The sequence below is a fragment of the Candoia aspera genome, chromosome 1, assembly GCF_035149785.1.
Source record: "Candoia aspera isolate rCanAsp1 chromosome 1, rCanAsp1.hap2, whole genome shotgun sequence".
NCBI lineage: Eukaryota > Metazoa > Chordata > Lepidosauria > Squamata > Boidae > Candoia > Candoia aspera.
In genome coordinates, this window is record NC_086153.1 from 229,509,070 (window position 1) to 229,630,532 (window position 121,463).

General features: G+C 42.7%; 3 protein-coding genes across 4 annotated transcripts; 1 reads left to right on the plus strand and 2 right to left on the minus strand.

The window, feature by feature from the left end:
• Positions 1 to 21,476: 21,476 nt before the first annotated feature.
• On the minus strand, positions 21,477 to 48,565 carry TBC1D10C (TBC1 domain family member 10C). The gene is made up of 9 exons (XM_063289017.1): positions 48,141 to 48,565; positions 36,444 to 36,543; positions 34,590 to 34,697; positions 32,290 to 32,396; positions 29,689 to 29,803; positions 29,010 to 29,075; positions 26,152 to 26,341; positions 24,445 to 24,599; positions 21,477 to 23,060 (listed from the first exon to the last, which is right to left on the minus strand). The coding sequence occupies exons 1-9, from the start codon at positions 48,332 to 48,334 to the stop codon at positions 22,647 to 22,649; spliced, it is 1,449 nt and encodes a 482-aa protein (XP_063145087.1). The 5' UTR covers positions 48,335 to 48,565; the 3' UTR covers positions 21,477 to 22,646.
• A 3,159-nt stretch (positions 48,566 to 51,724) lies between these two features.
• On the plus strand, positions 51,725 to 58,673 carry PPP1CA (protein phosphatase 1 catalytic subunit alpha). Its single transcript, XM_063289020.1, has 7 exons — positions 51,725 to 52,011; positions 54,440 to 54,571; positions 55,175 to 55,405; positions 55,644 to 55,748; positions 56,293 to 56,516; positions 56,761 to 56,895; positions 58,272 to 58,673. Exons 1-7 carry the CDS (start codon positions 51,957 to 51,959, stop codon positions 58,380 to 58,382), a joined length of 993 nt encoding a protein of 330 aa, XP_063145090.1. The 5' UTR covers positions 51,725 to 51,956; the 3' UTR covers positions 58,383 to 58,673.
• A 225-nt stretch (positions 58,674 to 58,898) lies between these two features.
• RAD9A (RAD9 checkpoint clamp component A) lies at positions 58,899 to 72,898 on the minus strand. Of its 2 annotated transcripts, XM_063289018.1 has the most exons (12): positions 72,778 to 72,898; positions 69,686 to 69,755; positions 68,415 to 68,485; positions 67,301 to 67,441; positions 66,044 to 66,158; positions 63,240 to 63,339; positions 62,660 to 62,769; positions 62,287 to 62,393; positions 62,124 to 62,188; positions 61,665 to 61,754; positions 61,019 to 61,217; positions 58,899 to 59,958 (listed from the first exon to the last, which is right to left on the minus strand). In XM_063289018.1, exons 2-12 carry the CDS (start codon positions 69,717 to 69,719, stop codon positions 59,854 to 59,856), a joined length of 1,137 nt encoding a protein of 378 aa, XP_063145088.1. In that variant the 5' UTR covers positions 69,720 to 69,755; positions 72,778 to 72,898; the 3' UTR covers positions 58,899 to 59,853. The 2 variants fall into 2 exon arrangements, with proteins under 2 accessions (XP_063145088.1, XP_063145089.1); XM_063289019.1 differs by lacking the exons at positions 69,686 to 69,755; positions 72,778 to 72,898 and having other exon boundaries at positions 67,248 to 67,441.
• Positions 72,899 to 121,463: the final 48,565 nt, after the last annotated feature.

Consider the following 121,463-nt stretch of genomic DNA (forward strand, 5'->3'; position numbering starts at 1 on the left):
CACAGTAAACAGTGTTCATCTAGTTGAAAAACAAGCTGGCCTTTATTGAGCCATTCAAGATGATTGGCTCACATATAGGGGAGACCTGGGTTCAAATAGTTGCTTAACCATAATTCAGCTTCCTGTGAGATCCTGTGACCCTTGCCTTCTCATATTGTAACAGAATGCTGGAAGTTCACAGAATGGAATAATGTCCATACAGGTCACACTGAGCACTTCAGATAAATGGCTTAGGAAGGTAAAGTAAATGGCCTGACAAATCAGTTGCGGCAATATTTCAGGTTGCATACTCAAGTACCTGTCCCTAAGACTTCCACATTGTGATGACTGGAACGCTCATCTTCCCATTTAATTACGACTCATAAGCTTTTGCTTAGAAATATGTTTTAATGGTGCGAAGCATTCAGTACAGAGAAAAAGTTGCAAATGAAAATTCCCGTGCATTTCTGCAATTAAAACTATCAGTAAAGTCAAATTCCCCCCCCCACTCTTCCATATTTATTAAAGTTATGTCCCTGGGTTCTTGCTGTGTGGAAAAATTAGAGGAGGGAATGTAATGTATGCTTCCTCCAGGAATGCAAAATGGGATACATGACATTTTCTCCTGATTTTTCCACACAGTAAGAACCTGGTGATGTGGGTTGGACTAAAAGACTGACTGGCCCCAAGTCACCCAGTGAGTTTCTGTGGCTGAGGGTAGCCTGAAATCTATGCCTCCCTGCATCTAGTCTAACACCTTAGCTACAACACTACACTGACATACTATTTATTTATATATATATATACACACACACACGCACATACATACATACATACATGCACCACCCATCTCACTATAAAAGTGACTCTGGGCAGCTTACAAGACTTGGGTTCTTTTGCATTTTAGTTTCTTGAATCAAAAGGTTGGTCAAAGGTTGCAGATTGGCAGGCCTTCTGGAAAAATTCCCAACAGCCATACAGGTCATAATGTTGGCAAGCTATCTCCTACCAGATTCCCTGATGGGCTTCAAAGCTTGAAGTATTACTTTGCTAACTATCAGGTGGCAGCCTTGGATGCAGACTGGAGGAAAATCTGTGTCACTATTAGAAGTGCTGATTCATCCTGTCATAAATGTGAGTATTCCAGTGCTCTCAGTCTCACAGATATTGTTGGGGATTGCTGGAAGAGGAGTGATGACTGCGACTCAAAGAGGGGAAGGACACAGGATCTCCTTTCAGATTCATAATATGAGAGGCATTGCCAGGCAGTTCTCCTTTGCCTTGTTTCTGGCATAGGATAGGAGTGTATAGTGGAATATGGTTCTTTTACATATGATCTGAAAGGTGTTTGAGATCTGATTCAGGAGACAAAGACTTTTTTTTTTAGTTTCCATGTGCAGCAAGTTGAAGAAAACCTTTGGTTTCTGTATAGTATATTCATCGTACTGTATAAAGGTAATTCATTTTGGTTCAGAGCAGAAAAAACTAATCTGGTTTCATAACAGGCTTTCACATCTGTAAAAATAAGTAAGCATGACTTACCAAGTAAGACAAGAATCATGAAGTATTGTCTATGCTAAGTTCCTTCATTTCAAAAGAAGGAGTTTCTTCTGGTGCTTCTAAATAGATCCAAACATTTGTTTATTTCATACAGCAAAGATGTAAAAGATGAAAGGAATCCATCACCATCTAAACTGGTCCAAATTTAGTAAGCTCTCACATGCATACAGAATCAGTTTTGTTTTACCATTTCCCACAGAACCATCACCTTATTATTTCCTCTCCCAAGTGGGGCTTCTGTGCCTTAAACAGCTACATTCCAGCAATAAGTCAACAAGTCTAGATCAACTTGGACATGGAGACAGAGTGGGGGTTTTGTTGTTGTTGTTGTTGTTGTTCAATCGTGTCCGATCCTTGGCAACTGCCTGGACTAGTCCCTGCAATTTTCTTGGCAAGATTTCAGAAGTGGTTTGCCATTGCCTCCTTCATAGGGCTGAGAGAAAATAACTGGTCCATGGTCACCCAACTGGCTTTGTGCCTACAACAGAAGTAGAACTCACAGTCTCCTGGTTTCTAGCCCATTGCCTTAACCACTAGACCAAACTGCTTTGTTGCTTGGGGCCATTTGCTGAAACATGACCCTTTCTGTGGGCACAGGTCCCTGTCTCTCATGTGCAGTTCATAAGCTTCTAAATCAGCCTTTATCAACCTTTTGACCCTGGAGGAACCCTTGAAATATTTTTCAGGCCTTGGGGAACCTCTGCACATTCAGGCTCAAATATAGGCCAGAAGTTACAAAATTCTTATATCTGTTTCATGTGTAGGCTGGTATATATGCATTAACAATGTTCTTAAACTAAAACTAAAGAACGAAACTTACCTCTTTAATGTGAAGTTGCTGGAATTTGAAATAATTTTTAAAATAAATTGTGATCTCCCAGGGAACCCCTAGTGACCTCTCTTGGAACCCTTGGGTTCCACAGAACCCTGGTTGAGAAACTGTGTTCTAAACCGACAGTCACAGCTTTTAAATAAGCTGTAGAAACGGAAGTGTAGAAGTATACAGTGCTATATTGACTGAAGAGCAGAATTATACTCTTTTCAACTAGAGATTGCTAATTAATTGAAATTATGATGGTGGTGGTGGTAGAGATGATGATGCTGAGGAGGAGGAGGAGGAGGCAATATGTAGCAGTAATATCTAGAGGAATGAGCCTTGCCTGGAACACAGGAATCTAGGAAGCTTAGACTATTAAAAGAGAGAGGGGGGGGAGAGGGGAGAGGGAGAGAGAAGACTCACAAAAGGAAAAAAGAAGGAAAGTAAATGTTTGTTTCCAAATGCCAAATCCTCCATTCCAGAGAAAGGAGTCAGTAAAAGAGAAAATGAAGACTCAGAAGCAGAGGAAAAGTAATCTTACTCTTAAATAGCAGCCAAAAAAGCAAATAGAAAGAAGGGAGCAAAGAGTGAAGTCCTTTAAAAACAAGAAGCTTTAACCTAGTGCTTCTTGCTTATAGTAAAGTACACTGTTTTCATATTAAAGTTTCTATTGTTCTGCTAAAATGCCTCTCAGGATGGCAGCTCATGGAAAATTGTGTTAAAATGGAATACATTGGAGGCAGAATTCCAAAAAATTAGCAGGTCCCATTCGTTTAGCAAATATAAAGAAAGCCACATCTATGTTTCACCCTTTCAATAGCTTTTAAACCAAATTAGCTATCTTGGCTTTTCCCAAACCATCCACATAGGGTGGACATCGGGGGCCAACATCAATGGGCTCTTCCCCTTGCCCATACAGTGACAAGGGTCCTCATTGCTGTCTCCAGAGCTTTCTAGCTCAATTGGTCCTCCTTGCTGATTTTGCTTTTCTTCTGAGTCCTTGTGCCAATTTTGCCCAGAGGCAGAGGGCAGGTGAATGAGCAGTGGTGACTGTGTCAGGGAGGTAGATTACCTCAGAGATGGAGGCTCCCTGAGGACATTTCACCCAGAACCAGCATATTTATAAAGCAGTATTCATACAATAGAGCGGTGTTTTTCAATCTTGGCAACTAGAAGATGTGTGGACTAACTCCCAGCATTCTGAAGTCCACACATCTTAAAGTTGCCAAGATTGAAAAATACTGCAATAGAGCTCAAGCAAAGAAGTGTTTGGGTTCCAATTTTAAAACAAATCTTTAAAAATCCCTCCTCAGATGGCCTGCTTGCTATAGGCATGTTCTCATTCACCTGACCACATGATCTGGCCATTTCCCCACCCGTGACTTGGAGCATCTTCTAGAGTCACCCAGCCATTGTGAGATGAAAGAAACCCTGTTCTTGTATTGATACAACAATGGTTGGATGACTCTGGAAGATGTTCTAAGTCAGTTGTAGGGAAATAGCCTTTGTCATATAACAGTAGCATGGATTGAAAACTACAGGTGTGTGCTCAGAAAGAAAAGAAAAAAATTCTATTTCACCGGTGTCTGTGTTAAAAGAGATACAATTCTATCTGTAGCTTACACAGAAAGGTCAATGCTAGGACAGTGCTAACATTTCTGTCTGGTTGCATCTCTAAACAAGAGCAGGAATGGTTAATGCAGGTTATTTCTCCATGTGTTTTAACTACAGTACTACTTGCTTATAAGAGATTGAATTGTAACATGAGGTTTCTAAAACCCATGAATTGTCTTTCATATATTGAAGTGTGTATTTGTATACAGCCAGTTTGGTTTAGTAGTTAAGACAACCAGCTAGAAACCAGGAGACTGAGAGTTCTAGTCCCGCCTTAGGCCTGAAAGCCGGCTGGGTGACCTTGGGCCAGTCCCTCTCTCTCAGCCCAATTCACCTCACAGGGTGGTGGTTGTGGGGAAAATAGGAGGAGGAAGGAGTACTAGGTATGTTCCCCACCTTGAGTTATTGACAGAAATAATAAAGACGGGATAGAAAATAAACAAACAAACTGCAATATGGGCTGCAGCCATTCATGCTCCATGGTTTGTATGTATTGTTTGTATGCCTGTGTGCATGTGGCTGTGTCAGTTAGAGAAAGGATTTTTAAAGGCAGCAAAATCGCCATTGTGCTACCTTGTTTTATTTGGGGAGAAGTGATAATTAAGAACAATTAGCACAACTCTATCTTTGAGGCTGTACACAAACATCATGCTAATGAGGCATCATTGCAGCCCCTGGGATACTGAGGTGTTCATTATTTTTTTCTAAAAGAAAAAGCTTGTCAACATGGTGAAATGGCCTAAGATAATTTATGGGGAATAGCATTCACAAAGGGTTCTGCAACCCAAAGTAGCTTTACTCTGGGAGGAACTATCTGTTGCCTAAGGGGAAGATGACTACCCTGTGTACACTTACCTAGAAGTCAGCACTTTATATGCTTCACTTGATAGACATCAGACCGAACTCAACAGCTTCATTGTAGAGATACTACATGTTTTTCTGCACTTATCCCCTGCCTGGGATTGAGTATTTCAACAAGCATTGCATCCCTTGTGTGTCAGGAAAGCTTGCTGAATCTTTGTCTTATTACTCAGAAAGACATATAAGTCCTGCCAGAAAAACACGGCAACCCTAGGGATGCCGCAGCCATAGAAACAGTGGCATAGCAAGCAATAGCAGCCACTAGTAACCTCATTGCTATTACTAGCCTTGGAGTATAATGAGCTCCCTTTGGCATTTGTGTGCTTGAGTAGGAGACGGACCTTTGTCACTGGAACTTGAGACAGTGCCCAAAAGCTGTAGCCTCCACATCCATTCTAGGCTTCCTTGTTCCAGTCTAGGAAAGTTTACATGATGTTCTATCAGGTGTCCTTGGCATAATTTTAGAGTTGATGTAACCATGTTGGGTTTGATATTCTTAGTCCTTTCAGTCTAAGAAACTAAAAAGAGGAAATACCTTTTGATCCAAAAGCTACAGGACGCTAATTCCTTTACTTGGACTATCCCAATAAAGCAAATCCTCATGAGGGGTCTGCTGGCCTCACAGCTTGCTGGTGGGCTTCCCAGGACCTCTGGTTGTCTATTGTGAGAACAGAATGTTGGGCCTTAGCGATCATTCATCAATGCTCTTCTAATTTTTTAAGGGCTCATCTACCTTTCATTAGGCATGATAACAAAATAGGACTAGAAGAGGTATGAGATGATGTTTTTACTCCAAGTTTATAACTCCTTAGATGAAGAGTAGGCAGAATTATGACAACATAGAATACTTCCCATTAGGTAGGGATCAAAAGGCATCGTGGAGGTACTTCGTCTTTTCCTTCTTAACATATTTTTTTGTTTTACTTGTAAGAACAAAAATGAACAGCTGATAAGGAAAAGTAGGTATGTTACAAATGGAGGATGTTGTTTGCTTGGCATTCTGTAAACTTTGGAAGAAGTTAGAATCATTGTGCAGTAAAAGTTTTGAATGGAACTATCTATAAACAGATGCATTTCACTCAGTAGGAGAGAGGTTACAGGATGCAGCCGGAGCAATTTTTTATGGTGAGGATTTTAATTTTTTTTAAGTAATTAAAAAAATTCTATCCCCAGCCTTCTTTGAAACGGCAACAAACATAATCGCTTTCAGAGGCTTTCTTAAAAAGCCTGTGTGGTTGTAGACTGCTGGATGTAAAATATAGGAAACCTAAATTCACATTCACATTCAACCATCTGTGTTGAAATGTCCAGTGTATGTTTCTCTGAGGATATTAGAAGTATTATTATTTCTTAATTAGGAAGGATCATGAATTGGAGCTGAGTGCTGAGATGAGATGTGTCTGCATCCTGCCCTGATTGCTTCCATCTTGTAATTCGGAACTATCATATTTTGTGTACTGAAGTCTTCAGTCCAGTTAATTTCCAGAAGGATTGCAAATCATAAAGCTGGGTGTTTTGTTTTGTTTTGTTTTCTAAAATCATACAATGTTACCACTTCCACAGTTGTCCACACTGGGCCAGGTGGCCTTATCTAGTACAGAGAAACTGATATACCTTGTTTACTTGTATTCACAGCTTCTGTTCACCCAATGGTTATTACTTTCATCAGAGAGAGAAGACAAAATCAAATGGGTAACACAGTGAAGCCTTGTAACAAGTTTCCCCTGAGCTGAACTGTATTCTAAACGCATCATCATAATCCCCCCTCTGCAGATAGGATTACCTTTGGGCACAGTGGAAAATCTAAAAGAGTAAATGTGAAGTCACTCTCTTCTGCCTGTAGAACTTTGCCCAATATGACTAGCTGGATGGGAATGTGGGGCTTCAGATACCATTTCTCTACTATAAAGTTGCCTAGCTCAAATGGGATTGCTAAGAAAATGAAGGGATTATTCGGGTCTGACTGACTGCCTTCACGGACTCCATGGTGCCTCCATATGTTGCTTACAGAACTTCACCCCTATCATCCTCAGCCACCATGCATATGATTGGAGATATACTCCAACAGTTTTGGGGGGATGTCTCTTCCTCCTTGTATAAATGTAAGTCAAGCAGTTTTAACTGGAATAGTTGTGGACAACTGCAGAGGCATCACAAACGTTCACAACTGTTTCTGTATGGGAGATCATGTCCACAAGGGATGAAGGGCCACAGCAGAGCCAGACTAGAAGATCTTTAAGCAAGGTCTGTGTTCCACGCATTAACTAATCATTCTTTTTGCTTTTTATTCATTCCCTTTGCATTGCCCTGGGAGTTGAGAGCAGAAAGAAAGCTCACTTTGGCTTTTATCCCTGGTTTGGGGACCATCTGGTAGTGGGAGGCTATGCCCCCTGCCTCTCAAAAAAATGGGGAGGGGAGAGATCTACTATCAGCTTGAGGTGTAGCAATTGTAGGAATTGCTTCTTTCTTCCCTGCTAGGAAAAAAAATGGCTCCAATTCTTGTTGCCTTTTGCATCTCCCTTCCTTTTTCTTATGTATCTTTTCTGTTAGCTTGCAGAGTGCAGGCAGGAACATAGTTTAGTGTTCCCCACCCTGGCAAGATGCATGCTTCAGATATGCTGAGGTTACAACTTTTGTCATCCTTAACCAGCTGGGGAAGGGCGATACAGCTCTTGAGGGGATGTTTTAGATCGTGCATTAAAAATTATGTCGAACGTGTACCTGCTAAATATTACTGCTCTTGTTTGAAGAGCTTGTGAATGGTCTTCACTGGGGTTGCATCAACTGCAAGAATGGGAATAATGTAATTCCATTTCACCAGCCGTACAAGGGTGGGGAAGGGCATGGGGCTATCCACTACCCTTTTAATAAGCATTCGGAACTTTGAAAAATGTAGGCATTTCATAAGTAATAAATATTGCTATGGTTATATAATAATGATATAAACCATACTGCAGAAATGATCCTCTACTAAGATATTGAACTATGAATTGCTCATAGTTACCAGTAAGCATAACCAGGGCTTGGAAAAAGAAACCAGCTAGGCGGTGGTGGTCCTGGTTGCTCCGGCTTCTTCCCTGAGCTGAGCTCCCTTTTCGGATTGTTTGCTTGGCCACCCCCTCCTGAGCTGAGGCCTTGGGAAGCTGCTGCTGCCTCTCGCTGCAGGCCACATGGTGCGGGGGCCCCTGAGCCTCTGCAGACAAAGACTGCTCTGTGGGCCCCATTGGCTGGGAGTTGCCTTTATGCTTTGTTGGAAGAAACACTTGCCATTTGTTTTTTTACACACCAGGCTCCTGTTCCGCCCGCCCGTGATGGCTTCTTTCTCGCTTTTGTGCTCTTTTTCTTCTCTTGCTTTGTAAACAAGCAAAGGGATTAAAGGGAACCCTTCCTGGGGATAGCCCCATTCCCTTCCCCACAGTGCATTGCCAATGAAATGGAAGCATGCCACCACCACTCGCCCAGTTGGTGCAACTCCACCGGAGACATTTCTTCAAATAACAACAGCAACAGTTGGCATTTGCATGGAGTTTATTTGACATGGTTTTTAATGCATGATCTTAACCGTCCTCACAACAATGATATCTGGTTTGGCTGATAGATTTTTATAGTTAAGCCCATATTGATGTATGGATGGGTACAGTGTAAAAAAAAGTGCAGGAACACTGTAAAGAAATGCACAGCGTTTCTCTGGTCTCATGCTGCAGCTCTTACCTGAAGACAGCGTACCTAGCAGGCACACATTGCTCCATTCGTTTGTATGTTGTCTAACATAATCCTAAATTCAGTACATAAAGCAGCCAGTGTTTTCCCATGTTTGTTCATCATTCACTGTTTTGATACCAAACAGGAGCATTCCAGATGATGTTTGTGCCTGGTTTAATCATTAATCATCAAATCAGAAAGCAAAGGAAAAGCCAGAAAATGGTTTTATCTATAAGCCATTATCTGATTCCAACAGATTTAAAGAAAAACTAAGAAGGCTCCATAACCTAAATTTCAAATCCCCCCATAACAGCTTTTGTTTCTGCAAAGAAAAGATTCAGCAACACAGGATTTGAGAAAGGGAATGCAGGAACCTTACCTGAGAAAGTAACAGCCACTGAAGGATAAAGAGGATATCTGAAACACAGAGACCAAGCTGGTTATGAAATACATTTCCACTTGGATTGTTGTAGGTCTTGACCAAACCAACTGCAGATTCAGCTTAGAGGAAAGCCCTGTTGTGAAAACTTGCAGTAGTTCAAAACCACTGAGGACTTTTAGGGAGCCTCCGTTACAAATAATTGTAGGCTACCAAAATGCATTCCCTGGTAAAACTTAGCATTCTAACAAATCTTGTAAGGTGAAAGATAAAATTTTGGAGTGCCTCTATCAGCCAGAGAATGATAATGAACATGATAATCCCTCCCTACAGATTTCCAAGCTAGCTCTTCCCTCCTAGATTTCCAGAGTGCAGATAAAACCTGGATTTTCCATCTAGCCAAGGAGGAAAGCATGCTTTGAATGCTGGAATGCATTGGTGGACCCATGACTTTGTATGTTTTGTTTTGTCCCTTATAATGTAGGAATTTTTTATTATTCTTTTTGAGTGGGTTTATTTATTTATTGGGGGGATTTTTATGTTGTTTTTTTATTGTTAGTTTCTCGAGTCCTTGGAAATCAGGAGCATACAAATAAAAAAAGTAAATAAGCAAATAAATAAACTGGATAATCCAGCATGTGTCAGCTTCTTATGAGGCTTAGTCCACCTCCCTACGACATTTTAATATGTTTGTAGTGAATGTGAAGGAGTGAAGGCAGAGATATACATATATACAAATGGGGGGGGGGCTTTTTGAAAAAAATAAAGTTTTTATTTTGATATTATAACTCTAAAAAACCTAGGGTTAATTTTTCTTAGTTTTTCTTTCTTAATTTTACTTGTTTTTTCTGACATTTTAGAGTTTTCTGACAGTTTGGAGTTTCTTTTGCAATAAGATACTTGTTATCTGAGCCTGATTCATTCTAATCTTATGAACTTGTAAATACAAAAAAATAATTCTGTGGAATTAGACTCTTCTTATAATCTTCTTTGTGTTTGGCTTAGCTCATTTTTCAGCTGGATATCATATCTGGGTAACAATAAATAGAATTAATGCAAAAGAAAGTACGTTGTAAAAGGCTTAGTCAGATGTTTATTATTATGGTGATTATATTACAATTAATACATAAAAAGAGGCCTATTGCATCTAAAGTAATAAACAATTGGCCTAAGTTTTTAAAGGGAAGCCTTCCATGAATCAGTTAACTATGAATGGACAAGCCAGAAATTTGAAGGGTCAGACAAATCCCAGACTTTGCAAACTCACCAAAAGTTTATCTTCATGTAGCTTCCCAGAGAGTACTTTTTTGAAACCCTGTTTAGGGCACAACCATTTTAAGAGCCTGAGAAGTTAATCTTGCCATCTGATTGCTCTCAAAAGGGCTTTTAACTTCAACACTCCTACTAGATATTATGATTATGATATATCATTGTTTGGGATCTATAGTTGCAGGCTACTTAATGCAGCAATTTTAGAAATTCTTCTTCCTGGTACGTAGACAAGAGTATAGTAATCAGATCTGAACTAAAGAGCCCAGTCCACCATAAATAGTGATATACAGATAGTCCTTGTTTAGCGACCACAACTGGGACTGGCAACTCTGTTGTTAAGCAAAGTGGTCGCTAAGTGAAAAATCATATGACCATGACTGTGCTTACGATTTATACAGGACAACATGCACTAACTGACTGTAATGGTGAACACGTGACTGAGAGAGAGAGAGAGAGAGAGAGATTGTGAAGGTCATAAATGTGGGCACTGGTCACAAAGTTTCTTTTTCAGCACTGCTGTAACTGCAAACGGTCGCTGTCTGAGGCAGTTGCTAAGTGAGGGCTACCTGTAATGAAAAGTATAGGCTATGCTTTAGGAGAAAACCCTAAATGTGGTCAAGGCAGACTTCAAAATTTAGCCACAGCAACAGTTATGGAGATCCTTCAGTAACACGATGTAATAAGCAGACAGATCTTGGCACCCAACTCAGCAGAGCACTGAAAATGTCCCTGAGTTTGCATACCAAGTCCTGCTCTGAATGTGACACTTAATGGATAATGAATGCAAGCTTGGCAAGAAGCAGCACCACCAGGAGTGAGAATGACAATCGAGATCCATCAGTATGATACTTAAGAACATCATCTGGCATCATCTGACTTTCATAACTGTGAGGCCTAGGTGTAGTATCACATCCAAAATGTCCATGGGAGAATAAGAAGTCTTCTTTTTTGGATACCTAGTTTTGTGCTAATGCATTATAATGAGGGGGGTGGTTGGGAAATGCTTTTCCTTATCACTGATGCTTCTTGATAATATTAGAGCTATGGTTGCCATATGTTTCCAGGTGACATTGAGGTGTCAATTGCTTATGATACAAGAATCTTGGGAAATAGCATTGCTTGAAAAATGAGCACACCAGGAATGGGTCCTGAAGAATTCCTCAGTTAAGAACTTTTTTTAAAAAATGTCCTCCAGTTTTTTGTTATAGCAATAGCAGTTCCTAATAAATTGCTTTCATCTATACAAAATGTTTTTGGGGACAAAAAGACTGAATATGTGTTTAAAATTATAGCCTCTTAAGACTGGAAATGTGTAATATATACATGCCCAATTTCTGTGTTTTAAATATTTTTTCTTTTCTTTTTTTCTTTTACCAGTCTATTGTATATCATGTCTCAACTTGGTAGATCATAGGAATATACAGTATATTGGATAAAAGGCCCTCCCCAATTAAAAAAATATCTTGGAAATTTACTTCTTCTTGCAGCAATATGGATCAAGGTGACACACTCCCAAAATATTTTACTGGATTTCCTGTTTCCAGTTGAGTACATTTGATTAGTGACTTATGATAAGCAAATAGGGTTTGTCTCATAAAAATGCAGGAATATTTATCATAGAAGCATACAGCCCTCTTTTCACTTAGTATCACAAAGTGCCTTATACAACTTCAAAATACAGTAATCAAATAAGAAACATTCAGAAATTTATCATCAACAAATACAATCAAGAGAAATAGCTTTAAAAAACATAGACGAGCCAGCTGAGATAAAACAGAACAAATCTACTTCAAAAACATATTGGTGCCTAAATAAATAAATGTAAAGTGACCCCTCCTAAAGAGAGCATTCCACCATTAAGCCATAATTGTGAAGAAGGAAACTTGATGGAGACCTTGGTTGACAGTGGAACTGGAAAACTGGATTTGTTTAAAAGATTTAGAAGACTAGGGGCTCTCTCATGCTGCAACCGTTAGCTGCTTGATTCCTGCCCTTAAACCAGCTGGAAATGAAGCCAGGTTACTAAATCCCTTTCTGGACTTCAGCCCCTCCCCCTGCTTTGGCCACAGTGATGGTCTGGTGTTCTGTCTGGACCTCATTTACTATGAGTGCCAATTGATGGATCCTCTTGTTTCACTTTCAGCTCCATCCTTTTTTCTATCTTGTGCTGGTGTTGATGGAATCTCATTGCCAAACAAGGGTTACAGCAGAAGCTGCCCCTCACTGGAATAAAAATATCATGCCACCCATGCCATTTGCCTCGTAGACCTCTTCCACACATACTGTATACCTTTAGGAACAATCCTGTTCTGTGAATGAAATGTAACCTGAAGGTAGAATTGCTCAGTAGGTTAATAAAGACCCTCAAGCTTCAGTATAATTAGTTGTTTAGAAATAGCACTCAGTAATGCAGTACATTGTAGTAACCTCATCCTTTCATTCTTTGACCTATTGCTGTTGGACCTCTACAATCATTTCCCCATAGCCCAGCAGAACAGGCAGGTGATAAGAATCCTACCTCTCACCTCACTGGATTATAGCTAAACCCCTGAAATGGACTAGGGCCTTTTCCCATTACCAACTTATAGTGCTTTCTATTCGTCCTGGAGTCATTGGCATGAAATTTACTGATACCCATTGCTGACACCCATCTTGCCTCCACTGCCTCCATTCTGGCCACTGCAGTTATCTGACTTTCTTCCAGTGTTATGGGTAGCAAGCTTAATAGATTTTACACACCTTATCCCTGCCCTTGGATGGAGTTGGCATAAGAAGAACAACACTTTTAACACCAGTACAGCTAATAATTACTAAGCCTGCCTCGTTCAAGGGTTGAGGATCAGAAGGTCATGGGGAGACAGTCAAGAAAAAATATTGTTGGGGCCTCTATGGGGAGGGAACAAGCCCAGGCCTGCAGTTATTTGTAATTGCTATATTCCCAGTGTCATCCCCCCCACCCCCATTTCTTTTTCTGCTTAAGAGGTGGTCTATTCTGGGGAAGTAAAAAAGAACAGCCCAGATATGAGAATATACTCCATATGAGCCATACTTTTATGGTTTTATGGTGTGTTCTGTCAGATTTCCTATCACCTTATTAGGGTTGTAACTTTATCAACTGGGCAGATGAATTGACACTCCATAGCCTTTGCCTTCCAGCCAGTTCCTCTGTCTTGGCTTCTTCCCCTTTTGAAACCTAATTCTGCTGGCCTCCCCAGAATTAGAACTGCCCCTCCTCCTGCCCCTGCCATCTTCACCCTGGCTCTGGATGTCGCTTCCTAACTCAGCTGGCCCCACAAGCACTCCAAGGTTTGGGACTGGTAAATGTCATTTCTAAATACACGATTTTCATTTTGGAAACAGGGAAGGTTTTCCACAGCGGCTGCCAGTTTCAGAGAAGTTAAGTGGAGAACTTCTTAACTGCTGTACCAGAAAGCTGCTTCTAATGCTTTTTAAGTAGAAAAGTGAAATAAAAATGTTTAAATTAAATTTAAAATGTAAAAAGAACACAGGTAAAAACATCCTTGCTTCCCTGTCATCTACTGTAAAAAGTCCATTGGCTCAACACCCTTTCTTTTCATAGCAAAGCACTTCAGTTATTGTTAAAATTACTTCTTCTCCATTGAGCAGTACAGGTTGTTAGCAAGGACAGTCTGTGGCACTTTACCACACTGTTGTTGACTTGGTACATATCTGTTAAGGCACGATCAGCTTTAGCTTCCAGTTGATTTTGCAGAGCATGACATGGTCTTCATCTGGCAGATATTTTAAAATCAGTGAATGGGATTTCCCACCTACCCGCCCCCTTGCTGAAATAGATGGTTGATTCATTGCTTTATTGACTGAATGAATGAAATCTCTGTCCTTTATTTTCAGATATTTGTGAGATGTATATGTAACACATACAATTAATAAGATGTATTTATGTACATCTTATGTAATTATGTAAGTATGTGGATTATGTACATGTACTTATATAATTAAAGTTTTAATGGTAAAATAAGTTGAGGAAACATACTGAACCAGATCACAAAGGATCTAAGACACTTGTTCTTGAAGATTTTCCAATTCAACATTTCCCTAAAAATCAAATGATTGTTGAGATATAAGTGCTCAATATTTTAGACATTTGAAGGTGGTTTTTGGAGAAGGGATGATTCAACTCAGCTGATGAAGAGATGCTAAGTGAGACCCATGAATATGAATGCAACAAGACCGTGCAGGAAACTGATGGCATAATCAGAAAAAGCACCTAACTGCAAGCATTTCAGTTCACAGGGAAGCCATTTGACTCTTACTGTCAGAAAATGGATCAGTTCTCTCTAGTAAATGTGTATGGCTTATAGATGTTGGGAAGACAAAAGAAAAGTATTTAATGTGCTTCACATAAGTACTGTAAATTGTTGTGCTCAGCATTAATTTGATGCAGTGGTTTGAGTATTGGACTAGGATGTACATAAGAGACTCTGGTGCAAATCCTTCAGTTGGCTACAACTCTGTTTGGGTGACCTAAGCCAGCCAGACTCTCTCTTACGCTAATCTGCCTCTCTGATTAGGGGGATAAGATATCCCTCATCCTGAGATCCTCAGAGGAATCACAGCATATATTGCACTCTTCCCAAATACAGTCTCCTCTACACCTGTGGGATGGCAACTCTCCTTGGCATAATATCCCACAATAAATAAATGCAAAAGGGACTCCCACATCTCAGAATGTTCAGTGAAGCTTTCTGGGCATGCAAGTGCCTCTATCAGTGCCTTGCAGGCCCTGGCAGGATATTTTGGTGGCACTATCTCCCCCAGACACTCAGCTATGGGTTTAGGTGGCAGTATGGTCAACATTTTGTGTTAGGAGCATTGTGGGAAAACGCAAGTGAAGACTAATGGAGCAGGTGAAGAAAGGGGGGAGATGTTGCTTAGGGGGATCAGTGGTTCTCTTTCTCCATTCATTTTGCTATCCTCCAGGATATGGTACAGTCCTGGCTCAGTTGGAGGGTGCCACTTTGGGTTGTTCTGTGCAAGCAGAGATTCCACAGGAGTTCTTCAGTATATAGTTCAGGGAGGGAAAGTTTCACCTCCAGGCATGACTTTGCAACCACTGGAGCAGAAGAATCTCCAACCCACTTAGAGACGGAATTACTGATAACCATTTGTGCTTATCATTGGGGCTGATACAAACTTAGGGAGGAAGCACTTGAAGCAAATAGGGGATCCAAGGCATTTCAAACAGGAGGAAAACTCCTTATGGTAAATAGTAATGTTCTGTAGGTCCGGAAAAGGACCTGTTTCTTTTCTATAAGATGAGAAGTTTAACTCTGTACTGAACTGGGTCTACAGTATGGAGTAGCACGATTGGGAAATTGGGAGTGCAACATATTCTTGTATGGCAGCACAGTACCATTACAACCTGGAATGAAGGAAAAAGGACTGAAGGTGCAACAAGGGGTTTTGTAACGGAAAGAACTATTCAGACTAAAAGGAGAAGAGGAAAAAAAAAAAACCTTCCCAGCCGAATTAAACAATGTTGAGCATTTCTATGCCGCGTAGTGCCACCTTGTGGTTGGTTTTTATATTGCAACATATGTAACTTGGATTTCTTCCAGGGTGGTGATCAGGTTTGGTTGCTCTTTTTTTCCTTTGCTGCAGAAGACTACTGTAATGAGATGGCTACTGATGGAAGCATCTACATTTCTCCATTCCAGCCATCCTTATTGATATTGGTTCCAGTCATCAACTGGGCACACATAAACTTGTAGCTTAAAGACTAGAACAAAACTGTAGTCATGGTTAAAAGTCTTTAGCAGCACAGGGTTGAATCAGTTTTAGGTGAGGTCTTGTAAGATCCAGTTTCAAATCCCTATTCAGGCACTAGGCTCCTGGATGCCTCCGAACCTGTTCCCTGAATTTAACCTACTCACGGGTTGGTGGCAAAGGGCCAATGAGCAATCTGGAGAAAAAGCAGGATATAAACAAACAACTAAAAACAGATTTTTTTTTTCTTTTAGTGTGTCTCCTATGTGCCTCTGTTACCTAAGTACTTGTGGAGTTATATTAGACAACTTTTCTATTTGTTGCATCATCCAGCAGGCAAGTGGATTCAAAGTTACTTTTTGATTCATTTCCATTTGGACTAGCATTCTGTGCTGCAAAAATCTGGACAACCACCAGATGGCAGTGAAGATTTTAAGTGTTCTCTAGCTGTGCTGGTGTCATCTGATTTTTTTTCTTTTGCAGCCCCAATATGGTAGCCCTGATTCCTGTATAAAAAAAGTCATTGTCACATGTCCTACATTTGCCTTTCTTCATCCTAAAATCTGCTGGATGATAGATAGATAGATAGATAGATAGATAGATAGATAGATAGATAGATAGATAGATAGATAGATAGATAGATAGATTTGATTTCAGCACTGCCCAACTCTAAACCAACTCTGTGCAGCTCACAATGTAACAGGAACAATACAAAGAAAACAAATAAGTTGGTGAATCTGGCCACAAGACACAAAAAACATCTGCAAAACCCATCCAAGATGGGGGTCTACCCACTCTAACCCAAGGTCTGGGAGAACAGCCAGGTCTTTAAGGCCTTCTGGAACACTACCAGGGTGGGAGCCACATGGATATTGGGAGAGACCTCATTCCAGAGGGTAGGCACCACGACAGAGAAAACACCTTGAGAGTACAGGATGGAGAAGGCCAAAATAAATTCTCCACAATTGGGAAGATTTAGGGTTAAGATTTAGAACCAATGATTGCAGATGGCAATTACATTTTAGGAAAAAATATAGTAAAAAATGTATAGTTAAAAAAAAGTCTTAGAAAGCAGTTGGCTCTCCTTTACTAGGATAGTTAAACAAAAGCTGGGAGTCACCTATCTGGGATGCCAGGTTTGCATCCTTCAGTATAAATCCTGCATGAAACAAGGGATGAACTTTCAAATCTGAAATAAATAATTTCATCATGTTTAAGAGTCTAAACTGTTGGTGTTGCATCCAGTTTCAGGAATAATGTGCCTTCATTTGCTATCATCTTTGATCATCCTATTCTGCCTTTGGAAATACTACAGAACCATACAAAATCTGTTTAGCAGAGGCAAAAATGAAATTTACATACAGGCCATGAACAAGGATCTTTCCTTCAACTTGATTCAACTCTTGCAGGAAAAAACAACAGTAACACCATAATGTCTACAGCTTGACTCTGCATTAGTAATGATCTGTGCCCCAATTCCTCTGATCAGCATGATGCATTTTGAGTTCAGGGTAAGCCCTATTATGGTTTCTTGGAGAGTAGGGGAAAGGCTGTAAGGATCAGTGTCCTGGAGAAAAGCTAACTACAAGCAGCCAATCTCTGGAGTTATTGTACATTTAGAAAGGAAATAGAATCAATCAGGAACTGGGGCCTGTTAGCGTGATGCGCAGTTGGTGTGACTGGACTCCTCACTGGAGGAATTTGGCCTCTATTAGTTAACTCTCATTTAAACACAACTAGAACAGCATAGGACTGGCCCATCTCTCATTGTCTCTACCTGCTGTGGACAGAAAGATACTCCTAATGTTTTGTAAATTTCAGGGTGGACTTAATCCTGTTTAAGCACTACTGCTGTCTGCAGGGCTGCAGCAAGGGGGGGCAAGCAGGGCATGTGCCCCAGGTGCCGTGCTGGGGGGGTGCCAAAATAGGCGCGGAATCCATGTTTGCCCCGGGGTAACACAGACCCTAGTTGCAGGCCTGGCTGTTTGTAACTGACAGGCCCACAACTAGGGTCTGTGTCATCCGGGGCAAACATGGATTCCATGCCCCCCCCATGGGTTGGTGAGGGAGGTGTTAGCAAGTTTTATTATTCTATTATACATTAAATTAATAAAACATTCAGTATACAAATACTATTTTGTCATTTTGGCACCCTCCCGGCACGGCATCTGGGGCATGCCCCACTTGCCCCTTCCCCCCAGTTGTGGCCCTGGTAACTGAACAGGTGCAGATTTCATGCCGGGCTGAGAAATGAATTAACAGAGACAGTCCTGTCAGCATTCTCCAGAACCTCTTTCATTGTAATCTAACGGGGGGCAAAACCTTAGCAAGCATGTTAATATTTCTCCAGAAGATGGGAAATGGGTGGAGTAGGATATGAAAATTGCTACTACTTTCAGGAATAGTCGTCTTTGTTAAGAGCTAAGACTTTTGCCATTAAAGTAATACTTTAGATAAGATCTGTTCTGATAAAACTTGAGGGTGGCAGAATCCATTCAGAATGTACCAGTCCTCCAATAGGAAAATGTATTTTGCAGGAGGTTATTTTGTTGAGCAGGATAAATAGAGAGCATGCATTACCTTTACAATGGCATTACCCTCTTCTCTTTTTCCTCACTCTCATACCCAGCAGCAGGACCCATATGTCTTCCTCAGAGATTGGCCTGTTTGTGTCTCTGCACGCTCTGTGCCAATCCTGGGTCAGAATATCTCTTATTTCCCCACAATTCCTCCGAATGCAGAAATCATGTCTGTCCTAAACCCTTCCCCATAGCAGGTATTCCTACCTGCAATGACTTGTCTTCATGATTTTTACTTGATTTTTGCCCCCACACTTGTTTTTCCCTTGCATTTTCATCATGAGATATTGCACTGATTTGAGGTTCTGAAATGTTGTCTTTCTGACCTACTGGGACCTAAGAGCTGGGTTTATACATCATGCTAAGCCAACACAGAACCAATCATATTTTAGTCAGGGCCTTTCCCCATTGCTGAGTTAAAATGCTACTCCTTGAGTCAGCAGGAAACTATATGGACATAAAATTTGCTATATCCGCTCATGATTTCCATCCTGCCTTTATTGCCTGTGCGCCGACTTGGCAACAAATGGTGCTGTCCTGATTTGTGTGTGTGAGTTTGTGTCTGTGCAGGGCATGCTAAGTAAAGTGGTTACTGTAGCTGATTCCTCTGGCTTTGTTTCCCTCCCCACCCTCCATATGTCACCAGCTGACAGCCACCATTCAGGACAGGAATGTGGGTAGGGAGGGGAAGGTTCTGATGATTGTGGCTGTGTATCCCAGATGTCTTGGGAGTTTGAGCATGCTTTGGGGGAATTCTGGGAGTTGTTTTGTTTTGTCTTTCTGGTGGGGTTGAATTAGAAGGTTGCCCTAAGGAAGAGGGTTGCATATTGCGGCTTTCATACCCTTCAGATCATCCAGAAGAAAGGAGTTTCCACCGCTTAGCAGCTCCATAGATTTCAATCCAAGTGCCAATAGATTTATGGTTGCTCCCACAGATACGTACTTTGTCTTTCTTCCAAACACCCATCCACAGTTATTAGCATATATGTTCACAATAGATGATAGTTCATAATCAGTGAAGTTGACATTGGTCCAACCAAATCTTTTTGATTACTGCTGATAGATTTTGTATTACTCCAGTAATCAAAATTTAATATCCATGTATAAGCAGTAATTTTTGATTACTGCTTATAGATGGATATTAAATCAGGCTTAGAGTTTTGCAAAGCTATATGGACATAATGCATAAGTCAGTAGTGGGGCCCTTTACCCACTACTGACTTACGCGTTTTAATAAGATATGGGTTCCCATCATCATTTTTTTCCCACTGGATTAGAATTTGGTATGTTTATCCAGTACCTGGAGTTGTCACCAATGGATCTGTCTCTTTTTAAATTATATCATAGTACTCAACAAGGATTTCTACTGCCTCCTTTAATTTTTAATTTGGTTGTTGAATGATCGGCTTCTTCTGTTAGATAGTCTCAAGATATGAATAATGTTGATGACATTATTGCTATTCTTGATAATTATGTAATATCATTACCAAAGCTTGTTGAAGTTATGCAGCAACATAGTTTATATTCTGGCTATACCATTAATTGGAATAAGTCTAATATATTGCCTTCAAGATATACTATACCTGTAGATTACTGTAGGCATTTAGGATTTACTATTTGTAAAATACTGGGGTTTTTACATCCCTCCCAAAGTTTATTACATTAATATTGTGTGTGTATATATGTGTGTGTGTGTATATATATATACTGTATATACAGAGTGTGTATGTGTGTGTGTGTGTATATATATATATATACACACACACACACTGTATATACATATTGGAATATATATATAATTTTAATGGATATAACTCCATGGTCAAAACTCCCATCAAGCCCCAGGGGTAAGATTAATGTTATTAAAATGAATGTTACATTGAGATTAATGTATCTCTTAAGAAGGATTCCAGTATTAAAAATCCCATTAGATTTCCATACAGATAGATAAATTAATGAGAATATTTTATAGCAGATTAAGGCCCGAAGAATATCTTTGGCCAACCTGCAGCTACCTTATGAGGATGGTGGCTTTAACCTAGCAGATTTTCAGCTATACCATTGGGCCTTTATCTTAACATCTCACTATTTTAGCTTCTTTAAGAGATGCTGCACTTAAACAAAAACCGACAATTCATTTTTATAAGGTAATAAGTGAAAGGAAAGTTACCATTATTTATATACTGAACCTATGGAAGGAAGAATTAGAATATCCAGTTCTGGAAGATCAATGGGTCCAGGTATTTAAAAAATGGGAAATATGCTTCTTACTATTTAAAGATGAAACTAATTAATCAGAAAATATTATGTCAGGTCTATTGGACCTAATCAAAGAATGTTTAATAAAGGATGGAGATTAAGACTTATGTTGGCAATGTAAGAAGTTTGAACACTCTTTAACTTTAAGGAGCCAGTTTGGTCTAGTGGTTAAGGCAACGGGCTAGAAACCAGGAGACTGTGATTTCCAGTCTTGCCTTAGGGATGAAAGCCGGCTGGGTGACTTTGGGCCAGTCATTCTCTCTCTGCCCAATTCACCTCATAGGGTTGTTGTGGGGAAAACAGGAGGAGGAAGGAGTACTAGGTATGTTCCCCACCTTGAGTTATTTATAAAAAATAATAAAGGTGGGTTAGAAAATAAATAAAATGAAAATAAATAAAACTCACATGATTTGGTCTTCTTCCATTATAGCTTTTGGGGGTTTCAAATTAACATGTATGTTAATATAATTTGGGGAAGAAATATTATATTTAAGGATCTCAGTGTGATGTTGAATTATATTTGTAAAATATAGAATTAGTCATTTTATGAAGAACTTTGGCTCTATCAAGCTGGAGGTACAACAAAGAGGATAATGTAACATAACTGGAAAGAAAGTCACTCTCCTGATTTTAAAGAATGGGTCCAGGATATGAGTTTATCTGTTTTTGAAAAGTCTTTGTGCTGTAAAAATTAAAAGATGACACATTTTGTTGCTAAGTTATCCAGATTTAGTGATAAGCTCAACAATTACATTAACTCCTTATAAGTATTTACTGATCATGTAGATCTTTTACTTTTGTTATTGAGGGTTTTTTTTTTACCATAATTGTTAAGATTAGTTCAGTTTAACCACTAATTTATTCATCCCTGTTCTGTTTTCTACAGTTTGTTCAAAACAGTCCTGCCCTGGAAGTAAATACCTATACGAAACCTCCCTTCACCACACAGAGTGAATCAGAGCAAGTCTGTTCTGGTTTTTTATGGATATAGGTAAAATAACATTTTTGTTATTTTATTAAGTTAGATTCTGTGGATCTGTTTTATGTGTACATGTGCAATAAATTTTACCCCCTTAGAATCAAGGTGCCAAATACTTCAAAGCCTAGAGCAATAGTAATCATAATGTACTTCAAATTAGGTTCCATTTACTCAAGAGTTTAGTTCTGCCTTTTTTCCCCTCATTGCCCAGCCTGGACTTTAGTTACAACATCCAGAGCAAAAATAGATGAAAATGTATACTATACAGGTAGTCCTCATTTAGTGACCAGAATTGGGACTGGCAAATTGGCCATTAAGCAAAACAGTTGCTAAGAGAAACATCACGATTTTACAATTGTTTTACAGACCTGCAAAGGTTGTAAATGCAGGCATTGGTCACAAAGTTACTTTTTCATCACCATCATAACTACAAATGGTTGCTGTCTGAGCAGTCGCTAAATGAGGATTACCATATTTCCAAACTATCTTTCAGACTCAATGCCAAAATTATTGGGGGGGGGGGGCTGAGTGATGGTGGAAGGGTACTTAGTCAAATCCATGTGCCCTGCCCTTTGAACTTCACCAAGTTTAACCAAACTGTATCTCTCCCCATCCTGACCCCACAAAACCCGTAGCTCATAGCTTTATGTATATCCCAAAACATATGTAGGATGGGATTACCTATCTCCTCTTTCAACTCAAGCATGGTTATAGATGAAGGCTTCTAAAAGAGGAAGCTTTTAAATTAGAAAGTCCAGCTCTTCTTTCTTCTAGAAATTTAGGATTGCTTTCAACTCAGGCTATGTAGAAGCTTCTGAATTCATTCGTTAACCAGAGTGAGAGAATGCTGCAGAATGTTGTCCCAGAGTTCCACCTCTTCTCCACCCTGATTCAGAATCATGCCTCCAAGTAAAAAGAAGATTTGCTCCTTACGGCTTCTGGCTCTAGCTTTCTCTCCGTTCTACCCCTGGGATGCTCTAGGACATGGAAAGTCTTTTCCCGTGTGTCGGGCTTCTTCCTTTTCTGCTCTTTTTTCTGGCCTTGCATCTCCGAGGCCCTCTTGTGCTCCTTTGGGGATAATGGAGGTGGGTCTACCTTGATCTGGGGGATGTGGAAAGTATGTGTGTAGATTTCCTTCACTCTCATATTGTTCTGTGCATCCTCCAGTTGCTGAGCGTCAAAGATGGCCTTTGCACCAGAGAGGCGCTGCTCTGGGTTGTACTGGAATTTAGGCTGAGTTTTGCACAGTTTTGCCAGTTGGACTCTACATTCACGTTCCAGGTCACGGTCTGAGATGGGCACATCATGGACCTACCAAAGGTGAGGAAAGCAACAAGAACAACTTTAGGTTCTGAGGCACAAGCTCATATCTTGGGAAAATAGGACTTATGGACGGACTTCTAAGAGAGGAAGGGTCAGGTAACCTGTTGGCCATGGTCCATATGTGGCCATAAATTCCCTCCTTTTATGGCTCTTATGGCTTCAATAAGTGGCATTGCTGAATGTGGGCTGCAAACTCACTGAAAAAGAATTCTAATCTGGGGGAGCAAAATAATTAAAAAGGGGCAAATAAGGCTTCATTTAAATGGAACACACCAAAAATAACAAGAAGCAGCCCAGCAATTCAAGAACAAAACCCCTACCTTGGAACGAGAGCCTACACGTGTCAGTGATGTTACTGCTCTGCTCAATAAGCCATGGGCAGCCCCAGCCCCAAAAGTTGCCCACCTCTGCAACAGAGATGAGCAAGGGATATTGGTCAATGTTTTGGCTTTAGAGCTGGGCTGGGCATAAGACAGACTGGGACTGCTGGGTAGATTTCTGGATGCCTAGCAGCAAATTAACCAGGGCACACATGGGTAAACTGTAGTCTGCAACCCCTTGATTACCTCAAGAAAATGCTTCTGGAATTCAGTGGCAGAACAGCTGATTTCCAGCAATGCTGTTTTAGCAACCACCACCCCGGAAAGGCCAAAATAAAGGAGAGAATTCAAATTCCATGCTCTGCATACCTACAAAGCCCTATATTACATGATCCAGGGTTACATCAGGCACCATCTTGCCAAAACTTATCCTGCCCATCTGATCCACACTTCTTCTTACTACCTGTTGAAAGACACTTCCCTCTCCTGCACAGGAAGTACATGAGATTTGGGTCAGGTGGCTGGCCTTTTCTACAGTGGCCCCTAACCTCTGGAAGATGCTTCTTCTGGATGTATGTGTAGCATCTCCCTCCTTGCATTCTGCAAACCAGCTAAAAGTTTTTTATTCTATCACACTTTGGGTCCTAATTGGCTGTTTGTTGGCATTTATCTTGGTATGTAGATATCACTTTGTATTGCTTCTGTCTTTACCTAGTTGTAAACTGCCCAAGTCTCATAACTGAGGTAGTCAACAAATACTGCAAGTAAAGAAAATCAATGTATATGCATTAAGACTCCATGAGGCAATATACATTCATTTCCGTCCTTTAACATCCCACCCCTCACACACACATTGTATGCCTTGTGTACCCTTAAACGCCAGAGCCGAATTACCTCTCCTAGGAGTGCTCCTACCCCTTCACAAAAGCTGCCAATTATTAATCATCTTGTGCAGGTCTCACATGCCTGTACACCAAAGTTGGTTGGCTGGGGCTGGACAGAAACACAAAAGGGAGCTGCTTCACCAGACAGGAAGTTTCTGTAGTTTCTACCTCAGCCATGAAGATGTCTTCTTGCAGAAACTGAGGTGGGATGTTGCGTAGCTTCTCCAGTGTCTCCACCAGTCCTGTGCAGCCACGTAGTTTTTCAGAAGAGCCCAGGGCTAAGCGGACTAACAGCAGCCCCACACGAAACAACACCTTGACCCCTGCAGAAGAAATGTCAGGGCAGAGTTCAGGGCAGCTGAGACTCGTAGCAAGCATTCTTATTCAAGGCAAACTTGTCTATCCATCTAGCCAGGCCTATTCCAACAAGCAGCAACATCTTTCATGTCACTTTTGGCTTTTGGCTGTGGAAGTGCTAGGAGTGGATTATTTCAGCATTCAAACTGGGTGTTCTTCCACTGAACAATAGTGCTTCACGTGGCTTCTGGATAATCTGAGAGTTACAGGGAAGCAGAACTGGTGTTTATTAAAATGGCACACTCAGTTCTGGGCAGTGATAGTTCACTGTTGAATGTGTAGATGCTTAACAGAAGCCACCTTCATGTTTTCTTCAAAGAAAGGTATATGATTTTAATGCAGGCATATAGAACCTCTAAATAAATTTCTTCCCAAAAATGTTGGTGAATGAATTTATTGAAGTCATTTTTGTGCACCAGACTATCCTGCTTATTCAGAATATTGCAGCTAATGTAGAACTGTAATTCCCAGAATTCCCAATCTTTGCCCATGCTTATTGGGAATTCTGGGAGTTAGCAGTCTCAGAACTTTTAGAAGACTGACGATGACTGGCCTAAAAGACCTTTCCAAAATAAGGCTGAGTAATCTCATGAAATATATTTTTCAGGATCTCAGGAATGTCCTTCAATCATAGCTCCTGAAAATCAGCAGTTTCCCATCGTTTTGAAGTAGAAACACTTAAAAATGTAGTACAAGCCCTAAAACATACATATAAAAATGAGAAAACCTCAAAAGAGTCCCTTGCATATTCTTGGGTATGTCCATCAGCTTTTCCTGGCCACAATATGGAAGTGGTTTGCTAGTATCTTTTTCCTGAATGTTTTTTCCATTTCCCATTTTATCCATTTTACAGCCCTGGGATTCCCTAGTAGTCCCTCATCTAAATACTTATCAAACATGACCTTGCTTAGTGTTTTTGAATAACTCCATTCTAAAATGTAAGAAAAACAGAATGTCCTGGCTCTGTGAAAGCATCACTACTTCCTGGTGGCCTTTGCTCTTACCAAATAACTGAATCCATCAAATCCATCAAAATATTGTCCATCTCAGTTCCAAATCATAACCATCCCTCCCATGCACATGTCCTTCTCCATCCAATATCCTATTTCTTCTTAAACTTACTTCAGAAATATTTTAATCAACTCCTTTATCCATGGAAGATACTGTACCTCTTCCTAAAAGAAAGGTTGTTCAATCTCTCCCACCCTTGTTTTCCAGTTTAGCCTCTTGCATGTGTAGGGTTAGACCATGTTTCTCAACCTTGGCCACTTTAAGATGTGTGCACTTCAACTCCCAGAATTCCCCAGCCAGTCATGCTGGCTGGGGAATTCTGGGAGTTGAAGTCCACACATCTTAAAGTGGCCAAGGTTGAGAAACAGTGGGTTAGACTCCAGCAATTTGTTCTCTCCCCTACCTCCTGCCACTGCAGTTGCTGCCTTGCAAAGTTCTGCCATATGATTCTGCTTCTTGTCTCAGTTCAGACTTACAGATCCCCAAGTGCTCATTGCCATCACTCACCCTCACTCAGGAAGGCATCCCAGACTCTCAGCACCGTGGGGAAGGGCAGTGTGCGGGCAAAGAGGCACAGAAACCACTCGGGCATGTACAGCAAAGGCCCCACCCCATGCTTCTGCAAGTGCTTAAAGGCCTTTGGACACACATGGTGGAGGAGAGCAGTAAAAATTTCACTGTCTAGCAGCAGCACCTCCTGCGAGAAAAAGATGCAACAACATCATTTGTCACTCTTCAAATACTCTCCTCTCCTGTTATTCTCACCTTCCTACAATTCATTCTAGTGTCAGAATGAATAGCTCCTCTTAATTTACCAGCAGTCAGTATATCCAGTATCTTTGTTGTGACTGTAGCCTGCGCAAGCTTCCAACTAAGATCTAAAATACACATTGCCTTGAATTGGTTCTGGGTCATGAACAAAGTGAGATAACTCCAGCTCATCCCTCTGCTGAATTGGAAAACTTTGGTCATTTTCAAATTTGGAGAACTCCAGGAGAAGTCAGTAGATTCAGGCTGGGTTTAAAATCACTTCCCACAGCTTCTGTTAAGAGTTTGGAAAAGTAAAGCCGAAAAACAGATTTTAAAAAGTCTAGGAAGGATTTGTCATAGGAATTTAATTTGTGATTTCCTGGGCTGTGCTATTGTTTCTAATTAAAGTTTATATCTTCATATCCAGTTAGAAAGCTGGATGTAAGCTGAGGTTTAAAACACTGAATTATTTAATTTTTTCTTTATCCTTCTGTAAAGCATAGAATGTGATGTTTAAACTTCAGCCTGCATCCAGCTTTCTGGATGAGCATGAAGATTTTAATTTTAATTAGAATCTTCTTGTACTCTGTAATATTATGTTGCGACATAAACCACTTCATAGGGAGAACACATGATTTGTAGCAGACCAGTGACATCTTATGATCTGACCTGAGCACTGCGTTTTCATTGGTCATTTTCTTTTTACTTGGCAGCTGTGACATCAGGCTTTAAACAGCTCTCTCATTCAACCCTATTTTCATGTTAATATCTAAAATTGAAAAAGATTTCCTTTATATCTTGTGAAAGTGGTCTATCTGCCACGAACTGGCTGAATCTTCAAGCCATATGCCTCCATGCTATAAAGTCAGGAAGTGGCATTATGGAAGTTATTTCATTTTTTGCATTTTGATCTTTTAATCATCAGAACAGGAATACAGGTTGTGGGAGCCCAGTCTCTCTCACATGCCAGGGTTAAGGGAAGAATGACTTGTGAAGTGGCCCCTGGAAGATAGTGGCAGTGGCAGCATGAACGACTAAGCCACTGTCCCAGAACAGGATGTAAGTCCAGCGTGTGAAGACCCAAAGAACTTCCAGGAGGGGAGTTTGGAGACTTCCATCCTTCCATCCTGCACGTTCATCCATCCACTACAGTCTTGCTTGCCATCTTCACCTGGTACAGTTCTTGAACCTTAGGCTCCAATTTCATGGGTGAATCTTTCCTTATTTGAGTTAAAGATGAATTTCTGTCCTTAATGTAGCTATTTAAAGGCTAAAAAAAAACTCACTTCAAAATAATAAATGAAAAGCACAGTCCTACTAATATTTGTATGAACTCTTCTACCCATCATTCCCCAATATTTTAGATCACCCACCTATCCCCAATAATTTAATTTATCGAATTAGTTGAGAACAGATGTTAGCCCTGTGTGGTGGTCCAGACAAGAACCACAACCAGGAGTATAAAGCTCTATCTTTATTGTTAGGCTACACTAACAGAATCTTGCAAGACTCATAATACAGGCAGAGTATGGCCATTCCTCACCTGCATGTAACCATGGAACAAACAGCTCCTGGCAACATCTGCCTTAAAGTCATCTTTAGCTGCACCAGTGTCAGAATTGTGTAGACCATTTCAGTCAAGAGCCACTAGCAGCAGTTTTATGGTGTGTCAGATATGACATGATTTGTGAACAAATTTGTTGGCAGCAGCAGTCGGGTGACTGTAGGGAGCAGGATCCTACTAGTGCCTATTGGCTGCCTGGGACTGGGGTAGTAATGCCCCTTCCTCTCTGGTCCCCAGGCACTCTCCTCCACTTCCCTCTCCCCTCAACTCCCATGGAGAAAGAGACGTGAACAGCTGATCAGCAGGCTTGCTGAGATGCCAGATCTGGAAAGAGCTGCTCTTTCAAAGTCCCGTACCTCCAAAAGTCTTCTAATTACATGCCTGTTTTGCTTAATTAAAACCAGAGAAAGAGTGAAAGGGGGATATATTAGGGTTCCATTCCTTTCCCCAATCAGTGCTAATTAATATCATCTCCAGCTGGAGAACATTCCAATTAAATCAGCTAGGATGTTGCTTTCAACAAAGGAACTTAATAAATCATTTGCCCCAGCTCTTTCGACTGTCAGCCTGGACATGGCGAACATCTGAAGAAGCTAAGTGGATTCTTATCAACAAGAGTTGAAGGGCCAGATTGTTGAAGGCTAATCAGCATTATGCTGAACCAGCACAAGCCATCAGGGAGCAAATGTCAAACCCTCACCCCTGTCCCATCATTGTTTTCCTGCCTGCTGGTATTGTTGAGAAGCAAAGCAAAGATGGGCACCAAAGCCAGAGGGTTAAACCCATCGCTTTGTTTTCCAAGCCTTGCAGACATTTCCGATTAGGAGGACAGCACCATTTGGCAGCAAGCTGGAACAGAGACTGCAGAAGCAGGATAAGACTTGGCAGTGGAGACAGAAAAATTCATTTCAGTATAGTTTTTGCTATTTCAAGGATGGGTGGACAGAACTGAAACTGAACCCAAAGAACGGCCTTAAGAACTGCTGTCCCACCCCAGTTTGCTGGTTCCCATCCCCACAGGTGGGTTTCCTTTCTTCCCTAACTCTCTCACCATTTGGGGGCTGTAGTAGCCAGGCAGATAGTGGTCGCAGATCTGTACCAGGCACCAGAAAGCTTGCTGGAAAAGATAAACAGGCAACCATCAGGGAAGACAAACAGTAGCAGCTGATAGAGAGACTGTTAGACTATTTAGCATGGAATAACTCTGAGGCAGGAAGGTGTGATAAAATTGATCCTGCCTATCTTGTCTGGATGTCTAGAGAGGGTATGGGAAGTTGAGGGGTATAACCTGGTCCCTTCTCAGGATCTTCACAGGGTACACTAAAAAAAATGTTGGGATGGCGGCCACAATGGTGCAATCAAATCTCTGTCAATTTTTAATCTGTAGCAATGGACATTAAAAACAGGTGGAGTTTCGATTGCACCATCTTGACTAGCTGCTGTCTTGATTTGACTGCCATCTTGACTTTTTTGACCACACATGCAGACACCCCTGCCCTTTCTCTTCTGACTGTTGAAGGGCAGTGAAAACTATTTGGTTTCTGGGAGGCTTTGGAAATTGGGGACAACTGTACAGTTTTATTTCTGTTTGGGAGGTGTTTTAATGTTATATGGACTTACACCCTACTCAGATTTTTTCAGATTGGGGTGGCACATAGACATTGTTTGACCAGTCAATCAATCCAGTATCATGATGGCTGTAAGAGTGACAGGCTTTGCATAAGACTCACCTCTGGTGGCATGTGCATGAGAAGCAGGGCACCCACTGGTCCTTGGGCTTGACAATAGCCTTCTTGGGGCCGATAGACAGTGTAGGCCTTCAACAGCTGCAACAGCCCTTGCTGTCTATAAGGGAATAGAGATTACAGAGTGCTTGGGGAAGCCATGGTCACAGCCTTGCCGTGTCTTCAGGAGATCCTATCCAATCCAACAAGAACAATCCAGCTCAGTTCTGTTGTTCTGATTTTAGGTAGAATCTTGTGCTGTGCCTTGGCCAATGGGATTCAACCTGTTCCTCAGCCTCAGAATATGTGCTTTCCGTTCCCCAACCCTCTTCCACGCGGCATGTGACCAGTCTACAGGGCAGGACTGTCTGCATTCCATAGATTCATGGGCTTCCCATATAAACTAGGATCCAAGCAACTGGCTGGGGATGATGCAAGTAGTAGCCCAATGCATCTGGAAAAATTCCAGCTTAGAGTCAGCATGTAAAAGTTTGAAATGGAATCAGTTATGCAAAGTAAAAAGAATCATAGACTGTAATCATGCAACACACTGAGCGTAGTTACTCAGTTAATTCGTTTTCTAGGGTCACACAATATGTTGCATCATTAACCACTCAAAGTCCTGAGTTCAGACAGCACATTGAGCCTCACACACACACACAACTCAGAGTTAGGACCACCAGCCTTTACCCATGCAGCCATAGTTCTTCAGGGGACGTGGTGAAGGATGGTGGGGACACAGCCATAGAAGGGGCCATTTCAGTCGTCAAAACAATCATCTAACTTAAAGCACCTCTGGCAGATGATTGTCTAGCCTTTGCTTGAAAATATCCAGTGAAGGAGGTAGTGCTTCTTGTTTCAATCCACTCTTATCATTAAGAAATAAATGCGGGTATAAATAATTTACATAAGGTGTTTAAAAGGCAGAATTTGGATTATTGATTTGTTAATTGGTGCAGTGTAAACAAGGTAAACTGTACAGAATAGGATGTTAGTGCTGCTGACTCCCCAAATGCAATCCAGCAACTCGTTAAGAATAAGCATTTACAAGAGTCTTTCATCAGTTGTAGTGCCTACTTTCCTATATTATCACAATAGCAGGGAAACCAGAGTTTGAATTATGATGGAGGAAGGTGGCCCAACTCTTAATGAAACCCACACGCCCTATCCTTCTCTTTCTCGCCTCCCTCTCCATTGCACCATGCAAGGAAAGAGTGTGGCTGCTTAAAGAGTTGCAGTCAGGCGCTAAGGTTGCACCCCAACATACTGCTAAGTATTTTTTCTGGAACTGAATCACACTCCCTGCACAGCTTAGTCAACAGATGATCTGGTCAGAGGGGGCAGAAAAGAAAAGGGCGAAGCTTTCCTGTGTGAGAGCATTTCTGGATCATTGCCAATGCTTTTTGTCTAGGGTAGGAGGGCAAAATCCAGTATACAAAATTGAAAGATTTGGACCCTTGAACTGGCATCTATTTGGGAAACATGCCTGAAAATTGAAACAAGCTTAGCAGGGAAGCATCTGCCTCCACTACGTCCAGGCTGAAATTGGTGTATGAGTACCATGGCTTTTTACTGGATTTTACCGTTGATGTGAGTTGGGGAAAGTAACACAATTCCTTACCCTGGGAATGGGGATCTCCAGCTTTGCAGATGCTGCTGAACTATAACTCTAAGCAACCCTCACCATTGGTCCTGCCATAATTTCCCTATAGTTACAGGCCTGTTCCCTTTTACTACTACTGTAGTATAATATGGGCAGGCCCACAAGTCTTCTTCAAGGTAGTAATATTCCCCACCACAGGACCCTGCTATATTTTGCACTTCAGCACCTAGCTGGCCTTAGTAGGCCTAAAACATCCAAGGTCAGAGCTGGTGAGTTCTTACAGGGGAAACCGCCCCACCCTTCCCTTCCCTTCCGGGGCAGGCACACTTTTTGAGCCAGTGTCCAAATCTGATTTTCAGAGCATGCACTGGGCATCATCATAATAAGATGACCATGGGAGAGCTTGACTATTCACCAAATGAGTGCCATAATACTATATCCTGCTTGGGAAACTGGTGCGTTTGCTCCCCACCATTTCTTTGGCCTTCCAGTGAGTCTTTTCAACTATGGCTTCTTTTGGTCTTTTTTTCCTGGTCAGGTGGGCATCTTTCCAAGCAAAGCAGTGGCCTGCAACTACCATTGCTTTTATTTTCTACAAATGCCAGTGGGATCTAGAGAGGCTAGCTCTTTGCTCTGCAACATGCTAACTTCCTTTAAATTTTTTAAAAATTAAAATTAAAGTTGAGAGAAGCAGGGAGCCTTGTAGCTGTCAAAAAACTTATCCATGGACATAATGCTATTATAGAGCATATGGAGCAACACATAAGCATGTTACAATTTAGCTCTGGGTTGTTTTGTTTTTTTATCAACAAAACATTGCAAATAAAACTAAGAAAAAATAAAAATAGACACTATATGAAATATTTATATAGTTTAGTTAAATGTTATTTATTTTCTTTAAAAAGAATATGATGGGCTGCAAAGTTCTTCTGACAACTATTCTGTATATTTCAACCTGTGATAATCGATTCAGAAATTCTACTCTACATACTCTACCCACTCACCCAGGACCCTCAGGAGACAGGAACATCTCATGGAAAGGGAATTGGCGGTGAATGTCCTTTGTGATAGTCTCCACCCATTGAGGGTCCCCAGGTAGCTCAAGCAATTCCTGCAACAACAACAACAACAACAGACCTCTGTCAGTAGTGGCCCCACATTTGTAGAACTCTTTCCCAAAAAATTGCACAATACCCCCATCTTCATATGTTGTTAAACAGATTTCAGTGGTAAACAACTCTTGTATTTCACCAGAAAAATCTAATGGATAAAGACAGATAAAATGATTGACAATATATGTTCCAGATGATGGGCCCTTCAGGCGCTCAACATGCTACTAAGGAACAGCTGAGGATCTTTCAGAGTATTAATAGTGTTTATGACATCACGTGGCTAGATTAAAGCCTTCCAGACATGTAGTTGCTGATGCTGCCATGCAGGAAAAGAAAATCCAAAGCTGATAGACAGAATTACTGTACTTTGCAACTCAGAATGTAAAAACCATGAAAATAGAAAAGCTCTATGCAATGAAAGATGAAAAGGGCTACACATTGACATCTTTTGCATGCGCTAATTGAAATGGACTGGAATTAGACACTTTCAATCAGAAATCGTTTACTGCCAAGACATAAAAAAAAAAAGAATGTTGCTTTTATAGTCAGGAAGGATACAGCAAAGACAGAACTTGGGTACAATGTACTCAATGACCAAAAATATCAATTATACTTTATGGGCAATTCTTTAAAACTACAGTTATCCAAGTTTCTGCTCCAAACACTGATGCATGAAGAAGGAGAGGCTGATGAGTTTTATGGTCAATTTCAATCTGAAATTGAAGATCAAGCCAGCAAGAGGTGGTTGGAGCCTGGAATGCCACAGTTGGAGATAGTAAGGAGGAAACCGTAGTTGGACTATGTGGCCTAGGAAACAGAAATGAAGCAGGATAATTACTTATCAGTTTCTGCCAGTCCAATGACTCCTTCATTGCTAGCATAGTCTTCAGAAATAATGCCTATATACATGGACATTACCAGATGGAGTGCATAGAAATCAAATTGGTTATATTATTGGTACAAGGAGGTAGAACAGCTCAGTTATACTGTAAAAGCAAATATGTGGCCAGGGGCACAGTGAAAAAATAGGCCTATTATTAAAGACAAAGAAGACCAAACTAATGACCACAGGTTAGAAATGACACTGAAGTAGTGGATAACTTCTGCCTTTTAGTATCAGCTATTGACTAAAAAGAAACCAGTGATCAAGAAATACATTGCAGACTAGCTCTTGGTAGGATACAAATGAAGGCCTTGGAAAAGATATTCAGATATTGTGATATATCTATGCCTATAAAGATCAGAACTATGCAAACAGTGGTTTCCCATGTGATTCTCTATAGAAGTGAAAGTTGATTTTTGAAGAAGCAGGACAGAAATAGTATTGGTGCTTTTGAACTGTGGCGTTGGAGAAGAGTCTTGAGAATGTCATGGATAACCAAGAAAACAAATGAATGGATCATCAGACGAATCAACCCAGAGTTCTCACTTGAGGCACGCATGATCAGGCTCAAATTATCGTATTTTGGACACATTATGCAAAGACAGTTCCCTTGAGAAGTCCATAATGCTTGGTGAGGTGAAAGGAAAGAGAGCAGAGGACGATTAGAAACAGGGTGGGTGGACTTTTTTTATAAAGGCAATGGATTTATAACCCAAAAAGACCTCAAGGGCTGGGATGTGGACAGATCAACCTGTAAATAGATTATTTTGCATACATTTCAATTGTTTTACTGTTGACTTGGAAGCACTTTTTGCTGAAAGACAACATAATATTTTAAAGTTAATAAGTGTTACAAATAAGTAAATAATAGCAAAACTAAGATTGTATTCTACCACAAATGAAAAGCAAACTTAACAGTCCAGACTTATGAACATTTATTGGAAGTAAGTCCAATTGTTAGATTTACTCCCAGGTAAATGTCCATAGGGTTGCATTTCAAGGTGTTCCTCAATTTAAAGAATTGCTCTTGCCATACTTTTGTTGGAGATCCTATAAGAGGCAGGCATCGGAACTTAATGTAAATATTCAAATAATCAACGGGAAATGTCAGAAAGAATGTGTTGTTGGTTTGCCAATTAATTGATGTTAGGGCATAGATGGCAAGGATAAGTGCAATAGCAGAAGAGATAATTGTCCTCTGGCTGATGTGATAATAGAACATTTCTAATCCAAAGCCTTTTTAATCTAACACATGTGGAAAATCTTGTGCATAGAAGGCCAAGATAAGTTATATAAGGTGCAGGATTACCTGGTACTTTCCAGGGATCTTCTCCATTTTGGCCTGCCCTCCACATAACAGAGGCCAACAGCGTGCACGTAAAGACGAAGGGATTCCTTTTCGGCACAGCAGCTTTACCTGAGTCATTGTAAACCACATAAACTAAGTACATAATGATCCTGTATAGAGTCCATTCTTATAAAGGATGCCCATACCCCTTCTACCTATAGCTAGCCAAGGTTTGGGCCTCAGACACCAGGCAGGATTCAGTTCGTTCTCTCTCCCCCTCTCTCTCCCTCTCTCCCTCTCTCTCCCCCTCTCTCTTTTTGCAATATCTACTTAAAACTACTGTGATTGCCAGGGTATTTTAAACAGTGATGGGCTATCAGCATGTCAGTGAAGTCTAATTCTATTTCTCCTTTACCTCTGTTTCAGCTGGGGCAGCACTACAAAGGCTAAATTGATGTGTGGAACCACTAATGGATTGGATGAGTACCAAGAAGCTGAAGCTCAGTGCTCATAAGGTGGAGGTCTTACTGGCATGCAAAGCACCAATCTAGCCTTTTCTGGATGGCATCACACTATAGCATGGATTAGTAGCATATGGATGGTCCACTGGATGTTGCTGGTCACTGATTAAATACAGTGGAATTGAGCCAGCAATATCTGGAGAACAATATATCTACTACTGTAAAAATTAGCTTTGTGGCAGTCTGCTGTTTATATCTTCAGTTTTCTTACTAAATGTTCAAGACATCGTGGCTTCCCCAAATGAGCCTAAGTTATTCTTTCCTTTCTTTCTTTCTTTCTTTCTTTCTTTCTTTCTTTCTTTCTTTCTTTCCTTTCATCCATCCATCCATCCATCCATCCATCGCAGGTGTGTGGTTGCTTGTCTTCTACACAACTTTATTGCCCTAAATAGATTTTTTTTAACTGCTACCCCAAAAGAATATACAAAATGCTAAGGCATGTTGGTCACACTAGAAGTTCCAGAATTCATATTAGGGCAATATCTTTAATAGGTCAATCTCAAAAGTATTTTGTAACCTTGGGGTTGGCCTGATAAACATTTGGATCCTTGTATGAATTTTAGGATCACAGTATTAAACAGTATAAAGGCAGCCCATGCAATTAAGACAAAATTAAAAAGAAAAACAAATGCCAAGTTTCACAATGCAATTAATATATGAAGGATTCAAAAGCCTTGAATGTTAAAAGGTCTTTGGTGCCAAAAAGGATTGCTTATCTTTCATGTGAACTTGGCCACACGGTAAGCTCATCTCTGCAAACCTATCTTGAAGTAATTCCTGCCCATCTGAGATATGGTTGATAGGATGCGGAAATAAGATTTCTCAGTTTCAGCATCCAGTTGTTAGAATGGTCTTCCTACCGTCTGTCCTTTTGGCTTCATGCAAAGGTCTTTGCATCCTTTTTCCTGGGCTTTTAATTTCAGGCCATTAATTTAATATCAATATTTGCTGCATTGTATTTGTAATTATTATTAACTGCTTTCGAAGCAGAAATATTAGCATTTCAAGGAAAGTGCAACCATTGGTAACAAAAACTTGGCACCTTGGAACTCTTTCTATCTATATTCTTCTATTTGGACTATGGGGTTGGTGTGTGCAAGAGAGAGATAAAGGGAAAGCTTCTGATAACGTTCACATGTTATGCCGTGTCATAATATGTGTTTGGTCTTGACTTTGTTCTATGAAGTTAACCATTTGCTATTTATTCAATAATCATGCTTAAACAGTCATTTGATGCAATGTACACAGCTCTTTCTGAACATTACATGAGATCATAATAGGGCCCATTAAAGACTCTGAGGAAAGGGTGTGCTGAAATCACCATTTAAAGAAACCATCCTAGATACCTTCTTACCTTCCTGTAGCGCCGGGCCATGGTTTTTTCCCAGTGAGCTGTCATTTCCAGCCATTTGGTTTCACGATGTCGGATGAGCTCGACAGGGAGATGATCTTGGCTGCATGTGGAGGAGACAAAAGCAAACCTTAGGGCATCTCCCCAAATTTCCTGTAAGGCCATAATGTTCTCCACTGTTCCTTCCTGCAACTGAAAATATTCTTGCAAGACATTATTACAGTTCATGAGGGCTCCTGCTAAGTCCATTCCTACAGACCCTGTTTTATACTACAGAGCAGTGCTTCTCACCCTTAGCAAATTTAAGTTATGTGGACTTCAACTCCCAGAATTCCCCAGCCAGCCATGGTGGCTGGGAAATTCTGGGAGTTGAAGTCCACACATCTTAAAGTTGCCAAGGCTCAGAAACACTGCTACAGAGGATGCAGAGGCTCACTGAGGGGCAAATGTGCTTGGAGGTATTAATCCAATACTTTTTTGGAAGAGTAAGCTACAGAAGCATTCATTCTGCCTGTTGATTGGAAATGCATCCCTTTTCCCCTTGACAAAAATTGGGTTTGAAAGCTTGCTTTTCCGCAGGTTAAAAAGATGTGCTTCTTCTGTGGACAGGTGTTTCCATACATTGCATCCAGAATAGTCCTATGATCCCCCCCCACACACACACACACCAGCTTAAAACTTAAATAGCTTAAATATCTGAATATGGAGACATGGCATTTAAGGTGTGGATCTGGGTCAGGGTCTGTGGAAATGCCTCATTCTCCCCTTTGAGCAATTTCCAATCCTCCTCCAGTTTACTCCAGCAGATCAAATAGCCTAACTTAAGAGGAGAGAGACTGAAAGCAGAACTGACACATTCAGTACCTTGCTTCTCCACTGCACTTCCCCAGGCCATTCTCTTTCAGAAGCATGTTTTCCAAAATGAATCAGGGCACTGCTGCCCAGAGAAATCCCTGTCAAAAATATGCAGGTTCTCCCTATATCAGTCAGTCAGTGAGTTTATTTAAACACTCTACGGACCATAACAAAATGCAATATTATTTTAAAATCCAATACTATATTTTTCTTAACCATAACCCTCAACCCCAACTCATATGAGCATGAAGCTTATTAAGTTGTGTCAAATTTGTCTCAATTTCTTCAAAACACATGGGGAAGAAATGAAGATTTTGTATTACCACATGTAAATAGGAATAGTATCTTCATTTTCTCTCTCTTTTATTTTCTATTTGCAAACCTTGCACATGTTTAAAAGTTTATAGGGTCATATCCCCATTGCATTTGTTGTTCGTGCTTAGAAAATCTTAATAATAATAATAATAATAATAATAATTGCTTGCAAAAGCAATAACAATAAAACTGGATTATCAATTGAAAGCAAAGAGCCAAAGCAAAAATCAGGTGACAAAGCAGACACAGACTGGAATATAAACAGTGTTGAAAAGACATTAGCAACCTACAAAATGTAAAAAATAAAAATTGAAACATTAGAAAATAAAAACAGGCTTGAAAAAGCAATACAATCTACATGGATATCTGAAATAGAAAACCAAGCAAAACCTGAACAAATGGAAAATATTGTAGTAACAGCAGAAATTGTAATGGAACAAACAACGAAGGTGAAGAATTGGAGTACACCAGGAAAAGATGAGTTTCATTGATTTTGGCCCAAACATACATCCATTTTACATCCTCATCTTGGAAATCATTCCAATCAAATGTTGCAAGAAGGATGTAGATGACTGGCTTACTACAGGCCAAATGTTTCTGATCATGAAAGTCCAAACCAAACAAACAACATCCAACATTTTTTTCTAAATACTTGTCTGCCTACAACATTCAAGATGTTAACAGAAATCATTGCCAGTAAATCTACAAAAATTCATTGTATCCCAAAGAGCAAACATTCTAGAGGTACAAAATACTAACTTCTGATTGGCAAAACAATGTTACAAATCTCAAAAATACATAAAACAAACCTTTATCTGGCCTGCATTGATTATAAAAAAAGCATTTGACTCACTACCCCAGAGTGGGATTTAAAATGTTTGGAAATTTCTGGAACAAAAATACAAAATTTTAAGATAATGCCGTGAAAAAAAAGCCAGGGGCGGCGGGGAACCACCGGTGGCAAACACAGAAGAACCTGGATAAACCAAAATCAGAAGAGGGATTGTTCAGGGAAACTCTTTGTCTCCACTGCATTTGAATATTCCTTTGATTCCATTGACAATACCTCCACATGGATGACCTGAAACTTTCCAATCTACGTGTCTGATTTTTGCTTTGGCTCTTTGCTTTCAGTTCATTACCCAGTTTTATTGTAATTGTAATTGCTTTTGCAAACTGCTGTTGTTGTTGTTGTTGTTATTGAGATTTTCTAAGCATAATCAACAAATGCAACAGGGGGTATGCATCCTATAAATTTTTAAATTTTTTACAGTTTAGAGAAACCAAATCACCTTGAAATACAGTTTGAATATCTAGCAATGACATCAGAATAGAATTTGGATTGGATAAGTGCACAATGCTAGCAATTTAAAAAAGCAAAAATTTAATATCCAGACTGAATTGAATGATGGAATGGTGCTAAAATGAAAGCATCGACGATGGAGTACAGTTACAAGTATTTGGGTGGTTAGAAGCAAACAATATCTTACATGCTCAAGTGGAACCCACCCCCCAGCTCTGAATATGCATAAAAGGGTTAGAAAAGTTCTAGAATCAAAGATGAAAGGCAGTAATACAATCAACACTGTAGATAGGCAGTCCCTATAAGATGCTTCAGAGCAAGTGTTCTTGACTGCCCAGAAACTGAGCTAGATGCAATAAATGCCGCAACACATAAAAGGAAGGGAAAGGGAGCAAGTGTGCAGAAAACTTGCTTTCAATCTAACCATCCATGGTTAGGTTAGGTTAGGTTAGATTGGTATGTCTTAGCTTGATTATCAATTAATCATTCATCATACCTGATAATTATACATACATTAACCGTACGCTTAATTGTATTATTTTGCCAACAGTACCCTTTTTCCTGTGCTAATACGCATTGCTACCATTTGTACATTGTATAGAATAAATCCATAGAATGTGAACTGGTGGCTATTGGATAAAAAAGATTTTAAAATATAAAAAAGAAAAGAAATATCACATATCAATTACAAAACAGCTGAACAGAGAAACAAATTAAATGGCCCCACTTTGGAGAAGCTGGTTATCAAGAGAATAACACAATGTGTGGCTCAGAGTTACATTGAAGCAAACATTTAGTTACATTTGAGTAAGTCTGAGTAAGTCTGAGTAGCATACACCCAATTGTATGCTAATAAGAGCAAATACTTATCTTGAAGTTACTTAAGTAATAACATTCGGGTAGGACACAAATGCCAACCAGGTTCAAATAAACGGTGTCAGGAGCAGGTAAACGTTGATCACACCTAAAAAGAGATGCTTGCTTGCTTGCTTGCTTTTTCTTTTTTCTTTCTCCAGAGAAGGAGCAGTTGACTAGGTGGCCCTGGCTCTGAACTCCCTGCACCCCAAAGGCAGCAGGTTCTAGTGGCTCTGGAGCCACCCCATGGCAGCAAGGGGCGACTCCAGAGCCACTAGAACATAGTGGCTTTTCTATGTTCTATCAGAACATAGAAAAGCTGCACACTGACACTCTGTGGAGCAGCAGAGAAAGTGGTGAGGCCATTGTAATGGGAAAGGGAGAAAAAGGCAGAGATTTATCCAGTCAGAACCATCCCACAGCGTGGATGTGACCTTCAGGCTGCCTTTTAAAGAGCCAAGTGCAAACATCCTTAATACGAAGCAAGTGTGCACACGAAATGCCCTGGGACCGGAAAGGGTGAGGAGACTGTTCTCTGAGTCAGGCAGCTTTACTCCTTTCCTGCTGTGACCTCAGCTTCTGAGACCCAGTTTCTATGATGCACGAAGCCCCAGGTGATTTGCTTATCTGTAGCTCAGTATAGAGCGTTAACCCAGCCAGTGTGGTTTATTCGGTAGGCAGGCACAAAAGCCAAGCTTAGTCTGCCGTATGAACATCTCCTTTATCTTCTGCTATTGCCCTCCCTGTTGCTTCCGTTTTCATGCAGATTGGCAGGGACAGGTACTGGAGCAAAAACATTTTCAACCAGGTTGTTGTGAGGGTAAAATGAAATTATCCTCAGTTCTTTGGAAGAACGGTAGGACATAAATACAGCAGGGGAAGTGTGTCTGTTCAGAGTATTCTTCCCTGTTACAGATACAATAGAATTATACCAGTCTTCGGCTTCTCTTGCCTTCATAGGATTGATTTAGGTTAAATTTTAATCAAGCCATCATATTTCCTAGTACTGATAGAAGTTGGAATACTAGAACATCTGCATACCAAAGATCAGGGAAGAACTGAATCACTACAGGACGCACTGCTTGGGAGTTGGCCAGGCTGTACAGGGCAAATCATTTGCTCAGAAACAGTATTTCAATAAAAGCAAACTCTCTCCATCCAGAAATGAAATGTAGCATGGCTTCCTCCGTCAACATCTTGGGTTTTCAGACAACAGGACAGAACCCAGCTGATGATTGTATTTTAAATTACCTTTGAGCTTGCTAATAGAATTTAAGCAAGGTGTGCAGGGATATCCGTGGTGGTGGTCAACAGTGTCAAAATGGTGAGCAGTATTGAGTAATTAAAGTCCCACCCCTTTTTACATGCACATGATGTGTGTAACATTAAAAAAGGGGTAGAGCTTTGATCACCCAGTTGCACCTGACATTTTAATGCTGTTTACCCCCCTTCCCATGGATGCCTGTGAAGGTATTACAAGAAGTTAAGCTTAATTTTTCCATTTTAATTGTAATGAGTCTTTTTTTCTCTCTTTGCATGCTCTGCACCAACCTGAGGCAGGCAACTTTTTTGTACCCAGGAACCATCCCTTTTATCTCTCTTTAATCTTTTTCAGCCTCTAAGGTCATAGGGGAAATGGTGGTAACATATCCCATCTCTGGAGGCAGGAAGCTTCAAAAATAATTTTTTTTAAAAAGCACAGTAAGAATGGAGTAAAAAAAATACAGTAAAAATGGATCCTTCAGCAAAGGACCGTTACCTTGTCGTGGTGCTGGAGCTTGAGCACCTCAATGATGCCATGAGCTAAACCGTGAAGGGCCACCCAAGACGGGAAGGTCATGACAGAGAGGTCAGACTAAATGCGATCCCTGGGGAAGGTAATGGCAACCCACCCCAGTATTCTTGCCGTGAAAACTAAATGGATCGGTACAACCAGAGATATGCCGGTATACCATTGGAAGATGAGACCCCCAGGTTGGAAGATGGTCAAAATGCTACTGGGGAGGAACAGAGGATGAGCTCAACTAGCCCCAGACGTGATGACGCAGCTAGCTCAAAGCCGAAAGGACGGCTAGCGGCCGACGGTGCTGGTGGTGAACGGCGAATCCGATGTTCTAAGGATCAACACATCATTGGAACCTGGAATGTAAGATCTATGAGCCAGGGCAAATTGGATGTGGTTATTGGTCAGATGTCAAGATTAAAGATAGACATTTTGGGCATCAGTGAACTGAAATGGACTGGAATGGGCCACTTCACATCAAATGACCCTCAGATCTACTACTGTGGACGAGAGGACCACAGAAGAAATGGAGTAGCCTTCATAATTAATAGTAAAGTGGCTAAAGCAGTGCTTGGATACAATCCAAAAAACGATAGAATGATCTCAGTTCGAATTCAGGGCAAGCCATCTAACATCACAGTGATCCAAATATACGCCCCAACCACAGATGCTGAAGAAGCTGAAGTAGAGCAGTTTTATGAGGATCCACAGCACCTACTGGACAACACGCCTAAAAGAGACCTGTTATTTTCATCACGGGAGACTGGAATGCTAAGGTGGGCAGTCAGATGACCCCTGGAATTACAGGTAAGCATGGCCTGGGAGAACAAAACGAAGCAGGACACAGGCTGATAGAATTTTGCCAAGACAACTCACTCTGCATAACAAACACTCTCTTCCAAGAACCTAAGAGACGGTTTTATACATGGACTTCACCAGATGGACAACCCCGAAATCAGATTGACTACATCCTTTGCAGCCAAAGGTGGCGGACATCTATACAGTCAGTAAAAACAAATTGCCAATATCCGCTGGATAATGGAAAAAGCCAGGGAGTTTCAGAAAAACATCTATTTCTGTTTTATTGACTATTCTAAAGCCTTTGACTGTGTGGACCATAACAAATTGTGGCAAGTTCTTAGCGGTATGGGGATACCAAGTCATCTTGTATGCCTCCTGAAGAATCTGTATAACGACCAAGTAGCAACAGTAAGAACAGACCACGGAACAACGGACTGGTTTAAGATTGGGAAAGGAATACGGCAGGGCTGTATACTCTCACCCTACCTATTCAACTTGTATGCAGAACACATCATGCAACATGCTGGGCTTGAGGAATCCAAGGCTGGAGTTAAAATTGCTGGAAGAAACATTAACAATCTCAGATATGCAGATGATACCACTTTGATGGCTGAAAGCGAAGAGGAACTGAGGAGCCTTATGATGAAGATGAAAGAAGAAAGTGCAAAAGCTGGCTTGCAGCTAAACCTCAAAAAAACCAAGATTATGGCAACCAGCTTGATTGATAACTGGCAAATAGAGGGAGAAAACATAGAGGCAGTGAAAGACTTTGTATTTCTAGGTGCAAAGATTACTGCAGATGCTGACTGCAGTCAGGAAATCAGAAGACGCTTAATCCTTGGGAGAAGAGCAATGACCAATCTTGATAAAATAGGTAAGAGCAGAGACATCACACTGACAACAAAGGTCCGCATAGTTAAAGCAATGGTGTTCTCCATAGTAACATATGGCTGCGAGAGCTGGACCATAAGGAAGGCTGAGAGAAGGAAGATAGATGTTTTGGAGCTGTGGTGTTGGAGGAAAATTCTGAGAGTGCCTTGGACTGCAAGAAGATCAAACCAGTCCATCCTCCAGGAAATAAAGCCAGACTGCTCACTTGAGGGAATGATATTAAAGGCAAAACTGAAATACTTTGGCCACACAATGAGAAAACAGGACACCCTGGAGAAGATGCTGATGCTGGGGAGAGTGGAGGGCAAAAGGAAGAGGGGCTGACCAATGGCAAGGTGGATGGATGACATTCTAGAGGTGACGGACTCGTCCCTGGGGGAGCTGGGGGTGTTGACAACCGACAGAAAGCTCTGGCGTGGGCTGGTCCATGAAGTCACAAGGAGTCGGAAGCAACTGAACAAATAAACAGCAACAAAAATGGAGGATTGGGATTTTAAAATCTTAATTTAATGCTTATTTTCACCACAATTTACTGTTTATTTTCACCTCAAGAACAGAAAACCCTGCTGTCATAATTTTAATAGCATGATCTTGGGGAAATTCCAGTGACTGTCAAAAGAGGTGTGTGTGAGGGAATGTGTAAGTGGGCTCTTCTCACATTAGAGGCAATCTTGATTTGTATATCACTGTTTAGAGTGCTCTCATAAACTCCTGCCTGCTGTGGGTCATGGCTTGCATAGACCCATCTTTATTGGTTCAAAACATGGGCACATACAAACACATTTTCCTCCTCAGGAGTTCTGGGAATAATAGGTTTGCAGTTAGGAAGGAGAACATTAAGAGTTCTCTAAAGGACTGTCTGCATTTCACCAGACTTTGGTTTCACAATTCTTTGGGGGAAGTCTTGAAGGTTAAAATGGTTTAAAACTGATGAGAATGTCTAGTGTGGCTAAAAAAAAATAATACAAATTTATTGAGTTCAGCCCTCTGAGCAATCCAAAGTCTTATAGGGCAAAGAATCAAGAAAACGTAGTTACTAACCACCATAACCACAACTTATATTGTTGGGGTGCACAAGTTGCCATGGATACAGTGAGAGGATGTGGCTGAGCTACGTTGCTGAAACAGGAAGTGTTAGTTAATAGGTAGGCGAAGACATTTTCCACTCAAGCCCTCTTCTACATTACAAATAATCTTGATCTGAATATCGTTGTTCCAAGTGCTCTTATAACTCCTGCTTGCAGGTTTCTCATGAGCCTACTGGCTGGTTGGCCACAGAGACACTTACGCTGGATGGAGTAGAGAGGCTGGGCTTCCCCAGCTAGGGTTGTTAGGACTATACTGAGTGTATAGTCATTGCCAAGTGATAGCATTTAAACAGACTATAGTTCCAGTCAGCATGAATGATGGGAATTAAGGCTTTATTTTGATCCAGCAAACCAACTATGAATGTAGCCCATCATTTATACATACAATGAGCAATACCCAGATAGACTACGCTGACTGCCCTGTAATACAAGGACGAAATATACGACATACATAGAAGTGCAGAAGGTGTGCAGGGTTTTTTACAGGGTTCTTTCTATCCGCTAGGTCAATTCTAATATGTAATCAACAATGAAAGGGTTTCAATCCTCTACTTTTTTTAAAGTGGTTATTATGGTGGGTCACACAGTCAGCCAGATGTTTAGACAGGATTTGGCATTTTTGTCCACCTACTGAGTCCTTCCCAAGGACCTGGGATAGGTAGGCAGATGTTGTTTTTTTAATAATATTAAAGGTATTGTCACAGGATGTAAGCTGTTTCAAGTAAAGCTGCCTTTTGCAATTGACTGATGGTGAATTTGTCAATGCCAATGGTGTTCAAGTAATGCTCCAGATGTTTTGGGACCGCACCCAAGGCACCTATTACTATTGGTACTATCTTTGCTTTTTTTTTTGCTACACTCCTCCTCCTCCTCCTCTTCCTCCTCCATTATTATTGTTGTTGTTGTTGTTATTCCTTTTTGGTTTTGAGCCTATATGTGATAATGCTTTGCTGAGCAATTTCATTCTAGTATTATTCACAGTGGGAAGTCACCCAGATTGGAAGTGGCTATTATAGATTCTTTCTTCTGTAATCCTACATATTAGATCTACTCCCATTACAATAAACTACAATTATAGAACAATGGTACTCTTTGGTGATTTAAGATTATCAGTCAACCAGAAAGGAAAAAAAAACACTATATATAGATCCTTTAAATATATTTTAAAGGGATTTTTTTTAATACACTGGAGTGGTGAGTAATCATATGTATTTAATGTTTTTGAGAATGTGGGAGCAATAGTGTGAGTACCTAGTTTGCACAAGGTTTGCTCATTCTTTCTTAATAGGTTCCTGGGGAGTTTATCTCTCTCCTAAGTGATATTAAGCCAATTTTAGAGTTTCACTGCAATTCTACTTCAAGATGGCAGGAAACCTTGCCACCAGTTTTGGGCAATTGTGGTTAAAAGGATTTCCAAGCTCTACAAAAAGGGAGATTGGGTGCATGCAGCTCTTGAACTTCAGTTTATCCATCCCTGATGTACAAGAAACTGCTACTGAAGCATTTCATGGCTGAACCAAAGCATTACCAAGTTGCTTTAGCTCAAGCTGCTATGAAAAGGACAACTAGGCCTGGTTCAGAAGTTTGTAGCTGGTCTATTCCATTCCACAACTGAACCTGAAGGGTTAATTGAATAGAATATTGCTGATTCCAAATAGATCGAGGGCTATCTGATTCCATGCTGTAATGTTAAGTATCCCTGAAGTTGTAACAATTTCTTTAGATTAATTGAGAAGTACAAGCAATAAGCAAAATATATAATACACCTTGGAATCAAATTGTTTAAAGTGATGCAGGCCCATAAAAACAGCTTAAATATAACTGCAATTTAGCCATTTAAATATGATTACAGCACAGAAAAGCCATTGTAACCACACTGCTGTGTAACAAGTAAGTAAGGTGTCTCTGAGTCAAGCTCAAGTCCTGGTGATTTCCCATGCAGTTTTCTTGGCATCAGTTCAGAAGTAAGTTTGCCATTGCCTTATTCTGGGATAATTCTATGACTTCCCAGTCTACCCTACTGTCCTGGTATTACCTGATAGTCTCCCAAGTACTGACCAGGACCAATCCTGTATAGATATTCATAAATAATATGATGGGTGAAAGAAACTAGCTTTCATGTGCAAAGGAAATGAATTCTAGAACATGTACCACAGATGTACCACACGAAGTGACTTAGGTTAGTCACTGAAATGTTAAGTCCTTTAATCTTACTGTAACAATAAGTATAACAATAGAATGCCTGCACATATAGACAGTAGATGTATTTTGTGGGCAAAGTTGGCTTTTTGTTTCTATCATGGCGGCATCCAGATTCTTTGATAGACTGAGTGACAAAACTTAAGAAACAAAAAGTTAAGCATTATTGTCCTACAAAATGAGTTAATAACTAGGTTAGGATTATTGCCCGTTTTCCTTGGGAGGATAATTAGTTCCCATCAGGGCGGCAACTGCGGGGGGGCAAGCGGGGCATGTGCCCGGGTGCCGTGCTGGGGGGGGGCACCAAAATGGGCGCGGAACCCATATTTGCCCCAGGTGACACAGACCCTAGTTGCAGGCCTGGTTCCCACCATCCTCATCCAGCAAGTAACATCTGAGTTATGTGTTCCATTGATATGAATGCAGGTGAACACCTTTACCATGTGTGTCTGGATCACTCTGACATGACTAAATGCATCTTTTGGCGTGTATGAATGCAGCTCATCAAGCCTTCAGTCTTTTTACATCAGCCTTCTCCAACCTGATACCCTCCAAATACGCGAGGATTACAGTTCGCAGAATATCCCTCTAGCATGGCCATAAAGGTAGCAAAGGGCATACTGTAGATCCAGATCCACAAACTTGAAACTGGCATTGCAACCCCTTTGCCCCTCTCTCAAAATAATGCCAGTTCTCAGTCTTTTAAATAACCCCAATTTTTGACACTCTTTCCATACTAGCCCAGCTTTTCCTAATTTAAGACCTGACAGTCAAGTTCCCCTAATCTACAGACCTTTTCATTTCACAATTATTAATATCTCCTTTAATACCAGCTAAGTTAAAAATGAAAAATAGCAAAATAATTCTCACCTCTAATTTTAAATTGTATTTCTTGCCTGTAGAAGCTTAGGCTTATTTTATTGGGGGCAGACTCCTACATTACCAGAAAATTACAAGGAGATTGTGATGCCAGGATAGAATTTTGTGAAAGAAACTGAAAGAATGAGCCAGAGGGTCCTAATTCAGCACAGCTTGCTTACTCCAAAAGGGATGTTAAATAAACAAAAAAAGCCCCCTCCCCTGGAAGACATTAGTCTAAAATTACCTAACAATTGGGTAGAATATGGTTGTGTACTTACTTATATACCTCCCTTCTGCCTTCGATGCTTGCCACATCTGAAGTAAATAATACATCTTGGAAAAATGACCTTAAACCAAGACAGATTTATTGCCTTTCATTTTCTCATTCCCATCTGCTAAGTACCTTTCCTTACAAAGTTCTTCTGAAGCAATTCCTTATTTCTAATGAACGGAAGGAATATTAATGTGGGCATCCATAGATGCAGCTAGTCCGGTGGGAACAAGAGAGTCAGAAACCTGTGAAAATTATCCACTTCTGCAAAGTGGAGCAGTAAGAAATATGAAGAACACAGAAGTGAGTAGCCTAGAATAGGCAAGTTCTCCACCAGCTTGAAAACAGATTTCATCCAGTTGTCTATAGGGGAGCTCAGGGCCATTTTTCCTCTGAGCATTATTCCTCTGTACCACAAAGGTCCATCCCCTCATCCCCCACCCTTCCAGAGACCTTTGGAGCAGAAGCTGCCTCTTACCCACTCTGGAGGCTGCTGCCCCCAAGAAAGCCATAGCGGTCCGTCTTGCGGTATGGAGCCATGCCATTCAGCTCAGAGTCGGAGCCCAGAGAGCTGGTATCATCACGCAAGGAGAAATCGAAGGCATCTGGTAGTTCAGCTATAGCTTGGCTTATATTATCAGGGAGCTCTGCTGACAGAGAAGGGTCTGACATTCTTCCCTACCAATCAAATCCTTTGAATCAACTGAAACTATCAATTTTGGGACCTTATCTCATGCTGACAGCAGGGCCCTTGGCTTTGCAGCCTCTAAGAGAAGATTGCCTACATACCCCTCCTGTTATGACAAGAGCTCCCCACAGGTTCTGCAAGCTGTTTCCTCCTGAAACCATTTCCTGGTGTAATACATAGCACTATGAAGTAGGCAAGGCAAAGGGGGTGGGGAACAAGGAAAGATGGAAGGGCCCAGGAGACAACAGGGAAGGAAGGCGCTCAGTAGCTCCCTTGCAAAGTAAAAAAATGGTCCAAAGACACCCCCAGGAGATGCCCTTTCCTGTCTCTCCATCTTTCCCCTATAGACAGAGCAGAACCAAGCTGCTGAGCCAGGAGCTACTTTCCCTACAAATACTTACTACTGGGGACATTGTTGTCATCCCATCAGTTACGAATAATTGTTGTTATTGTCGTATCTAGAGTCTGCCTTGTGTCCAAGAAGCCTGATAGAGTAGACACAGTTTTCTCCATGGCATTTTATCCGTGCAGAGGAAGAATTAATTGGTTCAAAATTATGCAGTGACTTCATTAAGTGGTCATTTGAACCCGAGCTTCCCTCCTCCTAGGATGAGACTAGGACCATTACAACATTTTGTCCCTCTGGTACAGTGTTTTTCAACCTTGGCCATTTTAAGACGTGTGGGCTTCAACTCCCCAGCATAGCTGGCTGGGTAATTCTGGGAGTTGAAGTCCACACATCTTAAAGTGGCCAAGGTTGAGAAATGCTGCTCTGGTATAACCGGGGCAGAGATAAATTGCTATCAGTATGACAGACCTACTACAATAGTCATTATACATGAAAGTTCTCCAAAGATCACCCCACTTCCTTAGGTCCACTTGATTTCCATTATTTGAAGCTAAACCCAAAATAAGTTTATATGACTCCTACCTGTGCTGGAAATTACTCAGATTATCTATCAAACTTATAAATGGATGATGCTCATTTATAAATAGCCTCAGTACATTTGTGTCATGCTCAGAACTGGACTTACTCACCAAATGTGTAAGCACAGTACCAGCAGAGTACCCTGGAAGATGCTGGAATAGCTGCAAGCTTTCTATGGCCCACTCTCCCCACCACAGACACTGGTTGTTCAACAAGATCTAGATCATAAATTCACTACCCTCTGCTGTTGTTGGATAGTTGACTCAAGAAGACATGCTGCACTTCCTTGAAGACACAGATGATTCCTGTGGGAATCATGATTGTTCTTTGATACTCACAAGATTTGGGGTGAATGTGTCTGTTTCAAGTGACATAGGAATAATTCAACAAATCCAATTTCATTTTTTAATGTATATATGCTAAATGGCAAGAGATATTAACACACATCCAGCCATGTGTAATGATGGGTTCCAAAACTCGGCATATTCAGAAGAGGAAAAATGTGTAGTCATGTGTGATTACTGCATATATCTAAATGCAGATTTCACAAATTCCTAAAGAACTGAAAGGCTGCCATACAGAAATTTCATCACATAAAATTAAATTCCTGAGTGACTGTATACAAGGAAGTGTACTGGCAGCTTTAATTGGCTTAACTGTACTTCTGCAATTTGCTTGACCCATCCTAAGGCGTGGTGCTGTAGGTTTTCATCTCTCTGTCCCTTGAATTGGAAAGAACAAACATGAATGTAGAAAAATTTAGCACTAGTGATATAAAGCTGTGTTTGCAGAACATACTAATACCACACAGAATCATGGTTTAGTGAATTAACCTAACTGCCTGCCTTTTATAATATGAACCATAAACTAACCACTGCAACTGGATTTTCACACTAGTCACAAACTAGGGGCTCACATTTTAGCCTTAGCCTACTGTATAAACTCAGCCTGTAGATTTCATAAAGGAAAACTAGGCCTCATTCACACATCCCTGTCAAGTGCTTCCTTCTTATCCTTGAGAAGGAAGAAAAGTTTCTTGATTTGAGAACTGATACCCCACAGCCTTCCTCGTACCACACCGCAGGAACAAGGCCAGCAGTCACTGCCCTCACATAGGGTAGCAGTTGGTGTGGCGTCTGTTGAGGGGAGCAAGGAGCAGAGAAAAGGATCCTGTTTCTTCTCCTTCTCGGCAGCTGGCCTTCTTTCCTCCAGGGCCAAGCACAGCTCCTTCCAGGGGTGGTGACTAATTGTGGCTGCTGCTGTTGGGGATGGTGGCGGCTCTCTCAGCAAGCGCAAAGAGAGGGAAGGGGCAGCAAAGAGGCAAGGCGCAGGGAAGGCAAAGTATCTGTGCTTGCGGGAGGCATGGAGGGGGGAAGAGAGACAGGCAGCAGAGAAGGAGAAATGCAGTGGCAGTTTGGCCTGGAGAAGGAAAGGGAGGCTGAGCTGGAATGGTGGGAGGCGCGACCTGCTGCGTGGAGGTTTACCTAAAGAAATTGTGACCCAGGGCAAGATATTCCACCGGGTTGATATTCCCAATCTAAAAAAAGGAAGAAGAAAACTGATTGCTGAGCAGAACTCTGGTCTCTTTGGAGTTCTTGGCACTCTGAGCTTGGTTATTTGCTTGCAGCTGGTTCATTACCCAACTAGGTAACACCATCAGTGTGAGCGAGAGTGGGTGTGCCCCACACTCACTCACACTCATAATGTTACCTAGTTGGGTAATAAAACGTCTGCAAGCAAACAACCAAGTTCAGAGAGCACCCAGGACTCTACAGTTCATCCCTGAGCTACAGATATTCTCTCTGGCAGCCAAGGCAGAAATGGCCATGGAGGTACAAAGCCCAGTGGCTGGATTGAGGGGGCAGACCCTGCAACAGGGCAATTGGACCTGCTGGTTGCTGACCCAGAATGTTCCCATAAGAGGGCTTGCTCTGTTTGGGAAACTGAAACACCACTTTCCTGCCAGACAGTGTTGCCCTGGCTTCAGCCCTCCGCAGCAGCAACGTGCTGGCATCAAGATGGAGCTTCTGCTACCAGGCTAGAGGGCGGCCTGGGAGCTGCACCAAGAGGCCGTGGGGATAAGCACTTGGAGAGGCCGACTGCTTGCACTTAGAGTAAGCTTTTGACTTCAGCTTCCATAGGATACTGCATTCATGTCTGATCGTGGGACAACTAGGCATTTTTCCACTCTCTTTTCTCTCTTTTAACTGCCTATAATAGGTACCAATTCACCAGCTTCTTAGGAAGTGAATTAGCGAAAACTACTTCGCATTTTCAATGCGTTGTGAGTCTCGATATTTCTCCGCCAGCCGCTTCTTCCTACTCTACTGAGACCAGCATGAGAAAAACGCCAGAGTTCCCAGAAGTCTCCCGCCGCCGCCTTTTTCCAGGGATCTGCCGAAGCTCGCGCAATCGCAAGAGAAGCCTCGTCTTGCTCCCTCCAGCCTGTAGGTGGCGGCGGCGGCGGCGGACGACGGGACCTGCAGGGTGACGGCTTCCTTTCTTGCGGGCTGCTTTCGCAGGAGGAGGAGGCGGCTCCTCGGCAAGAAGTAGGAGAAGAAAGCCGGCCTTTCCCTTCCACTTGCTTGCTAGTACCACCGAACGGGCGGGAGGGGGGCGCGCCGTGGGAAGGAAAGAAGGGAGGAAGGAACCAGGAGACTTCAGCTTCTTAGGGCGCCATGTCGGACGGCGAGAAGCTCAATTTAGATTCCATCATCGGGCGCCTGCTGGAAGGTAAGCGGCTGGGCCTGGGCCGGCTTTGTACTGCTGAAAGCTATTGGGGTTCCCGTCGCGCAGATTCCAGGGGAAGGGCGAGCGGCGGACCTTGCCCGCGCTCCGATCTCTCGCTTCCCCTCCCGGCGCTGGAATGCGCCGCCCCCGCTCGAGCGCCTCTTCCAGACAGCAGCGCGCTACCGCCCCGCGCAGGGGAGTTCCCGGGATTTCCAGCCGCGGCTTTACTTCCCTGCTCTGGGGCCGGAGGAGAAAGGAACGGGATCGAGCTGTATCGCGCGAGCTGGTGCCTCGGCAGTTCCTCTCAAGCGCAAGAGGGATGAAATGGCCCTGAAGCGCACCTTTCGTCTCCCTGTCGTGCTCCCAAATCGAGATGCCTGTATTCACGCGGGCGAAGCGGCATTTATTATCCCCTTCATTTAGCCCAGTTTACGACCGGGGAACGAAGGTCGGTTCGGGACTAAAATCTCATGAATGCGCTGCCCCCGCCCCGGTCTGCGTAGATTTTCCCACCGTAGCCGCTCAAGCGCCACTTTTGCAAAACCTCTCTGCTGATGTTCTCCTTAGAAGAAGAGAGCCGGGCGCTGGCGTCCGAAAGAGACGTTCAGCAGGATGGAGAGAGAGCTCAGCGGAGGGCCGGGGCAGATGGGAGACTTGCGCCTCGGGGAGGGTGTGCGGAGGCCGCGGGATTCGGCGAGCCGTGGCTGAGTGTCCTCGGAAATGGGATCATGAGCACAACAGCGATCGAGCCGTACAAGTGTCCAGGGACTCGCCCTCTCCCTATGACTCGGGCGGGGAACGGAGTTTCCTAACGCTAACGGTGGAAACCAAGAGCTGGATTCCTCATCCTCAGGCGATTCCTGCGGTTGTTTTGTTTGGCTCCACTTGGGTGCAAATGGAGGGCGGGCTGAAGCGCAGGTGCCGACCTACCCCTGGGGAAAGACCTTTTGGGTGGGGAGGGAATGGTGTTAGGCTTGCCGAAGCATTGACTGAGCAGCGGGCTCTGGCCTTGGTCGCAGGACCAGAACTTGAAGCCCTTTTGAGGAGGCTGTCTTCAAAAGCAGACACATCCACCCGTTAAAAGGCGGTTGCCCTAGTTTTGGGGATCGGCACACCCAAGAAGAAATGATACATCAGCGTTGACTTACAAGACCCTTTGCTGTTTCAAAAGTAATTTGAGATCATTGCAGCTCCAACCTAAGTGTTCACTTGGGCATCTGGCTCATGTAATTCAGGAGGCATGGAGTCTGGATTTCTGCTAACCAGCTCAGTGGGAGTTGGCGTTTCCAGCTTATCCAATTGTGCCCTAGTTCTGATAAGACTGGGATTTTGCCTGGCTGATCTTAACTTGTGAGGTAGGTTAAATCTGTTCCCATTGCAGAGGTGGGTGGGTGGGGTTTGAGAGAGATTGGCATCAGGATAAGGCAATATTTTAGTATTAGGTTTGCCTAAACCCATGATTTAGGCTTATGCAACACTTGATTTTGATTCAAAGCTGATATACTAATTTTGATCAGAGCTGGTTACATGCAAGGTGGCAGTGCAAAGGAGAAACCCTTGATTACAAACTCTGGCTTTGCTATAGCTAGAAATTTGGAAGGGTATTGGATACAATGCTATCGCTTTGCAACAATTGGGTAAATGAGTTTATGCCAGCTTATGCTTGATGGTAGAGGACTGCTGGTGGGACAGTGCTGCAATCCCAAAGTTTTAGGTTTTTGCCAGCACTGCTGACTGATCCGCTTGCGTCACTTTGTTGCTTTTGTTTACTCATCCATGGCCAAAAGTGGTGAATATTACAGCAGAGTTTTCTTAGTTCCTTGTTCTAGTTTTCTTTAATCCTCCTGTATTAGATAAAATGAGACAAGATTGCTGATCAAGGATGGTAATGAACTGGTGGATGAGTTAATCTTGTTTTTTTCTGGCCAGCCAGCTACATATTGCTATTCTGGTGAAGTGGGAGTTACCCATGTGCAAGTTCCAGGGAAGGGGGGCACTCCATTGGCCTCATTATATATGGCTATTTATTTACATCAAGTTTAGCCTGCTTTTCATTAAAAATAGTTCCAGAGCAGAATAAATGTTACACTAAAGCAAATAATGCACAGCTATGGGGCTCCTTTAAGATTTTGCTTGCTGCATGGCAGCTCCCCATTTGGTGTCTCCTGAGCCAGTAATGGTTTGGTAACCTTTGAAAAGCTAAGCTAATGCATGTCCTTCAGGCACAGACCTGGCTAACTGATTTTGCCTTCCTCAGTCCTGGAAGGTAATTCTGCTTTTCACCCGGGAGCAAGGTAGGATTTGGTTATAACACCAGAACTTCCTAGAAACAGCAAGAGGAATGTGCCAGGAATAACTCTGGGAAGGTGAACCAGCATGAAGGTGGATGCTGGGGACCGCGGGTGTCAGCTTTTTTATCTTTCCCCCCCAGTGCAAGGATCACGTCCAGGCAAGAATGTACAGCTCACAGAAAATGAGATTCGGGGCTTATGCCTGAAGTCACGAGAGATCTTCCTGAGCCAGCCCATCTTGCTGGAACTAGAAGCCCCACTCAAAATTTGTGGTAAGTGGGATGTTATTGCAGTCTTCTCCTTCTCTTTCCTTGGAGCTCTCACAAAATGGTTGCCTTGGTGGGCATGGCAAGTCACAAAACACAGGTTGCGCAGAAGACTCTGTACCGGCACCTTCAAAATTGTCTCCTCAGCTGAAGCTTGCTTTTTTCTTTTTATCTGGTCAGGAAGACCCTCCCTCTTTTAGGGAGCTGCAAGCATATAGTATTTTAATTTTCTAAGAATGCCTATGTAAACAGAGATACTAGAGGGTAATGCCTTGGGTTGCATTGTGTCAGCTTCCCATTTAATCAATTTTTAAAGTAAAGTAGGGCAAGAAATCTGGCAGACATTAAAGATGACGCCTACAGGGACATTGATGCCCGTGAATGCCGGGCTGTCTGTTTCTGGGATAGTCATTTCCTACACATTTTATATTTTATAGTGGCTGATGCCAAACTTTCTGATATGGTCATTTGACTAATCAATAAAGTTATTCTATTCATTTCCTACCCTTGCCACTCCATTTAGAAAGAAGACAGCAAACCTTACAGTGCAGTGTATAAATTGTTGATCATTTCTGTATTTCTCTTTTCCTTTCTTCTGCCATCCCCCAGGTGATATCCACGGGCAGTACTATGACTTGCTTCGGCTTTTTGAATATGGTGGTTTCCCCCCAGAGAGTAATTACCTCTTTTTGGGTGATTATGTGGACCGGGGGAAGCAATCATTGGAGACAATCTGTCTGCTGTTGGCCTACAAAATTAAATACCCTGAGAACTTCTTCCTTTTGCGTGGAAATCATGAGTGTGCAAGCATTAACCGCATCTATGGTTTTTATGATGAATGTGAGTGCATCATACCAACAAGGTTGCAGGGTGGGAGGTGAAGCCATGAAGCTTTCATGGAGATGGTGAGGGTAGTGGGTTGGGAAATGGTGTGTGGCATACTGTGTCTGTGTTACATGAATCCTTTCTCTCCAACCCCAAGGAGATCCCCACCAAACCTTGCAGGAATGTGGCTACTCAAAGCAATCCAGCCTCTATCTTTTCTAGCTAATTTTTGCCCTTTCTCTGCTTTCCATAGGTAAACGGCGGTATAACATCAAATTATGGAAGACCTTCACTGATTGCTTCAACTGCCTACCTATTGCTGCCATTGTTGATGAGAAAATCTTCTGCTGTCATGGAGGTAGGCCATCTAAAATGTTGGGGTGGGGAAGCTCGGTTGTACTACTGATGCCAGCAATGCTCTAAGCAGGGGACTGAAGTAATGCAGAACTTCTCCAGATGGTTCGCAATCTGTGTCAACAGGAAAAGAATCAAGTGATAGGCAGTGTCAGTAGCGCATTGGGGAATTTGGTGACCTTTGCATATTGTGTAGGCATGCTTCCTTTACGAGGTGGAATGAAGTCTGGGAAAAAGTGAAAGGCCATGTTGACTTCCTATAAGGGGTTTCCTCTTTGTTGCAGCATTTTAGATGAAAAATTTATTGAGGCCAATTTTGACCCCATTGAAGGGTAAGAATTGGCTTAAAGGATTGAGTATGGAAGACTTTATCAGATGTATTTTGTTCTTCAATTAACACCCCCACCCCACCCCACCAAGTCCACCAAGAGGATTGTGTTGCAAAACAGAGACTCCTGGTACAGCCAGTTACTAATTACCTCTAGTGACAGCCACATGTTGAGATGATCTGCCTTTAAAATGCAAATTCTGTATTCCCTGTATTCCAGGACTCTCTCCTGACCTCCAATCTATGGAACAGATTCGGCGGATCATGAGGCCCACAGACGTGCCTGACCAGGGTCTGCTTTGTGACTTGCTCTGGTCTGATCCTGACAAGGATGTACAGGGCTGGGGTGAAAATGACCGTGGGGTCTCCTTCACATTTGGTTCGGAAGTGGTTGCCAAATTTCTTCACAAACATGATCTTGACTTGATCTGCAGAGCACATCAGGTTAGAGTACAAAGGAAGTAGGAAAGAGTACACCTGGCTGGAGTGGGAGTAAGGTATCTCTGCGGTTGGGAAGTTAGAATCTGCAGTTTTAAATAAAGAGAGAAGGTAGAAGTGGTAGGAAACATAGCTGCAAAAGCTGACAATGAAATAAAGAAGAGCCGAAGCATATTGTTGACAAGAGGAACATTAAGTTGGGTTGAGGGTGTGTGTATATTTGATTGATGGATTCTCCCTCCCTGTTTAGGTGGTAGAAGATGGATATGAGTTTTTTGCCAAACGGCAGCTGGTAACACTCTTTTCTGCTCCAAATTACTGTGGCGAGTTTGACAATGCAGGTGCAATGATGAGTGTTGATGAGACTCTCATGTGCTCCTTCCAGGTAAGGACTTTTGAAAATGCTACTGTTTAGAGCTCTGTTATCTTCTTATGCCCAGGGTAAATGATAAAAGCCAAAGTCACAAAGATGCACTATTTTGGGACGAAGCAAGAACTAGATTTTGGATTCTTGAATACAATACTTAAGCATCAGTTGTATTTTAAACGGATTTCCGTGTCCACTAAATTCTTGCTACTGTAGCAAGATTGTGTCTCAGGTTTATAGTAAACTGGGATACTTCGGATACCACGTTTCTCAATTGCAGTAACTTTGTATATTAAACCAGTTTATGTCTCTGTATTGGATGCATTTTTCTGCCTTTATGTTCCAAATTAGTTTTTGGTTTGCGTTTATCTGACCTGCAGTGCCACTATAGTGTGGCATTGGATGGATGGAGATTCAAAAGCTACAAAAAAAGGGTTGTTTGTTTTTTTGGAACTTATCAGTGGCAAAGTCATGAGCAAGCTCTTGAATTGTAGCAAAAATACTGTCAGGTTGAATATTGAGGAAAAGGAAGTGTGTATACACACACACACACATTAGTGATCTTAAGTGATCATGAAATGTGGTGAAGGGTCTCAGAAGTTCTTTGCCAAAAATAATTCCCATATTTAAAAGGAATTTGGACATTATTCCTTTTTTTGTTTTGCATTTGTTTCAGTCCTCTTTTTTATTTGGTACATTAAGCAGATCAAGTGTCTATGTAGTATACTAATCTCAGTCCATAGTTTTCTGAAAATAATGAAAAAAATTGAATATAGTGGGGGGGGGAGTTGTCCTATACTATCCATTTATATAATTTCAGAAACAAAATATACAGTGTAGGCCCACTGGGCGTTTATAGCTTAAAGACCATGAAGAGAGACAAGTGTGGTGAGGAATATGAGAGGTGCAATTACATGTACCGGGAAAATGTGAATTCTAGTCCCACCTTAGTCACAAAGCCAGCTGGGTAACCTTGGGCCAGTCATTTTCTCTCAGCCCTAGGAAGGAGGCAATGGCAAACCACTTTCAAAAAACCTTGTCAAGAAAACTGCAGGGACTTGTCTAGGCAGTCTCCAAGACATGATTGAATGGATTTTTTTTTAAAAAGCTTGCTTTAGAATAGAGAGCAAAGCTCAAGGCATTACATTAGAGAATTTATGGCTGTTTTATTTTGCTAATTATAAAGATCTGTGTCTGAAGTTGCATTTTCACCATAAGGATTTTAATACATGCTTAAAACTTCAGGAGGCTTCGTGCTTAGTTTTGTCACCCTGAAACATTTGCAAAGGTTAGATAAAAATCAGTTGGAATTCCCCCCCCCCCCGGATTAGGCACAGAAGAAAGTCAATTCCTATTTTTCCAGCCTCTCATAACGTTTTTCTTCCTTTCAACAGATCTTGAAACCGGCAGACAAGAACAAGGGCAAATATGGTCAGTTCAGTGGCTTGAATCCTGGTGGACGCCCAGTTACTCCACCACGCAACTCAGCCAAAGCCAAGAAGTAACATGTCCTGCCTGCCCCCCACCTGCAGATGAGGGGCCCGGGCTATCTTGCCTAGCGGTTATACTGTACAGCGGCTGCCTGCCTTCCCAGGATCCAGCCATGTGATTTTTTTAAGAAAAATTGTCTGAGTAAGATTGAATACCAAAAAAAAATCTGCTTCCTCTAGAAAGGGAATATCATTATTTTTGGGGGTATTTTTGATTGACTTTTTTGCCAACTGTGTCCTGATGTGTGCACCCCTTTCCCCCCTGGGGGTACTACATCTTTTTTGAATAAACATGTAAGATTCTTATGTAGTTGCTTCTCTATAGTTTTGGGAAGATAAAATGAAATGGGCTGGGATTGTGAGAAAAATGCTTCTCGTTTGCAGACAGAATACTTCCCCCCTTCTCCTTTAAGGCTGGGGAGGCAGTGAGTTTGAAGAGGATAGCGCCTGCCTTGTACCATGAAGTGTATGAATGGACTAATTTGGGAAAATGTGCAAGCAACTGAGAAAGTTGTACCAATGAAGTCAGAATCTGGTTGTCGCACACTTTAATACAGCAGCTCTGGAGGGTTGTTGAGTCTTGTACCTTGATCACTTGTGGGAAAAGTGGAAACAATCTTCCTCTTAGAAGGGCAGAGAATCCAGGAAAATCCAGGTCATCCCACATTTGACTTGATACAGCCTTCTACGGGGAAGTACATGATGGAACTCTTGACTGTATTCTCTGTTATGTCCTCTGTAGAGGCAATCCTTTGATTTGAACTGTTGCTTCAATCATTTCTCTGTCTAAAAGAAGTAATTTTAGGGATTTTCTTTTTACCACATGCCTACTCTTCAGAAGCACTGTACAAAACAAGTCCTTTAACTAAGAGTGGGTTTAGCCTTTAACTTCAAGGCTAGATTAAGTGGCTGGAGAAAGCAAGAGGAAGTAATAAGGGATCAGGCCCAGCCTTTTGCCACCTTCCATATTTACTGAATAATGGCAGTTTTAGGGCCATCCTAGTTTTTTCTCCTCATTTCACTTTCCGTTCCCAGATGCCTTCCAACTAACGAGAGGTTTGGTGATAAAACATGTTAATTACAGGGAATGAGAGGAGAGCTGGCTCCAAACAGTAGAAGGCTCTAAAGGAAACCTACAAGGCTGGTCTTTGTCACAGCAACAGTATACATTGCCATCAAAACATTGAGAAGTATATCTGTTATAAAATGAATGTGTTAGAGCTCTGCATTAGCTGCAAACCCAAAGCAGGAAATGTCTCTTACATTTCTGCTTTTCCAAAAAAAGAAAAAAGGCTGGGATGAGATGGTGATTCTATTATAGTTCTGCACTGGAGATACTAGTTCCACGACAGTTCATTTAATTAAAAAATGCCAACAAACAGCTGTCTGAAGGTATTCTGATGGGGTGGGCTGGATTAGGATCCTAACCTGCCAAAGACGCGTTTTGATTTGGAGGTGTGTTGTATGCATAGCCATCGAGATGAGCTCACGAATCTCCCTCACTGTCCTCTGCAAGTACCTCCTGGCTGCAAAAGGAACGAGTCCCTGCCTGGGACTGGCTTAGAACCGATCCAAAGAACAAGGAACGAAACTGCAAAAGAAAATACAGTTGGGGAGAAAGAAACCTGCAAAGATGCACGCGTGCTTGAACGTTTCCACATCAAGAACTGACAATGGGAGAGAGTTTAAAAAGCACACACAAGTTTTCTCTAGAAATGCTCGAAGAAAAGAGGTAGATGATACTCGGAATAAAGTTTACCATACCTACAGGATGAGTGTTTGCCTCCTTTCCCTGTTCCTCCCAACCACTCCGAAGCTGCTCCCAAATGTATACTTTTCACCAGACCTCTCTCCACCACACCACACCCTTTTCAAATGACTTAAGAAAAAAACCCTGATTTTGCAATAGAATGATTAACAAAGCCTGGCTGCTGCCATTAAAATTTAGTAAATAATGGCTCAGCTCCAACTGAAGTTAGTCATAAGTTCAGACCGACTGCGAGGGATGGAAATGGTTGTAAGTAATTAAGCTGGTACACAGATCACACTGAAGTACAGTCAGCTGAGCCACAAATTATTAAACAACACACTAGTGGGTCCATGCACACACAGCCCTAGACCATATTTTACAAACCACAATGGTTGGGTGTAGAGAATATGTAAGTGGTCCAGGAAGTCATGGTAGGCAGTTCTTGATGCAGGTGCCTGTGGTCACCACTGCAGAAGTCGTATGCATTTTGGCTCAGTGTGTTAAGTGGATCCTGTTACTCTGTTGCTTTCAATAACAGTCACAATCAGCAGGACTGATCTGTTCCCCAAGAAATTCTCCCTTGAAATCCCCACCCTACCCACTTCAGTGCCATCACCAAGACACTGTCCCAATATGACCTTTTTAGAAGCTTCTCCCCTGCTTCTGAACTAAGTGATGCGTCATACTCTAAAGTAGTCACCAGTGCATGCAGAAGGGGCAGTGTGGGTAGATGCCAATAAGTACTGCAACAGTCACACCTTCCTGTACTGAAAAGTACATGTGTCCATGCTCCTGCTCCTCCCATCCTTGAATGTGGATGGTCAGGAGATTCTCTAGGCCAATGCCTGCCACCCTCCACTATGCTTTCATACCCTGAGCAGTAGAAGCTTGTTCCACTTACCCTCTTTTGTGGTGGTGTGCCAAGGATAGTATCCTCATTTTCACTCTCTGACTCCCTGGTCTCAGAACTGGGATGTCTTGTGGGGAAAGTGGGGCTGGGAGACGGTTCTGCTCCATCGCATGTGGTCTCCATGGCTACCATGTAGGCATCAATGCCATCGTTGGTGAAATCAGAGGCTGGGGCAACCGGCTTGTGAGTGCTGGAAGAGGTGAAAGAGGACAGGCGTATTAGCTATGGAGGCCTAGCTTCCTTTCTTGGAGAAGGCACCTCGTCAATCCTAGGGAAAGCCTTCCTTCCTTGGGAACACATGGTTAAGTTCTTATCCAATCAATGGAGTCCTCATCCCAAACATCAAGGGTTTGACACAGCCAGCTGAATAGCAGAAGATAATTAATTTAAAGCCAAAATACTAAACTATTCCACAAGTAATTAAAGCAGCCATGGATCCCCACTAAGACGGTAGCTCATCAAGACTGGAGAATGACAAACAGCTCAGCTGAATAGGTAACAAAATTGCCCATTTCAAAGTGACACTACCTTCCTGTATGCCAAGGAGAGATGGGGGCCCTGTTAAAAGCTTTGTTCCATTCCAGCAACTTGTTTTATCTCTGTCTGTGTTTAGCACAGGAGATAGAATATTTCTTACCAGGCCGATAGACGACTTTCTGATTCGGAAAGCGTGGCCAGGACCAGCTGTAGTTCCAGCACAGGATCTTCCACAGTAAAGATAGCTGGCCTGTGAAGATAAAAATGGGAAGGGAAGGCATAGGTATTTCAACTGGAAGGAAATCAAAGAAAAATCAGCAAGAATGGAAACATGTCCAAGCTGACCAGGCCAAGGTACCAATGCCTCTGGTGAAGCAGAACAGAAAATAAGTTCACTGATGCTTACAAAGACTGCCTTTTTTTAAAGAATATAAGCAGAATGGTTAGATCAGTCTAGGGTCTCTGAGAAGCCACTCTGGAAACCCCCAAAGCAATACTGTGAAACAATACTGATGCCTTCCAGCAAGTGTTATTCACTACTGTACTCTAAAATGGCCTGCTGCCACTGCAGATGGAGGCTCTGATTGTTAAGCTGCTTACTACATTCCTTAAGTCCTACCTGCCAGGTATGTCAAAGTGGATATCAAGGGAAAGATTCGAGGACTCAGCAAAACTCAAAAAACCCTAAAAATGGGGAAGAGGGAGAGAAAAATGATGAAGCAGGTTGGAAAGAACAAACTCAACCCATCCCAAAGCAGGCAGGAGGCTGTATGCATGCTCACCCGGAATTCCTTAAGGCAGAAAGTTACTTGTGTTTCTTGCTTGATGTGGAAGGCCTGGAACTCATCCTCACTCAGACACATCTCTGTCACCATCATCCGACTTGGCTCTGTCACAAAGAGATGGATCAGAAAACATCTCTTCGCATAACCACCTATCTCCATTCTGTACCACTTTCCATGAGGAAGCACAATAAAAAAGGCAGATGCAGACTGCTGAAGATAGTCTACTCAAGGTATTTACAGCCACACTGCTAGGAAGACCCTTATGCTGAAACCTGCTAGCCACATAACAGTTTCTTAAGGGAGGCTAAGGAAGCCTTGTCTTGCCAGGTTTGGGGGATGAGTTGGAAGCAAGGCCTGGTGGGCAGCTCACCTGTCTCTTCTTCCAGGTAACTGCGGAGAGTCACCTTCCCATCAGGGCTGGCACCCAGGGTCACCTCAGCCAGGGTCAGTGGGAAATGAACCACAGCATCTACCAATAGCCTGAATTGGATGGAGGAGAGGCAAGAAAAGGGCTGAGCAGGAGAGAGAAAACTTCATGGGTGAACATCCCCAATTCCCTTCTGTACTTAGTACTTATTGTCTTAGTAATTTAATTGGGACAACAGCATTGGCTTACACAAAGCATTCATCACTTTCCTCCCATCATTTGTTCACATGACATATTCTCATACTCACCAGCTTAATCTGGGGGAGGAGAGGGGAATGTGTAATTCCCAAAGCATCTTCCCACCCATTTCAACACTGGTAAATTATGCCATGCTGACAGTATAGCAGCCTTGCCTACTGTACAGATGCGTAGGAACAGCCTCTGGATGGTGGGATTCGCTGTGCAAAGGATGCATACAACACAAGTGTGGTACTGCCAGTGCCATTCCCTCAGGTGCATCTAAACCCTAATAGCCTCCCATCCCCGTGCACCGCAATCCCTCTCAATCAGATCATGATCCCACCTGGGAGGGGCACGCAGCAGATGGGCATATTGTCTTGTGTCAAAGACAGCCTGTAACAATTCACATTCCTGGAATGACAAATCGTGAGTCTTGACAACCCCTGCAGTGAATATGAGAGAGGCAGAGAGAGAGAGAGAGAGAGAGAGAGTGAACACACAGAATTATTACACTAAGTCATCCTTGGTTGATTATGCCAACATTGACTAGATCCCATATAAGATGAAACCAACCAAACCACATTACATGAAGCCAATCTGATTCTCAGGAAAAATGGCCTAGGGCATATCTCTCAGAGGGTCCTGAGCCACATTAAGAAAAGACTGCTGCCGGAGGTACAACAGATTTGAGAAGAAAGTGGCATTTGTTCCTTTCAAGGATGAAAGGGGGGGGGAAGTGGTATTTGTGAGGGGAAAAGTAAAAGCTTTTGATGAAATATGTGCTTATTAAAAAGTGAAAAAACTTTTCTATGCATTCATTAAAGATAGCACTGTTAAAACAGTTCATGCTTCTTTCTGGTTAGATCCAATTCACAATCCAGTCATTCTCAGCTGTTTCCTTTATGCAGATCATGAAAGCTAAAATCTCCTTTGATTCGAGCTCAACTCCTGGTGACTTCATAGAGATGATCATCCAGGTTTCTTAGCATCAGTAGAGAAGTAAGCTTACTGCTGACTTCCACTGCAATTTTTTCCAATGTCTCCATCTAGCCCGTAGTTCAGGCATTCTGTGATAATTTCCCATCCATGATGCTGCTTAGCTTCCAAGCCCAGATTGTCATAGACAGCTTTGAAGCCACACATACCCTTCCCCCCAGTTCACAATAACTGTATCTGTGCACACAACACATGTAGACCGTTCTCAGAAAGTGTACAAGTGATACTGCAAAGCCGGACAAGATTTCAGATGCTCCCAAAGTGAAATCTTGCAAGATTTTGGCAAAAAGACTCCAATGTTCCAAACTTTTAGGTAGGAATGCTTTAATACTTTTTATTTTAGTGGCTCTGCCAGAGACCACCTGCTGTGTTTGCACAGATCATAGCAAGAGATAGTATCATCAACAGTATACTTTTGCAAAATAATTTTTCCTGAACCAGGCATATTTGAAATACTGCAGAATAAGGGACATCTTCAGGTCATATAATCTGGAGGCAGCTGAGTATATCACTGCCACCGTATGGAAGAATGACCTTCACAAACACAGACTACTCTTGCTTCTTGTATGTGGGAGATACCATCCTTTTTTTTCATCAACTAAAGTAAACTGATAAATGAAACCACAGAAGCACTTACAGTACACCAAAAGAGGAATATGTGAAAGAGAGAAGCTTGTTCCTGTTCATTAACAACATTCAGATATATGGTTCAAATATAAGTAAGATTCTTGTTAGTGAAAGCTGTTGCAGAGAACTCTAAAACATCCAAAATTCTGCTGAGGTAAAAGAGAGACATTTAAATCCAATTCTCTGATCGGACTTCTCTCCCCCCTGCTCCCCCCCCCCCGGCCCCTGGGAAACTATCTTCTTCCCACTGCAAATAATGGGAAGTACATGATTAGTTATACATCAGTTCCAGGACCAGGGAATTGGGGCGGGCAGGGGGTGGGTGGATAGAAGGAGAAGAAAAGGTATCTGAAGGCCTGCTCACATTCACCGCCTTTCTTTGGCCTCCAAAGCTGAAATGCCAATCTCAGAGAAATAAGGACTGCAGTCATTTCTGCAGGAGGAGAAGGGACATTAGAATTTCAGCCCCCACCCCCAGAAGGCGGAGAATATCTGACTCAGAGAATTGGCCTGATGTTTTTTCTGTCCCATAAGATTATGTTCTTATGCTATGGATTTCAAAGAAAACATTGTCACTAAGATGGAATGGGATAGAAAAAAGCACTTGTGAGGACAGGCTGAATTCATCAATGGGAACCTGGTATCATTTATTAGTAAATTACATGCTGGCAGGAAACTTGCAAGCCTGATGCTGTATTTGGAGTTTAAGATTATTCCATGCAGGTGATGTCACATGGAGAGGCAGCATGACTACATGGGGTAGTCCTGCCTTGTGGCCGTCTACTCTGTAAAATGTGGCACACACCCCACCCCACCCCACCCCGCAAACCACATTCTGAAGAAAGGCCCACAAAAATTAAGTCTTTGAGGTACAACTTATGGGAATGGCTGAGAAGAACTGGATATGTTTCTTCTGATTATACTACTGAAGCACTGAAAAGAAAGGAGATGGGGATTGCAGAGAACATAGCAGCAGCTGCTGGCTGTGGGTAGCTAATACAGTCTTTCTCTCTTTGTTATGCTTCTTACGGATGACAGAGAGGAAAAAAAAGCCGAACTAATGGACCAAACCAATTTCTCTGGTTCCCACTTCTTAAACTGCAGGAATTTGCTGGCAGTGTGGCTGGAAGTTCTGTTCCCAGCACCTGAAGACATCAGATACCGATTTTTCATTTCCTTAGCCTTCAGCAAGTGAACAAACTCTGATCTCTTCATTCGTACAGAGGTTCAGGCTCTTTGCAGCCCTTTACTACCCCAGTTAAAAAGTGGTACAGGCCTGTGGCTTTTACAACAGACTTTCAATGGATTCTTTCTTCCTGACTGTACTTCTTTTTCCAAATTCATCTGAACCACTCTTGGATCCCACTGTCCCACTTAGGTATCAATATGTTGTAATATTCCTGAACCACGGGTGATCATTCCTCCATTCAAATGACCACTGGATCTAAATCTTCCTGCAGCCCCTTTCTATTGTCTAAACTTAATCCCTTCCACATTCAAGCAGGGCTCTTCCCCAGTGCTCACCATATTTGCAATGCAGCTGCACACGGAATCGGTTCATCCGGGGATTCAGTGACATGAGACATTTCTCCACTGTCTTCTCCAGAGAAGGGAGTGAGCGGAATACAGCTAAGAAAGACTGCAAGGCACAATTGTGTGAGATTGTTCTTAAACAAATGAAGAGTGCCACATTCTGCACAGTGCTTGAGTGACAAATTGGGATGGAGAAGATTCAAGTTCAAACCCCAAGATAGCTTTTAAACTCAGTGGGCCACTCAAAGGTCAGGTTCACTTAATGAGGTTAGTTACAGACTGAACAGCTGGATCTGCACAACCTCCTAAGCTGGAATAGGTTTAACCCTGGTTAGTTTTATGTGTGGTTTTAGTACATTAAGCAAACCCAACTCATTTGACTGGTTTATTATTATCAATGTCTTGCATGACATGTTAATTCAGTAATCATGTTAGCAAGTTAGGGAAACCAGAAACTATCTTTGAATATAACTATGGAAGGAAAAAGAATTGCCCCTACCAGGGAGAGGCAGCCTGTGCCCTTTCGATGTTTTGGAGAACTCCAAGCTCCTGCCACAATGCCCAATGGCAGTGATCCTGGGAGTGTCATCCAAAACATCCAATCTGCTTGCTCCTGACCTGCATGACCTTGAACCACCTAGAGAAAAGGCAGGATATTGATATACTGACATTGAAACAATAGTCACTGCTTAACTCTGTGGCCACTAGCCTTCCTTCTGGCCCTTTGAATTTGTGAAAACAAGATATACTTCAAGAGATCAGGGGACTGTCTCAATCCAAAGACCTTGTAATGGAAGAAACCAGCTAGCAGAACATCCTGGAAATAGCCACACTGCTGCATCTACACCAGATTTCCCCAACCTGGTGCTCTCCAGATAGCACTGGGACTGTTAGGCCACCTGGGAACTATCAGAGCTGCTTTCCCAAAAAATTTAGAGGGAGTCATATTAGAGAAGGCTGACAAATGAGATGGTAAAACTGTGACTGGATTGTACTACTTCATATTGCTGGTGGAAAATGGCATAAAAGAATGCTTTTCTTTACACAAAAACAGCATCAGAAGAATGGTTTAGCTTAGCACAGTGACATGCTAATATTCTGCTACTACCTGTAGCATGAATCAACACACTTCCAACCATGTCAGTGACTGCAAAGGGGTCCAGAGACCACAAGAACCCAGAGAGGGAATATTTACTTGAGTTCTGAGGAGAGTTTGCACACTTTCTGCAGCTATCAGGAGCACCTCACCTTCATGAGCACCTTGCATCGGAAAGCACCCACACCTGGGTCTGATCCAGATTCCCCAGGCTGATAGTGCTGGAAGAAGAGTGGGGTGAACAGGAAGCAGGCATAGGCAGAGCGAGATGTGTTTATTGCACGCAGAGACAACTGGAAAGGTAAAACAGGAAATAACAGTAAGAAAAGAAGTGTCTCCCCATCCCTCCAGCCCTTGGCTTCCTCTTAGATTTCTAATACCAAGCAGCTAAGAAGGGTACAGCATTCTATGGTTCCAACCGGCATCTATGGGCCTCCCACATGCAGACCGCAGAGGAAACAGCAACTTTACACCAGTATTCCTTAGCAGCTCTTACTGGATCCTGATTCTCTTTTTCTGCCCCAGCTATGCAGTGGATCTTTTGAGGTGAACTATGACCAGAATAATACACAATGTGACTGCTGTCACCCAACAGAGTTGAATAAAGGCATTCCAATATTGGCGATTTTATTTTACATTCCTTTCTTTACATTCCCAACAGTGAAACCTGCCTGCAGTCCAGCACCCTGAGGTTGCTATTTAATTTCAACTATCTACCTGATTCCTTTCCTGGTCAGTCACTACATACCTTGTAAAGATTCGGCATAATTGGTCCAAACATAAAGCAAACCTGAATTATCAGGCAGCTCCTGGTACAAATCAAAATTGCTGACAATTGAGCTACACAGACACACCAATTTAGACTACATAGTAGCCCTGCTTTGGTCATTTCAGTGCTTACCAGGATTTTATTGTTATTCCCACAAAATAATTTCCTCACATTTGGCCACCTAGGGATATGCCCCAATGAACAGTTTTGGGATTTGTATTCAATAAATACATTGCATACAATAATAGCCTCAGCACAGCAGGTTTCCGTTATCTCTTGTTCTATCCTTTACAGTATATTGCAAGTTTTTATATATTATTTCTGCGCCAGACTGGCAAATGAATTAAATTCCTTAACTCAGTTTTCCCATAACATTTTACTTTCAACTTTTTTAAAGAAGTGCATTATTTTTTCTACGAAACATATCCTTCCACTTACATAACATTCATTTAAAAGTTCTCCAACCCCACACAAATATCTCCTAGATCCCATCTCACCCCTTCCTGTAGTGGTTCAACGTAGATTTCATCTCCAATCCGGGAGAGAGCGTGTATCGCTTTCCCCAGGGCTGCACAAGGGATAGAAGAACATGAAGGACTGGATAAGTTGAAGTCTCATGCAATGTGAGATGCTGTTTCTTATACTAGCTAGGAATCTGTATAGTCTGAGACTATCCACCCCAACTTCCTCCTTCTACTAATTAATTATTGGGGTTTATGAAGGTTGGCTTTACTTCTCCATTCTATGGTTGTCTGTGGGGAAGGGGTGCATGTAATGTCAACAGTGGAGAAGCCTAAAGCCAAAAATAAACAGGACCATCCTTTCCCTCTCTTTAATACTCCATTTGTTCTTCGTCTCTCTATCCTGCAAAGATAGGTGTTTTACTGATAAGAAAGTTCCTTCAGGAGTGTGTTCTCTCTACTATACTCCTATCTGGGAAGACCAGATAAGAAATTAAGACCCCTTATACAAAATTTAGGGGTCTTCTTAGACTCACAAAATCGGACTCAAGGAGCAGGTGGCAGCTCACACTGAGTAGGTCTTCGCACAAATCCATCTTGTGTGCCAGTTATGTCCTTACAGGGACCAGGAGGCCCTTCAGGTAGTAATTCACACTTTGGTCATCTCATGTTTGGACTAGTGCAATGCACTCTACATAAGATTAACCCAGAAAGCTATTCAGAAGTTGCAGCTGGTCCAGAATGTGGCAGAATGGGCAATTATAGTTATATCTCATCAGACCCATGTAACACTTTTGCTGTTACAAACTACTGTACTGGTTACCAGGAGGCTTCTGGATGCAATTTAAGATGCTGGTTATTATCTGTGAAGCCCTTCATGGCACAGGGCCTAGTTATCTAAAGGACCATCTGTCTTCTGTGACTTCTGCTTAGCCCAGATGAACATATTCCAGGTTCCATCTATTAAGCAGTGTCAATTGATGGGTCTCAGGAACCACACTTCCTCTGTCCCAGCACTTGGCCTTTGGAACACCATCCCCACCAGATATGTTTGGCCCATACTCTGGCCATGTTCAAAAGAGCTCTAAAAACCTGGTTCTTTCCCCAGGTCTTGGGTCAGAGTGGGTGGTGGGCCTGTATGTTTGATTGTCTTTTAATGGTTGTTTTTCCTATGGCATTTGGGTGGGGGGTTGTTTGTTTTAATGGCACTGTATGACTGTTTGCACTGGAGTTGTTGTAGAATTAGGTAGCCTTATAAATTGCATAAATAAACAAATAAATAAATAAAATTGTTGTTTGTGGCTCACCTTTCACATTGCCCCCTGTAACTATGCACTTCATGCCAAGGGAAAGCTGTCACAGAGATCCTTAGTACAACTGGGAAGAAACAAAATGTTTGCACTATTACTCTTCATCTATTATCCAACAGGAACTCTATTTTGTAAATTAAGTACTAGAAAATAAGAGAAAATCTGTCTGTATGTATGTATGCATCACAAATTCAATTTTCTGCAGTGAATCCATATACTGTCTATTTAGATTAATAAATTTTATTCATACTTGTAGACATTTGACGGACATGAGGCTTCTAATTTGTATTATCTTTGTTTCCCCAAAGTCAGCTCCTAACTTAACAACAATATTTAATTTTAAAAAAATAATAATTTATTGATTTATATAATACAGAAGGATTATGAAATCTCTAACAGAGTTTGGAAAAAATTCTCAATCGAAGGGCCAAACAAGTCAAATAGAAAAAGGGATAAAAGACTGTGCTGTTTAAGGAAGAAGTAGTAAGCTGTCCTCCTATATTTTTCAAATTATGTCTCTTGAAGATGCTATTTGTCTTATATTGTGAAGAGAATAGATACTCTACACCAACTTTTCTCTGCCAAATACCTTCCAATGTGTTGAACTGTGCTGGGCAGAAATTCTAGGAGTTGAAAGCCAACGTATGGAGAGGGCAATAATTTGCCCTCACTTAAGCTAGAATAAGTTATTTTTGTTCTTTGGTTTCTTGTCCAATCATAAAACTTTTTTTTAAACTCAGAAATAAGTCTTCTTCATTTCAGTATGCTTGCTTTTGTAGTCAGGAAGGATATAGTAAACACAGTACTTGGGTACAATGCAGTCAATGACCAAATAATGTTATTCAGACTTTTAGACAACCCTTTAATATGATGGTTATCCAAGTTTATGCCCCTACCACTGATTCAGAAGAATAAACAGTAAGTTCAACCTGAAATTAAGAGAACATGCAAGCAGGATGTGCTGCGTGTGGTTGGAGACTGGAATGCCAAAGTTGGAAACACTAAGGAGGAAAATGTAGTTAGATTATATGGCCTAGTAAACAAAATGAAGCTGGAGAACAATTTATCAGTTTCTGCCAACCCAATGATTTCTTCATTGCTAACACATTCTTCAAAGAAACAAAATGGTGCCTGTATTTATGGACATCACCAGATGGAGGACACAGAAATCCAGCTGATTATATTATTAGTACAAGGAGGTGAAGAGCTCAGTTATAACAGCAAAGATGTGGCTGGGAGCTGGCTGTGGAACAGATCACTGCTCATGTACAAGTTCCAAGTCAAGCTACAGCAGAAGAATAAAGCCAATTAGTTTCCACAATATGATCTTGAGCATATACCCATTATTTTCAAGGAGAACATCAGGAATTGCTTTATAGTCCTGAACATCACTGATTAGAAACCACAGAAACTGTGGAATGCAAACAGTGATGTAAGGATGAATGTGAAAAGAGACTGCCAAAGATCAAGAAACAGAAGCAAGCTGGATATCAGAACAAACAGTCAAGAAGAGAAGAGAAGCCAAAGCCAAGAAAAACAAGGATCTCGGGAAGAAACTGACAAAGAATTTCAGAGCTGTTAGAAGAGACAAGAAACAGTGTTACAAAGAGACCTGTAAATATACTGAAAATGGAAAAAGACATGGAAAAATGAGGAAGAGAGATCTATCCTGGAGAAGGCCCATTTGTGTGGTTGCCAGGAGTCAACACCGACTCGAAGGCACATAACCAATTATGATTTGTAACTTTACTCAATTTATTTGTGTGAAGTATGAATGGAAACATATGAAATATGAAGTACCTGAGACCCACTAAAAGCAGGCCTGGAGGTGAAAGGTTTATTGAGGAAGATTTCAGCTTATACAGCATGTGAGAAAATATCAGAAGAATTCAAAGACACAACAAAAAGGTAATTCCTAGAACAGAAAATGGTTATCAAAAGAACAGATAGTTTCCGTGTCAATTGGATGAAGCAATGGCGTTCTAGTGGAAGAGCACAAGCGATGTGAGAAAAGTGCCAAGCCTTGACAGAAATTATAAAAGTGCATGGGAAGTATAGTCCTGTGGAACCATCATGCAAAACAAGCTTTCTATGAGGGCCTGCCTCCCCCCTCCAAAATTGTTCTGGAGGTCAATCCTAGACTGGCTAGGAGTTGGGTCTGAGTTGGGTTTTGAACAGTTGCACAAATGTGTGAGTGGAACTTTTAGCTGTTATTGTTCAGAAAGTGAACAATGAAAGTTGCAATACTGCATTTCCCCCCAAAATGTCTTGTGTTCAAACACTGTAGCACTGAAGGTGTCATAAGATCCTCTTTACTGCATACCCCTCAGTGTAACACATATAAAAGTTCATAGCACTTGGACTCCAAACGAATTATGGTTTCAGGAAAGGCTGTACAGCTGTTTTACTTTTGGAAGAAACTATTCAGCATCACTGACTCACATAAAGAACCTCTGTTTTACATCTTTCATACTTATCGTGTGTTCAGCTAAGTAGTTGGAAAAATGTCAAATATGCTTTTTAAAAGAATATGATTTAATTCAAAACTCCATTTTGTGCCTATTGCTATAAAATCTCCAGAGGTTGCCGGTCTGAATAGCTGAAAAGCATCAGCCTTGCTTTTCTTTTTTAGGGTTGTTTCATGAGATTCTATGCCTTTAAAAGATATGGACCAACTGGTTTGGCACTTCGTGTGTGCATGTGTGTCTGGTTTGGCATTCCAGATGGATGGTTAGAAAGATAGACGGTTCGGCATTTCATATATAGGCAATTGGTAGAAGGAGAATAGTCAGATTTGTTTCGGTAGGAAGATTTGTTTGTGGTGCCGATCCTGCCCTAACCAGCAGAGGACAGCCGTTCCCTTAGGGGCAAAGAGGTCTTGGGGACAAATTCAACGAGTATCCTAAGCAGCCTTGACGATGCAATTCTGCATATTTATGTAAAAGCAAACTCTACGTATTACTTTAAATAAGCAAAGGAATGCAGCTTCAACAGTATCGAGAAACTGAACTTGTCACGCAGTCCACTTAAGAGAGGCGGGAGCACTGTACAAGGTCAGGCTAGGCAATCCTAGCCCCTAGAAAAGATACCTTGGTATGAAAGGCATCGGTCCACCGTCGTCTGAATGCTAAATTTCCCACCTGGACACGTGATTCACTCTGCTCTTTGTACACGAGACTTCGCCACCCCATCCCAAAGCTAAAGGCTGCCGTTCCGTAGTCCCGTCAAAAAAACGACCACCCCAAACCTCCACCTCCCTCCACCCACCCTGCCTTCTCATTGGCCAATACGACTGCCAGGTACCGCTGGGAAAGCACGTGGGAAATGAGTTAAACCTCATTTGTGGATTTCCCTCCACGTGATCAGCATGGTGCTTGGAGGGGAGGGTAGGCTGCAGCACCTCCTCGTTCCATGTAAGGGGGAAAGGAGGGGGGGTCAGGTTTGAGGAGTTTTTTTTGAAAGGTACGCCCTCTCGCGTTAACCCTTTGGTTATGGCTGCTCCCCGAGGGAAGAGGGAGGGTTTACGCCTGCGCCGTATGAACTGAGGGAGGAAGTCACTTTGCAACAGGCGACCTCGCCTTGCTTCTGTCTAGCAAAGGCGGGGGGACGGTTTATTGTTCTTGAACTCGCTTTCTTGGGCGTAAGCCTATTGAAATCAGTGGGACTTTCTTCTAAGTAAACCGGGATTTTGTTGTTGTTTATTCGTTTAGTCGCTTCCGACTCTTCGTGACTTCATGGACCAGCCCACGCCAGAGCTTCCTGTCGGTCGTCAACACCCCCAGCTCCCCCAGGGACGAGTCCGTCACCTCTAGAATATCATCCATCCATCTTGCCCTTGGTCGGCCCCTCTTCCTTTTGCCCTCCACTCTCCCTAGCATCAGCATCTTCTCCAGTGTGTCCTGTCTTCTCATTAGGTGGCCAAAGTATTTCAGTTTTGCCTTTAATATCATTCCCTCAAGTGAGCAGTCTGGCTTTATTTCCTGGAGGATGGACTGGTTGGATCTTCTTGCAGTCCAAGGCACTCTCAGAATTTTCCTCCAACACCACAGTTCAAAAGCATCAATCTTCCTTCACTCAGCCTTCCTTATGGTCCAGCTCTCACAGCCATATGTTACTACAGGGAACACCATTGCTTTAACTATGCGGGCCTTTGTTGTCAGTGTGATGTCTCTGCTCTTCACTATTTTATCGAGATTTGTCATTGCTCTTCCAAGGATTAAGCGTCTTCTGATTTCCTGACTGCAGTCAGCATCTGCAGTAATCTTTGCACCTAGGAATACAAAGTCTTTCACTGCTTCTACATTTTCTCCCTCTATTTGCCAGTTATCAATCAAGCTGGTTGCCATAATCTTGGTTTTTTTGAGGTTTAGCTGCAAACCAGCTTTTGCACTTTCTTCTTTCACCTTCATCATAAGGCTCTTCAGTTCCTCCTCACTTTCAGCCATCAAAGTGGTTGTCATGTTCACTGTTTCAATGTGCACTGTACATCGTAACGTTTCACATGCCATGGCACTGATGCGCATTTCTGTTTGGGAGGGAGCTGCTGTGAAACCTTGTGCCAAGCTCTGTATCTATGTTCATTTCATCTATGTGTTTGGGTTATGTGCTCTGCTCAAGGACTTTTCCCGCGGACGATCAGAAGCCATTAGGAGTACCTGGGATTGTGAGCTTGGGAAGGTTCTACGGGGGGGAGGGATCTCATTTGTACCGAGAGTTTTTAGTTTGCATTTGGTGCGCTTTTTTCATTCTCAGCTTTCTTTGTGATCCTGCATACTATTCTTTAATAAATCAGATATCTTTGTGATCCTGTTCATGAGTCTGATGTTCTAGAATAGGCAATCATTACAGTGGTATCATCTGCATATCTGAGATTGTTAATGTTTCTTCCGGAGATTTTAACTCCAGCCTTGGATTCCTCAAGCCCAGCATGTCACATGATGTGTTCTGCATACAAGTTGAATAGGTAGGGAGAGAGTATACAGCCCTGCTGTACTTCTTTCCCAATCTTAAACCAGTCCGTTGTTCCGTGGTCTGTTCTTACCATTGCTACTTAAGTCATTATACAGATTCTTCAGGAGGCATACAAGATGACTTGGTATCCCCATACCACTAAGAACTTGCCACAATTTGTTATGGTCCACACAGTCAAAGGCTTTAGAATAGTCAATAAAACAGAAATAGATGTTTTTCTGAAACTCCCTGGCTTTTTCCATTATCCAGCGGATATTGGCAATTTGGTCTCTAGTTCCTCTGCCTTTTCTAAACCCAGCTTGTACATCTGGCAATTCTCGCTCCATGAATTGCTGAAGTCTACCTTGCAGGATCTTGAGCATTACCTTACTGGCATGTGAAATGAGTGCCACTGTTCGATAGTTTGAACATTCTTTAGTGTTTCCCTTTTTTGGTATGGGGATATAAGTTGATTTTTTCCAGTCTGATGGCCATTCTTGTGTTTTCCAAATTTGCTGGCATATAGCATGCGTTACCTTGACAGCATCATCTTGCAAGATTTTGAACAGTTCAGCTGGGATGCCGTCGTCTCCTGTTGCCTTGTTATTAGCAATGCTTCTTAAGGCCCACTCAACCTCACTCTTCAGGATGTCTGGCTCTAGCTCACCGACCACACCGTCAAAGCTATCCCCGATATTGTTATCCTTCCTATACAGGTCTTCTGTATATTCTTGCCACCTTTTCTTGATCTCTTCTTCTTCTGTTAGGTCCTTGCCATCTTTGTTTTTGATCATACCCATTTTGGCCTGGAATTTACCTCCAATGTTTCTAATTTTCTGGAAGAGGTCTCTTGTCCTTCCTATTCTATTGTCTTCTTCCACTTCCGCGCATTGCTTGTTTAAAAATAATTCCTTATCTCTTCTGGCTAACCTCTGGAATTTTGCATTTAATTGGGCATATCTCCCCCTATCACTGTTGCCTTTTGCTTTCCTTCTTTCTTGGGCTACTTCTAGTGTCTCAGCAGACAGCCATTTTGCCTTCTTGGTTTTCTCTTTCTTTGGGATGTATTTTGTTGCTGCCTCCTGAACAATGCTGCCAACTTCTGCCCAGAGTTCTTCCGGGACCCTATCTACTAAGTCCAGTCCCTTAAATCGATTCTTCACCTCCACTGCATATTCCTTAGGAATATTAGTGAGCTCATATCTAGCTGATCTGTGGGTCTTCCCTAATCTCTTTAGTCTGATCCTAAATTGTGCAAGAAGAAGTTCGTGATCTGAACTACAGTCAGCTCCAGGCCTTGTTTTTACCGACTGTACAGATGTCCGCCACCTTTGGCTGCAAAGGATGTAATCAATCTGATTTCGGTGTTGTCCATCTGGTGAAGTCCATGTATAAAGCCGTCTCTTAGGTTGTTGGAAGAGAGTGTTTGTTATGCAGAGTGAATTGTCTTGGCAAAATTCTATCAGCCTGTGTCCTGCTTCGTTTTGTTCTCCCAGGCCATACTTACCTGTAATTCGAGGTGTCATTTGACTGCCCACCTTAGCATTCCAGTCTCCTGTGATGAAAATAACATCTCTTTTAGGCGTGTTGTCCAGTAGTTGCTGCAGATCCTCATAGAACTGCTCTACTTCAGCTTCTTCAGCATTTGTGGTTGGTGCGTATATTTGGATCACTGTGATGTTAGATGGCTTGCCCTGAATTCGAATTGAGATCATTCTGTCGTTTTTTGGGTTGTATCCAAGCACTGCTTTAGCCACTTTACTATTAATTATGAAGGCTACTCCATTTCTTCTGTGGTCCTCTTGTCCGCAGTAGTAGATCTGGTGGTCATTTGATGTGAAGTGGCCCATTCCAGTCCATTTCAGTTCACTGACGCCCAGAATGTCTATCTTTAATCTTGACATCTCACCAATAACCACATCCAATTTGCCCTGGCTCATAGATCTTACATTCCAGGTTCCAATGGTGTGTTGATCCTTAGAACATCGGATTCGCCGTTCACCACCAGCACCGTCGGCCGCTAGCCGTCCTTTCGGCTTTGAGCTAGCTGCGTCATCACGTCTGGGGCTAGTTGAGCTCATCCTCTGTTCCTCCCCAGTAGCATTTTGACCATCTTCCGACCTGGGGGTCTCATCTTCCGATGGTATACCGACATATCTCTGGTTGTACTGATCCATTTAGTTTTCACGGCAAGAATACTGAGGTGGGTTGCCATTACCTTCCCCAGGGATCGCATTTAGTCTGACCTCTCTGTCATGACCTTCCCGTCTTGGGTGGCCCTTCACGGTTTAGCTCATGGCATCATTGAGGTGCTCAAGCTCCAGCACCACAACAAGGTAACGATCCTTTGCTGAAGAAACCGGGATAGGATTATGCTTTTTTAAAAAAATTATCTCCTGTTACTGACAGCATTATTCAATATTATTTCACGGTTTTCCTTATAGGACATTAATTGGGGAAAGAGTATTATACTTTTCTGAATATTTTGCAAATGGAAATGTGTCCGATACTAGATATGTATGATATGTTTTATTTTAAAGACTGTTTTTCATCAGTTTTCCTTAATTTAACGTGAGCTATGAAACATGGGGAGGAGAAATTACAAATTAACTTACATTTAAGCTATCTCAAGAGCAAGACCTTGGGTTTTATTCGAAATGACCTCCTTATCTACCTTTCCCCCCATGTATAAACTTAAACAGTACCCTGAAACTACACTACAAAATCCATAATAACCCAATGGATATCCTTTTTGGAGTTAAAAATCTCTTGCCAATTCAAATAGACATGTTAAAAAAACTAGAAGGTTATATTTGCAGCAGGTTGTAAGCAGACACTTGGGGTTAAACCTGGCCCCTGAATTACAAAACATAATTTAAAGATAAATTATGACTTCATTGCATCCATGCATGGTTTAATCAACTGCAAGATGTGTTGTTGTTTATTCGTTTAGTCGCTTCCGACTCTTCGTGACTTCATGGACCAGCCCACGCCAGAGCTTCCTGTTGGTCGTCAACACCCCCAGCTCCCCCAGGGATGAGTCCGTCACCTCTAGAATATCATCCATCCATCTTGCCCTTGGTCGGCCCCTCTTCCTTTTGCCTTCCACTCTCCCTAGCATCAACATCTTCTCCAGGCTGTCCTGTCTTCTCATTATGTGGCCAAAGTATTTCAGTTTTGCCTTTAATATCATTCCCTCAAGTGAGCAGTCTGGCTTTATTTCCTGGAGTATGGACTGGTTTGATCTTCTTGCAGTCCAAGGCACTCTCAGAACTTTCCTCCAACACCACAGTTCCAAAGCATCTATCTTCCTTCGCTCAGCCTTCCTTATGGTCCAGCTCTTGCAGCAATATGTTACTGCAGGGAACACCATTGCTTTAACTATACGGACCTTTGCTGTCAGTGTGATGTCTCTGCTCTTGACTATTTTATCGAGATTTGTCATTGCTCTTCTCCCAAGGATTAAGCGTCTTCTGATTTCCTGACTGCAGTCAGCATCTGCAGTAATCTTCGCACCTAGAAATACGAAGTCTTTCACTGCCTCTACATTTTCTCCCTCTATTTGCCAGTTATCAATCAAGCTGGTTGTCATAATCTTGGTTTTTTTGAGGTTTAACTGCAACCCAGCTTTTGCACTTTCTTCTTTCACCTTCATCATAAGGCTCCTCAGTTCCTCCTTGCTTTCAGCCATCAAAGTGGTGTCATCTGCATATCTGAGATTAATATTTCTTCCAGCGATCTTAACCCCAGCCTTGGATTCATCCAGCCCAGCACATTGCATGATGTGTTCTGCATACAACTTGAATAGGTAGGGTGAGAGTATACAACCCTGCCGCACTCCTTTCCCAATCTTAAACCAGTTCGTTTTTCCGTGGTCTGTTCTTACCGTTGCCACTTGGTCGTTATACAGATTCCTCAGGAGGCAGACAAGATGACTTGGTATCCCCATACCACTAAGAACTTGCCACAATTTGTTATGGTCCACATAGTCAAAGGCTTTAGAATAGTCAATAAAACAGAAATAGATGTTTTTCTGAAACTCCCTGGCTTTTTCCATTATCCATCGGATATTGGCAATTTGGTCCCTAGTTCCTCTGCCTTTTCTAAACCCAGCTTGTACATCTGGCAATTCTCGCTCCATGAACTGCTGAAGTCTACCTTGCAGGATCTTGAGCATTACCTTACTGGCATGTGAAATGAGTGCCACTGTTCGATAGTTTGAACATTCTTTGGTGTTTCCCTTTTTTGGTATGGGGATATAAGTTGATTTTTTCCAATCTGATGGCCATTCTTGTGTTTTCCAAATTTGCTGGCATATAGCATGCATTACCTTGACAGCAAAATCTTGCAAGATTTTGAACAGTTCAGCTGGGATGCCGTCATCTCCTGCTGCCTTGTTATTAGCAATGCTTCTTAAGGCCCACTCAACCTCACTCTTCAGGATGTCTGGCTCTAGCTCACTGACCACACCGTCAAAGCTATCCCCGATATTGTTATCCTTCCTATACAGGTCTTCTGTATATTCTTGCCACCTTTTCTTGATCTCTTCTTCTTCTGTTAGGTCCTTGCCATCTTTGTTTTTGATCATACCCATTTTTGCCTGGAATTTACCTCCGATGTTTCTAATTTTCTGGAAGAGGTCTCTTGTCCTTCCTATTCTATTGTCTTCTTCCACTTCCGCGCATTGCTTGTTTAAAAATAATTCCTTATCTCTTCTGGCTAACCTCTGGAATTTTGCTTTCCTTCTTTCTTGGGCTACTTCTAGCATCTCAGCAGACAGCCATTTTGCCTTCTTGGTTTTTTTTCTTTGGGATGTATTTTGTTGCGAACTTCTGTCCATAGTTCTTCCGGGACTTTATCTACTAAGTCCAGTCCCTTAAATCGATTCTTCACCTCCACTGCAGATTCATTAGGAATATTAGTGAGCTCATATCTAGCTGATCTGTGGGTCTTCCCTAATCTCTTTAGTCTGATCCTAAATTGTGCAATAAGAAGTTCGTGATCTGAACTACAGTCAGCTCCAGGTCTTGTTTTTACCAACTGTATAGATGTCCGCCACCTTTGGCTGCAAAGGATGTAGTCAATCTGATTTTGGGGTTGTCCATCTGGTGAAGTCCATGTATAAAGCCGTCTCTTAGGTTGTTGGAAGAGAGTGTTTGTTATGCAGAGTGAGTTGTCTTGGCAAAATACTATCAGCCTATGTCCTGCTTCGTTTTGTTCTCCCAGGCCATACTTACCTGTAATTCCAGGTGTCATTTGACTGCCCACCTTAGCATTCCAGTCTCCTGTGATGAAGTAAAGGTAAAGGTAAAGGCTTCCCTTGACGTAAAGTCCAGTCGTGCCCGACTCTAGGGGGCGGTGCTCATCTCCGTTTCTAAGCCGTTAGAGCCGGCGTTGTCCGTAGACCCGTCCGTGTTCATGTGGCCGGCATGACAACACGGAACGCCGTTACCTTCCCGCCGAAGCGGTACCTATTGATCTACTCACATTTGCATGTTTTCTTACTGCTAGGTGAGCAGGAGCTGGGACTAGCAACGGGAGCTCACCCCGTTGTGCGGATTCGAACCGCCGACCTTCCGATCGGCAAGCTCAGCAGTGCAGCGGTTTAACCTGCAGCGCCACCGTGTCCCTTTTCCTAACCCTAACCCTGACCCTAACCCTGTGATGAAAATAACATAAAAAAAACAGTATTGCAAGCACCTTCAATAATAACCTGCCCGTACATTAAAGGTTTATGGTCTCCAAAATCAGGAATAGATCTGAAGCATTTAGAAGCATTCATTATCAACTAAGAATAATCAGCCCTTTCCACAAACGAGGCAAGCCAAATTTCTTGGTTTTAAACTGACTGCAGCCAAGTTGTACTATGAGATTAAGTAATTGAAGTGTTTTGTCTTAGCAGTATTATTGATCCAGCTGGTAAACTAAGTTGGCCATTGTCCAGGGAATCCTATAAATATTTCAGGTCACAAGACTGTATCGTAAACAGTTTTTGAAAATTGGAGGATTTTTTATAAACAAATGTACAGTGTGATGTTATTTTAGTTCTTGAAATAAACTGAATGTCCTGCTGGGAATGCCTAAATTAAAACTCTGATGGCCCAAACAGACATTTAACCCTCAATATCTCTCTACTTCTTCAATAAAAATTTCCTCTTCTAAAATTGCTATTTTAGACCATGTAGGGGAACAGGTAGTATGAGAGTTGTATTACGCATACTTACAACAATCAGGTGGCTGACATACACAAGATTTACAAAGGATATTACTTTGTGGCTTCATCTTTGACCCATAGTTTCTTAAAGATGTATTACTATAGAAAAAAGTATATTTTTACATTTATATGCAAGTTACAATTACTGTGCTCTGGCTTATTCTGTAATGAAGCTATGATTCTGGTTTGTCTTTCTAGCTGAGAACTGCCAGGCACCTTGTCTAATCTCTTTCCAACATTAAACGTACTGCCTTTGCTTTGTCTTCATATTTACAATGCATTGTTTTAAAAACATTTTGCTCATTCTAATGGGGTGTTAAGTTCCATTTTAACTGTGTTTTTGTATTTTGATGCAAGTCATTTGGAATTCTTGTAGAAGAATGGATATAAATAAATCATTACAGAAGGCTGAAATATATTTTGAAAAAAAAAAAAAGAATCTGCCACTTTTCATCTGGCAGGGTTTTTTGTAGGAAGAGATTTTGCTGCTGTTTTCCCTGACCAGTAGAGGGTGTTCTGCAACCATTGCTTTGAAGACAGGTGCTTCCTGTGAGTACAGGATATACTTAGATGGGAAAGAGGCCAAGAAAGATGTAAGCTGACTGGAGAAATGGATACTAGGTAAGAAGTCTGTAGGGAAATAAAGATGTTATCTCTATGTTTTAGTAATTCAGTTTAATTAAATGGATGCATATAATTATAGGCAGAGGTAACAATGGGAAATTTCCTAGTAGTATGCATTTGCATAAGCATTTTCATTTATTGCTCCATTACTGATTGAATTATCCTATTTCAGAAGTTGAGTTTAAGTGGAGAAGATGGTAGCTCCTCCACAAATGAATCTGGAAAGTGTCAGACTAGGGGTGGTTAATCTACCATAATCCAGACATTATAATGTGCTTCTAGCCAAAGGACAGAGATGCGCATATAGCCAATGATTTTAGGAACATTATTCACATGGCCTCCAGCAAAGGATTGTTACCTGGTCGTGGTGCTGGAGCTTGAGCACCTCAATGATGCCATGAGCTAAACTGTGAAGGGCCACCCAAGACAGGGAGGTTGTGACAGAGAGGTCAGACTAAACACGTTTCCTGGGGAAGGTAATGGCAACCCACCCCAGTATTCTTGCCGTGAAAAATAAATGGATATGTACAACCAGAGATATGTTGGTATACCATCGGAAGATGGGACTCCCAGGTCGGAAGATGGTCAAAATGCTACTGGGGAGGAACAGAGGATACGTTCAACTAGCCCCAGACGTGATGACGCAGCTAGCTCAAAGCCGAAAGGACGGCTAGCGGCCGACGGTGCTGGTGGTGAACGGCGAATCCGATGTTCTAAGGATCAACACACCACTGGAACCTGGAATGTAAGATCTATGAGCCAGGGCAAATTGGACATGGTTATTGGTGAGATGTCAAGATTAAAGATAGACATTTTGGGCATCAGTGAACTGAAATGGACTGGAATGGGCCACTTCACATCAAATGACCCCCAGATCTACTACTGTGGACAAGAGGACCACAGAAGAAATGGAGTAGCCTTCATAATTAATAGTAAAGTGGCTAAAGCTTGGATACAATCCAAAAAATGATAGAATGACCTCAATTTGAATTCAGGGTAAGCCATCTAACATCACAGTGATCCAAATATACACCCTAACCACAGATGCTGAAGAAGCTGAAGTAGATCAGTTCTCTGAGAATCTGCAGCACCTACTGGACAATACACCAAAAAGAAACGTTATTTTCATTACAGGAGACTGGAATGCTAAGGTGGATAATCAAATGACACCTGGAATTACAGGTAAGCATGGCCTGGGAGAACAAAATGAAGCAGGACATAGGCTGATAGAATTTTGCCAAGACAACTCACTCTGCATAACAAACACTCTCTTCCAACAACCCAAGAGACAGCTTTATACATGGACTTCACCAGATGGACAACCCCGAAATCAGATTGACTACATCCTTTGCAGCCAAAGGTGGACATCTATATAGTCGGTAAAACAAGACCTGGAGCTGACTGTAGTTCAGATCACGAACTACTTATTGCACAATTTAGGATCAGACTAAAGAGACCCACAGATCAGTTAGATATGAGCTCACTAATATTCCTAATGAATCTGCAGTGGAGGTGAAGAATAGATTTAAGGGACTAGATTTAGTAGATAGGGTCCCGGAAGAACTATGGACAGAAGTTCGCAACATTGTTCAGGAGGCGGCAACAAAATACATCCCAAAGAAAGAGAAAACCAAGAAGGCAAAATGGCTGTCTGCTGAGACGCTAGAAGTAGCCCAAGAAAGAAGGAAAGCAAAAGGCAACAGTGATAGGGGTTATTGCCAGACAGTTGTATGCAGAACACATCATGCAATGTGCTGGGCTGGATGAATCCAAGGCTGGGGTTAAGATCGCTGGAAGAAATATTAATCTCAGATATGCAGATGACACCACTTTGATGGCTGAAAGCAAGGAGGAACTGAGGAGCCTTATGATGAAGGTGAAAGAAGAAAGTGCAAAAGCTGGGTTGCAGTTAAACCTCAAAAAAACCAAGATTATGACAACCAGCTTGATTGATAACTGGCAAATAGAGGGAGAAAATGTAGAGGCAGTGAAAGACTTCGTATTTCTAGGTGCGAAGATTACTGCAGATGCTGACTGCAGTCAGGAAATCAGAAGACGCTTAATCCTTGGGAGAAGAGCAATGACAAATCTCGATAAAATAGTCAAGAGCAGAGACATCACACTGACAGCAAAGGTCCGCATAGTTAAAGCAATGGTATTCCCAGTAGTAACATATTGCTGGGGGTGTCGACGAACGACAGGAAGCTCTGGCGTGGGCTGGTCCATGAAGTCATGAAGAGTCAGAAGTGACTGAATGAATAAACAACAAATCTACATAGCCATAAAACATAGTAGTAAAATCCACTATAATGTATTCACAAATATATATTCATCAGGCTAATCCCTTTCAGAGTAATCAATATGCAAAATGCCAAAAAAGAGTAAGAATTAGTAAACCAAAGAAATTAAAACAATTGTTCTTATCTCAAGAAAAAGAAAGAAAATGTAGGTAAATCTAGTTTACATCAACACCATTCACTATACCTCTCCATATCTTTCTACTCTTGCAATTTTATTTATTTATTTATAAATTTTCTTTCACCACCCATCTCCCCCCCAAGGAGGGACTTTGGGCGGTTTACAATAAAAATAAAATTTAAAGTTCAGTACAAACTATAAATAATACATTAAATATAAATACAATAGAAGGTAGAAGTATACAATGTAGTAAAAACCAGATGGAAATAAGTTCTACTTTAGTCCGTGAATATATACGGGGTCATTCTAAGGTGCTAGCCATCCCCAAGAATGACTATTCTTCTCCCCGCCCCAAGTGCGCTGACAGAACCAGGTCTTCAGTTTTTTACGAAAGTCCAGGAGAGAGTGGGTTTGCCTACTTTGAGTCTGGGTATCTCCTGCGCTATAGAAATTCTTGCTTCCACCACTTCAGGATACCACCTCATACTTCGTCTTTTCTTTAAACCTCTCATCTCTCTTTTTGAGGATCTCATCAACTTCATCCAACTATAACTTTCCCTTCATCCCTTTCTTCTTGACCCATCCAATCTTCCTTATTTTGTTTTGTTTTGTTTTTATCGTAGGGCAAAGAACACTGAACTGCTTCCTTGTTTTGTGATATTCATTCATTTATTCTATTTGAGTAAACCACTGCAATGTACACCTTTTGCATATTAGTCACTCACTTTTGTATTCAGTCTACATTCAGCATCCATGCATTCTTGACCCCATCTCATCTTGCTTTGCCATATACACTTGTTTAATAGCTGTCATGCGCTGCCTACCTCTGAATAATTCTCAGACACTGGTTCTGTGGAACAGGCTCTGATTTATTCACAGCGTAGATACAGATTGGAAAAAAAGCTGAGAGTGACAGGAGCGCGCCGGTGCGGGGTTTAAATACCCCGCGCCGGTCAGCGCCCCCTCACTCGCGGTTACGTCACCCCCCTTTGTCCAACACGTTGTCCTGCCGGTAGGTGAGGGGTTGCGAGGCCCCGCTGGCGTTCCGGGATCGCCCATCATCGGTTTCTCTATTCCTCCGGTGATTGCTGTCAGCTGGGCGATCTCCGTTGCGTTAGCGCTAACAGCTTGGGTGTGCCTCGCGATCCGTTTAGCCATTGTTTCTTGACCTTCAGTCTTTGTGAGTTGATGGCTACTTATCTTGAGCCCCTTCCCCTGTTTCCTTTCTATTGTCATGTGTGCCATTGCGCTGATGTCTTCAGCTCAACGGCACTCATGACATACTGCCCCCTGTCCGAATAGTGCCCCCCCCGGTTTTCTGGTTTTTTTTTTTGTTTTTTTTCAGGAGAGCTGTCAAAAGGAACTTTTGAAATTCCCGCCGGAGTATTTTTCGCCCCTCCCTTTGTTCCGCCCTCTACCACGTGCCTTCCTAGGGTGTGTCCTTAGTGCGCATGCCCAGGTCACCCCCTGGCGTGCGCATGCTCCGGCCACACCCTGCTAGTTTGGCTCAATTCGGCGAGGCGAGAGGCGTGGCTGGTCGGGTGCTTATCGGCTCCAGGTAAGGCCCTTCTTTTTTATTCAAAGTGCGTCGCCTTTGTTATGTGTGCTCCTGGGTGTTGCCCCAGGATGCCCCGTTGACTTGCTTGCCACTCCCCCGTGGGCCCGGGGCGGGGGGAGGGTGCTGGCGACCGCTTGTTACTGCCTCGTGGGCCCGGGGCGGGGGGAGTGAGTCCCGGGGGGGGGAGGTCCACCCAAGTCGCGGGCTTGGGGGGGCCCTTTCCCTTGGGGCACGGGAGGCGGGGGGCCCCGCGGGGGAGGGGTTTTGCAGGTGACGGCTTGCTGGCCTTGGTTTTGGCTTGTCGGGGTATGCCCGGTGAAAAGCCCGGGTCAGGTCAGGCGCGTTAACGTTGTGCGCCGCCACCCATTCTGGGTAGGGGAAGTGTTTCCACCTGACCAAATAGTGTAAAGTTCCCCGTTGCCTGCGAGAGTCGAGTATGTCCCTTACGTCAAAGTGATGTTGCCCGTCGATCATCACCGGTGAGGGCTGTGGCGTGCTTGGGTGCCATCGTGAGGTGGTTGCCGGTTTCAGGAGGCTGGTGTGGAACACCGGGTGGAGTCTCCGTAGGTTGTGTGGCAGGTTCAAGCGTATTGCCACCGGGTTCACTATTTGCGTGACTCGGAACGGCCCGATGTACTTAGGCCCCAGTTTTTTCGAGGGTTGGGGTGACTTTAGAAATTTGGTGGATAGGTAGACCATATCCCCTGCCTGGAACGTCGGTTGTTGGCGCCGGTGCTTGTCGGCCTGCTCTTTGTAGGCCGCCTGTGCATCCTTTAGCGCTGCCGTGATTATTGGCCACGATTCCGCAATCTTCCGTCCCCAGTCGCTAGCGTCCACCTGGGGTTCCGGGGGTTGTGGTAGCTCCGGTATGGGGACGAAGTCACGCCCCGAGACTACCTTGAACGGAGTTTTCCCCATGCTCGTGTGGACGGCGTTGTTGTATGCGACTTCGGCAAACGGGAGCAGTTCGGCCCAGTCGTCTTGATGATAGTTGGTGTATGAGCGTATGAATTGCTCTAGGGTGGCATTAAGGACCTCTGTGGCTCCGTCCGTCTGGAGGTGCCAAGCAGTGGATAGGGCCTGTTGGGTCCCCGTCAGCTTTAGGAAGGCCCGCCAGAATTTAGAGGTGAACTGTGTACCCCTGTCGGTCACCACACGTGCGGGACATCCGTGTAACCTGTACACGTGGATGAGGAAGAGTTTGGCTAGTTGTTGTGCGGACGGGACCGACGTGCAGGGGATGAAGTGGGCCTGTTTCGAGAAGTAATCCTTCACCACCCAAATGGCCGTTTTCTTCTGGCTGGGTGGGAGGTCCACTATAAAATCCATAGAGATTTCCTCCCATGGGCGGGAGGGTTCTGCCACCTGTTGTAATAGCCCCGCGGGTTTGCCTGGTGCCCGTTTGGCCCTAGCACACATTGGGCAGGACGCTACGTATGCTTTCACGTCTCGTCTGAGCGCAGGCCACCAGAATTGACGCCTTGTTAGGTGTAGGGTCTTGAGGAACCCAAAGTGCCCCGCTTGCTTGGCGTCGTGTGCCCTATGCAAGATCGCTTGGCGTTGCGAGTCCGGGACATAGATTCTGCCTTCCCCCCATGCCAGGTCCTGTGCCATCGTTACCTTGTCGGGGTTTGCCAGGAACCAGGGGTCGGTTTTGAGGGCGGCGGCGAGGTCCGTGCGTATTCCCCCTGGTAGTTGCGGTGGGCTTCGTCTGGTCGCAGGTTGTCCCGCCGTCGGCTGCGCCGTAGAGTCGAGCTGCCTCCGAGCGCCGCTTCGGGTGGTCACGGCCATCCCCAGTTGCGAGGCGGATAGGACCATCCCAATGGTGTCTGGGGCAGGTTCTTCGTCCTGGGGCAGTCGGGAGAGGGCGTCGGCCATGAAGTTCTTTTTGCCCGGCATGAACTTCAGCTGGAATTTAAAGCGGCTGAAGAATTGGGCCCATCGGACCTGTTTGGGCTAAGGCGTCTGGGCGTTCGGAGGGCCTCGAGGTTCCGGTGGTCGGTCCAGACCTCGAATGGTTGGGTGGCTCCCTCAAGTAGGTGTCGCCATGTTTCTAGTGCCGATTTTACCGCGAAGGCTTCTTTCTCCCAGACGTGCCATCGCCTTTCTGTCTTGGAAAATTTCCTCGACAGGTAGGCGCATGGTTTCAGGAGTCCCGTGGGGTCCTTTTGGAGTAGGATGGCCCCCAGGGAGAAGTCTGAGGCATCGGCTTGGACCACGAACGGCCGTTCTGGGTCCGGGTGCGCGAGGATTGGCTCCGTGGTGAACAGCGCTTTCAGCTTGTTGAATGCGGTCTGGCACGTGGGAGTCCAATTCAATACTGTGCCCGGGTTCTTGGCGCGTCGGGTGTCCCCCACCCCTTTGGTTTTGAGGAGGTCCGTTAGGGGGAGGGCTATCTCTGCGAACCCCCGGGCGAATGACCTGTAAAAATTCGCGAAGCCGAGGAAGCTCTGGAGTTGGCGTCTGTTGCGGGGGCGTTCCCAGTTCAGCACCGCCTCGACTTTTGCGGGGTCCATTTCTATGCCGTCTCCGGAGATTCGGTACCCCAGGTAGTCTAGGCGCGCTTTATGAAATTCGCACTTTGTAGGTTTGGCGTAGAGCTGTGCCCTTCTGAGCTTGTCGAGGACTTGCCTGACTAGGGTCACATGTTCTTTGTGCGTTTTCGTGTAGATGAGGACGTCGTCTATGTAGACAAGGACCCCTTTGAACAGGTGTTCATGCAGTACCTCATTGATGAGCTGCATAAACACCCCGGGGGCCCCCGCGAGTCCGAACGGCAGCACTTTATACTGGAAGGCGCCTAGGGGGCAGTTGAACGCAGTCTTCCATTCGTCCCCCTCCCTGATTCGGATGCGATAGTACGCCTCGCGAAGGTCCAATTTGGAAAAGACTTTGCCCGTGGACAGGTGGGCGAGCATGTCCTTCACCAGGGGTAAGGGGTATTTGTTGGACAGGGAAGCCGCGTTTAGGCCCCGGTAGTCGGTGCAGAGCCGTAGGGTCCCGTCTTTCTTCTCCCGGAATAAGACGGGGGCTCCGACCGGTGAGCATGCTGGCTCTATGAATCCCCTGTCTAGGTTTTTATCGATGAACTCCCGGAGGGTTGCCATCTCCTTCGGGGTCATCGAGTAGATCTTTGGTCTAGGTAAGGGGACGTCGGGCAGCAGGTCGATCCGGCAATCCGTCTTGCGGTGGGGGGGTAGTTGGTCAGCTTCCGCCTCTCCGAAGACCTCGGAGAAGTCGGCGTATTGTTCCGGTAGGTCTGCTATGGTAGCGGCGTTGTCCTGTGTAGTCGCCTCCGCTTGTCCCACAGTGGGGTTGGTTCTGCCCGCTGGAACTGGTGCCCGATACTCGCCGTCGCCGAATGTGAAGGTGCGGGTCGCCCAGTTGATGCGCGGGTTGTTTGTCGCGAGCCATGGCATCCCCAGGACTGCAATGGGCCGTCCGATGTGAGTGACGACGAACGATGTGCGTTCGGTGTGAGTGCCCATTTGCAGGGTGACCGGCTCGGTTTGCAGCGTAGCTGGTTTCCCTCCCGCTGTAGAGCTGTCCAGCTGGTGGAATGCCAACGGCGTGGGGAGGGGGAAGCAGCGGAGGTCGAGTTTGGCGACTAAGTCTGGGTGGATGAGGTTTTTTGAGCACCCCGAGTCCACTAGTGCCGCGGCCGTGGTGGCTCCGTTGCCGGCAGAGAGTTTATTGCCGCCATTATTACGGCGCTTTCGCCGTTCCGTCGAGGTGGTTCGCGCTGCTGTCCCACCGCCTGCCTCGCAACGCGTTTCAGGGCAGGCGGGGAGCTTTTCCCGCCGGCTGGTCTGGGTCTACGTTGTCCTCTTCCCCCCAGTAGGCGTCCCAGCCTTCCTCTGGTGTCGCTGTGGCCACGGTCATTCGGCGGTGAGGGGGCGGCCCCGGGTTAAGTGGTTTGGGGCTAATTTTCGGGGTGGGTTTAGGCGCACTGGTCGGCGGTCGGTTGGCGAAGCAATCCGCCGTCTTGTGCCCTAGTTTGCCACACTTCCCGCAGGGCTCCCGATTGAATTTCTTCTTTGGGTATGTGGGGCCGGCCGTCCCCACGTGTGGTGCGGGTACCTTTTTGCAGGTATAGTTTGTGTCTTCCGTGGTTGTCATGAGGAAGGTGCGGTGCGCGTGTTCGGCTTTCCCCGCAAGGTGGATCCACCCGTGTAGAGTTTCTGGGTCGTCGCGGTAGAGGGCCCATTGCAGTTTGTCGCGGTTAAGCCCCCTTTTGAACATTTCCAGCAGGGTGGTCTCGGACCAGTCGCTGACCTTCCCCGCGAGGGCTTTGAACTCCAGGGCGTAGTCTGGAACAGTGCGTGTGCCCTGTTGAAGTCTTTGGAGTGCGCTTTTCGCCCTCACTTTGGCTAGGGGGTCTTCGAAGTAGTTTTTCATCTCATTGATGAAGGCGGGGAAGTTGGCGAGGGCGGGGGAGCTGGACTCGTACAGTTGGACGTACCAGTCCGCCGCCCTGTCTTGTAATTTGATCGCCACAGCAGCGATCTTGTCCGCTTCGGAGTCGTAGGAGTGTCCGTGCCTCCCCATGAACTCCCTGGCGTTCGTTATAAAGAACGACAGTTTCGTGGGGTTCCCATCAAAGAAGATGGGGAAATCCTTTGGGGCCCGGGTGTTTTGTGCGGCCCTTCCTCTCGCTTCCCGGCCTGTGGTGTCGTCCGCCTGGGCCGTCTGCTGACCTTCATCTGGCCCGTGGGGGTTCGGTGCTTCGCTTGGGGCGTGGGCCTGTGCGGGGACGTCGTTGGGCAGCGCGGGGGGCATGAGCGACTGCAGCATGGTCCGGAGTTCCTTCAGTTGGGTCCGCATGGCCGCGAGTTCAGCTCGTGCTTCCTCGTCCACGGTCCGCGCCGCCGCTGGGGCCGGTTCCGTCGGTGTGTCGGCGGGGGTGGGTTGCCGGCGGGGTTCATCCTCCCTCTGCCGTTGGTCCGCTTCCTCCGCCGTCTGCTGGGTGTCTCCATCGTCCTCCTCCATGCTGACCGCCGTTGGGCTGTCGCTCCACGCCCGTTGCTGGGGTGCGATGTGGGGCGCGGGGTCCTCCGCTGGTTTCGGAAGGTATGTCGCTCCCTCCCGCGGTCGGGTCGCCTCCGTCGCCATCTCCCCTTGGGGTTGGAGCTGAGGCTCGGGTCAGGTCGGGTGGGCGTCCATGGCTCCGGGAGTCCGCGGTGCCTCTGGCCTCGGTCGGTCCTCCTCTGCTTCTTGCCGTGCGGCTCGCCCTCCTTGTCCGCGTCGCTCCGGCTTCATCTTCCTGTTCTTCTCGCCGTCTATTCCTCCCGCGGCTCGTTGTCGTCCGGTGGGGCTCGGCGAGGCTGAGTTTATGACTCTCAGCTTTATGTCATGCGCTGCCTACCTCTGAATAATTCTCAGACACTGGTTCTGTGGAACAGGCTCTGATTTATTCACAGCGTAGATACAGATTGGAAAAAAAGCTGAGAGTGACAGGAGCGCGCCGGTGCGGGGTTTAAATACCCCGCGCCGGTCAGCGCCCCCTCACTCGCGGTTACGTCACCCCCCTTTGTCCAACACGTTGTCCTGCCGGTAGGTGAGGGGTTGCGAGGCCCCGCTGGCGTTCCGGGATCGCCCATCATCGGTTTCTCTATTCCTCCGGTGATTGCTGTCAGCTGGGCGATCTCCGTTGCGTTAGCGCTAACAGCTTGGGTGTGCCTCGCGATCCGTTTAGCCATTGTTTCTTGACCTTCAGTCTTTGTGAGTTGATGGCTACTTATCTTGAGCCCCTTCCCCTGTTTCCTTTCTATTGTCATGTGTGCCATTGCGCTGATGTCTTCAGCTCAACGGCACTCATGACAATAGCTCATTCCTGTGCATTCAACTTGTTAGGTTTCTCCTGACATACCTAACTTTCCCTTCCATATGACAAAACGGGCAAAAAAATGCTCTTATCACAACCCTTTTGCTGCTTTCAGCAAACATTCATTCCTTGCAAAAGACCATATATTACTGCCTACCACCTTTCTTCCAGCATTTGCACATCTTAAAATTTCTCAGTTTTCCCAGCTTTTTAAAGCATTCTAGTGAAATTCATAAATTCATCTACTTGCTCTAATTTTTCACCATTTACAATTCTTTGCTCCATGTTTCCTCCTAAACCCAACTACCTTGGTGTTTGATACATTAATTTTCAGATTCATACTTTATTTTATTTATTTATTTATCATAAATAATAATACCGACTCTGGGCGGTACTCCCAGCTGGATCACACAATCTAGCCTCCCTGTATACCATTGTTTTCAGCCAACGGTATGGCGTTACCTACAAAAATATACATGCGTTCACATTTCTGATCAGGCCATTACTAACATTACCACAATTATTCCTTATAGATTTGCATTGAACAATCAAGGGGACATCACACACCCTTATCTTACCCCCTTGCTCAGTAGGCAACCAGTCACTCAATACTCCATTTTTTCCACACATGTTTAAGTTCCTTATAGTGAATCAGGCAGAATACAGATCTTTGTACTAAATAAATCAGCCATCTTATTGCATTCAGTGACCAGCCTTCAACTTCAAGTTTGCACAATATATTCCACAATTCGAGACTATTCATTTTATTAGATTCTTTTTCAAAACTGAACAAAGGTATAAAAACTTTTTCTCATGTTCCCATTTCTCACTGACCTGCTGAAGAGCAAAACTATAGCCTGGGTATCTCCTGCCCTATATAAAGCTATGCTGCCCTTTCCAGACTTGATCACTGTCTTCTCTTGAACCCTTTCTATCAGAATTCTGACAAACAATTCCGAGACACACTTAACAAGTGAGACCCCTGCTATAGTATTTGCCTTCACTCTTGCTGTCTTTCTTTTTGTACAATGGAACAGCAAGAGTGTCCCATCAATTCTCAGGCATGGTTGTGGTCTTCTTGCACACATTAAACAAGCCATACAGCCACTCCACAATAATCCAAATCCATATTTTTACATTCTTTCGGTTACATGATCTACTCCTGTCCCCTGCCATTTGCCAACATTTTCACAGCATTTATGACCTCCTTTCCAGCAATTTTTTCTTGGACAGTAACATTTATGGAATCTCTTTCATTCTTCTACTCTTTGACAATTCCCTACAAATCTCTAAAATATTCCTTTCAGCATTTACTCCTTGCAGTTTCATTACAGATAATTTCATCACCTATATTTTTAATTCCATCCACTCTGCTGAAGGTTCTTTATTTAGACCGTTTCACCTACTTCCAGAGCAATTTTTTATTTCCATCAAAATCACAGCATTTTTTCCTGTCTCTTTTAATCACCCCTTTCTCTCTTTGCAACTACCTTTTGTATCTTTTTTTTTCAATGTCCATTTTTCCCAGGATCTGCTGTTGATGCACTTCCAAACAATAATTTGTCCCACATTTAGGATATCTCATCACTCTTGTATACTTCACTAATTATCTATCATCACAAACAATGAAACCAATCATGATTTTTTATGCATTCTTCTTCTATATGTTCATGTAAAAGACTTATGGTTAAGTCAACAAACATACCATTTTCTAGGCAGTTACTCATCAAATAGCCACCAGTCTCATTCATTTTGGGGTGACTGAATGGCCCAACCACTTTTTCTGCAAATTCTTTTCTTGCTTCCACATATCAATACATGTCACCTAATAAAATAACTTTTCATCTGAGTCACATTTATTCAGAATGTTACACATTTTCCCCCAAAGCTCATCCTTAGCTCTTCCATTACCACTATTCACTGGACCATAACATGCAGCTATTATCAACCTATGTATTGCTATTTTCACATATATACTCAACCTTCTTTCTTTCTGACACACTTTTTAGTTTCACCCATAATTAAACATACCCCTGCATTTATTTATGTATTCCACTGCACAAGATCAGACCACTTTCATTCAGATCTATTACATCTTACCCTTCCTCTTATTTCAGACATACAACATATTTCTTTTCCTTTCTTTCATTTATTAATTCACACTTTACTACGTATTTGTCTTACATACTCAGCTGCAGTCTTTTATATGCCATGGTTGATGCCATAGATATATACCTTCTCTGTCCATCATGGTTTAGGCCAATCAAGCCTCACAGGACTTTATAGTAAGATAGAGAAGTTAGTTTACAACTGACCTTACTAATAGCAACAGTAACAGTAACAACACTAACTGTTACAACAGTAAGGTCCATTTTGGCATATTTTGGCAAGTATGACACTACTGTAACCAAAGCCCAGTTTTTCTCCAAACTGCCCATGCTATTCCCTTGCAAGCTAGCATCTTAGTGACTACTTTGCAAGCCAATCTCAAATAGTATTTGTCCACATGAAATATCAGTTAGAAACTATATGCAGTGTAATCACATACACAGGTTACATTATGTATATATTTTGAAATGAGGGAACACAAATTGAAATAACAATGAGTATAATCAAATGTTTGTGTATAGGTACTGTTTTATCAAGGAACGAAGCACCTGGGTAATACATTGTTCTAGGTCTCTTTCAAAAAGCATGTTTGAATGTCCCCATTTTATGAATATGGCACCAGTAATGTTTAATGTTCTTATTGTTTTTAATAATTACTATTAACCTAGCACAAGTAGGTTGTATAAATATTAAGGCTTCATGCTAGTAACCCCATTGGTAAGGTGGGCCAACCATTTAAAATACCCCGACTCCACTGAATTCCATATCTCCCTTACTTAGACCTGCTACACTATACTACCTAACATGAGCATTTAATAAGCAGCAAGAAAGCATGAATTTAGTTGGACAGCAATAAAAATGTTATCAGGGATTAATTTGCCAGTAAAATATATACGGATATATGTTGAGAGTGGAACTGAACCCACATACATTTCACTGAAGGACACCATCTAACTAGAACAGGGCACGTTATATGCCCTGAATCAAAAGTTGTCCAATGATATGGTCTTCTGCGGTCACTTTTAAAGTAAGTTTTATTTTAATAGGCCAATTAAGCACAAATTCTCACAACACACTGAACCATAAACAATCCAATTCCATTTTACCCTAGATTGGCAACATTGTGTGAACCTGTGACGAACCTGACTCCATTACTGCACAGCTAGATTGCACGTCTCTCACGTAGCCTCAGAATGCTGTATATTCCCTTATAAGGGCATGACTTGTATTTCCCTATTCTCTTTGTACTCACTCCCCCGCCCTGATAGAACTGCTGAATAAAAGGAGGTGGGGGCGTGGCACGCGGGAGGCAGTACCAGCAACCTCCTGAGATGTAGCGTCTCTCACCACAAAAGAATCCTGTACCTACCGTTGTTTTTTCGACCTCACCCTTGCGAGGGAATCGTTGGCTCATTCCCCCCCAGGGAATCCCATAGACCGAAGGGCGAAGGACTGGTCGCGCGACGCGACAACTGGGGGCTCGTCCGGGATCCCTTCGGTCTCACGGTGTGATCTCTGTCTAGAGGTGCACTGCCTTCACTCTCGTTACTACGCACCTGGAAAAGGCTCTGCAATCGTAAGTAATGGGCTCCCCACTCTCCAAAGTTTCGTCAGTTCATAGGGACGAACTTTATGATTTAGTGAAGAAGGCTAACTCTTGTCAAAAGGCTAACAGTACGACCATCTTTCCCATTTCAAAAAAATCGGTGACTCAACTCCTACTGTACATGGAGAGACACTGCCCTGTCTATCCTTCAGAGGGGTCGCTCAAAGCATCCACTTGGGAAAGGATAGGAAAATATTTTCATGATACCCCACGAGCACCCGTGCCTATTCTGACTGCCTGGAAGGCTGTCATGGCGGCCATCAACACTCTTTACCCTCCCCCGTCTTCCCCGGAGACTTGCCCTTCTCCTCCTGACCCAAAAACCCCACCCCCTCTTGCCGCCCATCTCGATGCTGTCTCACCACCACCCCCTCCATACCCAGCCGTTCCTCCTCCCCCTTCAGCTCCAACGCCCGATTCCCCTCAGCACCACCCCCTCGGAGGCGCCATCACTGAACTCCTCTCCTCCCCCCTCTCATTGGAAATGGAGAGTCCCTCTGCCTTTCCCATGACCATCGGCCTAGGGGCGGCGGGAGGAAATTTGTATAACAATATTGAACTTAAAGTTTTGAAACAAATCAAAGATGCTGTAACCACCTACGGCTTGCACTCTCCTTTTACTAGGGGAGTTTTAGACTCTTTAGTTACTGCTAACACTGTTATGTTATTGTATGATTGGAAAATGCTTTTTTCTATGCTTATGACCCCGGCGCAATACGTTGTGTGGCAATCTGAATACGACAAAGGGGTGGAAGTAGAAATTAGAAGAGGTCTTCCCGCAGGGGTGACCGCAAATCAATTATTAGGAAAGGGACAATTCGCAACCTTAGTCCAGCAACAGAACTCCCCCCGTCGTAGTTTTGCTATCATTCACATGTGCGCCATGAATGCTCTCAAAAGAGTGGATGATTCCGACTCTCAATCCACCCAAACGTTTTTGAAAATTATGCAAGAACCAAATGAACCATATGCTTCCTTCATAAGTCGCCTTCAGATTGCTTTAGACCGACAAATTGATAATGCCACGGCTAAACAAGAGCTGCTAATGAAACTTGCTTTCTCTAACGCTAATCATGACTGCCAGACCATTCTGCAACCCGCAGTCAATCAACCGGGTGTAAAACTTGCAGACTTCCTGCAACTTTGTAGAATCGTTGGTACCACCTCTCACAAAGTGAGCGCTCTCGCTGCCGCCATTACCACCTCGCTGCCTTCTACTAACCCCTCCCCTCAGCTCCATTCCCCGGAAGCCCTCGCAGTCACTCGTCATGGAAATTGCTTCAATTGTGGGAAGCCAGGCCACTTTAAGAATCAATGCCGTGCACCCGGGGGAGGTGGGGCGCCCCCTTCCACTCAAAGGGGGCCGCCCCCCCCCTCCAAACCTAAAACTCCTTGTCCCAGGTGCCGTAAAGGCTACCATTGGGCCTCGCAGTGTCGCAACAACTCCTCCCTTCACCAGCCTTCGGAAAACTAGATCGGGGGTTGTCAGCTAACCCCGCCCCAAAGGCTGAATTACCCATCACCAGCTTCCCTGTGGAGTTGGCAGAGGATCTTTTGTATGACGATCCGGGGGCTGTCCTTTCCCTTCCTCTCGTTGTCACGCTGAATAAACCCCTTCCTCCTCTTACCCCTGCTTTGCTCATTCCCAACTCCTCGCTCACGCTTGAGGGAATGGTTGCTGCTCCCTATTTGTATGACTCGTCAGATTTGACACAAATTGCTCTGGCAGGAGTGGGAGATAGGTGCTTTTCCTTAGATAAAGGAACAGTTGTCGCCACGCTCATACTTCTCCCTTCTCCTGACATGCCATCATTGTTTGCCTTGCAGCAACCAGTCCAAACCTCTAAACCCACCCTCCTTGTCACACTAAATGGTCGCTCTTTCGAAGGCTTGATTGACACCGGCGCCGACGTCTCTGTCATTCGTTCCGCTGAATGGCCCTCCTCCTGGCCTCTCGCCGAAGCCTCCTCGGTGCAAGGAGTAGGCGGAGCACAGGCCGCTAAGGTCAGCTCTTATTGGCTTTCTGCTGCGACTGCTCATTCTAATATTACAGCTTATCTAAAGCCTTATATCTTGCCTTTGCACTGCAACCTATGGGGCCGTGACTTGCTTTCACAGTTCCACGCTTTTATTCAACTTCCCTAATGGCTTTGCAGGACCCTTTAGGGTCTCTCTCTCTCTCTCTCAAAACCTCTGTGCCGGTATGGGTTGATCAATGGCCACTCACCAAAGAGAAACTGGACGCCTTACATATCCTGGTCCAGCAGCAGTTAATTGAAGGCCATATCGAAACCTCCACCAGCCCATACAATACTCCGGTATTTGTCATCAAAAAGAAGTCTGGCAAATGGCGCCTCCTACAGGATCTTAGGGCTATCAACACCATCCTTCAGCCCATGGGACCTCTGCAGTGTGGACTTCCCAACCCCAACTTGATTCCGGAAGGGCACGACCTCATTGTAATAGACCTCAAGGATTGTTTTTTTTCCATACCTTTGGCACAAAAGGACAGAATTCTTTTTGCATTTACGGTACCGGAGCTCAACAATTCAAAGCCTACTGCTCGGTACCAGTGGAAGGTCCTCCCACAAGGCATGTTGAACTCACCCACAATGTGCCAATTTTTTGTTGATAAAGCATTGCAACCCTATAGATCCCAATTTCCGCATTTTCTTGTGTATCATTATATGGATGACATTTTAGTCGCTGCTGAGGGCCCGAAAGGGACAGTTCAAAAAACTTTTCCTACTCTTTTAGCCACCCTAGCAACGGCAGGGCTGCACATTGCACCAGAAAAGGTCCAGTCTCGTTATCCAATGCAATATCTAGGCCACAAAGTTTTAGCCTCCACGGCTGCCCCACTTCTACCTATGCTCACGCTTCCCCAGCCGACCACCTTGGTCCAATTACAACAATGTCTGGGGGTCATTAACTGGGCCCGCGCATACCTCGCTTTAACTACACCCATGTTATCACCTTTATTCCAAGCGTTAGTGGGTTTGACAAATCCAGCTGACAAGGTGTACCTTACAGAACAACAATTGCATGCCCTACAACAGGTTAATGCCGCCCTTACGACCCAATGGGTGGACCGTGCGCTCACTGACAAACCACCCTCTCTTGCCATTCTTTCAACACATCAATTACTGACTGCCATCATTGTCCAAACGTCTGATAACAAACATCTACATATTTTAGAATGGCTACACTTGCCACACACACCTAAGACATCCATCATCACCAGAGCAGCACAAATGGCCTCTCTTGTTGAGAAAGGCCGGAAGAGGATTAGAGCCCTAATGGGACTGGATGTTTCCACCCTGTACATTCCCCTTAAGGTTACTCAATGGGAACCCCTCCTACAAAACTCCACTGCATTGCAGGATGCCTTGGAGGACTGGTGTGGCCAGGTGTCATGCCATCTTCCCCCTGATCCTCGATTGCAACTGTTGCGAACAGTACCCTTCACACTAACCTCGCCGTTCGTTCAGCAGCCACTCAAGGAAGCCCTCACTGTTTTTACAGACGGCTCCAAAACCATAGGGGCTTGCATATGGCAAAATAATCGCAAATGGCAAAAACGCCTAACAGCCCCACAAGCATCCGCCCAACAGGCTGAATTAGCCGCTTTTCTGTTAGCCTTGTCTCTTTTCCCAGAACAGCCTTTGAATGTTATATTAGATAGTATGTATGTCACTCAAATGGCTGTGGCCATGTTTGATGCATATATTTCCCCTGTTACCCCCCCCTCTCTCATGACGCTTTTTTTGCAGCTTCAAACTCTCCTGAAGGACAGAACATCCCCTTTGTTTGTAGCGCATATTAGAAGCCACCAACAGCTACCCGGTTTCCTGTCCGAAGGCAACCACATGGCAGATGAGGCTTGCAAAATTATGGCCTCTTCCCCTCTTCCTCCGCAGCTTTTAGCAGGGGACAGCCATGCTTATTTCCACCAAAATAAAAAGGCCTTGGTGCGCCAATTTGGCATTACATATCAAGAAGCTACCGCCATTCTTCAACAATGTCCAACCTGCAGTTTGCAGGCAAAGTGCATCCCTGAGGGAGTTAATCCCAGGGGTATCCAAGCTTGTGACACATGGCAGATGGATGTCACTCATTATCCCTCTTTTGCACCTTGGAAGTATATCCATGTATCTGTGGATACTTATTCGGGATTCATCCTGGCAACTTTGCAAAGAGGAGAAGCCACGAAAAACGTAATCAATCATTGTATTCGCACTTTCGTCACATCGGGATGTCCCAAAACTTTGAAAACTGACAATGGCCCTGCTTACGTCAGCACTCCCTTTGCTGAGTTTTGCCGTAAGTGGTCCATTACCCACAGATTTGGTATACCATTCAACAGCCAAGGTCAGGCTATTGTGGAAAGGGCTAACCAGACCCTAAAGAATGCCCTTGATCGGCAAACGGGGAAAAAGGCCTTAGGCCCCCCGAGCCTCCCGATGTTACAAAATATCCTTAATCTCACCTTGTTTACCTTGAATTTCCTTAATCTTACCGGTACCCCCCCTGCTACGGCCGCATCTCGACACTTCTCTAAGCCAGTAGTTCCCTCTTCCCGTCCCCTTGTTTATTTTAGGCAACTGCCCAGCCCTGAGTGGAAAGGCCCTGCGCAACTCGTCACCTGGGGAAAAGGCTACGCTGCTGTGCAACTTCCTGATCGAGTGCTCTGGGTTCCTGCTCGCTGTATCCGGCCGTATCATGGGCAGCCTCCTGACAAGCACCTCCTTGATCCTCCTTCTCTGTTATCTCTCTTCCATCTCTGCTCCCCTCACAACGAACCCTAAAACAACCTCTCTCATTCGAACCCATCGTTTACGCTACCCTGCCACCATCGGCCGCAGCTCAGCGTCCAACGCCATGGAATGTCTTCAACGCTCTCCCATCGAAAGAAAAGGCACCTTCTGGCGCTGGTTCCGCAACAACACCCTTCTCCAAGATGGCGATTCCTATTCCATCACTTATCACTTTCGCCAAACTACCCTTGCCATCACCAACGTACAGTTGACCGATCTAGGACAATATCACTGTGAAATAACAAAATTAATTAAGGGGTTCGCCACCTCATCTCGCCTTACGCTCACCTTGTTTCAACTCTCCCTTCCTGAGCCCGCCCGTTGGCAGGGACGACGCCTGCTGGCCTCCGACGCCCAGGAATCGCATCGCCCTTACAGTATCACCTGGACAATCCGCGATGCCTTGGGTCAGGCCCTGAATACCTCCTCCTGTTATAGCCCAATTATATCTTGTTTTCCTAACCTGTATTTTGACTTTGCAGAAATGCTTCTAGGAGTGACAGCCTACAGGAGGCTGGACGGCACCCCAGAGCCCAGCCACTCCGCCATTAAAAGCTATCCCCTGTACGTGTGCCCAGGACATGACACCAGCCCTGATCACGTGCACGACTGCGGAGGCTTAGCAGATTACTTTTGCAAATCTTGGTCCTGCGTTTCCACCGGCTACATCGACTGGACCCCTCCATATAAGACTGATTACATCACTCTCACTCGGTTGAGAAAGGACATTAGATGCACCGCAGGCAGAAAGGGTGCGGCAGGACCCTGGGCTTGGAATAGATGTAATCCGGTTATTGTACAATTCACTGCTGCAGGAAAAGCTCAGGGGAATGCCTGGGACTCAGGTGTAAAATGGGGAGGTCGTGTGTATGGCACATGGCCCGGGTTTCATTATGGCAACATATTCTACATTCAACGACAGGTCACTCTCCCTCAGTCCCCACCTGTTGGGCCCAATGCCGACGACATTCACTCCACCTTTCTTAAACCCCTCAACAAACAAAAAAAACCCCTTGTCTCTCTTCTCAACTCCTCCTTTTCCCTTGTCCACACCGCTTCTAACACATCTCGATGTTGGCTTTGTTTGTCTTCTTCTCCACCATTCTATGAAGCAGTCGGTTCTCCTGACCCTATCCGAAACTCTACCTCAGCCTCCTCCTGCCGCTGGCAAAACACCACGTTGACTATCACCTCTATAATAGGGCAGGGCTGCTGCCTTGGCCGTGTTCCTGCTAACTATACTCAATATTGCCTTAATTCTTCTCATGATCACTGTGCCCTCTATCTTCCAAAAAATCGCTTGAACATCAACGGTTACACCGGCCATGGTGGCTACGGTGTACTCTACACTACCTCTGATAATATCTCTGCCCGATTGACAGGGCAATACTTTATCCCTGGGAACAACTCTGTTTGGGCATGTTCTTCTGGCCTCACCGCATGTGTATATGGTGATACTTTGTTACGAACTAACGCCTTTTGTATTCAGGTGCTCCTACTCCCCAAAATCTCCATCTATTCCCCTGACGAACTTATCTCCATCCTAGAGCCCCCTCATTACCCCCTCAAAGCTAAGCGCGAAGTAGTGACTGCTGTAACTTTATCAGTCCTACTGGGCTTAGGTGCGGCCGGAGCCGCCACCGGTGTGTCAGCCCTTGTTGTCAATGATCAGAACCTGCGTCACCTTAGTGCTATCATTGACACTGACCTTCGCGCCATCGAACAATCTATTGTGGCGCTACAAGATTCCCTTACCTCTCTATCCGAAGTGGTTTTGCAAAATCGTAGGGGTCTCGACCTTCTGTTCCTCAGACAAGGGGGACTGTGTGTTGCTCTAAAGGAAGACTGCTGTTTTTATGCCGACAACTCAGGAGTAGTATTGGACTCTATGAAAGAGCTCGATTCCCGTTTAAAAACAAGGGAATTGGAGCGCCAACAATCCATGTCATGGTATCAAAATATGTTTAGCATTTCTCCGTGGCTAACCACACTGCTGTCCACTCTGTTGGGGCCCCTCCTGTTATTGATTCTCGTATGCACCATAGGCCCCTGTGTGCTGGGTCGCGTTCTCCGCTTCTTAAAGCAGAGACTTCATACATTGGACTCAGAGGTATCCGAGACAAAGCTTGCTGTTCAACACCTGGTCACTGCTGTAGGTATGGAGAAAACACCACTCTTGGGATGGTCCTCTGATAGTGAATCGGAAATGGACAAGGACCCCCAGTCACACTACCCCCCGGAAGAGGACGCTGGGATGGGTCTCCTTGGACTGAAGAGTCCCTGGCTCCCCGACTCAGACCCTCTGAGGGGAGGACAAATTAAATAAAAAAGGTAGAAATGTGACGAACCTGACTCCATTACTGCACAGCTAGATTGCACGTCTCTCACGTAGCCTCAGAATGCTGTATATTCCCTTATAAGGGCATGACTTGTATTTCCCTATTCTCTTTGTACTCACTCCCCCGCCCTGATAGAACTGCTGAATAAAAGGAGGTGGGGGCGTGGCACGCGGGAGGCAGTACCAGCAACCTCCTGAGATGTAGCGTCTCTCACCACAAAAGAATCCTGTACCTACCGTTGTTTTTTCGACCTCACCCTTGCGAGGGAATCGTTGGCTCATTCCCCCCCAGGGAATCCCATAGACCGAAGGGCGAAGGACTGGTCGCGCGACGCGACATGAACCCAGCCTAAATTACACCTAACAATCAATACTTTCCAACAACTTAACTGCTCTCGGTGTCAGTGATAACCCAGACATTTGAACAAACCAAGGGAGAGATTCTTCAATCTCTCCCCAAGGAGATATGGATCTTTTAATGGAAAGATTTGCAGGAAGAGGGACATATAGACGATCTATGAACGATACACACCTTCCTTATTCCAATTCTCAGACCAGAGAGACAGAGCTATTATAGTATGTGGGTATGATATAACAGCTCCATCTCTCTAGCAGAAAGAGTGTAACATGTAAAGCAGTGTTTCACACACCTTGGCAACTTTAAGATGAATGGACTTCGACTCCCAGAATTCCCCAGCCAGCTTTGAAACACTGATATAAAGTGTTTTTCAAAGCACTTCTTTTAAATGCCCTGCATAGCCCTACGTTTTTCAACTGCTTTGCATATCTACTGGCAAAATAGCTTTTCAGTGGCTATCAACTTTTAATTGGTACTGCCTTTAATTTGTACATTTATCCCAATTCATTTTTTTTTCAAATTGAATTACACTACCCATTAATGTGATTCATTAATGGATATGCAAGTGTGCAGTACAGCTATTGGAACAATCAGTTAGAATGTATATTTAATCTGCAATTATATACCCTAAAAATATAATTCAAAAGTTTTGGCCATGCACCTTACAGTGTCTTTTGTATTGTAGGATGTTGTGTGCCTATAGAAAGCATATGTACATGCAGAAATATGAAGGAAGATCAGTTACTGGAAAGGCTGACTTGAATCCTCTGTCCTGTGGACTGAAAAAAATCCCAGTCAGGAGCAACATACGCAACTCTGGGAAATAAAAAGAATCCATAACTTTCCAGAAACAATGAGTAGAAATTACTGAATGAAATAGTATTTCTTCATGAGATAGAAAATGAATGCCATGCCAGTATTGTCTAAGCCAGTGTCCGCTGGAAGAATAAGTTACTGTCACAAGTTTTGATGGCCGTACTGTATGCTTAGATGCTTTTCTAGAATCCTGGAATTATTTATTTATTTATTTATGAATCAAATTTATCACCACCCATCTCCCCCCGAGGAGGGACTCTGGGTGGTTTACAATAGGAATGAAGTTTGAAGGGACCCCAAGGACCATCTAGTCTAACCCCTTCCAATATTCAGCCATTCTTCAAAGGTGGCTATCTAGCTTCTTTTAACAATCTCCAGAGAACCCACAATTTCCACAGACAACAATCCTATACATTTACATGTGAATAAATTCCACTGAATTCAGTAGAACTTTTGAATAGCATGCATGGAATAATATTATACCCTTGATAATTAAATGCATCCTTGTTTAGAGACACTATAAATATAACAAATAATAACAAATGTAAAGAAGTTCTCTTGTCTGCATTCCCTTCTGTGAGGACGGATCTCTGTTGGGAACAAGAGCCTTAATTCCCACACTATGGTGGATTATGAACAATTGATAAATGGGACCAAGTGGTTTTCATTGGCAGATCACCTTAATACAAAATTTGGGAACCTATACAATCAGAAAACCAGCTTGGCTTTCATTCAGATGGATGCTGTGAATGCTGCTTATTGGGGTTGTTAAAACGTCCATTCTAAAACTACCACTAGTTGCTTGTTATTTTTGCCCAATTATAACTATTTGTGTATATTCCTTGCAAATACTAATTTTCCCTCAGACTGATTCTTTTCAAGTTCCACTTGTAATGGTTAACACTTGTGAACATGATAACTGCAGCCACAAAATAGCTATTTGATCCCCGTCCCCCCCCCCCCCCCCATGTTCAATGCTAGCATTAAGGCATTCCAGCACTTCCATACTTCAAGTAATGGCTTGAAATCTGACCACAGAGCGGTTTCATTTTGGTGTTAGGCAGAAGCCTTGCTTTTGTCGGCCTCAGGAAAAATCTGTCTGCATTTGGCCAGATTGGAAGCCTCTGAAACATTACAGTTTATGCATGTTTAGCAGAGAATTTTAAGAACTTGGCAAGAGAAGTTGCCAAGTTGTCTGCACTGAAAGTGCCAGAATGAGTTGGGAAGTCTGATGGGAATCCACAGAGCTGCACTTCCTGGCCACCAGGAGGTGATGCAGTGCTGAAAAAAAGGTTATCTGCCAATGGCAGGATTCTTCCTTCTTTCTGCAAAGGATAGAAAAAAACCAAATAAATGAGTGAGAGACAGAAGAGTGGGGAATGGTGGTTACTGTACAGCTTTTGTTTGAAAAATTAGGGCTCATCTAAATACTGGGAAAGTTGCTTCCATAAAAAAGGACTTGTACTTTTTTGGCATCTCTTCATATTTGGCTCCATTGTGATCATCTCATTGAAATGCCACAGCTTATTTTGTAGTCTTAGATAAAGCACTGCCCCTCAGCAATATGAGGTTATGACCTATTTACTATACTGTATTATTGAAAGACTCTGCATGGTTTAATTGCACTGGTGGTGGATTCTCTGTTGCTCAATAGCTACCTGTTGGGGATAGTTTAGTAGATTCCTACCTGAACAGGTGATTTGAACTAGATGGTCTATAAGGTTCTTTTGAATTCATACATTTTATGTTTCTGTGATTAAATAATTACAGAATCTGATTTCACATTTTATGAAAGAGAGATGGATCACCAAGGAAGAGTACATGAAGTATGCCTGAAATTGTAGAGAGGGTATCAAGAAAGTTAAAGTTCAGAATGAACTGAGGCTAGCAAAGGGTGCTAAGAACAATAAAAAAAGATTTCAGATTCTTCAAAATAATTTTTAAAAAAGAATTAAATCAGCTATAAATGAACTTATGATCTATGGTTTTGACGATTAGATAGAATAGATTATAGAAAGAAGAGAGTCATGATGTAACTTTAGAGAAAGAGGTAAAGTTATAACCACTGTAAAGAAGATCAGAAGCCACTTATTTATATCTTTTTTCTTTCTTTTCTATCTTTCTTCTACCTTTTTTCCCTTTTTTCCTTTTTGCACTTTAGTTTTCTTTTATTTCTTCCTTTTTCTTTTTTCTTTCCTATTCTATTTTAGTTTGTATTAATTTTTACTCTTGTTTTTAAACCTTTCAGTAAAATTATAGAATTAAATAACAAAACAAGCTACTCACAGAGGACAACAAAATGCTAACAGAGAATGAGGAAATGGTAGAGCTACTCCTATTTTGCCTCTGTCTTCACTAACAAGACAATTTGTGTTCCACTAAGCAGTTGTGAAGAGCAGAACAAAGAGGCAGAATTAAAGCTTGAGATTGATAGAACCATGGTCAATGGATATCTGTTTACTTGGAGCCTAAATCTCCAGGGCCAGATAAATTGCGTCCTAGGATACTGAAGGAATTTGCTCATGGGCTGGCCAAATGTTTATGTAGTATGTCTGAGAAATCCTGGTGAGTGGGTGAAGTGCCCGATGATTGGAAAAGGGCAAATATTATCCCTATCTTCCTATCTTCAAAAAGAAGAAAAAGGAGTCTCCAAGGGACTGCAGACCAGTCCATCTGACATCAATATCTCAGCAGATTCTGGAGCAGGTCATAAAGAGATTAATCTGTAAGCACTTGAAAATGGTACAGTAGTTACCAGACATCAGCAAGGATTTGTGAAGAACAATTCTTAGCAAACTAATCTTTTCTTATTTGTTGATCAGATAACTTCCGTAGTAGATTGTCAAATGCTTTGCAGAAATAAAAATAAAATAGAGTTACATACAAAATACCCCATGATATGATAATTAGCAAGCGGGTGTGGACTGGATGGCATGACAGTTAGAAAGTTACATACAGCAGACTCCAAAATCACACTCAAAGAATGATCATCAATAGTTCCTTGCCAAACTTGCGTAAGGTGAAGTACCAAATGGAGCACCATATTGTTCTGTCTTCAATCCTGGATCCTGGATCCTTCAGTATTTTTACAAATGATCTGGATGAAGAGTTGGAGGGAATGCTAATTAAATTTCCAGGTAACTCATAATTGGATGGGACAGCTAACACTCTAGAAACCAGACATAAAATTCAAAACTATTTTGATAGACCAAAGAAATGGGCTGAAAATAACAGAATGACATTTAAAAATTGCAGAGTTCTTTATTCAGAAAACAGAAATCAAATTCACAGGGAGAGGGCTAACAGTATATGTGAAAAACATCTAGTAGTAGTAGTTAATTGCAAACTGAATGTGAGCCAGCAGTGTGATATGGTTGAAAAAAAGCCAAATGCAATTTGAGGTTACATCAACAATTTCCAAGGAACAGGAAGCAGTTCCACTTTATTTTCTGATACTGAGTATTGTGTCTATCCTGAGTATTGTGTCCAATTCTGGGCACCACACCTTAAGAAAGATTCAGAGAGTAAGCGTGACAAGGACTCCAGAAACTATGAAGTGACTGAAGGAACTGGAAATGCTAACCCTTGAGAAGACTGGAGGTGGGATGGGGCAGTGAAATACAATAGCACTCTTCAAATACCTGGAAGGATGTCACAAGGTAGAAGGTGTTCATCATTCTGGAACACAGGACACGAAATAGTGGATTCAGGAAGGCGGACTCTGATTGAACATTAGGAAAAACTTTGTAACAGTGAGAGCAGTACAACAGTGGACTCAGTTACCCAAAACAGTGATGGGCTCCCCTTCATTTGATGTGCTCATACACAAGTTAGACAGCCACCTGTCAGGATGTCAGATATCCTGAGTTGAGCAAGAGGTTGGTGGACTTCCAGGGAAGAAATGGCAAACTGAAGACAGTTCTGAGAAAAATGGAGCCGATGACTACATTGGAATGAAGAGCCAGCAAGTAGACCAGCATTTCACAATTCCTCTCCAGACAAGGAAAGGGCTTGAGATTGCCCAAAAGTGCTCCAGACAGTTGTTCCTCATGAGGAGACCATAAGACAGCAGTCTCTGGTGGGTTTAGAGCTCTGGGAGATGAGGGAATAGCCATCTTGCTCTAACCATGGTTGATGCCTTCAAAAGGACACTGGATTCACATACATCCTATTCTAATCACTTTCGGAATTTGCTTGTTAATTGCTTTTCAGCTATTAGGAATATTTGGAACACCAAGTCTGAAAACACCGGTTGAGTTTCCTTCCTTCCTTAGTGAAAGAAGTTTTAAATACAAGTTTAAGGATTTTTTAAAAAATTATTTATTTATTTTGGAATAAGCAACAAGCGGGGGATTACAACTTTGATTATGGAAAGTTACAAATGGACTAAGGGTTCAGATGGCTTTAAAATAAGATTTTGAAATTAATTACAAGAATCCTTCCCATGGGAAAATACTTTTTGTTTTTGAATTCTTTTAAAAAATATATAAAATAAAGCTTTAAAAATTGGACAGAGGGAGCTAGAAGGAATTAAAGATTACAAGTAAAGGAGAAGAACACTCAAACTTGACTTACTAATACAGAATGAAGCAAAATATTTTAATGTTGAATATACTGAAAGATATTTTTGAACAATGGACCAAAAGTTAATTTTAAGAGTGTTTGCCTCTATAGATAGACTGTGTTTAAAAGATGCTACAGAAGAGGAACAAGTATTACCTGACAAGACTGAGACTGATTTGAAAGTGCATTTAAAATGACAGGCTACAAGAATGACATGGAAAAAGATGTTTCACTGGACATACAAAGAAACCAGTTGATGTCTTAATAATTAAAATGGATATACAAATAACAAACCAAGAGAGTGACCTGGATAATTTTCCTATCTTGGATTTACAAAAGAGGCTTGTTAAAGCTTTGAAAAATTTTCTGAGAAGGAAGAAAAAATGAAAAGAAATCAAGTTCTGGGACATTATTTAAAGGGACTAAAGATCAAGATTGTTAGAAGTAAACGGAATAATATAAACTTGGTTTATTTGATCAAAGTTAAAATATATGTTATCTCTGGTAACCCTTAATGGACTTTTGCTGACATCAAGACTAAAATGATGAAGTTTTATGGATTTGTTTATAGATAAGAGATGGGATATGGGAAGAAAGATCATTTGTTTTATTTTAAGAGAAGGTGATAAGTTACTAAAATTGTTTATACTTGTGATGAAGGGGGAAGTCACTTCTTTATATATTTATTTTCTTTTTCTTTACTATATTCTCATTTTTTCTTTCTGCTCTATTTTTCTTTTTCTATTTTTTTCTTTTCTGCACCTTCTATTTTTTAATTATTTTTTTTAGTTTGTATTAGTTTTTATTATTGTAAATCTTTAACAAAATCATTATTAAAAAAAAGATCAAGAGGTTGGCTGGATGGCCTCAATGGCCCCCTTCATCTATGATTCTACTCAACTAGATGTCTGAGAATCTCTGAAATTTATCAGATAGTGCCAACTTACATCTGAAATTGGACTAGTTGGTATGTAAAACAGATATGTCTGTGCAGACTGATCCCATCAATTTGCCCAGTAGGGATGTGCATGGTTGCGTTTCCAATTTCACCATATGATCCAGAGAGATTTGGCTGCAAAGGACATACAACTGTTATGTTACAGCTGTGTCGTTTCCACCAGCCAATTGCCTCAGGGCTCCAACTGTATCAACTCCTTTGACACGATGGGTTCTAAGGGCATTGGTTGCCAGGTGTTCTTGTATACATTTACTGAAGACTGTCTCTAACAACTTTAATCACTACCTCAAGTGAGATCCAAGAAAAGTTGAATCACAGGCAAATGTTAGCGAAACTAGAAGAAACCATTACTTTATTTCTTTATCCAAGAGTAAAAGCAGGTACTAGACGTATTTCCATCATCATGTTATTATGTGAAGAAGAGATGAATCACTGAAACCATCAATGAGCTACCTCTCCCCATCTTTAGATATGGATATGCTAAGCTTATTGGCTCATGGGGTGAAAGTTGGTTTGAAAATGCTGGAGAAGTAGAGTTGCTTCCACTTTAATTCATATCTCTAGAATTGCCAGTCTCTGTCATTTACTTTTCATGCCACTATTTGCTCCAGGTTTTCTATACTGCTTTCAGTTTTTGTTTTTGTTGTTTTAGCTAATTTATTTCTATGAGCATGCTTAGTTTCCAGCACACTGTGGAATAAGAGACAACTTATTTTTTCAAGATGCTTTAGTAGAAATGGATAATGAGGACACCAGCACGACTTCTGCATTTTTGTTCTTGCCATTTAATAGAACGTTTTTATTTTTGTGATTAAAAATTAAATGAATATCAGCGAACGGAAGTCAGTAGTTAAAGTGTCTTATTCTTTTGAGCAACATAAATCAACATTCAGCACTCAGGAGTTGCTGTTGAAAGGACAATCCCCAGTCACACATTTGATTTGCTGCAAGTCCAAAGCAAGCTGGAACTGCAAACAGGAAATTTAGGCAGTAATCCTATGCCCACTTACCTAGAATTAATTCACAGTGAGACTTCCCTCTGCTCAGACATGTATACTGCTGCACTGTCTGTTAACTTTGCTAGGCACCTTTTCTTAATGTACTTGTAAGCACATGTATAGCAGGAGTTTGGCCAATGGACTGACACTGCTGCATGGTAGAGTGCCAATACTAAGGGCTTATGCTGAACGAACACTTCATATCTGCTTCCAGTCAGCTGTGAAAAACAAAGCCTCAGTAGTACTGAAAAGCTCAAGGCTGGAAGTACCTTTTGCCCTCCAAAATCTGTAAAGCAAGTCTTGATTGAACCTTTCCTATATAGGAAGGTAATTCATCACTAAATCTGCATGATTCATTTGGCTTTTATATTGATTAAGTGAATCCATGTACTAGTCAGATTTGCTTTAGTGGTCAAGCGGCAAATTCACCATCCAGCTTCCCCAGTTATTGTGCCACTGCTGTGCCACACTGAGCAACTTTGTGGTGGCATGGTAATTATGGGAGTGTCTCAGGCTGTGTGCTTTTGAAGAAATCCCATGAGTGCTTTATCACAGCCCTCATTCTCAGCATAGCTGTTTGAATGTGTGAACTGGCTCATTTCAGGGTTGCCAGAGAGGTAAACATCTCTGTTTGTTTTATATTAGGTGAGACAGTGAGCCCTTGTGGCACCCCCAGCATCTTGGACAGGACTCCTACTGAGAATTCTTTTAAAGGCCAGGAAAAGACCTGGAGTATCTGAGATGTGTCTTGCCTCAGAGCAACGTTCTCTTCTGAGAATGAACTTGTCTACCTGGAGCGTAGAACTAAAACTCAGACTCTTTAAAGAACTAAAACACTGACTATGTTCACAAATCACGCTAAGCAGTTTGTTAGCTTTTGACTTAGCATGTTGTAAGGACCTAACCACTGTGATTGGTAAACTATGGTTAATGATTTAGCATATGGCGTGAATCCAGTTGGTCCTCATTGATTGAATGAACCATGGCTTAACCCAATGTTTCATCCAACACATATCAACTGGGAAAGTCACAGTTCTACAAAATGCTCAGCTGAGTACACAGAGCCACACAAGACAACCCACAGAATTGGATGCAGTGACATGAAGGCTCTGTTTTGAGGCCCCTGATTTTAGACAGGAGCATTCATCTCCCCTCTTGTTCCACTCCCAGCCACTCACCCACCCAATCTAGCTTGGAAAGGAATGAGGGAGAAGGGCCTGCCCGGACTGAAGTTAATGCCAAGCAAAGCTTTCCTCTCCCTTGTCCTCCTGCATCTCCTCACATGTCCTACAGTCTGAGCACCTGGACTGTAGCCAGAGGTATGCTTTCAAAAGATCCCTACAGGCAGGCAGTTCAGACCCCTTGCAAAAGAATCTATCCTTCCCCCACATGCCTAGTAGGTGAAAAGAGGGAGGGGGGGAATAGAAGAGAGAAAAAACTCTCGTGGCATTTACCACCAGGTGGGCAGGCCCTGCCTACAGCAAAGGCCAGAACTGCGGTGTAGATCCCAGCTTTGATCACATGAATGTTAAGGAGGCTATCCCAAATTAAGCAGATACTTTCTCCATTATAAATGCCTAAGCAAGATGCTGTGAAGATAAAGAAGCTACAAGGAAGCGTTAAATGGGACACCCTAAAGGAATATGAGTAATTCTTTAGTCAGGACAGCATTTAATGCTTGCAGTAAACAAGGCTCAAGGCTATAAAATGAAGATGAAAATAAGAGCAGGGTAAGTAAGGAACTTACCAGAATGGAATGAAGTCTTTCAAACAAACTTTTTCTCTCCTCAAATAGCCTTTGGGTAGAAATGAAACAACACAAGGGGTGAAGATGGGGAAAAAAGTCTTTCCTAAACCCATCTGCTTCAGGTGGAATATAAGTGGATAAACACACTGGAAAATTAAGGCTCTTTTATGCATGTGCTATAAAAAGCAACTCACCACCAAATTATTGTTTGTTTTTTTTCATTTTCACCAGTTGCTGGAACTTTTGCTTTAACTTTTCAGCTTCTTTAAACAACTATTAAAATATGATCTTGTTATATCATAAAAGTTTTCATCTTTGGGGACAGGAAAAGTCCATAAATATACAGGGTTTGTTGGTTGGTTGGTTGGTTTTAGCACCCACCCATAAATGACTGAAAATGTTTCTGTGGTCCAAGCAGATATGCTGTATGATCACAAAGACCATACACACACACACGCACGCACAGAGCATGGTGTACCAAAAGTAAAGTAAGGCTCCATAGGCCAATCGAATTTGCATCACATCACATTCGAATTTGCAAACATCAGAGAAAATGTTCCTGTACTTAGGAATGTCTAAAGGTCATGCATCAAATAAGTAAGGAAGTATCTAGAAGGAAATGGCAGCCAATTTGAACATTTAGTGTAAATTACTGTATATAATCATCCATGGGGCCTGACTTTTGGCACACGCACGCTGTATCTGTATGAGTATGTATGTGTGTGTGTATATCTACTGTATAATACATACACCGTATATAGACATACTATATTATGTGAGATGGGTGGATATATAAATAGAATAAGTAAATAAGAGCGTATCTGCATCTTGAATAACCAGTATGATTGCTTTCCAGGGTCACTGCAATTTTATTCTGGCCATCCAGTTTTTAGACACATACAAGTGGTTACAGTTTCAAGGTTACAGAATGGTAGAGCAACCTGATCATGGTAAGTCTCACAAGAACCTGGATCAAGCACACAAGGATGTTGTTTTGTTCAATGGAATGTGCCATATAAAGATGCTGTTCAAGGAGCAGAAATTGGCAACATTTCTGCCATGTGGACAGGAGATGTAGAAGTACCTACTACTGCAGACACCACAGAAGTAAAAGCAGATGTAACATGAAGTAAAACACATATGTAAATGTAACTTTGGTTTTTCTTTTGTATTTGCACTGCATGGATTTTCCTCTTGTGGTTGCCAAGCGCTCCACAAGTGCCACTATCATGGAGACATCTGGCCGAAGATCAGCCCTGACTCTTAATTGCATGGTGCATCGATCCCCACTCCAGTGGAAGTTGAGCTTTGAAAACCCAGCAATCATTTCCCGCTCACAGAATTCCCTGATTCTCCATTTCATTGGTGGATGGAGAAGAAATAGTAAAAAGGGAATCTTGGGCATGAGGGTTTCAACCTTGAAAAGAGCAGCTGTGGGAATGTCAGCAGAAGAGAACCTTAGCATGTGGTGAGGGGGGAGGAAGAGATGAGAGATGAAGGAAGATCTGAGAGGAAGGCAGGGAACACTATCTTTCAGTGACAGCAGCATAACATTATATCACTGAGAACAGTGTAAACAGACATCTCTCTGGTTTAGAGTAACTAATGGCTAGGATTTCAGACCAATGTCTGTGGGGTTCTCCCTAGTGATATCACTACAGACTGAAAGAAAAGCATAGAGAATCTCCAGGCAATTCTCATATCCCACTGCCTTTCCTGCCAGAAGAGAAGAGAAAAAAAAAAAAAAAAAGGCATCGCATGTTGGCAGAGAAGAGGCTGGGAAGAAGCTCTATCAAAGGTCGGAAGTGGGAGGCTTGGCTGGGGCTGGCGCCACCGGAGGGCAAGGGAGCGACTCACCCTTCTCTGGTGAGGTCAGCCACCCACAGCACTTCCTGTGTGCATAAGAGGAAGGGGGGAGGAAGTGAGAAAGGCAAGGCTGCGGATGGCAGAACTAGGCAGTCAGCCAAGGCTACGAAGGCCAGCTGGTGACCCATGCAACCATGTATGGAATGGCTCAGCTTTGCACTGGGTTGAAAGTCAAGCAAGGATGCTACTGACAGAGACCTAGCTCCCAGTGAGGAAATCAAGAAGCGGCTGCATTAGAAAGGATCTCTTCAGCCTCCCCAGATATCCGATGTTCCTTAGCAAAATCTTTATAAGTTTGCTTACTAAGCTGAACTATCTATAATTTTCTATAATTTTCTGAATATGGCTTCAGAAAAATAGATAAAACCCTGCCCAATAGAAGGGAACACCAAGAAGGGAACAGAACTATCAGATTCAAAACAGTTACAAGAGACTTAAAGAGACCTTCATAAGACTGTTTAATCAAGACATGACTTTACTGAAGAATGGTTTCTAATGCATTATGGGTTTTTACATGTGGTCTTGCAAATGTGCTCAATCCATTTTCTGAAAGGAGTAACAGAAAACTGTGATAGAAGAGTTACTCCAAATCAATTAGTTGGACAGCATTGTCCAAGTGGTGCATTTTGTCAAGACATATAGTAATCTATTCAACCCAAAGCAGCTTCCGTTGTTGATATGCAGAACAAAGCATTTATGCATCTTTCTTGTACTTCTTTATACTGTCCAGACATAGTAAGCACACAAATACTTCATCTCTTAGGTATATTTACATCTTACTATGAAGTGAGATGTAAAAGTTGTGTTTCAGAAGATAGAAAATGCATGGGTCTTCTTGTATGTCCATCTCTCTCTCTCCCCCCCTCCCCATTTTAAAACATCTGAAACCAGCCTATGTCCCTCAAAATCCTAAAGCCTCTGCTTCTCAAAAAGCATGTCTCTAGAGCAGATGGTTAGAGAAATAAAACACCTTTATAAAGACTTGTGTTTGCTCACTTCTGTAAAACCAAGATAATGTGTGTTGGGTTCAATAGACAGAAGGTAGAAATTCATTCTGTGTATCTTCTCAGACTCCAATCTCATGCCTGCTCACAATGCTGCCTGCTGACTATTGGTGTCCCAGATAGCCCATGTCTCCTATATTTTTTATAATAATTTTTATTAAAGTTTAAATATACAAAGTTTAAAAAACTAATATAAACTAAGAAAAATAAAAAAGTAAAAATAAAAAATAAGAAGTGCAGAGAAAAAAGAAAAAATTAAAAAAGGATACACACACACACACACACACACATACTGTACATGGATATTAAGAACCTTCAGAAAGACAAGCTTCATTTTCATTACACTGGGTGAGTTTCCTTCAATCCTTGGCGAAAGAACTGTTATGCAAGTTTAAGGACTTAAAAAATTCTTATTTTGGAATAAACGGCAAAAGGGTGATCGGAACATAGATTTTGGAAAGTTATAAACACTAAAGGGCCAGATGGATTTGAAGTTTGTTTGTTTGTTTGTTTATACACACACACACACTTTCTTTGTTGTATTTTCTTAGTAACTTCTCTATAGTATCTTCTCTGTAGCATCTTCTCTGATACTATGACAAAAGATCTTTTCTTCCCATTTCCCATCTCTTATCTATAAACAAATTCTTAAAGCCTCATCATTCAGTCCTAATCAGCAAAAGTCCATTAATAGTTACCAGAAATGACAACATACATACATACATACATACATACATACTAACCTCAATCAAATAAACCTACTCTAGATTCCTTTCCTTTCCTTTTAACACAGTAATTTATCACTTTCCTTAAAAATAAAACAAAATATCTCTTCTTCCCATATCTCATCTTTTGTCTATAAGCAAATCTTTAAAGCCTTGTCATTCGGTCCTGGTCAGCAAAATCCAGTAAGAGTTACCAGAAACAACAACATATATATTTTAACCTTGATCAAATAAACCAACTTTATATTCCTTCCCTTTGCTTTTAATAATCTTGATCTTTAATCTCTTTAATAGTGTCCCAGAACTTGATTTCATTTTCTCTTTCTCTTTTCAGAAGCTGCTTCAAAATTTTCACATCTCTTTTGTAAATCCAAAATAAGAAAGTTACCCAAGTCACACTTCTGGTTTGTTATTTGTATATCCTTTTTAATTATTAAGACATCAGCTGGTTTCATTTGTAAATCCAGTGTAACATCTTTTTCCGTATCACTCTTGCAGCCTGACATTTTAAAATCCACCTTCAGATCCCCATTCAATCATCCTGTCTCTGTTTTGTCCAGTAAAATCTGTTCCTCTTCTATAACCTCTTTTAAGTCTGTTTTTATAATAGCAGACAATCTTAAGAATAATTTGAGTGCACTGTTCCCAAATATTCTTGAATTCTTCCAAAGTCATATTATTTTGCTCCATTCTGTATTAGTGGGTCTTTTCGCCTTTAATTATAATCTTTAGTTCTTTCTGGATCCCTCTAGTGTCCAACCTTCAAAGTCCTATCTTATCATGTTTTTTTCTAATCAACATTTTCCCACAGGAAGGTTTCTTACACTTAATTTCAAAATTTGCACAAATTTTTATAGAATTCTAAACAACCCACAGAAAGGATTCTTGTAATTAATTTCAAACTCTTATTTCAAATCGATCTGGCTGCTTAGTCTGTTTATAACTTTCCAAAATCAATGTTCCAATCACCCTTTTGCTGGATATTCCAAAATAAGAATTTTTTAAGTCCTTAAACTTGCATAACACTTCTTTCACCAAGGATTGAAGGAAACTCACCCAGTGTAAAGAAACTTGTCTTTCTGAAGGTTCTTAATATCCAAAAAACCCCCCCCCCGTTAACATGCAATTTCCAAAAGTGATTCAGAAAGGAAGTATGTGAACCCAGTGTCCATTTGAAAGGCGCCAACCATGGCTTGGGCAAAGATGGCAATTCCCCAGCTCCCAGAGCTCTAAACCTGCCAGGGACTGCTGTCTTATGGTCTCCTCATGAGGAGCTGCTGTATGGAGTATGTGGGGGCTTTCCCAATCCCTATCCTTGTCTGGAGAGGAGTTCCAAGAAGCCGGTCCATTCACCGGCTCCTCATTCTGCTGCAGTCATCGGCTCTGCTGTCTTCAGTTCACCATTGCTTCCCTGGACGTCAGATAGCCCACACTGCCAATATCAGAATAAAATATACAGAATGTGTACTATAATACAAAGACATAATTTGCATCATAATTTCAGCTGGAGTGTTTCTAAAATGTATAGTTCCTTGAATGCTTGCTTAAACCCTTTGTGGCACAAGCCTACTATAGTATCATGAATCAGTCTGTAAGGTCATAGAAAATTCTATTTACACCTAGGCATGGTTATTACTATCCTGTGATAGAGCAGAAAAGGATGCACAGTTTCCTCCTCCTCCCACGAAAGGGTCAACTCTTGAATGTTATCACACAAGATGTACGATACTCTGCTGTACATTGGCATTTGACAGTTTTTATCACAGATTTTGGGGGAGGATTGTATTACTATAGTCTTATTGCCAATGTTAAATGTCTATTTCCAAATGAACTTTCCTCTTGCTTGCTCTGCACCTCTCAAATATGCCCCTGAAGTAGAAAGAATAGAAACTATTGTATAGGGCTTTGGGGAGGTACCCTACCACCCTTTATGTAGTAAGAGTGGTCACAGTTAGAAGTGTAGTTTGGTGTCCACTTCTTGAGAGATGAGCTTTCTAACTAATTTGTAGCTTTGCAGGCCATCTCAAGAGATTACAAGTTCCAGTGGGAGCTGACAGATAGGTAGAACATCTTCCTTCAGCAACAAAACACATTAAAAAAAATTAGTACTGTACTGCATTACACCGAGCTTCCTGTGTAGTGCGGAAAAAGATACGAGATATCCTAGCAGCAAACTTTTTTTGTGCATTATAATTACAAAAACCCAATGGCCACAACACCTACACAATAGGAAAAGACCATTCATGTAGGTGGCAGTGTACAAAATATGTCCAATTTCAGACAATGGAAGAGGAAAACCTTCATGTGTCACAAACAGTTAGTTGCTTGTGTCACAAATATGATCTTGATGTCTGTTAGTTGTAGAGCTCTTCTCTGCAATAGCTGGACTTTAAACCTAAAGTTGGAATACAGAGCCTACATGTGTCAATAAGTTACTGAACTATAATTTCCAACATCTGTCACCACTGGCTATACTGACTGGGGTTACTGGGAATTATAGTTCAGCAATGTCTGGAAGGCCAATGTTCCTCACTCATGGTCTAAAGGAAATCAGTCAAGTCATTGTAGGGCAAGATAACAAGGCCTTTGTGGGGGGGGGGGAGCAGGTCAGCTGTGGTTGCCAAAGAGGCAAAGTTATCCCGCTGGAATTTAAACTCCTTCAGTATATAATCCATTTCCTCTATCCTAGATATCTTGACATGTATTGGATCAGGACATGCATGACACATAGATTGCCTGAAATACTTCTGTTCCTTCACTTTGTAATTCCTAATGCCTAGGACATGCCCTCATGTCCACAATCTTTTCAAGAATCAGAAACTATGGATCGGGATCTAGATCCAGGCCTCTAGTTTATCCTATTCATGGACCACCAACAATCCATGTTCTAAAGGAATATAGTTGTAAAGTACAAGATAAGCATACTATTGTGAATAGCATTGCTACTTTTGAAACTGTGTGAATTTTCCTGACAGCTTATACATACACACCATTCAAAATCAGTTCTTGCTGTTTGTCACCCATATTTATTTTAGCAGATACTCTTTATTTCAAAGACAGTCTCTTGCTGTACAGCTTCACATACGTTACACATTTTTCATGTAATGAGTATTTTATATTCAAAGCTCTCCAGCTCTATCTTTAGTGTTTTCCTCCTAGAAAAGCAAACCTGGGACATTTACAAATGAAAGTATCCATTCTTTAGGTAAAGACTAAAAGCTCACAATTTAGGTTTTTAAGATTAATCCCTGTTGTCCCAAATAGTCCATTTTAGTTAATTTTATGTTTTGTTGTAATGGACTGAAAAACAAAGGAGGAGGAAGTGTTATGTCCCCAAATCTCTGCATGTCTTATGAACATATAAAATTGTTTCTAGACCAAAATAAATAAATAAAAATGCAAGGCTTTGTGCAGAGCTCCATTTCTTTTAAGTATATAGATTGAGCAACCCCTGCTTACAACAGATGTATTTATTCTGTGCTTACATCGGCCAAATCTGACATACATAAATCTTCATTTTATGACTGAACTGTTATTTCAGATAAAAACCAGAAAGTCCAAATTATGGTGAATTCAGGGCTTAAAACGTTTAAACGTTTGAAAACCTGAGGACTTTAAGCTCAGATTGTATTTGAGATTCATTCTGAATTTTACCTTTTGGAGGCGCAAAACACTTTTTGGGAAAGGAAAGAAAAAAGAAAAAAAGCACTACAATTAGTTGTGTCTGTGAGTGCCTTTGTTTTTACACAAAGCATTACGCAAAAGCCTGCAAGGGGAAAAAAGGAATAGGTTTCCATCCCCCTCCTCCTTAAAGTTCAAAGCCTCGTAATAGTTTTTCCATGTAAATAACGAGTCAGGTTTTAACAATGAAAAAACGTATATATTCACAAATGCAATTAATTTTGGATGAAGTGATTGGATTTCCTCAAACAGCACAAAACTTTTTTACTTTTTTTTCTTGTTTGCTAAATATGTAAATATTTAGTAATGAGAATAAACAGAGTTTTGGTATTTTTCCACTTTTGCCATATACCTGGCATGCCAGCTTTAATAACATGTGACAGTTTATTTTAAATATAAAGTTTACTTCTCAAGTCCTCATCTAGTTAGAAAGCTTCCCATCAGCAAAGTCGGTCCTAATCAAAGGAGGGTAATTGAAAACAAACAATTGCTTCGCTATTGAAATTCAGAGAAAGGGTTAGAGTGGGCTTTTTTTGTCAAATAACTTTTTAAACATAATTAAAGAAAACAAACCATTTCAATGCTGCTCAAAATCTTAGCAAAAAGGAACTTCTACTAAAAATCTCAAAGTTCAACACTAAGATGTTTTACTTGGAGAGCAGTATAGAAGAAACAAAATAATGCAGTGAAAGTTTGATGGGTCAGAACCACTGATGCTGCTAATTTGCTAATGGAGATGCTGTGTGTGCAAGAATTGCAGAACTGGGGACTCTCCAAAACTTGATTGTTTCCACTCAGTTGTCTGTGTACAAATCCTGTTGAATTCGGCAGGGCTTCCTTTTGCTAAAATGATAATGTCTATATAGCGCATATTTTCAAGAAGTACTGGGAGGCTGTTTATTACCTCAGCACAGAATGTTTCATGTAAATTATACTTGCAAGGTAGGGCTTTTAAAGGATTCCTTCTTCAGCATCCATCCATCCTGGTTTTTCCCCCCCTTTCTTCCCTTCCTACAATTGCCCAAACTTTTATGCAGCCTCTCCAGTTTCCTCCTTGCATCCTTTTCAAGGAACCCATCCAGTGGCAGGGAGGTTACCCCTAATGTTGCAGAGCTGAGTGCTGAGTCACCCAGTGTGGACTGAAAGAGGACTGGGAAAACTTTTGCTGATTAATGAATTAGTGTTGGGGCCCACAGATATGAGACATACGAAGAGCGGAAGAGAAGAACAATGTGGTTAAATGAGAGACGAGTGGGTATAAAATGCTGGGGGGTGTTTTGTTTTGTTCTGCCTGGAGGAAGGGGAGGTCACCCCTTGCTCCCAATATTCTTGAGTGGCTGTGCAGCCAGGAACTAGGGGCACACCCTCCCTTTCACAGGACGGGGGCGTGGGGTTAGTCACCTGCCAATGACTAAAGGGCACTCCATTTATGAGAATGGGGCAAACCCTTGACAGCAACCCACCAACAAGCTATTGTGCTTTGTTTCCTACACAAGGGCAGTGGGGCATTAAGAGGAACCCCAATGCCTGGCACTCGGACTGGTATGTGGTGTAAGAGCCTTTCACAGTTGAGGCCAAAGGTCTGGTCCAAGGGAGTCACTGACGGGCAACTGTAGGACAGAGAATGGGAAGCGCACGGAAGGCGAAAGAAATGGAGAAAAAGAATGGGTCAGTTTCTTCCCTCTATCCCCACCCCTTTTCTCCCTCCACCCCCCTTTCCAAATCTGGCATTTCAGCCTGAGACAGGGTGGGTTCACACACTCACCTCGCCTTGTCTCTTTGTAGGGGAGAGGAGGCAATCTGCAGGACCTCTCCTCCCCCTATGCCCCCCACATATACTCCCCCCCTCAGGGACTGGGCTTAGCTTTGTGGTTAAAGCTTTACACGTCAGAAGGGGGGGTAGAAGAAAGGTTGCATGAATATCTTCCCCAAATTAAAACACACACACACATGCTTGCACACACGCACACATCCACATTTCAAAAAAACCCCACAACCAAACCCCAGTGAGTGGGATTGGCAAATGGGATTATTAATCCTGGTCCAGAATAAAGGAGGCAGCAGACTCCATGCAGACCCTTCAGCGAAAGGAAGCATTCAGCCACACACCTACCTTCAAGGGCTGCACCGGACTGGGGCTTTAACCAGATGGCGTGGAGAGCAGGTAGGAGCCCTTGGTCCCTTTCCCCAGCCTGCCCCCATCCAGAGGGCAGCCTGCCCACTCTCTTCCTCACTCAAAAGCTAAAGGAAGCCCTTGTAACACATTTGATTTTTCTATATTTGCTGGAAGACCCCCCCCCCCCGCTTTAATTTTTTTTTTTAATGCCACTAGCAAAACTTGGCAGCATCCAGAGATCTAGAGAACAGGGTGGGGAGGAGTGTGGTGGGCTGGCATTTCCTCTGGATAGTTTTTGCAATAACAACCCAAGAAAAGTCCCCTTCCTTCTTTCCTTTCAGAAGAGTCCTATTGCTAGGACTTTTACCTTTCTCCTGGACCCCTCCCCACTCCAGAGTTTGAAGAGCTGGAAGTGGGGCACCTCAGGCTGAGCAGCAAGCAGGAGGGGGAAGAAAATGAATGGGTGCTGGTAGACAATTGTATCA

Excerpts from the sequence above, each read along its gene's own strand:
- PPP1CA (XM_063289020.1), top strand. The coding sequence starts at position 51,957 with ATGTCGGACGGCGAGAAGCTCAATTTAGATTCCATCATCGGGCGCCTG. Across the intron at positions 54,572-55,174 it reads AGCCCCACTCAAAATTTGTG|GTGATATCCACGGGCAGTAC; the intron begins GTAAGTGGGATG and ends GCCATCCCCCAG. Across the intron at positions 56,517-56,760 it reads TGATCTGCAGAGCACATCAG|GTGGTAGAAGATGGATATGA; the intron begins GTTAGAGTACAA and ends CTCCCTGTTTAG.
- TBC1D10C (XM_063289017.1), bottom strand. The coding sequence starts at position 48,334 with ATGTCAGACCCTTCTCTGTCAGCAGAGCTCCCTGATAATATAAGCCAA. Across the intron at positions 29,804-32,289 it reads CTGTCTCCTGAGGGTCCTGG|ACAGCAAGGGCTGTTGCAGC; the intron begins GTGAGTGGGTAG and ends ATTCCCTTATAG. Across the intron at positions 23,061-24,444 it reads AAGACATCTTCATGGCTGAG|GTCCATGATGTGCCCATCTC; the intron begins GTAGAAACTACA and ends CACCTTTGGTAG.
- RAD9A (XM_063289018.1), bottom strand. The coding sequence starts at position 69,719 with ATGAAGTGCATAGTTACAGGGGGCAATGTGAAAG. Across the intron at positions 63,340-66,043 it reads GCAGCTGCATTGCAAATATG|GGGTTGTCAAGACTCACGAT; the intron begins GTGAGCACTGGG and ends TATTCACTGCAG. Across the intron at positions 62,189-62,286 it reads TCTGCCTTAAGGAATTCCGG|GGTTTTTTGAGTTTTGCTGA; the intron begins GTGAGCATGCAT and ends CCCCATTTTTAG.